This window comes from Miniopterus schreibersii (assembly GCF_964146895.1).
Source record: "Miniopterus schreibersii genome assembly, chromosome: 4".
Taxonomy (NCBI): domain Eukaryota; kingdom Metazoa; phylum Chordata; class Mammalia; order Chiroptera; family Miniopteridae; genus Miniopterus; species Miniopterus schreibersii.
The window spans coordinates 38,124,523-38,268,701 of NC_138105.1; the positions used below are offsets into that span (position 1 = coordinate 38,124,523).

Sequence of the window (144,179 nt, forward strand, 5' to 3'; positions counted from 1 at the left end):
GTGCTATGCTCACTATTAATTAGGTATTTCCTGGATTCATTCCTCCTGATGAGGGGACACTAATTTCTCCCACATGGAAAATGGCTTCCAATGGCAAAAGCCCATCTTAGGTGAAAGAATGGGAAACTAATATTCATTTATCATCTCTTAGGTGCCCTGGTGACAGTACAGCTTGACGGTTAATGGCTTCAGCTTTGGAGCCACACATGCCTAGGTTTAAATCCAGATTCCACCTCTTATCTAGCTGTGTAATCTTGGGCAAGTAATATAAATTCTTGGTGCCTGTGTTTTTAATCCAAACAACAGTGGTGATTGTACCTACCTCATAGGATGGCTGTGACAATTACATGAATTAATTAAACAATGTGTGTCACATAATAAATCCTCAATAAATATTAGTTACTATTACTTTCCTGAGTTATATACAGCTTGATCTTCACAGCAGCCCTCCCAGGGCTGTGTTTTCTCTTTCATCCCTGAATGAGAAATCATGACTGGGAACCCTGTCCCAGAGCCCACGGCTAGGACACAGCACCCTGCATTCCTGCCCAAGATTTTATGAGCCCAGAGCTCTGACCTGCCGCCTACAGCCTGACGCCTTCCCGGAGACTGCAACTGGTTCTCCTGAAGAATTCAAACAAGGAACACCACGTTAATTATGAGATGGTATTGCATACGTTTTAAAGCACAGTGATCTGAGTCTAGGTTAGACCAATGAGTTTCAGAGCCACTCTGTTCCAGATTAAATGATGGTCACATATATGGTGACTGAGCCCTGCAGACACCTGGCAACCAAAGAGAGCATTTCAAACCAGAAGCTACAGAGACGTTTCAGTCAGCAAAAATCGTAAAGGAACTCCTGTCTATTGAGTGCCAATATGTTGTGCTAAGCATTTTACATGTGTTATTTAATTCTCTGTGCAAAGTAGGAACTATTTCCCCTCTTTCTAGATGAGGGAATTAAAGCTCTGACAGGTTATGTGACTTCTCCAAAGTTTCAGAAGCAGCAGAAAAACAAAGGTAAACACCTGGCTCCAATGCCTTAGAAAGAGATCATCTCCATAATAACCTGGCAGCTCTCTACGACATCCTCTCAAAGCCCTTACTTAAATCGTGGCTGAGGCTTATCGAGTGTTTATTGTGCACTAGGCTCAGTTCTAGGCACTTACATGTAATATTTCATTTAATCCCCACCACAGTCTATGGAGGTTGGTACTACTGTTACTTCTGCTCACAAGAGGATATGGGCCTTGAGGAGTTCACAGCTTATTTCATGACACATATCCTGGAGGTGGAGCCAGATGATTTCAGAGCGTGTGATCTTAAACACCAGGCTAGGCTTCCTTCCGTGTAAAGAGATTATGAGCCTGGAAAGTAACCCCAGAATCCCTTCTCTAATAGCATGCTAACCTCGACAGAGCACTGGACTGGAGACAATCGATGTAGGTGCTAATCCTGACTCTCCCACTGTGCAATGTTGAGCCAAATCATCACTCTGGGACTCAGTTTCCTGACCTGTAAACCAGAGAGGTTCAACCTGGGTTTATTAAAGTGCTAGAATTCTATAATTTATAGCATCTCAGTATAAATAACTTAAGCAAATTGATAGAGAAACTTTCATTTGGCCACGGATACTCTTCCTCATCAAAGAGGCCGCTGAAGACTAAGGCAGTTTGCTAACATTTACCTGAGCTAGAAACTTGCTTTAAAACTATGTTTTGCCACTTTATATTAATTTAGAATTAACATGCCATCCATGTAAAAATGAAAGTTCAGCATATATAATGCAAATTTTTACTGTCTGGGATGGAAGGGAGAAAGGGAGGCAGGGAGAGCTGGATAGATGATAGATAGATGATGATAGATGATAGATGATAGATAGATAGATAGATAGATAGATAGATAGATAGATAGATAGATAGATAGATGATAGATAGATGATAGATAGATAGATAGATAGATAGATAGATAGATAGATAGATAGATAGATGATAGATAGACAGATATGGCATTAAAGCCAGATATCTACCTGTGTTATGCTCCCTCTGACACTTGCTGGCTGCCTGACCTTTGGGGAAGTCACATAACCTGTCTGATCTTTAATTCCCTCATTTAGAAAATGGGGAAAATGATGTCTACCTTCCCGAGAAACTTGGATAACAAAGGCAAAATGCTTCAATATACTGGCCCTCAGTCGACAGGAGTTCCTTTTCCCTTCTGCTTATTAAAACAGGCATACATACATATAATCTTTAAGTTTAAAAATTCAACAACTAATAGAAAAGGGGAAAAAAAGGCAAGGACTAGAAAGAAACAATTCAAGAGTGAACTGAAAGATGGATATGTTAGGGGCATCCACCCAAATTCAAATGCCCCGGGGGGGGGGGGGGGGCAGTGGGCAGCGGGCCGCAGGGCGCTGCAGAGCCACCCAGAGCTGCCTCCCGGCTTCTCCCCCAGGCCCCTCCTCCCAGGCTTCAGGGAACATATCAGCGAGCTCTAACCTCTCATTTTCTCCTCGTGGATTCTATGGGAATCCGTGTTGTAATTCACTAATGTCCCTGTTGTCAACTCTAACCCCTTACAATCAGGGAAATCTGCTTAGGAAATGCGTGGGCTACTTCCCACACAGGCTGACAAACAGCAGGCCCCTGTGACGTATTTAGGGGTCATCAAAAACACGTTCTGGGCACTCACAGTTCCCGGGGCACAGGAAGAGAGTAAGAACAACGCCTCCCTAATAAGTCAGGGAAAATGCCAAGAAGGGGAACCACAGAACAGAGCAGGCAGATTTTGTCTTTTTCTAAAATTGAACTTTCTATTTTGAGATAAGTGTAAATTTGCATGCAGTTGTAAGAAATATACAGAGAGATCTTGTTTGGCCTTTACTCAACTTCCCCCAGTGATAACATCTTGAAAAACTATACTACAAGTCACAACCAAGATATCTATCTACAATGACACAGTCAAGATACGGAGCAGCTCCATCACCACAAGGATCCTTCGTGGTGGCCTCATCTACCTCCCTCCTTCTTTAACCCCTGGCAGCCATGAATCTCTTCCCTTTTTCTCTAAATTTGTCAGTACAGAATAAATGAAATTATATAGTATATAATCTTTGGGGATTTCATTCTCTACAGACTCATCTAGTTGTATACGTGCCTATAGTTCTCTCCTTGTACTGCTAAGTAGCATTCCACTGTGTGGATGCATCACTGTTAATGTTAAACTATTTACCTGTTGGAGGGCATCTAGGTTGTTTCCAGGTTTTGGCTATTACTAATAAAGCTGCTATAAACATTCACATACAGATTTTTGTACACAAGTCTTCATTTCTCTGGAATAAATGCCCAGGAGTGCAATTGCTGATTTACACCTAAGTATTTTCTTTTTAAAAAATAACTATAAATGGTATTGTAATTGTAATTTCAGTGTCTATAAATTCATTGCTGGCATATAGAAATTCAATTGATTTTTGTATGTTTACCTTGTATCTGTGACCTTGCTGAACTCACTTAGTTCTAGCAGGTTTTGGGTTTGGTTTTCTTGTTTGTTTTCTGGAGATACCTTGAGATTTTCTATCAAGAAAACCATGTTACCTGCAAATAAGGGCAATACGAATATACTTAATGCCACTGAAATGCACACTTAAAAATGGCCAAAATAAAGTGAACTTTATGTTATGTATTTTACCAGAATTTTAAAATAATGAAATTGGAGATGATAGGTACAGATAGATAGATGATAGATGATAGATAGATAGATAGATAGATAGATAGATAGATAGATAGATGATAGATAGATAGATAGATAGATAGATAGATAGATAGATAGATAGATAGATCTACATAGACATATAGGTATATAGATATATATATATATACACACCTATATAAAAATGTTTACATCATTAGTTTATACTGAAAGGATTGGCTCTCAATTTATTCTCCTTAGAAGAAAAAAACACAAGTGAGTAAAGAAACCATGGCTAATATAAAACTTCTGTTTTCAATACTCTAAGAAACATGGGTTTCTTAAAAGATTAAATCTATCCTTGTTTGTTTTGGGAATTATAACAGAAAGTCATGTCATGAATAAATGGGGCAGGAAGTCAAGGGCACATTAGAGAAACATGAATAAATTATCCTCATTCTAAAGACTTTGCTTATGCTGCTGCAAATTTACTTCAGAGAAGAAAGTTATTTTATATTTAAGTTCATTTGTATATCAAACTTTGTTTGAGAAAACAAAATAATCAAGTCTGTTGGGATGACTGGGTTTTTAAGTTCTCTTTATGCTTCTTTTCTAGTCCAAAAGACTTAAAGGTCCTCTCCCTACTACTTGCTGATTTTTTTTCCTCATTTTTGTATTTTCATCTGGTATTTTGCTCATATTTCATTATTCACTGTCATTTTCATTACCATGGACTAATATTTCCCCCGTTCCTGTTGGAAATTGTATGACTTGGTGACACAGGTCCTGTGGCTGGATCACTGAGTCATCACCCACCCAATCAGTACTTTCCATTAGCCCAGGGACCCACAGTCAATGTCTGGGGGAAAAGCTAAGAAAAGACCTCACCACACCCTTTGGGCCCTAAGATCCAAGTTCTCCTGTGGCACCTTTGCTGTCTTCGCACATCCAAAGGGCTTTTTTGCAGTGCTAGGACCCAGCCAGAAAAGACTCCATGGGTAAGGAGAGGGGAATTTCTGCATGGAACCCCAGGTCTTCAGCAGGGTTGGCTTCCATTCTTACCACACCCCCTTCCAACCCCAAAATGTTTTATATTTTGTTTCTGTGTTTTATATTTAAGAACATAAATCAGATGATGTATGTTTTGTTGCTTACTCTCCAATGGATTTTCACTGTTCTTAGAATAAAATCCAAATTCTTTAAATGACAGCTGTGATCTGGCTCCTGGACACATTGGCTCCTTCTGTCCCTCAAAGTCATCAAAGATTTTCCCACCGCGGCTCATTCTCATCATTCAGTCTCAGTTCAAACATTGCTCACTCTCTGTCCTAGCTATTTCCCTCATAGCACTGACCACACTGTATAATTATCCCATTTATTATGCTGGCCTATTATCTGTGTCTCCTCCCTCAACTAAATGCACACTCCATAAGGGCACCCTTGTCTGCCACATTCACGGTTATATGCCCAGCACCTAGTATTGTGCCTGGTATATGGTGGGTGCTCAATATAAGTGTTTGTGGAATGAAAAAAATGAATGAGTGCTTAGAGATCCTTATACCCTCTTGCCCCAAATCAGAGTTAGGAGCCATGAAACTGAGCTACTCAACATACATCACCTTCTGAGTGTAGACAAAAAGGGGGCACATACTAAACCTGACAAGCTCAAGGCAGGCCTGTGTGGCAGCCTTGCAAACTCAGAGACCTAAAATAACCACAAAGGATGGTCTGAAATTAAAACTTTTTAACTAAAAGCAAGCAGTTTATGGTGGGTAGTCATGCTCTGAGGCAGTATTTTTCCTTCACAAAGGTTAATTTTTACCTTAACTAAGTCTGTCTGTTGTCTTTTGCATCTGAGATAACATACCCGATTAACACACGCCTTTGAAAAACAAAGGAATTTCCCCTTTTTTTCAGGGCCCTCAATGCACCAGGGCAGAGACCAGGAATCTTCTCATTGTTATTGATGATTGCTAACTGTTGACTTTTAACTATACCTACCTATGTAAAAGAAGAATGTGTCCATCATTTTACTTTCTATCCAATCCCAGAGGTTTCCCTGCTTTGCTTTCTCCCACCTTCCTAATCTGTCACCAATGGATTTCATGTAACCCATTTACAGCTTCCCCTTTGATTGTAATCTATAAAACAAGGTGCAAAACTGCCATTGTGTGGAGCAGTATCTCAGTCCATTGAGGTTTTGGCTTTCAGGCAACTGTTGACAGTTTGGCTTAAATAAACTCACAAAAATTCTTCACAGGTTTGATTGATTTCTTACGTTAACATGAGAAAACAAGTCTCCAAGAATTTACGGTCTAAACTTCGTTCTTAAAGGAAAGGGCAAATGCTCAGTGTGCTAAGAATTACAGTTAAGGTGTCTCTGTCTCAACCCCAAGAATTGATCAAATTTGGGTGAATTTACCATTTGAAAACAGAACACATGGTGGCTTCTACCCACATCTTCCAGGTGATGTAGAAAAGACCAGAAGTTTGCTAAATCTCCATCTAGGGCATATGAAGCGCAGAGATGTTAAGAAAAATAAATTTCTTTTGAGTTGTACCCAGAGGGCTATGGTTTGAATGGAGTCTAGAAAAATGAGCCCCAGAAGAAAGAATCTATATTATAGGGCAAAAGGATATTTGTTTCTAAACAGCCAGACCTTCTTTAAACATAATTATTCATCAGAAATGGAAAAGCAATCCTTTCATAGTCAGCAAGCCTAGGGGCAACTGAGGAGGCTGCCCCAGGCTGTTCCGCTCCCTCGGGCACCTCCTCTGCCTTCTGCAGTACTGGCCCAGGCCCCAAGACTCCTGAGGCCTGAGGCAGTCTCCTTCCAAAAAAACTGTTAGTAATAGTTACCTAGGGAGAAGGAGGGGCTGGAAGTGAGGCAATGTTTTATAAATGTACATTTACCATACAGCCCAGCCATTCCACTCCTAGGCAGTTATCCAAGGGAAATAAAACATGTGTCCACACACAGATGAGCCATGAATGTCTACAGCACTCTATTCTTCAAAGCCAAAGCTGGACACAATCCAAATGTCCAACAGCAGATGAGCACATAAACAAATTGTAGTATATATGGAAAACTACTGTTAAAAAAAGAAAGACACAGGCTAAAATGGAGTCACTTTTGCTAAGCCACATCCCCAAACCACAACTAACAACTAAACTAAGCTTCAACATTTCCCAGGAGTGGAATTTTAAACCAATCGGTCCAGAACTTCCCGGTCAGCACTAGCGAGGGGATCTGCCTATTAAGACCCCTTGCCTTCCCCTAAGAAAAGGTGTCCTTGCAGGAAATAACCCACTCTTTTAACTTCTTAGTCCCGCCCTCTTCCCGCTGATCAAAACCTTTCATTTTGTACGACTCCTCTAGCTCCTCCTTGTTGCTAGATGGGAGGCTGCCCAGATTCATGAGTTGCTTAATAAAGCCAGAGACAGAGAGCCTCGAGTTTATTCTGTTGAATGTTGTCCTTCAGCACTACCCAGCAGTAATACAGAGGGAACTAATAAGACCCACGCGGATGAACCTAAAAGCATTATGCTGAAGAGTACATGCTGCATATTCCATTTATAAAAGAACTCTAGAGAAAACAAATCTGCTTTATAATAATAGATGGTGTAATCGTGCAGAAACTCCATTTCTTTAACATAACCCTTTATCTTTTCTGTCTGTCTGAGGCAGTATAGTAAGAAGCTAGCACAATTCCTTGGCAAGTGGAATGGGGAAACTGAGACAGCTGAACAAACTGGCCAAGCAATCTGCAGCCCAATATAGAAGGTCACCAGGGTAGAAAGCCCCAGGTGCCTAGCAACAGGCAAAACTGGTGCCAGACCTTGTCCCCAGGGTGGCCTTTCCTCCCCTGGCATATTGCTGGTCATGCAGTTGAGAAGCCCCCTGACCTTTCCTCCCTAGAGATAACATCTAGGCCTCAGCTGTATTTCGGCTCCAGGCCCAGAAAAGCAGCAAAATCAGGGAGGTGATGCCAGAACAAGCTGCGATGACTAATGACCCCCTTCCCTGGAACCAAACAATCAGTGGAGATCACAAATCTGAAAAAGCACACCTGGAAAAGCTGATGAATATTTTACTGAGATCCTTCCCTAAGACCTCCCCAAAACTCCCAGCCTTTAAATTTTTTATTGATTGATTTGAGGGGGACATCAATTTGTTGTTCCACTTATTCATGCATTCAATGTTTGCTTCTTGTATGTGTCCTGACCAGAGATTAAACCTGCAACGTTGGTATATCGTGATAACACTCTAACCAACTGAGCTACTAGGCCAGGGCTAAACTCCCAGCCTTTAAAACCCTCAAACCCTCAAGACTAGGGCTCATCTTTCTTAAAGCTTTGAAGTTTTCAATACTATTATGAATGTTAAAATAATGAAAAATTTGCTTTATGTACTTATCTTGTAAAGAATAAGATATGGCCCAGCCGGCATAGCTCAGTGGTTGAGCATCGACCTAGGATCCAGGAGATTGTGGTTCAATTCCCAGACAGGGCTCATGCCCGGGCTCGATCCCCAGTAGGGGGCGTGCAGGAGGGAGCTGATCAATGACTCTCTCATCATTGATGTTTCTCTCTCTCGCCCTCTCCCTTCCTCTCTCTGAAATCAATAAAGATACATTTTTTTAAAAGAGAAAAATATATATATAGTTTTTAATTGAAGTTGACATACCATATTATATCAGTTTCAGGCATACAGCCCTGTGATTAGACATTTAAATAACTTACAAAGTGATCAGCCTGGTCAATCTAGTACCGCCTGGCACCATACGTAGTTACTACAATTATTGACTATGTTCCCTATACTGTACTTTACATCCCCATGACTATTCCGTAACTACCAATCTGAACTTCTAAACCCCTTCATCTTTCTCACCTGAAAGCCGTCTTCTAATTGTCCACTCCAAAGGATTCAGTCCCCACCTTGACCTCTTGGGAGCATCATCACTGTTACACCATTCTAGAAGCCCGTTCCGTTACTCCTAAGACACCAGTCTCCCCTACTTTTCCTTCTCTGATCCGGTCTCCAGTCTCTTTCCCTTGCGCCAAGCCTTAAAGGTACCTGGTTCACAGGAATTTCAGCCTTAACACTTTTCTTACCTTACTTGACAGACTTTCTGGGGGCGATCTCATTATCCACAGCTGTAACTACTGAACCTGCAAAAGTGGCCCTCACCCTGCCCTGAACTTCCAGGTCCATAGTTTCATTTGCCTACAAGTGACCCCACCTGGGTGCTCCAGGGGCACGTTGCAATCACATGTTCCAGTCTTAACTCAGTGTCTCTGCGAGAGGCAGCCCCAGTGGTTTTCCTTGTTTGGTAAACCAGTCACCAAGTCATCCCTAGACTTCATCTCCTCCCTCCCCTAGACTTCATCTGTTTCTCACCCCTGTGGTTTCTGTCTCCCTCACAGTTCTTAAGCCCGTCTCATTTCCACCTTCACTGCTCCCGATTCATTTGCCTGGGAGGCAGCGCTGAGGGACAAAGGGGACTGTGCTCCGAATCCCTGCGTGGGTTCCTTTTACATAAGCGCCCTGCCCGGCCTGTCCTGCAGAGGCTCGGGCCCGCGTGTGCTCTGCCTGCCTGCACTGCTCTCCTTCTATCCTGTCTCCAACCCATCTTCCACGCTGCTGACAGAATGATCTTTCAAAACCGCAATACTGAGAGTGCGACCGGTCAGCTTAGTGTTTCAAAGGTTCCTCAGAGCCCTCAGGATCAAGTCCAAACTCCTCTGAAAACCCTTCATGTGTCCTGTCCCTTCCTGCCCACAGCTTCCACCGCATCGGCCCTTGCCCTCCCCTCCCCGTTTCTGGGTGCCCTGCACACAGCCTTCTCAGGCGTGGTGGCAGTTACTGTTCCTAGGACACCCCTCCCTTCCTTGCCTTGCTGTTCTCTCTCGGAGGACACCTTGCCTCATACCTTTCTGCTGGGAAATCACCTTGTTCAAAAAGCCTCTCCTGCCCGGCCAGGTGTGGCTCAGCGGTTGAGCATCGGCCTAGGATCCAGGAGATCGAGGTTCGATTCCGGTGGGCACATGCCCGGGTTGAGGGCTCGATCCCCAATGACTTTCTCATCTTTCTGCCTGTCCCTCTCCTCTCTCCTTTCCTCTCTCTGAAATCAATAAAGATATATAAACATTAAAAATAAAAAAGCTTCTCCTGACTTTTCCAGGCAAGTAGGTGTTTCCTGGTCTGTGTTTCCACAGCATCTTGATTGTATCATGATTCTATATTTATTATCAGATATTGTAAGTATTTGTGTTCATACAATGCCTCACCCATTAAACTGTGACATAAAGCCTGAGACATAACATGTACTAAACAAATGCCTACTGAATAAATTTTTGAAGTGATTCAGTTTTAATTCATATCTTTTTGATTGCTTAAAGTAACAGTGTTTAACATAACAAAAACAATACTACTTTCAGGATAGCATGCTCTTTGAATCCCTTTTAATAATGACAGTTTATATTTGAATAGTACTTTAATTTTTCTTTTTTTTTAATATATCTTTATTGATTTCAGAGAGAAGAAGGGAGAGGGGGAGAGAAAGATAGAAACATCAATGATGAGAGAGTCATTGATCAGCTGCCTCCTTCACGCCCCCGACTGAGGATGGAGCCCGCAACCCAGGCATGTGCCCTGACCGGGAATCAAACCAGGATCTCCTGGATCCTAGGTCGATGCTCAACCGCTGAGCCACGCTGGCCGGGCAGTACTTTAATTTTTCAAAGTACTTTCCCCCAACACTTTATTATGAATATTTCCAAACATATGGACAAGAAAAAGAATTGTAAGTGAACATCTATTTATCACCTAGATTCCAACTTAACCTTTTGTTATTCAGGCATACCTCCGAGATACTGCAGTTTGTTTCAATTTGTAAAAAAGAAAAAAGCAACATTTGTGAAGCCCTATACAACAAAGCACAAAGAACCTAGGTATGCCAGTATTTGCAAAATGAGCTAATTTTATTATTACCTGTTACTTCTAATGACTAAGGTATCATTCTACCTGTTTTATAAGTATGAGACTAAGAGAGTTTAATGACCTGCCAAGGAACTTGCCTCTCAGGAGTTGTAATCTTGGGTCATCTGACTAATCCACTCCTTCTGGGCACTGGGTATGTTGATGTAAGAATGTCTGAACCTGTAGAGGAGTTTATGAGTCTGTCTGAACCAAATTGACGACATATGCTGGGGAGCAGGATTGCCAATGCTCTGGAGATGAACAGTTTTGCAGTTTCTTTTATGCATTTAAAATTACGGAGGTGGTGAAATGCTAAACCGGGATAGGACTACAGGATAGTTAACAAGATTATGTGCTCTCTCCGAGCCAGCCTGGCTCAGCGGTTGAACATCGACCTAGGATCCAGAAGATCAAGGTTCGATTCCAGGTCAGGGCACATGCCCAGGCTGCAGGCTTGATCTCCAGTGGGGGACGTGCAGGAGGCAGCCGATCAGTGACTCTCATCATTGATGTTTCTATCTCTCTTTCCCTCTCCCTTTCTCTCTCTGAAATCAATAAAGACATATTTAAAAAATAAATAAAAAATTATGTGCTGTCTTAAGGATGGTTGGATTTATTTCAAAGGTGTGTTAACCTAGATGCATAGAAACAATGACCAGAGTTTGTTTACGGCAAAGATAAACCTTTTATAAAAAGTTATGTGCCTGGGGTATGACTACCCACCATGACCTGCCCAGTTAGGAATTTATGATCAGATCACCCTGTGAGGTCACTTTCCATATAACCCAAGTCTGAAAAAAATAGGAGAATCAGCAAAATCATGGGACAACCAACAAGAAAATGTTTGTAGCTCATAAGTAATTCAGAGAGGTATCCAGTCTTGGGCTCCCTCCCCCTCACCCCGCTTCCATTCCTGGCTAGTCATTTCCTGCCTCATCTGAGATGTTTCCTCCACCCATTCTTTTTCAGTACCAGAAGCAGGTCTAGAATATCTTTCATCTCAGCTGGTCTACTCTTTCTTTTCATGTGCCAGAGTTACAAGTCCTCCAGTGAAAGCAGGGCCCTAATCACATCCTTGCCCAAGTCACAGAACATAGCAGCTCACCTTTTCCTACCAAATTAAGCCTATTTTAATCTCTGCCTTCCACAATGTAACCTACCCAAGCATCTGTCTTCTTACTTCTTAGCTTCCACCCTACATAACTAAAAAGGAGTTGTTTCACCCAAATAATACCCAGGGCTTTCCGCTTCTTTCCTTTCTTCTTGTGTAAATCACCCCACTCCCCACCCCAATTCCACACGTGTAAATTTTAGACCTCCGCGTTATGGCCCAGCTCAAACGCCCATCCTTCTCATGAACCTTCTAGGAACTCCGGGCCCGTTATAACCCCTATCGCCAAACTTGTGGCATCGCTCTTAATCTACCTTGTGGAGCCTAATGGTCTCATTTCTCTTAGCACCTTCTGCCCGCTTTGCCCGAGTGAAGCATCCCGGAGGAAAGGGCCACTGCCATAGTCACCGTCGCCCCCACACAGTTAGCGCTTTAGGGTGCTCAGTTTCGTTTAACGTAACATATTCCGCCGAAAGGGTCGGGAGCGGACGCCCTTTGCTGTATTCACACACACATTCACACGCACACACATGTGCTGTCTCCCGGGCACACACACGTGTCCCAGAGCCCTAGCGCTGGGACAGACTGGGAACTCCCACCCTGAGGGCGCCTCCATTCCAGCTGGCTGGAGGGGAGGCTCATTTCTTTAAAACCGCCCCGTCGGATACCTGTGACCTTAGACCCCCTACAGCCTTCCCTCCACAATGAGCTTGTGATCGTTTTCGTTTCAAAATAAAATGCCCCGGGTTTTTGGAACCCGAGCCTAGCCCCGCCGGGCTCTGCGCCCACGGATCCCCCCCGGGTCGCAATTGGTAGCGCCCGCCTTGTCCGCGCGCCGCTCACCGGGTACCGTCCGAGGCTCGCAGCCCGCAGCCGCCAGTCCCGCCGCTGCCTTCGCCGCGGCAGCTGCGCTCCAGCCTGTCCCGCGGGCTCGCCTGCCCGGTACGGTTCCCAGGGTCGGAGCTGGGCGAGGAGGAGCCCGGAGCCTCCGCCCGGACGAGCCGAGAGCCCGCTGCGCCCGCCCGCCGAGGCCGAGCCCCGCTCCCAGGGCGCGCGGAGCCGCGGAGGCGGCGGCATGTATCAGAGCCCGCGGCGGCTCTGCTCCGCCCTGCTGCAGAGGGACGCGCCCGGCCTGCGCCGCCCGCACGGCCCCGGCCGCGGCCCGCGCCGCCCGGCTTCCCCGCGGGCGGCCGCGCCCCCACCCGCGTCCCCCAGACTCCTGGCGGCGGCCTCGGGCGCGGCGGCGCCGCCTCCGCGGACAGGTGAGTGCGCGGCGGCTCGGGGCGGAGGGCGCGGGCCGCGCCGCGCGGAATGAATGGGCGCCGGGGGCGGGCTGCGGGGCGGGCTGCGGGGCGGGCTGCGGGGCGGGGGGCTCCTCGCTCGGCGCTGCCCGCTCGCCTTTCGGTGCCTGCGGCTTGCATCCGGAGCGTCGTGTTCGGGCTCATTGTGGTGGACCTTTGGATGCGGTGCCTTCAGTATTTCTCCGCCTGGATCTACCTTGAATTTCCCCCTTTCTGAGGCCAAAAATAATTTGTGTTGATTTTACTTATTTTGCGAATTATGCAAAAAAAGAAGTCACTGAAAGTTATACTTATTTGACCGTGTGGCTTGCATACCCTCGATGTTCAGGTTTTTGGGGTTTTTTTTAAATAATTATGTTAACAATGTACTGTAACACGCAGTCACTCGTTTTACATTTATCTGGATTTTTTTTTTTGGAGGCTCCGCCAATACTTACGTCATTCTGTGTCCTATATACCTCGGTGAAGATCTTGTAAAGGTGTGATGTCTTCCTTCTCCAAGAGCCAATTTTATACATCACATACCTGGGACTTTTTTTGCCACCTTGGTTTCTGCCTGAGGACACACTCCTGTGGCCACAAGTTACATACAAATTAATCATACTTTTAGAATGAGTAAGTTCCTCTTTCAAACTGGCAGTTACTTCATCACACTAAAAAGTGTATTTGGGTTGTGCTCAAGTTAGGCTGTTGCTGTTTGAGACATTTATGTGACCATCCTACATTATAAATATCTACACTTCACTCCCAAAAGTTTTGGAATCATGTAAGGTCAAACTGAAAGAATATGCTCAGTGTGGCTTTCTTGAATTAATGAAAGTGATAATCCAAAATGTGATTGAAGCCAAGACTTGAAACTCTATTCAGATTATTGGCATATGTTATGCTGAGGCACACATTCATTTATTTATTTTTGCCATTCTTTTTTTTTTTCCCCTCCATTGCTTTTTAGAGTGGAAGGGAGAGGGCGAGAAAGAGAAACATCGGTGTCAGAGAGAGACATGGATCGGTTGCCTCCGGCAGGAGCCTGACCAGGGCCAGGATCAAGTCTGTAACCAAGGTACGTGCCCTTGGCCAGAATCGAACCCGGGACCCTTCAGTCTGAGGGCCTACACTCTAACCACTGAGCCAGACTGGCTAGGGCTATTTTTGCCATTCTTGAGGACCCAAAATTACTAAAGACACAAATTTATTACAAAGCTAACTATGAGTTTACCTATATGTAGAACGTGAGCAGTATAATTATACATTTACAGGCTGAGGGATACTTTTAAAATTAAGACGTTAAATTGGTAACTGAGACTCTAAACTCTAGATTATTCTTTAAACAGGGTGAACTTGACCGCAGTTCAGATTTTCCCCCAGTTCTATAGGAATTTGACACACTGAAATAACTGTTAGAATGGGCACCACCATATAAGTGTTTTTTCTTGCTGGAAATTTTCAAGAGGAAAATTGTTAGGTTTGGGGTGGGAGAAGGAAAAGAAAACCAGTTGGTGTCTTCTGTACTGGCTCATATCTTCAATTCCCTCTAAGTCCCTCTGGGGAGAGTTAGTAGGTCCATCTTGGAAACACAGATAGCTTGTGTAATACAGATGTACATAGCTGTGTTGTTACCTGAGGGAAAAAATGGTCAGGTCAGCTAGAACATTCAGAATGTCAGGCTGTTGGCACAGAAAGGTGTTTAATGAACTTTTTGAAGTCCTCTGAAATACCCTAGTTTCACAGATAAGTTATTATGGTCTTTAAACTATTGTAGACAATTAACTACAAAATCTAGGCAATCTTCCTCTTTCGTACACTTTTAGGGTCATCTACTTGTTAGGACATTGATTGGTTTAAGGGTTTCACTGTCCAGTAAGACAAATGAGATTTGCAAAATAAGTAACTAATGAGATTAGACACCTTTTATTCTAAGATAAAGGTTTACAAATGGTGCTAGGGTGTGGGAGATGAGGAAGTCCCTTTCAGCAAAGACCATCTTTTCAGGCTCAAGTGTTTTCCATGATCATGAATGTGTTTTTCCTAGGGAGAGGCTCACCCATTGCAGCCCACATTTGGGCTTTAATTAGAAGAAAAGATAATCAGTTAATCCACAAGTATTGAACACAGTACACTTAAATGGCAAAATACTGCATTGTGTCTCATGACTATTTGCAGCAGCAATTGACAAAGAGAAATCAGTGTGGCTGGATTTGGGGGGAAAAACTTTGCTTTCAATAGGTGAAGGGAGGAAGAGGAGACCTCACTGTGCCTGAAGAACGTGACAGGTATGGGAGCAGTAATGTAAGCTCCACTCCTTATTTCCAAAGGTACTTATTCCTGGAAAGTTTGAGGAAACTGGGAGAGGATTCTGGGAAAAAGTTAACCTCTTCAAGAGATCCCAGAGGAAGAACAAAAGCAGACTTGAAGAAAGGGAAGGCATTGGTGTATTTATGGAAGTTCAGTGAGAAAAAACCTGAGATGGGAAACCAGACAGCAATGGGTCTGGGCTGTCTGTCACCACTTGAGCCAGTTAAGCAAAGACAGTTGAATCATATATAAGTGTTTATTCCAATATTGCGGGCAATATAGGAGAGCAGTAAGGTCATTCACAAAAATCTGCTCTAACCACCCCACCCCCAAAGCCAGTTGCTTATATTGGGTAGAAGGACAAAGAAATGCATTTTTCTAATTGGAACAGAACAATCACAGTTAACAGAACATGATTAATAATTTCTTATAACTATAGCTAACAGTAATGGTCAACAGAGCATGATCAGGATGTCTGCCCCCAACAGAGGGACATTGTAATGGAAATGTATCAGTGTGGCTGAACAACTTATGGAGTAACTAGGTAGATAAATTTATCATGGAGGTTTCTGTGATGTCTACTGAAAGAGAAGTGAGTGGGGCAGTTATATTCTGGTTTCTTGGAAGGAGGAGGAGGGAGGGAGGCCTTTGCTGTGAGGAGTCACTACTCTAATCAGAATATATAGGACCTTGACAGTATGGATGGACCTGGAGAATATTATGCTAAGTGAAATAAGCCAGGCAGCGAAAGACAAATATCACATGAACTCGCTTATACGTGGAATCTAAAGAACTTATAAACTGATGAACAGAATAGATTCAATGACATGGAAGCATAGATGAGACTGATGAATGTCAGAGGGATGGAGGAGGGCGGGTGGGTGGAGGAGGAGAGAGTAACCAAAGAATATATATGCATATATGCACAACCCAAGGACAGGGACAGTGGTGGGGAGAGGGACTGGGGAGGGGAAGGGACAGGGTGGAACGGGTCATTGGGGAGAAAAAAGGACATCTGTAATATTTTAAACAAAAATAAAATTAAAAAATATATATATAGGACCTTGATAACCACTTGAATGGTCATCATACTTTAGTAAATAGAAATTCCAAAGATGACGTCCTTGGGTGTTTGGCTACATAGGAGAGCCACCTGTGCTTTATCAAAAAGCAGCTAAAATATTTAGGATTTATTTTTATTTTTAGAAGAGGGGAAATCATACTTCCCATAGGAAGAAGTAAGACCTCAGTTGAAATCTTAGCTGGCTGTCCTGTTGTCTCTGCGTGGTCTCAAAGCGACACTTGAAAACATACCAGCCACCATGAATTTATTGACAGGGATGTGGGCAGGAGAGTGCCTAGGGGAAAGAGAGCTAAAGAAAATTATTGCCATCAGATTTGACTGATTCTGTCAAATCTTTTTTTCTCCTTCCGCTATCAAAAAATGGGTGGGCCCTACTCAGATCTTCTGAGTTTTCATATCTGAGAATGGCGCCTGCGCATCTGATGTATAGCCCTGTGGACAGCCAGGGAGGACACTTGTTTTACTAAATGCTTAGATGCCTGATAGAAGTTTCTCACTAAGTTTCTTATTTTTATGAGAAGTCAATGAAAGTGAGTGCCTGGAAGTTGCAGGCAGCCAAAATTATGGTAAAAAATTACTGCAGTGGGATGTCTGGGAAGTGCCTTAGACTTGTCACACCCTCCCCCACTGTCTTCTTTGCCTTTTCTTTCCTTTCTCCTAATTCTTTGTACTTCCAGTACTTGGGGCAGGGCCATCTGACAGGCTGCCCATCTGCAGATATGCAGATACGCTCATGACTCATATCATAATGCTTCGTCCAGGGCGGTGTGCAAAGCAGATTCTAATGATACCTTGGATATATGGTTTTGTATTTCCTTTCAATATTTTGCTTTCATGGATGCTAACTGTCATGGAGGGACTGCCAAAGGAAGATGTCATCTTTCAAATTATAGGTCAGATTTTATGGATTTGGCTGACATGTGCTCTACAATTAATTTCTACCATGATTTTTTTTTTTTTAATTTTATTTATTGACTTTAGAGGGGGCGGGAGAGAAACATTAATTTGTTGTTTCACTTACTTATGCCTCCATCCATTGGTTGATTCTTGTACGGGCCCTGACCAGGTATCAAAATCATAGCCTTGATGTATGTGTGAGGCGACGCTCTAACCAACTGAGCTACCTGGCCAGGGTCTAAATAAATTTTTTTTTTAAATTACAAAAGTAACACATGCCCATTAATAACAGCCTTTTCCCTCAGAAATTTAAATCTCTTTGTATGTATTATCTCTAGAAGCTCACAGGATTTTTCTTGTTCTTGTCCAAAATTCCATCAGAATCAGCATCTCAGCATCGGTGAGCCATCTAAAGACGTACCATTCTTTCGCACAAGAGAAATGTCTGTTATTTCTTGGATTATTTTGCCCACTCTATTGTCTTGTTCTTGTGTTCTTAAACTCTGTTAGATTGTTGGCCATATGGATCTATCCTCTGTCTCCTCTCTCATTTTTTCATGTCTATCTCCTATTATGTGAGATTTTCTGAACATTTCTATTTCACAGTCATTTTAAATTCCTAGACATTTTCTGGTTTTCTGATTGCTCCATTTTTCATAGAAGCCAATTCGTGTTTTGTGTCCATAATATTCTCCTGTATTAATTTTAGTAGGTAGAGATGTGTGTGCCTGTTTCTCCTGAAGGCGGGAGAGGCTGTGCAGGAGGGTGGACAGCCAGGCTTTCCATCCACCTGAGTGAGAGGGAGCGGGCTGGAGACCTCCACCTCGGCCGGGGCAAGGAGGGCTTCTTTCTGTGTTCTCCTATCTGTTTAACTCCTCACTCCCCTTTCAGAAATAACATCCCTGAGATCCAGAGTCAGCTCGCGGTCTGCTTCCCACTGAGGCCCTTCCACAGTAGGCAGCCACCCTGCCCCTTCTTTCTGTGGCAGAGGAGTGGTGCTACTCGCACAGCTGATCCACATGCCATTCTTGAATGAACTGTCCTAACACTTCCCCTCAGCGTCTCCTGCCTTTGTCTCTCTTGACTCAGCTTAGTTTATTGACTCTTCCTTTGGAAGAACCATATTTAATTTACCTCTGGGAGTTAGGAAGTAGTTCAGGCTTTGTAGGCCATGGCTTGCCTCTGCCATTGCAGCGTGGGAGCAGCCACAGATAACTAACCCATCAGCTTTATTAGACACTGAAATTTGAGTTTCATAGAATTTTCACATCATGAAACATTATTGTTCTTATGATTTTTTTTTTCTTTTCAGTATTTCAAGTGTGAAAGCTCAGAGGCAGCCAAATGCACAGACAAGCACTGGCCAGATGTGACTCGTGGGGTGTAGTTTGTGAACCCCTGATCTAGAGGGAAGAACTCTGTACTACTGTCTGCAAAGTATTCCTTTTAGCTTTCATATTTACATTCACACCTGTAAAAATGGACCATTTCCTTGAGTCTCCCAGGAATGTTAGTGGTGGGCATCATGTCCTAATGCAGGCCTGAGGTCCAAGTAGACAGCCATTGTCCCACCAGTGTCGTCTGGTTTCTGCCTCTTCACATTCCACTGCAGAGCCTTATTTTGCTAGAAAAGCCCAACATGTGCAAATGATTGGCTGGCCAGCTGACGACTGAGCACCAGCTAAAGGTTCTAACCAAGGCCTTTATTGTGGGGGCATTTCTTCCAGAGTAATATTTTCTAGGTGAATCTGGCAGGACCGAAGGTACAGCGCAGCCTTTCTGGAAAACACTTTGGCCTTCTTGCCTGTTCTGTGACTGCTGCCTAGCAAAGAAAGGTCGTTGGGATTGTCGCTGTGTCTAGGTGCTTGTATTTTTAGACACGTTAGGTTGAGAGTCATGACCTTTACTTGGTATCTCTAGCAGTGCCACGCGGGGCGTTACACTGCTCTGTACACTCTGTGCTGTGCCAGCCGGTGTGCCGTGATGGCAGTGACGTCAACAGGAGGAGGTGGAATTCGACCTCTGTTTATTCCTGTGCGTGTCCCTGGCCGGGCTCCACTGCCGTCGTCCTGACTGGGGCCGGCCGAGATGCTGCTGAGCGGTCCAAGGTGCAGGCAGCCTTCTCCGGCCCCAGGTGCCTGGTTATGTAACCCGGAGAAAACTGCAGTCTCTGAACCTGTCACCACACCTGTGAAATGGCGAACACAGGACCCGCTTTGCCGGATTGTTGGGAAGAGGAATGAAAGTACGTGGAAGGAGTATGGCACATGCTAGGCTGTCAGATGACAGCAGCCCTCTCCTGAACCCCAGAAAGTGAACTTCACTAGGTGGAACAGAATAGCTAACATTTAGCTGACCACTTGGAAGTGCTGGGTATAGTTAGTTTAACCGAATTTTCACAGCAGCCCAGTGAAGTAGGCTGCACACTGATCTCCAGATGAAGAAACTGAGTCACAGAGAGGTACATAAGTTGTTCCGGGAATGCTATTAGTGAAAGACGGAGCCAGAATTTGAAACGAGGCAGCCTAACTTGAGTCATGTGTTTGAATGTTTTGCCTCTAGAACTGTAGCCTGATCTTGCTGAGAAAAGTCAAAGCTTTGGCCATGAAGCTTTCACTTACTAAGGACCGCAGGAATGCCTGGCACAGTCTGTTACCAGTGCTCAGTAACAGACATTTGAAGACTGGTCCCTGACTAAAATATCTCACTTTTACTTACCAGAAAAGGGTGTCTTCCTAAGTTGGCACTTAGAATCCAGTCTCTAGGATCCAGGAATTAATGTACTGCAGCTTCACACTCAGCCCTGGGATGGGTAAGCAAGGTAAACAGTCCCTGCCCTCTTGGAGCTTACAGTCTAGGGAGTAAAGGACAGAAATTGTTCAAATATCAAGAGCAACATAAGAGAAGCAGACCAGGTGTCAAGGGAGACATGGGCATGTTTTGTTTGTTTTTTAACTATATCTTTATTGATTTCAGAGAGAGGAAAGGAGAGGGAGAGATAGAAACATCAATGATGAGAAAGTCATTGATTGGCTGCCTCCTGCACGCCCCTGGCTGGGATCGAGCCTGCACCCGGGCATGTGCCCTGACTGGGAATCTGGATCCTAGGTCGATGCTCAACCACTGAGCCACACCCAGCCATGGGCTTGATTCTTAAAGCTGTGCGGGCAGGGGGGTTAGGAATCTTGATTGATTTCTGCAGTGTTTTAAATAAAGATGCCACAAATCCAGTCTCCAGGCTGCTTTATGTCAGTGGTTATCTTGTGAGAGTCTCGAGGGTGGCCGCGTTTATTCAGGAGCCCGCTCTGAGGGGCCTGCAGCTGGGTGGGATTCGCCGGCCGCGCTGGCTGAGGCGGCTCAGCGCGCGGCCACCAGGTGGCAGCACAGGACCGCTCGGGGGCGCCTTCCTGTGACGTCTGTCGTTTACAGTTTTTGTGCACTTTTACCCGTCAAGGTTTCCGTGGGCCCGCGGCGGGTCAGCTCCGCCGCGTCCCAGGTGGGTACCCAGATGACCTTGGCTCTGGTTGAGTTTTTGGTTTTTAATTCGCGGTTTTGCCAAGCCCCGGTTTGAAGAGACTAAGCTCCAACTTCACGGTGAGAGAAATTATTCACGGACCGAATGCTTTGGGCAGACTCGGGAAGAAGCAATTGCTGGGTCACTGGAGGAGGGTATGTGGGCAGAGGCCCCTCCGCTGTGATTTGTGGGTGCTGTCAGGGCCGCGGGGAGTGGGGGTCCCCGTCGGTTTGGGTCTCAGCTGCTAGGGTTCTCACCGGCATTCTGATCATCAGCCCCTGATCGGTTCCAAACTCGTGCTCAGCCCTCTGGGAGCTTGCCTTGCGGTCTGCTTTTGCTCTGGACGTGGTGACTGGCAAAATGAAGGGTAACATGTATTCTGCATAATCTGAATTCTCTGGCACATCTGTAAGTACTATATCATAAGGGTAAGGAGAGTTTTTAATTCCTATAAAGTAAAAGAGCAGCGAGGAATTAGCAATAACGCACAGCGTGAAGGCATCCAGTTCTACACGTATAGGGAAACATGCTTCTGGAATTAGGCAGTGGCAAGGGGTAGGCGTGGTGTTGCTAAATGAACAGCCAGGCATAAGAAATAAAGCTATCTTGATCTGCCTGTTGCCTGTATAAATGATATAACACATATCACAGAGAATGATGGCTGATACTTTTTCTCCTGAAGTGGCCCAAGGGAAAAAGTATTGGTAAAAAACCGGATACAATATGGGGTTTAATAGAAAATACCCATATCCAAACACATATAAAATTGGAACCTAGAAGCCAGTATGAGTGCCAGATTTCAGCAGAGGTTTTATCAAGATTTTGTATTTTTCAATCTCTTATCATCAAACCCTGATTATTTATTTATGCGCTCTCACCTCAGGAAATCGGCTTTTGGTGTTGAGCTATTCTGAACCTTTGGCAATTTTTTAATGTCCTACTAAAGCATAACTTCAGTAGAATGGCTTGAAATATTGCAATCAGACGTGTTTATGGGTGAAAAGACTTTTTTTTTAATGGTTCAAACTTTAAAAAAAGTGAATGTTATTTTTAAGAACAGGTGAGAGACAGTGCGACTTGTTACTAAGTTATTTCCTCATCCTAAAAGCGGCATAATAGGAGTAGCTACCTCCCAGGATTGTGATCATTGAAAATACACTAAAAGCCAGCAGAATCTGTGAATGGTGCATGTATTAAGCATTCAGTAGTCATTAGCTGTATTGTCACCAGCGTCATTCTTAGGATGGGAGAGGGAGAGAAAGGTGCCCCATAATCTTTAGCCTTTTTGTTTTCGTAAATGGCCTTACTACATTGCAGTTCTTAAAGTGGGTCTAAGTCTTGGTATTGTGTTAAAAGTATAAAAATAGTATGTGGAGTCTTCATAGTGTTCTTGTTTAGTTATTAATTCCCAAGCCTGAGAATTAATTCATTTGTCAAAGTCTGTATCCCCTCTTGAGATCCCCTGCATCTCCTGGCTGACATTTGAAATGCGTTTGAGATCCACCCATGTTGCATGGATGAATCTTGCAAGTCAACAGCTTGTTTCTTTTTATTACTGCATACTATTGCATTGTATGGGTGTACCAGTCATTTATCCATTTGCACGATGAAAGGCTCCTTGGTTGCTTCCAATTTTGGCAATGATGAATGAAACGGCTTATAAACATTTGCATATGTAGTTTTGCATGAACCTAATTTTTTAGTTCACTCAGGTAAATACCTAGGGGCATGAATTCTAGGCCATATGTTAAATCCATGCTTGATTATAAAACTGCCAAATTGTCTTCTAGAGTGGCTGTGCATGGGAAGTACACTGGAGTTTGTGAATTATTGGTATTCTTTTTCTCTTTTTATTTTTCCCCCATTGCTTTTCAGAGAGAGAGGAAGGGGGGGAGAGGCATGGATTGGTTGCCTCCCGCCCCAAGTGGGGCAGGGATCAAGCCTGCTACCAAGGTATGTGCCCTTGGCCAGAATCGAACCTGGGACCCTTCTGTCCACAGGCCAACACTCTTAGCCACTGAGCCAAACTGGCTAGGGCGGTATTATTTCTTATTTAAATGTTTGATAGACTGACCAGTGAAGCCACCGCAACTTGGGCTTTTCTTTGTGGGAAGATTAACTTAATAACTCCATCTCTTTGCCGCCCTGGTTGAATTAGTGCCACAGATCGGAGGGGGAGGAAGGGCGGAATGTCTCAGAGTAGCGCTGTTCTGACCTGAAGCTCCTGGGCTCGAGGAATAAGCGTGTCCCAGTTGTTGCATGCCTGTGGTCCATACCCAGGCCACGGGAACAGCTGGTTTTGACATCTCTGTCCAGGTTTATGGTTGCCTTTTGGGGAGAGGATTTGTCAGTATCCTCATGCCGTCCTGCCCGAGTCCTGCTTCATTGGGTTCCCCTCCTGCGTTACCCCAGTTGGCCAACAATAAACATGGTATAATAGTTTCCCCACATGCTCTTGCCTCCATCTCTAGTCACTACCCCATTTCTCTCCTTTAGGGGCCAATTTTCCGCAAATACTTCTCTCTGTCCTATTTCCTCATCTCCCCACACCTCCACCAAACCCCAGAATTCACTGTTAAAATCACTGGCGTTTTCCACGTTGCCAAATCCAGGTGTGTTCTCAGTCTTCCTTTCCCTTGCACTGCCCTGTATGTAGCACATGATACAGAAGATGACCACCTCATGGCTGAGACACTGTTTCCAGGAAGATCAGGCTCACCTTGCTTTTCTCCTGCTTCCCTGGCCATGCCATCTTTGCAGACATTTAGCCCATCTTCCCCAGTCTGCCCCAGAACTCAATCCTGTGACCTATTTTCTCTCTAAAGTCACTTTGGTGTGCTGTCCACTAACATCTCCCAGACATTGGTTTCCAGTTTGTGCCTTTCTCATCTAATTGCCAAACTCTTCTATTTTCTGCAAACTCACCAAATCTTCCCAATGGGTATTGGCAGCTTCACCCTTCTAGGTGCCCGACTGGCAACCTTGGAGGCAGGCATTTTTTAAAAAATATCTATTGATTTCAGAGAGAGGAAGGGAGAGGGAGAGAGTTGAAACGTGGATGATGAGTTGTCATTGATTGGCTGCCTCCTGCACGCCCCCAACTGGGGAGCAAGCCCACAACCCCGGCATGTGCCCTGACCAGGAATTGGACTGCGATCTCCTGGGTCCTAGGTCGATGCTCAAGAGCGGAACCATGCCTGGCCGGGCGGGAGGCAGGCCTTTTGACATGACTCCTCATGTCCAAGTCATGAACAAAACTTGCTGGCTCCAGTTTCGATTTACTCAGAATCCCACCACTTTGTTACCACTAGTCCAAGCTACCAGTGTCTGTTGCCTAGATTATTATAACTGTCCTCTAATGGGTTTCCTATGCCTGCCCCTACTTCCCCACAGTATAGTGTATTTTTAATACATCAGCCAGTGAGATTTTTCTTTTAATGTAAATCAGATCCTCGCCCCTTCCTAGAATTGTCCACAGCTGCCCATCTGAGATAAAGGCTCAAGTCCTTAGAATGGCCAATGAGGCCCTGCTTGACCGGCTCCCCTGTCCTCACTGACCTCATCTTCTAGTTACTCTGTAAGTCACTCCAGTCCCCTTGCCAAGCATGTTCCTTCCTCAGGCTTTTGCATTTGCTATTCCTCTGCCCAGAGTGTTCTTACACTGGATCTACGTGAGACTTACTGATTTCCTTACCACCTCAGGTCTCAGCTCACATTTCACCTTTCAGTGAGGCCTCGTTGAGCCTATATAAATTAGCAACTCCGTTTGCCCTTTCTCCTTTGTTTTTCTCCATAGCACTTTTACCATATGACAAGCTATCATCTTGTCTGTCTCCCCCCACTACAACATAAGCTCCATGAGGGCAGAAAGTTTAATCTGTTTCCTGATATATCTCCAGTGGGTTATAGTAGTGTCTGGTGTCGCGTAACAACCTTTAAAACCATTCTTAGCTCAAGGACTGTGCAAAAATGCCTCTGGCTGTAGTTTGCCAACCCCTGCTCTAGTAGTTTCCTCAAGAAGGGCTCCTAAAGTCAACATTCCTATTTTTCGCTGGATATAAAATAAAATTGGGTCACATATAGATGAGCTACATATTATTTTCCTTATAAGTTACTTGCTGTTTTTGCCTAGATGCCCAAGGGACTTTTTTCTCTTTACAGTCCAGTTGGTGTTGGTCATTCTGGGTTGATATTCTCAGGTATGTGGTGTGCTATTTCAGTAAGTAGCTTTCAAGGATTGTTTTGCTTTACAATTTCTTTTTTAGAGTAACAAAGATAAGGCAAAGCTTTGTGCATTGATGTTTGATACAATTTTTAACTTGATTTTTTAAAAATTGTTTTTCCAGCTTTATTGAGGTATAATTAACAAATAAAAAATACATATTTAAGGTGTACATGTTTTGATGTGTATACGTTGTGAAATGAATACCTCAATCATGCTAATTAACATATCTGTCATCATAGTTATGTGTGTGTGGTGAAAACACAAGGTTTATTACTCTTCAAGATTTTGAATATATAATACAGTCTTATTAACTAGTCACCACGTTATATTTTAGAATTCCACAGCTTAATCCATCCTGCATGATTGAAACTTTGCACTCAAACTTTTGATTTATAGTTTTTAGGGTTTCATTTCTATGCATTGGTTTTCCTGCTACAAGAACTGTTATTCATGTGTTGGATCTTCTTTGCTTAACATAAGAACATAATACTTGCCACTCTCTCTCAAATGCTGTATCTCCCCATTTCTCTGTTTTCCCATTATGATTTAGGCCATTCTACCATTTTCTTAATCACCTACCACTCATTTTGCAATAGGGTACAGTTTTGATTTGCTTTCTGGGCATGTCTTTCTGGCATGCTTTCGTTGTCTGAACAGATGTTATTCTGTTCCATATTCTCTTATCTGAAGGTTTTTCTAAGTTTCTAGAACTGTGTGGTTCGGGCAGTTTTTCTGGCTCACATAACTCAAACCTTGAACTCTCAGTGGACACTTACCCTCCTTTTCAGTCATTTTCACATGCTTGCTTTTTATCACAGTAACCACCCCAAAACTCAGCTTGCACAAATATGTCATCAAAGTGATGTAGAACAATCCTGTTGAAACTGAACTACATTGAGCTAGTAGTTCCTAGAGTCTGGCAGATGTCAAGTATTACTGTTTGCTTCAAATTTAAAACATTCCATTGGGCCCCTGTGACACTGGCCTATTGTTGTGATGCTGATCTGGAGACCACACTTGAGAAACCAGTAAGACTTTAACTGCTTTTAAATATATGTATATATAGTAGTACAGAAAGGTCTTCAAAGTTGTACTGCCAGCCAAGAATATTTCTTCCTTTCGACCCTTATATTCAGACAGGCGAGCAGATATATTTGAACTTAATATATTTAAATCGGTTTTGAAACAGGTGTGTGTGTGCATTTGTGCATGTGCTTGTGTGTGAAAAAGAACAGTCTTGCTTGCTGATGCATGTACACTTAAATGTTGGGAAAACTGGGGTGTGCTTCTTTGCCTTAATCTAGTTTTCTTACTGGGAAAAAACTACTTTGAGTTGATGAAAAGGAATGGGACCATGCTTGCATGTTTATTGACCTTGATGTTTAAAAGACGTTTAGTGGTAAATATTTGAATTTTCTCTTATGACCTGCCACAGTGAATTTGACTGACATCTAGTTTCAGATACAGCCCTTTGGGCTGCCAAATAATGTATTGTTAATGTATACATAAAATTTTGTGTCTTTCAAAAGAAGGCAAAGATATGGCTGTGGTAGGGAAATCCAGATCCTTCCACACAAAGGTTCATCATGCACAGAATTTTGGAGGTAGTTCCAAGTAAAACATGCCCTTAAACTATACCACGGTGAAGAGAAAGCAGCAATCTACTGCTTGCAAGTGAAGTGGCAGGCACAACTTCCCTCATGCTAATTAGTTGAAGGTTGTGCTCTGTTCTCCTTAATGATTTATAATTAAGATAAAAAGTGAAGCACTGGAAAATGCTCAAGACTGTATGCCTCCAGTACATCTCCTCGCCCGTTCTCCCTCCAGGATCCCAGGAAAAGTGGGCAACTGTCTCTTACCCCCTTGTCTCTTCCAATCCCTTCTGATTTTTAAAAAATCTGGCAATTGATAATAGATTGTCGACTTTGTTGCTCAATGGGGTTCACAGAAAGCCAGAGCCCTGCTTTATAGTTAACATCTATGAGAAATGGGGTCTGGGTTTAATCCAGCCATTTCTTTCCCTAACGGAGGGATCTGGATAGATGACATGCTAGAGCAGCAGCCTGCTATAACCTAATCTCTTCTCGAGGATTAACATGGGCTTTCTAACATCTGCCTCTTTACAAAACTGGTTTTCAAGTTCTTATTTAAATATGTAGAAAAGAATGGGAATTTTGTTTTAGCCATGCTTTCCCAAGACTGTGTTTATAAATTATAAAGACAAATATGTTAGAAGCCGTAAACATCAAGGTGTATTTTTCTCTTAAAAGAATTATCTTAGTTCTCAGAGACCAATTTAAATAGTATTTTCAATTACCTGTCCTAGTAGAAAGGTAGAACATGAAACGCCTTTGACACATCTCTGTGCTAATGGCAGAACTGCCCTTAATTAAGGTCTTTGCTTCTATGGACAGTAAAAGCTTTACCTTGCAGTTGAGCTGGATGAAAATGGAAGACAGGCAGGAAAAGGAGCTGAGTGTGTAATTGTGCTTTCCTTTTCTTTCCTATAGCACGTTCCATGGGAAACGGTACGAGCAGACTCTATAGTGCTCTCGCCAAGACACTGATCAGCAGCCGTGCCTCCCAGCATTCAGAGTATTTGGAGTCAACTGACCCAGAACATCTGGAGCCCATTGATCCTAAAGAGCTCCTTGAGGAATGCAGGGCAGTCCTGCACACTCGACCTCCCCGGTTCCAAAGGGATTTTGTGGATCTGAGGACAGATTGCCCCAGTAGCCACCAACCTATTAGAGTCATGCAGTGGAACATCCTCGCCCAAGGTATGCCTGATGCTTTTGTTCCTGAGCAGTTAAGTTTGTGGTGACCGCCTTTCTGCTTCTGCACATTCCCGGTGCACCAATGTCTTATGTGGAGGGAAAGGGGTGTGGGCAGATGCAAGTGTAGGATGGTGTGACAAGGACAGTGTGAGCTCCCAGAAAGGCAAGTTAGGAAAGCCAGTCATCAGGTTTTCACTAATAAATCCAGCAACTCAAAATTCATTCCTTACCTCCCATGTTTGTAAGGCCATCCAAGTAACAATGAAGGTCTGTTTCCCAGCACATCAAAATCGAAAGGACCCTGTCTTACCAGCCTCAGAACTTTCTGTTGTCTCCACTTTTTAGTCCACAGCACTAAGATAGCATTTGCAAGGGAGAAACTGAGTCTCCTGAATGGGTAGCATGGAACTTTTTGCAGGGAATGGGAACCGTGTGTGGGTGATGCTGAACCTGAGTTCTCTTATGGCCAGATTCTCATCCATATACATCTGTATAATTGAAGCCAGAGATGTTGCTTCATTTCTCTGCTCATTAAGATATTAGATTGTTATGGCAGAAAAGAATCCTTTCCTGAGTCTGTTGAATTAAAAAATAGATGTGTCAGTCAACTTCCCGTAGTATATCTCATGTAGCAGTAGAAATTTTAAGAAAAAGGAACAAGGGCCACTTTTTGCCCTAGAAAAGGGCATTCTTGCTGACCCCCCAATCTTTGGTTCGTTTATTTTTTTCCAGATGATCGTCCATAAGTAGGAAAAGCTGCCCATTTAAAGTGGGTCCCAGCCATTCTGAGTGGTGTCTATCAATTCATGTGGCTTATTAGTCAATGTAGAGTTAAATATATTTATCTCATCTGACATAGTTTAGATCCCTGGAACTGCAAAGAACACCATTTAAAGCTAAAACTTAAAATATTATGTCCATGAAATAGTTTCAATGTAAAAGAAAATCAGTTGATTGCTTCATCTAGATGGTAAGAGGTTTTTTAGTTTGTTGGATTACTGCAGTTTAGGCAGTCACCTGAAGCAGGAAGTGCTGAGAGGGTCTTAAGTCTTATCAAACCCAAGGAGACTCCCAGGTACTTAGAAGTCATGGTTCTGTAGTAGCTGACAAGTGACAAAATTTTTAATTTCAGCTCTTGGAGAAGGCAAAGACAACTTTGCACAATGCCCTATTGAAGCACTCAAGTGGGAAGAAAGGAAATGTCTCATCCTAGAAGAAATCCTAGCCTACCAGCCCGATATATTGTGCCTCCAAGAGGTGGACCACTACTTTGACACCTTCCAACCACTCCTCAGCAGACTGGGCTATCAAGGCACTTTTTTCCCCAAGCCCTGGTCCCCTTGTCTGGATGTAGAACATAACAATGGACCAGATGGCTGTGCCTTGTTTTTTCTCCAGAACCGATTCAAGCTGATCCACAGTTACAATATTAGGCTGACAGCCATGAGATTGAAAACCAACCAGGTGGCCATTGCACAGACCCTAGAGTGCAAGGAGTCAAGTCGACAGTTCTGCATCGCTGTCACCCACTTAAAAGCACGCACTGGCTGGGAGCAGCTTCGGTCAGCTCAAGGCTGTGACCTTCTCCGGAACCTGCACAACATCACCCAAGGAGCCAAGATTCCCCTTATCGTTTGTGGGGACTTCAATGCAGAGCCAACGGAGGAGGTCTACAAACACTTTGCTTCCTCTAGTCTCAACCTGAACAGCGCCTACAAGCTCCTGAGTGCTGATGGGCAGTCGGAACCTCCATATACTACCTGGAAGATCCGGACCTCAGGAGAGTACCGGCACACCCTGGACTATATCTGGTATTCTAAACATGCTCTAAGTGTGAGGTCAGCTCTTGATTTGCTCACTGAAGAACAGATTGGGGCCAACCGGCTACCATCCTTCAATTATCCTTCAGACCACCTGTCTCTAGTGTGCGACTTCAGCTTTAATGAGGAACCTGATGGACTTTCATAAACCCTTACGGTTTTTTTTAAATCACCAATCTTAACCAGGGATGTTTCAGGACACTGAAATAGAATGAGAAGTTGCCTAAGGAAGGAATCCCAGTTTCTCTCACTTTACTTTCCATGTGTCCAGCATGCCCTTGGGAAGGAATCCCACTAGTTCACAAACCTTTTCCATTAAAACCTGCAGTGAAAAAGGTGTTTTGCACTCCAGTTTTGGCTTGTATTGTTTTCTTTCCCCCTAGCATTACATTTAGATCAATTAAGGGCATTAAATTAGGCTTGTTTTGACGCTTTCAGTTTGATGATGCTATATAAAAATACTTTGAGTCTTCCATAATTAACAAGTATGCAGGAGCAATTTCTCTAGACAGTATTTCAAGTTATTTGTGGTTTTAAATGTCAAGATATGCATGGCAATATTTATTTTTTATATCTTCATGTAAAACTAATAAATTACAGCATAAACATTTTTAAACCATGCAAATCATAAGTTATAGAGTAATTTATAGTCATTTTCTTAAGGCTTTAAGATGTTTTTGAGGTCTAACAAAGTAGTAGTGTACAAAGGAACTGTTTAGCCTGGAGGCCCCGGGTTTATTGTTTTTTTTAAGTGGAAATAGCTGGTCTTGATAAGTTCTTCATAATAATTCTTGCTGTGCCTCCATGTTCCCCATTATTGTATTTCTTGAAGAGATTCCATGACCGGCCAGTCTTCAATCACATATGCATTTATAGTTTTCCATTGGAATGTCATTCAGTGTCATGATTTGCATTGGAATGTGCTTTTCACAATAGGTTATTTAGCTGTTAGGTGGCAGTGGCTAATAAAGTCAGTGGGACCTTCTTTTCAGAGATGGGAAACTAGAAAGCCTGTTTACGAGGCTGTCATTGCAATTTCCTCAGATAGCCAGGTGATTGGTTCAAAGCGTCTACAAAGAATGTAAAAGATAACCTGGAATTCTCTTTCACTGGGAAAGTAGTCAAGATAACAGGTGAAGCCCCTTCTAAACAAAATCCCAACAAATAACCTATTGGTAATAAATCAATGAGTATGTCTGTGAATTAAAGTTGTATATATTTAGATTAATAAATGGTCTCTTAAAATAGTACTTTTAGTATCTTGTCTTTTTAGTCCCAAAAGAATATGGTATAGATTTGATCTTTTACTACTGTGTGGCCCGCACTATTCATTTACAAACAGATCTTCATTTTTAAAGTGGACAACGGCAGATCTCTAACTGCACATTGAAGGCATCTTTGCTGTGCTTACACTTATGTTATCTCAGTGCCATGGTTCACCCAACTATTCTGCATTGGAACAACTTTTGAAACAAATGACATTTTTCAGTACTGTATACATAAAATGTTGGGGCTACCTGGAAGGAATGTCAAGCAGAAAGAACAACTGTACCGTTTGGTTCAAATCTTAGCATGACTAATAATCATGTTGGTGAGAAACACACTGATTGGAATACTTACAAGTACAAGCATTAACTATTGTTTACCTACCCCAAAGTACACCAACCTGAAGAGATTATCACAGCAGCCTTGAGTAAGCAAATCTGAATGAGAATGAAAGCCAAAGTAGTATGTGAATTTCAAATGTCCACCAATTCAGTCACCTGCTACCTTAATGATAGGGATATGTTCCAAGAAATGCATCGTTAGCGAGTTTTATCATCGTGAACATCGTAGAGTGTACTTACACAAACTGAGGTTGTTATAAGCCATTACAGAACTAGGCTGAATGGTATAGCCTATTGCTCTGTTCCTTCTTTCCTTTTAAGGTTCTTGGTTGAGACATCCTGTAATAAAAGATGAACAGGAGAAAAACAAAGCAAGTTTAATAACATGTATACCTTCAGTATACATGGGAGAGATCCAGGAAAACACTTGTAATTCACCAAAATGGCTGAGGCCACCACCATAAATAAGATCTTCAGCTGAAGACAAAATATATTACTAGCGGTAGGGGGAGTCAGTTATGGGAGGTTACCAGGAAAAGCACAAGTAAGAGCAAGGTTGTCATGGAGGCTAAGGAGTAATGGGTTACTGGCAACATCATTTATTGAGCTAAGAGGAACAGATTTTAGACGGAAGAGTTCAATTGGACATTCAGGAGGAAAAGCCAGTTAGCAATTAGATAATCCCATTTAAGGCTTCAAGTATAGGCTAGAACAATATATTTGTAGTACAAACCATACGCATGAATGAGATTAACATTTACGTTGAGGTGAAATCATTAATAGTAAACATTTAATAGAGTGCTTGCTATGTGCCAGGCACTGGTTCTAAATCCTTAACATATTAACTCAATTCTTACAACTATGAGGAAGAGCCCCATAGACATTAAATGGGAAAGCTGAAGGAGAAAGTGAAATGAACTAAGAAGAGTTGGTCAGGCAGGAGATAAACTGCAAGAGGGGTGTTATGGAAAACCAAGAGAATTTTAAGGAGGTTGAGGCACAAGATCATATGAAAAAAATATATAAAAATAAAGTATCTGTTTGACTTAACCAATAAAGTATCTGTTTGATTTAACCACTCAACAAGAACTGTTTCTAAGCCAGAATTCAGACTTCAAGTTACTCAAGAATGATGGAACAAGGAAACCAAGTAGGTGAGAAAGGGAAGGAGATGCTGAGTACAGGAAGAAGGCACACCTGCCTCCCTCCAGAGATAGGTAACAATACATGCTGGAATAAGTAGTTAGTCCTATAGCAAGGGTTCCTGAAAGTGGGGGAGTTTACAGCTCATGACCTCCCTGTTCTCTGTAAAGTGGTGTACTGGTCATTTGGTAAGCAGGGTGGTGAAGGCTAGAATTGTTGCTAGATTACCTGAGGAATAAATGGACAGACTGCTGATTAGTCACTGTTCAAAAGCCTGGTGAGGCTGGAAACTAGATTCATCAAGCTATCGTTAGGTAGTTCTCCAATATACTGGACACAAAAAGCAAGTATGATTTACAGTTCAAAAGGGTTGAGATTAAAAGCCATACAACTGGTAATGTCCATCACCAGACACACTCCAGTCAATATATACTGTTGTCAATGTTTCCAAATTTAGACCATAGGTGTACTTATTCTGAAAGAGGTACACAAAAGTGTTCAGGTAGAGTGGTGGAGGAAGCTAGGTAGCCCTGGTTTCACCTAATTAGAACCAATTAATACAGCATAGGGGAAAAGAACTAAAAATTTAAGTTTCTCTAGCTATCCTCCACAGAATGACATATTCTTAGCAAACGTTACCAAAATCAATAAATGTCCATGTCCAATATGCTCAGCACTTGGGGAGGGGTGTAGATAAGGTAGAATCTATAATCTTTGCCCTACAACAGTATTATGGAAGACATGACTCAACAAATGGAACTGCAGTGCAAAAAAGAATACAACTGGGGAAGTGGAAGAGGGGGACTTATATGCATATATGCATAACCCATGGGCACAGTGAACGCCTGGGGGGGCAGGAGTGGGGTGGAGAGGGTCCGTTTGGGGAAAAGGGGGAGAACATCTGCAGTACTTTCAACAATAAATTTTTTAGAAAAGAATGCAGTTAATTGCCAAAGCATAGAGTAGGAAATGTTTAAAGAGATAGAATTTGAGATTAACTCTCAAATGGGGTAAGAATCAGGTGAGTTTTTCTTTGAGCTTTTATTAAAGTACCATCGGGAATGTTTATGGAAAAGATAAAAGATTACAAAAGGGAGTGGTTATAAAAATCTTTGTCAACTTTAGTATCAGAAGGAATGTACAATTTAAAGGCCACAAAATATTGTTTCAATTTATTTAAATTTCTAAAAGATGTAAAAATAGACAACTTTTCTTTTGTAGTAGAAAGCATTAAGATGTGGAGTTACACGACCTAGTCTGGTGTGAAATTCAGAAACTCATGTAATCCCTCTGGTACCTCCACTTCCTCATTTGTAAAAGGGCCAGAGTATTACTTGTTCTTCTTAACCCTCAAAAAGTATGATTGAGAAACAAATGGTCTTGATTTAAAATATAAATTCTTTAAGTGTGGCCAACATTAAAATAGCAAATTCATTATGATAAGTAGAACATTATAGTTCACGACAGTAATTAGAAAGTGGCTACTTGCAGGTATTTGCCAAATAGTAACATAAAAGAACAAAACAGAAGTAGGATTTCTTACGCAGTAGTTGGGAAGGAGAAACAGGACTTCTTAACTAAAATGATGTCTCTACTAGCTTTTGAATAGTTATAAATATCACCAGAGACCAAAATGCAAGATAAATTTCTATATTTCAGAAAACCTACTTGAATACACTTTGAAACAAGAGTACAACAAAATAGAATATACTTCAAATGTTGAATATACAAACTATTATAGTTCAAATCTGAACACTGGTACTTTCCCTCTTAAACTTCAACTAAAAAAAAAAAAAAGAAAAAAGAAAGAAAACTCCAGGTATTAAGAATTACCTGACAAAAATTCATGCTGAGCCTTAACTTCCAAGTGACAGGAGAACTGAAACTGATGTCTGCACAGATGACAGGGCTAAGTGAGTGACACAGGCATGTTACAGCAAAAGGCCAGAGCCAACTGTTAATTTGTCCACAATTAAGAAACTGACAGACTTAAACTACCATATAAAATGTTACATGTAAATTCTATAACAATACTGTGCTAGGTACAAGATTTTTAAAATTTTTCTTTTAATAAAAAAAGCTTTACACAAACAAGCCATTAGCTTATTTCAATAAAGAAAACCGAAAATTAGTCTAAGGCCTTTGTTTTAAATCAGCTTAAGCTATATGATATTAAAAAAAAAAAAAAAATCGCACTAGATCTTTTTTGCTATCCTCTTTCTGAAGCTTTTGGATCCATTCTTCAATTCACATTCTAAAATACCTATATTAGCAGAGTCTTCACATAGCACCAGTTAAGTGAGTTCTGTGTGAACACAGTAATAATTGCTGGTATGCATATAAAATGCATCAAAAATTGCTATATGTAACAATGAGATCACCCATCCCAACCCCTCCCCACTGAAAACTATAACCTCTTACAGAACATTAGTGTTCCAAGTCTTAGTGTAACTTGATATTGTAGTGAGTTGCTTGGTCCCTTTCAATCCTTTTTATTGATGGGTTCAGTTGTTTCCTACTGTAAGAGGCAGTTTTCTGTCAGCATCTCAATATGTAGTTCATTTCCCACTGAAACATGGGATAGGTAACTTATTTCCAGTAAGTTTGATTGTTTTCCTATATGCATTAAAAATGTTTTAAAGTCTCCTTTTGACTTTTCTTGATGGCATCCCTTGCAAATATTTATGTTAGTACTATCACTAACAGTCTAAAGTCAAGGGCAGAGCTGCTATTTTATTTCTCACATGTCACTAGTCCTTCCGTTTTCATCGTTACAGGAAGGGCAATAGCTGAAGGCGCACTGACAACCACTACGTGGGTCACTGTCTTATTTCCATCTGCAGGTTTTTCTTCTTGTACCAGCTGCAAAGTTTTCACATCATGTTCCTGCTTTATTGCCACTGCCTCTGATTTAACCTCTGGCCCTTTTATGACCGCACTGATAACTCGGGGAGGAGTCTGGCCAGATGCCTGTTGAGCAGGCACTGATAGTCTCATTACAGGTGCACCATGGGCTATGGAAACAGGAGTAAGTGCTCTCACAGCCAGTGGGGTTCCAACGATGTTAATGCTTCCTGACCCAGTCAGATTTGACTTTGTCTGCAGTTGACACTGTGCAAGCTGTGTAGCTGGGATGGTGATAATTTTGGCAGGCTGCATGGTGATTTTTTCTCCATTTTCAGTAGAGGCTGGCATCACAGTAGGGATTGTCTGAATAACTACCTTTGGAGAGGTTGCTGTTGTTGGACTAGTGCTGGTTATTAATGGTGCACCTGCATTAACTGACTGAACTGCCACAGTTGAAATTTTCTGACCCAGCGATGTCATTACAACAGGAACTTGCATTGCCACACGAACTGTCCTAGTAAATTTAAAAAAAAAGAGACTGTATTTAATGCTAAATTAGAAAATGGGTTTCTTGAGCAAAAGATGAATGCAAATACAAAATATACACACTAGTGCTTCCAAATTTTACATATGTACTGATAATCCCTGACATACGGAATATTAACTACCATGAAATAAATATACTTAGAAAACTAAAGCCCACATTAAGTTCCATCTATAAAACCATAAAAACCAATCAGGTTAAATGAGACATCACCTATTTTAACAACAACAACAAAGTACATTTAAAATATCAGGTATATTTTCAATATCCTGACCAACAGTGGGTTGTTAGAATGCTAACATTAAAAAAAGAACATATTTTGCCAAGGAATGTTCTAAAAAGTAAATACAACTGACAGTTTCCCTCACATACCTTGGAGCTGCTGTTGCTGATACAGATGTGGTGGTAGTAGGAGACCTGGATGAAGCATCATGACCAGGGGAAGTGATATTCACAACTCTAGCTACACCCTTCTCTGCTCTGGAGCAGTTTAGAGGAGATGAGTTTTTCCCACCACGAACAGAGGTTGCTTTCAGGAGACTTTCTGCGGACAGTGACACTCGTTCTAACGATTTTTCATCAGTAGCTGCTGCTAAATCTTCATTACACGTTTCACTTTTGTCATCATCTATGACCACTATGTTTTTAGGCATATCCTTGAACTGATATACAAGCCTCTGTCCTTCAACCTTTGCAAGAATACCCCTTTGGTAGTAATATCTGTAAGGGAAAAAGTACTAAATGAATCAAGTGTATTACATTCCCCCCCCCCAAAAACCAAACAAAACCACCACCATGCAGAATGGATACTAACAGAAACATTCACTTATTTCTGTAAGATAAGGAGCTGTTCCTGCCTGGATTGTTCAAATGGCTGAGAACCTGAAGTAGGAATGAAGTTGAAACCTGGTGCCATAAACCCTACAAACTTGAGATATATGAAATAGCTACAAGTTCATCCTAAAGGAAGTAATTTAACCTAAATATAGACTATTTTACTGTATTTTATGAACACTGGTAAAAATTCAACTCTGATTTACATAGGTTACAGAAACAATCTGATGTAATGTGGAAAAATTAACTAAGCTGTGCTTAGGAGAGATGAATCTGTGGGATATGTGAATACTGTCACATAAATTATGTAACAAGGACCCTTTATTAGAAGAAGCTATGTACATTACAAGTGTTGGGGTTTCTCAAACTGACAAAACTTAAGAGAAATGTTCATGCCAAGATAAATCCATTATAACAAATTTGCAAGAACTGAAGTAAATTAACAATTTGGAAACTGTTTCATTTGCGTTTTTCTTAAAGGTCTTCAACTTAACTTTATATTAAGGAATAACCCTAAATGCAAAAGCACATTTTCTGCAAAAATGAATTTTCTAATCAAGTTGAAATTTTAGACATTCAGACCAAACACCTCTTTCCCCATCTATATCCAAATCTAAGAAGCTCCTCTGGAATATCCCCCCAACTTAAAAGTTATAATAAATAAGGAATTTTTACAGCTTCTCTTCAAACAGCTGACAATAGAAAGAGATATATAAATTTTGTTTGAAAACTTGTTCCTTTGTGCTCTTACCTCAAAGCTCGTCCCATGGTTTCATAGTTCATGTCTGGCTTGTTCTTATGCTTTCCCCAAAGCTTAGAGACAGCCTTTGAATCCACGAGCTTGAATATGCCCTTTTCTCTCTGAGTCCACTTAATATACCGGGGACAAGTATTTTTATCTTGAAGTAGATCTAAAAGAAACTCCCACAAATAGGTTGTGTTTCCTTTGAAAACAACGATAGACAATGATTAAATTCATTAATATAATTAAACACATAATTAAAAGCAAGTATTTAATTGTGCTGGATAAAAATCAATTAATTTACTATTTGTGAAACACAAATGTACTATGTACTAAGAGTCTGTCATTAAGTACTTGACTATATTTGCAAGTTTTGTAGTGTCAAATAGTGTTGTCTAGTAAGTAATATAAAGTATCTTTCATTATAACAAAATTCATAAATGTACTTGTTTGCTATATTTTTAAAATAATATCCTACGTATGTCTCCAGTTATGATACTAATATAATTGAGATCCTGTGCTATCGTATATCACCCTATCCTAGATTTTGAGTTCAATAAAGGCAAAGGCATAAAGCATAGCACAAAGTGAACCTAAAACAGAATCATATTAATTTACAGATTTAAACTGAATAAATTTATTTGAACTTGTATATTTTTTATATAAGCTCAAATTCTATGATCAGAATTCATCAAAAGGCACTTATTAATTTATTGAAAAGGGATGTTTCTCCCCACCACACCCCACTCCTCTAAAATCAATTAAAAAAAGAAAAAAGTGCCTTTGAACTACATCACTTTCTACTACTATACATCAAGATATATAGCTGGGCCCGGCCGAGCGTGGCTCAGCAGTTGAGCATCGACCTAGGATCCAGGCGATCGGGATTCGATTCCCGGTCAGGGCACATGCCCGGGTTGCGGGCTCGATCCCCAGTCGGGTGTGCAGGAGGCAGCCAATCAATGACTCTCTCATCATTGATGTTTCTATCTCTCTCTCCCTCTCCTTTCCTCTCTCTAAAACCAATAAAGATACATTAAAAAAATAATAATAATAAAAAGATATATAGCTGGGACAATGTTATTTTGATTATGAACAGGAGATTAGCAGGTACTATGAGCAGACATAGTACAAGTCAGCAGAGAACTTATTCTGGAAGAACTTTTTATACAACAAAGACAATGCCTTGTACGTAGTAGGGATTTGAATGCTTCCAGATCTGTTGAATCAGACTCATCTACACTCCTCAGGCTATCCTGAAACTGTTCTGGCATAGTCATCATCCCCTCCCCAAGTAAAATTAACAAATTCTATTTCTGATTTTAAGGAAAACAGAATTCAGAAAGGGGAGCCTTCTCTAACAGACCAGGTAGTTCATTAAGCCTATGCAGAATTATAGTAATTCAGGTGTGTTCTGGCAATCTGGTAACTAAAAATTTATCACTTCCACAAATAAAGGTTTTCAGACCAATATTCAATACTTGGATCACTCTGGATTAATGTACTCAAATTTATTCCATCCTCAACAGGTGGTGATAATTCTATAGAAAAGAAAACACTGGCTGGATTTTTAATTCAGGTGTGATTTCAATAATTTTAACCTTCACATTGCATTATACTGCCTCAATTTTAATAAAGACCAAAATTTTAAAGAAAGGTAATTTTATTGGTAAAAACAGACCATCACAGAGTTTTGCTTCATTGTTAAGCATAAGGTCTTCGAATACCAGAGATACCACTGATAATGGGAATTATTTAAAAAACAGTAATAACTATTTACTACTATTACGTAAGTTTTAAAGTTTTCCATATAAAATGAAAGATAAAACTTAAAATATCAGAAATGAAAATGACCAAAGACAGACAAGGAAATAAAAGTATCCTAGTACAGCTAGCATGGCTCAGTGGTTGAGCGTCAACCTATGAACCAGGAGGTCATAATTCGATTCCATGGTCAGAGCACAGGCCTAGGGTTTTGGGCTCCATCCCCAAAGGGGGGCAGCCAATCGGTGACTCTCTCCGATCAATGATGTTTCAATCTCTCTTTACCTCTCCCTTCCTCTCTCTGAAATCAAGAAAAACACATATTTTTAGAAAAGTATCCTAAATCTGTCCCAAGCTGAATTATTAGTTACTAAATACATTAAAAGTTCACTGTAACTGGATTTTTTTGGTCTAAATTTCTTGGTAAGCTTAGAGACTTAATGATCCAACTATTGAATACTGGTCTGAAAACATTTATTCATGGGAGTGATCAACTTCTAGTTATCAAATTACCAGAGCACACCTGAAACCATTATTAAAATATTACTTGACATCCACTTACCCAACAAATTAGGAGACAACAGAATGTAGGAGGCTTGTTGTTCTTTTTGTTTGTAATGAGAATATACAAATTCTAACGCAAAAAAATGGTAAATTTTTGTTCTGATTCCTGACTGACATGATTCAAATTTGTTGACTGGGAAATTAAATTCAGCTTGCCTTAAATTATTTCTTGCACTGCTTCTATCAGTTAAGAAATTACACATAAAAAATAAGTCTTAGTTGTAAACTTTCAATCCTAAGTGGCTCTACATGAGGACGAGTGCTGTTATATGTACATGTCCTCTAGAACAATGGCTCTTACAAAGGGTGTACATCAGACTGCACTTAGGGCCTTTTCCAAATAAACATAAACACCCACCCCTTTGCACTTCCCCTGTGTATCTATGGGTACGAAAACTCAGGCAGGTAGGGACTGGGCATAGAGTTTGAAAAGCTCCCAGGTAATGCTGATACATCCCTGTTAAGTACTACTAAAGGCAGTACTGCCATATAGGCATGTACTAGAAATAATTTTCTTACAAATGCAAAAATGTCACCTGACTGAAAAATCACCTCGCCTCCAAATTAGCTCTCCCCAAATTACCTTTTCCTTCTCTGGGTTTCTTCTTTATACCCAACTCAGGAGACCCATTGGAAATTGGTGATTGCTGGGTCTTTGGTTTACGGCCAACTGAAAAAATAAGATATTGAAACCATACGTTAAAAATAATAATAAGCATGATTAGCAGTTTCTTTGATAACACATTATTCATGAAACTGGAGACTAATTTGTAGATTAATATATTCAGTATATATAAGAAGTCTCATTTAAGAAGAGCATTAAAAACACTTCCATAATTTTAGATTAGAGCAGTTAGTTGGTAGTGATCTCAATGTATATGGCAAGTCAGGTACTACTAACCTATTATTTATATGGTCAGAGCCTCAGTTTGCTAACCTTTTCCAATAATGTGGCAATGGAAACATTCTACTACAATTTTTTTGTTTGTTTTCTGTTCTACAGTATTGTTAGAAAAAGCTTTACCTAGCTACTGCAGAGGATCTGATAATCTGCGAAGCCCTTTGAGCTCAAATGAGAAAAGGTAAAAAAATATAATTTTAAACACTCTCTCCTGCTCTGAGCCAATCAATTCACCAGAATTTAAGCATAAGTGTTTAAATTTCCCTCAAACATGCAGGTACATTATAACGGTAAGGAAATCTTCCAAGTAATTATGTCACATGTCTAATACATGTTTATATCCTCACTTTTGTTTCTCCTTGCTTCTGTCAGAAGGCTCTCTCAGACTAACATCCACAGTGAACAGAAAAGTAAGAGCTATACTTCTCTACCCTAAAGAAGGCGTAAGCCTGAAGTGCATTGCATTCGATCCTCAGCACTGATGAATGAATACTGGCAGGTAAACAGAAGCCTCAACAAAGAAGTTGGGAGTATTCACATATATTATCCAGTAGTCCTCCCTTATCTGTGGGGGATACATCCCAGGTGGATGCCTGAAACTGTGGAAAGTGCTGAACCCTCTATACACTGTGTTTTCTCCTATAAGTACATACAGACCTTTTCACTTAAAGGAAGCACTTTACGGCTTCTCTTTGGCATATCTGAATTGCCAGCATCGCTACTCTAGTGCTTTCAGGCCATTATGAAGTAAAATAAGGGTGACTTGAACACAAGCACTGCGATACCAACAGTCAATCTGGTAACCGAGACAGCTACTAAGTGATTGACGGGCAGTGAGCATAAGCAGCATGGAGACACTGAACCAAGGGAGAATTCATGTCCAGGGCTGCACAAAGTGGGAAGGCTCAAAATTTCATCACACTGATCAGAACTGTGCAATTCAAAACTTATGAATCATTCATTTCTTGAATTTTCCACTTAATGTGTTCAGACCTAGGTTGACTGTGGGTAACTAAAACCGTGGAAAGCAAAACCATGAATGAGGAGAATACTGTATTTTCAGATAAAATACATACACAACTTGTTTTATTGTACTCAGCTTTATAGCACTTTACAGACACTGCATTTTTTTTTTTTTACAGACAGAAGGTTCAGAGTCAAGCAAGTCTAGTGACACCATTTTTCCAACAGTAACTGGCTCACTTAGTATCTCTGTCACATTTTGGAAATCCTCACAGTATTTCAAACTTTTTCATTATTATTATGTTTGTTATGGTGATCTGTGATCAGTGATTCTTTGATGTTACTATTGTTAATTGTTTTGGGGTGCCAAAATCACCCCCACATAAGCCAGTGTACTTAATAGACAAATGTTGTGTGTGTTCTGACTGCTTTGACTAACTGTTCCCCATCTCTCTCCCTCTCCTCGGGCCTCCCTATTCCCTGAGAAACAAAATATTGAAATTAGGCCAAATAACCCTACAATGGCTTCTAACTGTTCAAGTGAAATAATCAATGCAGCAAATTTTATTTTTGTCTTATTTTAAGGAATTGCCACAGTCACCCTAACCTTCAGTGAACACCACCCCAATCAGTCAGCAGCCATTAACATCGTGGCAAGCCCTCCACCACCAAGAAGATTACAACTTGCAGAAGGCTCAAATGATGGATAGCATTTTTTAGCAACAAAGTGTTTTTTAATTAAGGTATATACATTTTTTTAAAAGATATAATGCCATTTATTGTGCCCTTAATAGTATAAACACAACTTTTATATGCACTAGAAACTAAAGTATTTGTGTCACTCACTTTATTGCAATACCTGCTTCATTGCAATGGTCTGGAACCAAACCCTCAGTATCTCCAAGGTATGCCTGTATATTATTACAGATTTGGTGATTGTCCATACACCTGGGATTTATGATGTCTCTACTCTTCATTAGCAAGCACTATTTATAGCCAAATAAAGAACTAAATTAAAGTAACTTAATTTATATTTTAAAATACATATATAATGCCCAGCCGGCGTGGCTCTGCGGTTGGGCATTGAACTTGGATCCAGGAGATTGAGGTTCAATTCCTGGTCAGGGCACATACCCGGGTTGCAGGTGTGATCCCCAGTGGGGCATGTAGGAGGCAGCCAATCAATGACTCTCTCAACATTGATGTTTCTCTCTCTCTCTCTCTCCCCCTCTCACTTCCTCTGTATGAAATCAATAAAGTTATGTTTAAAAACATGTAAATAAATAAATAAAAATACATAGATACTATGATCTAGGATTCCACTATGATAATTCTAATCAATAAGAAGTATGCTTTGCCAAAATTAAAAGGAAAAGTTCACTGGCCTCTTTGTTAAAAGAGAGCTTAATTTCTCAATGTAAATTAAATTATATTTATATGTACAAACCAATCAGTAATAATACAAACACCTTTACTGTCTCCTAAAGCACAAACTCCACACTTCTTTAACAGACAGGTTAGCCCATAAAGGCTTACTTTATTTCCTTGTAAAGCAGCATTTCCCAAATCATATTACTTGAGAAACAGGCTATTTTCATCAGTAGGAAAAAGGGTTCTACAGTCAAATAAAACTTTTAGAACACTGCATGCTATGTTCCCTTAGAGATTTACAACACACATTAAAAGCTCTGGAAATACAAAAGACCGTGATATTAAAAAATAACCTACCTAACGGTATGTCCCAAATGTACTTAAACACAAACAAATAATGATGTTATATGTAATTCTTAAATTAATAAAACCATCCATTTTTAAATACATAAAGTCAGTACTAAATTGGCAAATTATTTCCTGGTTTATATCAAACCAGGCAGGTTAATTCCACATATCAACCTGTTTATCTAGTGGTCTTGGTCCCCTAAATGATCCAAGCTTTTCATGGCCTTTTCCATCTTCTTTTAAACCTAAAAATTTCTTAAGTATTTTGTCATAGCTCCCATTGGATACAAACAGCCAAAGGCTACAGTGGGCAGTGGGTAAACAGGGCTATTAATATGTATGACTTTTGCTTTTAAACATTTATAGCAGGTAGTGGTTCTTCCTTCTAAATTCTCCCATTCATCTCTCTCTCAAGATACATAAAATCTATATGTACTATATGTGGGAAGGCACTCTGTCTTATTCTTCATTTTATCCCTCAGCAATAAGCACAGACCCATGAATATCACAGGAATTTGAAATACTTCTATGTAATAAATAAAAACATTATTTTTAATATGGTTTCCTATATTTTTGCCTTTGATTTTCCCCCTATTCTAAAATGTGAAGAAAGAGGAATCAGATGAGTACCCATTTACATAGGATTTCATTTCAAATTTTACCTTTGATTCAAACAGGAAAAGGACTCACTTGCTGCCCATCTCCTCAGGATGTTGGAGATATGCTGGAGTCTTGTGCCCCACCTACCGGGATCAGGTGAGTGAGTGGAAGTCTCAGCAGGAGACAACTAAGTGGAAATACTCTTTACCCACTGATGAGTTTATTTCACTTATAAGTTCCTACTGGCTATCTTGGTATTTAAAGGCGTGGAGAAGAAAATTGGGCTTTTAGTTTCATGCCCACAAAAGAGTAGGAAGACAAGATTATGAAAAATAAAGAAATATTAAATTTCTTTTAAAAAAGTAACCAAGTACCCAAAAGGACCAAAAATTAAGACAAATGTACCATGAATCTCTGATCTTCCTTCCTTCCATTAAAATACCATTTTCAGGCAACTACTTTTAGGGCTTAAATACCAACCCCTTTAAAACAGTATGAACATGTTAAAATACAAAATTAAAATCTCAATTTGTTGATTCTATGAGAATATCTAGTTAAGAAAACATCAACCACATATCTATAGTATATATTTCCTACATCCCTTCCCTTGATGCGGAAAATGATACCAGAAAAAATTTCACCTACTTTTCCAGAAATTTATAAATATACTTTACCTTTTTTCTTTTTCATTGGTTCATGGCTATCTGGTGATGTAGGAATAGGAGAGGTATCCATTGGTTCAGATTCTTCAGTTGACACCTCCACTACAGTTTCTGTAATGACATCTGGCCTCATAGCAGCATGGATAAATTCTGGAGTTGATACACAAGGAGGGACAAACACTTCCACTATAAAAAAAAAAAGTTGAAAAATTAAAATTTCCCACCCCCATTAATGCTTCTTAATGTGGACAATTCAATATTTCGTAGAGGTGAGGTTTACTAATAATTCATTGAAACAGGATAAGAACTTGAAGTTAACTTGATGAATATGCAATATGATCTAAAGTATGTAAGAGCCTGGCTGGCATGGCTCAGCGGTTGAGCACTGACCTAGGATCCAGGAGATTGCGGTTCAATTCCCAATCAGGGCACATGCCCCGGTTGTGGGTTCAATCCCCAGTGGGGGCGTGCAGGAGGCAGCCGATCAATGACTCTCTCATCATTGATGTTTCTCTCTCTCTCTCTCTTCTTTCCACTCTCTGTAATCAATAAATATATATATATATATTTTTAAAAGTACGTTAAGTAAATAAAATGCAAGAAAAATCAACTTGAAGGAAATGTTAATCCTCTGGGTAAGAGGGGGATGAGTAGTCATCTTCCGTTCTTCACACTTTTATATACAGATTGGGGCAAAAGTCGGTTTACAGTTGGTTGTAAGGAAAATAATACAATAATTAATAAATAATATAAGAATAAACTCTGTGTTTTCAGTACTCACAACTGTAAACCTACTTTTTCCCCACCCTATATTTTCAAGCTCGTTGTTGAAGACTGCATTATTTTGACAACTGGGAAAATATTTGAAAATAAAATGAGTTATTTAATAATTACTTTCCTTCCATGTACCGGTAATTATTCTCTAACTAGTTAATTCATGCACATAGTATAAAATTTAAAACACTTAATAAATGTGATTTCAGTGATAAGCAAGCACTCACAATTCATTTTAAAATATGAAGAAAAAGAAAATCTGCTCATTACAGCCCAATGAATATCATCTTTAAATACATAAAACTTTATTTAATGGAGCAACCCTGAATCTTGGGTCACTAAAACGGTACACATAGGTTGTTATTTAGCCCTCTATTACACACAATAATGTCATTCTGGCTTTCTTTCAATGGGCATAAATCATCAGGATGACATTTCTATTTCAATTAAGAGACAGTTAATACCTACTCTCATGGATTAACACTGACCAATATGTCCTGATTTTCTTCTCATATTTGTGAATACATAGGATTCCTATTCTACTTTAAAAGTCTGGTTGCTCTTAGTATTTATTGTAAAACCCTATAAGAAAATCCAAACTTATGGTATCAAGCCAAATTAACATCTGATTAAAATGAGGGCAAATGAAAATTAGGACAACAGAACTTTCAAAGACAAACTTGAAGAAAAAAGGGGCCCAAAAGAAAATGAAAACTCGTTGCCTGAAGGGAGTGTGAGGAAATGCTGGAAGTTTCCTCCTCTTTCCACAATGGACAGTTCCCTGGAGCCACTGCCTATTTATCAATAAATTGAAAGTGGTCATAGGAGGCAACTGTCCCCATCTGCCATTCGCTTAAGGACTGATGTACAAAGGTTTATACATTCACCCAGAGTTAAGGAAACAAGACATGACAGTATAAATTGCAACTTAATAAACTTCTGTCTATCTATAGTGGGCATTCACCTAATACAAAAATTAAGTATTTAAGAATTGGGAACTTTGACAACTAAATATCAATTACTGCTGTCACAGGTATTCATGTATAAGAAATCTTGAGAACACCAACAATCCCCTTGTATTTTTTTTTTTTAAAAAGTCATTCTAGATACACGAAGTAGTGACAGGTTTAATATAAAAAAGGGCAGCAGTTCACATACCAGGACTTCTTGAATCCCTCAAGCAGGTAGGAGATTCCATATGAAGCAGGGCTTCAGCAGCTTCAATTGTCTTATCTGTACAGTGTGCATTACTGCTATGAACTGATGCTTCCACTGGGGGGAAAATAAGTTCTATTCAATTAAAAATGCACTTGCACTGAACACATTACTAAATTAAAACACTGCTGTAGAAGACATAAATACAAATTAACTCTCATGTGCATAACTCTGTCACTGATACACATTAGTTTATATAAATTATTTATAGAGATATTTTAAACACCAAAACAATCTAATATCCTCACTTTGTAAAATAAATGTTGATTATAAAGCAACTATTAAGAGTGACTAAAAATTACTGAGAAGTTCTTAAATCTTATCCAAAGGAAAACAAAGAAAAACTCTTGAAATTTTAAACCGGTATCAATTTTAGGCCAAAACTAACCTAGGGAGAAAAAGGATAGTTGTGGATTAACAATCCTATAAAGTCAATTATATATTTTAATATACTGTTACTACAATCAGGGGTAATGGTATCAGAATCAGTCAGAAACACATATTTCTAAGTTACTTTAATGAATTAGTTCAATTCCTACAGACCGTCCTCGGTGAGTGCATTAGCTGCAGCAAAGCACATGGGAATTTTCTTCACAATAACCTTGCTCTCTCTCCTTCAGGACCTCACTGGACTTTGCTGGGTGTTGCCCAAGAAACTTTTTTAAAGTTTTTATGGTGTTTTTTTTTTTTCTTTTCATGAAGCTTTCTCTAATTTTACTACCTTTTTAACTCTCTCCTTGCACTTATTTTATGTTTTGCTGATTGAATTATTTGTGAAGCAGTAAAGTGTACAGCAGTGGTCTGGCCTTCCAGGTATAAGAGCTTGGGTTCTAGTCTCTGCCACTTATAATTTCTGTTACCCTAGGCCAGCAATTTAATTTCTTGTAAGGCTAAGTTTCCTCTTTCACAAAGCAGTAGTATTCCTTACCTCATTACAGTTGTAAGAACAAAGTGAGGTGACTCCCATAAAAAACATACACATAGATAAGAATTCAATAAATGGTGAAAATTTATCACTCCTGTAAGAATATAAACTCTTTGAGATCAGAGGGGCTATATTAATTCATCGTTATATCTATTTTAGTTCCTAACAGAGACTTTTTATACAGTAGGCATGAAAGTATGTCTTTTATGTATTGAAATTAAGAACAACCCAATGACCTTACAAGAAAATGGGCAATTCAAGCACAAACTTAGTATCTTAACAAAATATTAATTTCACATCCCAACTTAAAATGTTGAATGTTTTACTTGGTAAAAGATTCTGAAACATGATTATGTAACAGGTTGTAATCCTCTAAAAGAACTAAAAGGAAATATTTATATAAATTCCATAAAACCATATTACAAATTCACAAGTTCTACACACTAAAGATATAAATCTTTTAAAACTGTTTCCAGGAAACTTTTAATTGAAAAAAAATCTACTTAGTCTCAAAATTCCCCAAATGCTCAGCCTTTAACACCAGGCATTTGGAGAGCGTTTATTAAAAAAACCCAGTGACTGTTTTACCACCTGTTGCACATCACCCACACTCTCAACCAAGGTACTGGGTCTCTCCAGTTGCTCTTTCCATTTATGGAAATCTGTTCAAAGCTGACTGGTTCCAGAGAGGCAGCCAAACCTCTAAGTAAATCTATCTTTAGGTGACCCTGCTTACTCTTATCTGCAGCTTCACCGAGGCAAAGGATTCAGTCAGTCCTTCCAGCTCAACTTTAAGAAACTTAGTATTAGTAAGTATAAAATATATTACAATTCTCAAGTATTTTTTTCAAAGTACCTCCCTATAATACTCACATACACTAAAGAACCCTGGTAACCAAATTCTCAGGTTTTTAAAATTTATACTAGGAACTTCATTCTCTTCAAGGTCTGCTTGTGTTGCAATTTAGCTGTTGTCTTAGGGGCTATTAATAAACCATCCTGGGTAAACTAATTCCTTATGTAATTGCATTAAGACATACCCTAAAAACTACCATATTAAAATTAGAGTTTCAAGCATTTGATAATACAGCAAAAGAATTTTATCAGATTTTCAAGTTATAAACAAAATAAACGTTGCCTAGAAGTCATATATTATGCTGCCGAGTTCTTACAGTTTGGGGTACATTTTCAAAACCAGAATTTCGTATTAATTATGTCAGTGGAAATTACTTTCTTGCTTATTATTATATTTCTGACCTCAACATATTATTTATTATATTTTCAAGAAACTTTGTATTTAAGATTAAAACAAAATACATACAAACTTAAGATTTATTCATACTTTAAATTTAGGATGAGAATGTAGAAAATGCATAAATTTTCTATGCAGTATCAATCAGAAGATCTAATACTCTTATGTACAGTCAACAAATGGTTGTTGAGCATTTATCGCAACCCTATGCTGTAAAACTGAGAGACAAGTGTGACTAGATTACTGGCTTCGTGAAGCTTAAACTAATAGGTCAGAGAATGACAAAATGTAAATAGAAGTAAAATATTTCAAAACTAAATGAAAGTGCAAAATTAATTTAAAGTTACTCTGTAAGCTAAGTCTGTCAAAAAGAGCACTGATTTCTTTTTTTGATGCTTACTGATTTTGTCATTTTTATATACTAATATAACCCTCAGTACAATTTTAAAAAATGAATACCCAAGAACTCACACTTAGATCAATTTACAATAATGTGCCCATGATAGTTTCCAAGAATATTTCACCCATTTTGTGAAAGTGAGCACTCTCTTTTTTCTTTCATTGACATAAGTCAACAAGCCGTTTTTTATAACAGAAATTTAAGAAATATTTCTCTTCAAGTTTCTTCAAGTAATTAAAAAAAATTTTTAAATACTACTTATTCTCAATAATTCAAACACAATTTAAACGAAAAATTTTGCATAACTCTTAAGGATAAACATGAATATAACAGTGTTGTGCAATCAAAGTAAGCAAACTCTAAGCAAGGGCTGAAAATTCCTTTTTTCTTACTTAAATCCTGACTTACTGGTGTCTTTCTAGAAAAATATGAAAGGAAATAATAAACAACTCATTTTAAAAATAGAAACAATGACGCCAAAAGTAATCTAAGAGATATTTTCTAGTTAACACTAGTAGTTGGTGTTGCTGGTTAATACTCCTTAAAAAATAAATGTTATCAAATAAATTTCAAAACTATATTAATTTTAATCATAGTACCATTAAATTTGCTTATGCCTTCTTTTACTATTGGTAAGAGTCTTCTTGTTCCATTCCTAGCTTTCTAATCAACTGGTGTTTGTATAGTAGACTATTCCAGACTCACTCAACAGCTGTTACTAAATACCAAACTTGGTAATTAAGTCTGACAAGAGACATACCTCTCAGCTTTGCAAGAGAATGCTGGCAATGGATCTAGTTCATAACAATGTTCTTAAAGTCAAAAATAAAAATTAATAGCAATTTAATTTGAGAGCAATGGAAAAAAATTAGGAAACACTTCATTAGGTGATAGTGGTATTTCCCTACAAGCAAGGTCATTACTCAACTACCAGACCCACCTCTTACCACACCTCGTCCTCTAATGCCCCAAAGCTGTAACATAACAGGTGAGTGAAGAATACAAACAAATGCCATGAAAAGAGGGAAACTGTAAGAGTCTGGGACACACCATCTTCACCTGTTCCCCTTTGATTTTCTAATCAATAGTTGTGCTATAAGGTTTAAAAGGGAAAGAGAATAAAATTATTTTCTAAAGTAGAGCTGTCTGATAAAAATATAACCTGAGCTACATATGATTTTTAAATTTCCAATAACCACAGTAAAAAAACAGGTGAAATTAATACCCTTCATTAACCCAGTATATCCAAGATATTGTCACTTCAACATGTAATCAACAAAGTTTTCCACTGCTTCAGTTTTTACATTTAAATTTTTTTAAATTAAAAATTCAGTTTCTCACCCACATTTCATATACTCAGTAGCCTCATGTGGCTAGTGGCCACAGTACTAAAAAATGTTGACTAAATAAAACTACTTCAGCTATTATCAAACTTTTTTGGTAAAAAAACCCTTTTACATCCAAAATATTGAGGACTGCAGAGATTTTGTTTGTATAAATAGTCCTACGTGTCTTTAGCCTATTTGAAATTAAGTCTAAGAAAACTTCAAAATACTTATTTTGAAGTTTAATAAACTTCAAATAATAAACTCAATACGTAACTAATATTTTTAGGCAAAATAACGTTTCTAAACCTTTCTAAAACAAATAAAAATTTAGTGAGTAGCTTTCTTTTACACTTTTACAAATCTTTTAAATACATGGTAGAAAACAGCTGGACTACTGAATTTGCTTCTTCATTCAATCTGTTGTAATATCAAGTCACATAGCCTCCAGAAAACTCCTTTGAGCACTTATGAAAGTGAATAGATAAATAATATCTTAGCATTATTATGAAAACAATTTTGACTTCATAGTTTCCCAGGATCCCTAGGTCAGAAATCTTAGTTTTTTGGAACTGAGCTGTAATTTTTTATCAGATGTAATTAATAAATACCCGAATTCTATCCTGTTTCTATAGGTTTTTAGCTTCTAAACAAACATCAATGTATTGATGAAAAATTATGATTCCATTTCCATAAGCACAAAAGTATTTTATCCACTTATACATAAAATATTTCTTTTAAAGTTTTTCATAAATATTTTTTTGCACCTTTTTGAACATTTAATCTACAGGCAATACAAGGAGTTTAAATAATTATCAAGAACATTCTTGTGTGCCTGCTCCTCTCCACCAACCAAATTTGTTTCTGAGGGAAATTTGTTTTATGTTGAATTATCCTGATTGACTACACTGACATGACTCTTTAAATCAGTTTTTAGATGATTTTTGGTACTAATGCTGCATTGTATTCTAAAGAGTAATTTCTTAAACACATTTTCAAGTAAATTTTTTAAAAAATTAATGCCATCCTTTGTTTTATTTCAACATATGCTTCACTTTTCATATCCTGCTGAACTTTTTCCAAATTGATGATCTTTTCAAAACTGATTCCAGATATTCCAATATATAGTAAATTAGAAATACAATTTTCAAGTTCAAATTTCATGATGAACTTTGAAAACCAGACACATTTATTTTGTGAGTGAAAATACTTGGGCTAAATTTCCAGAAAAAATTTCCTCGTTCCATTTAATAACTGTCTTAAAGTAGAACAAAGCTTCTGGTGACCCTACTTCCCAATTCTCAAAAAGAAAGAAAAAAGTCAAGGAAAGTATATTTGAGAAGGAGGAGGCAAAAATTTTAAATTGAAAATCTTCCACAAAACCCAGGCCATACGTACACAATACTTTCCCATAAATATTAAGAAAGTGACATTTGCTTTTTTCCTATAGACATCCATTTTTCCCATAATAAGCTATATGTATGTACATACTAGAAATGAGCCTAAATTATTAAATAAACTATATCATAGTCATATTCAAGTTCCAATTTAGCACAAAGACATGCTAAAAGTAAGTAATCTCCCAATTACATAACCTGAGACATATTCATTCACATGGTGTAATGTAAAGAAATCCAAGAATAAGAGAAGCCTCCACTTCCCATTAAATATTTCTGAGCCAATTATAATTTTATAACTTTAAAAGTTATTAGAGATCACCTAATCAATCCCAATGAAGCCTTAAAGAGGTTAAGTCACTAGCACAGAGATAGTTTAGTGACAGTTAGATGTAGGTCCTCATCTGACTTCAGAGTTAAGGCTCTTTCTCATATATCATGTTCCCAGTGAAAGTTTTATAAAGTATGTCAAGTCTTCACCACAAAAATATTTTGTATGTCAAAGTGATTTTTAATAACTAAGTTTATTTATTTCATTCTTTACTCAAACTTCCTGTGACAGCATAAATGTTTATAACTAAAGCTAAAGTTGATAAAGTTGATAGTTAAGCTTCTAAAGGAGGAAAATAAAAGCAAAATATATCCTCTAGTACCTTAACATATTATAATAGTGGTAACATTAAGTGTTTTATACTTGCTTAGAAAAAAGTTATGCTAACAATATTCAACTTAAAAGCTTATCTCCTCCATAACTTTTCCTTAGTATCAGTTACTCTATACTAATCACCAACCCATTATAGCAATCACTGTATGTATTTATATATTACTTAGATTTTCATCTGTCTCGTCAATTAGACTGTAAAATCTCTGAGGAAGAATTATGTGTAACACTGGATGACTTCCCTCAAAGGAATTAAAAAGGTATCATTCCTGTCCATTTTACAGTTACAAACATAAACTAGTCTCCCACTATAATTTGAAACTAGCAGCAATAAAAATTTAGATCCCTGGTTCTTCATTTTCTGGGCCATCTTTCCTCCCCAACTTTAACTCACTGAACAAACCTTGGGTAAATCAGCAAACCTATCTCAAGTTTCCTTCTAAAATAGGACTTGTAAAGGAGCTTCAGATTACATGAACATGATTGAGGAAATGATTTGAAAACAATTATATGTAAAACATATTCTTTACAGGACATTAAAATCATAAAGCAAACTTCAATTGTAAGGTTTGTATATACTAAAGAAATGCAGTAGGGCTGGAGGTCGCAATTAACTTAAAAAACACAAAAAAACCTTAAAGGGATATAAAATTTTTGTATTTTCAAACTGTAGGCTGTCTATATGTATCCACTCCAAGCAAACTATCTACAGGTCACATTCAGTTTCACTAATAATCCCAAAAGCCTATGAAAAAAATACCTTCCATCAGCAAAATTAAGCCCTTTACAATTTTCCCCCCAAATTCTAACTGCTGGGGTTATTATAAGGTTCTCTCACTGTGTTCAAAACCACTGGAAACATTTCTTGAAATGTACATGTTTATCATTCACAGAAATATCACTGACCCAATCCATCATGTAAAGCCAAAAATTCCAACCTTTAATTCATATTATGCTATTAGTGGACTAAGCATACACAAAGGAACCAAGTTCTCCTTGTATTCACTGTCCCTTATTCACTAATACTTAAAATTCTTGCTCTGATCATAAAATAACTGTCAAATGTGTTTTAATCACTAAAAATCAGTAAACTGATTTTTTCTTTGGGACCTTTGAAACGTTTAGTATTACATTTTATAGAATAAAGGCTGGTCACTCATTATTTGCCATACAATACATACAGTTACAGTATTCCAGAGTTCCTTTAAAGTTCTTCTGTTAAATTCAGAGATACGAATGTGTTCATGATTCCCCCCAAACGAACAGAATGTTTCACCAACCAAACTAATTTCATGTTCCCTACCTAAAAACAATGGATGGGAAACGGGGCAACATCTTTTACAGCATTACTCTTTGGCATTTCCCATCTTCCAATTCCCATTGATGGCGGTATGAAATAGAACCGGGAGGGAGGAACATGTATGTTTATTATTCCAGTAAGTAAATAGGATGCAAGCACTGCTGAATCGATTATGGGCCCTCGCTAAGCTGTCTATTAAGTAAAGCTGCTGCTTCTATGTAACTTAAGTCCGTGCCCTTCCGCTGCAGCAGTGGCGCTGCACATCCCCCACCCCCGCGGCCACTTCCGTGTTTACACTCTCCTTCCCTCCAATTCCATGCGTACATTGTCAGCTTCACTCCCGCCCAATCTTCATTGGCCCAGCGCAAGCCCGGAGTCCCGCCCCCAGAAATCAACGTTCTCATTTGGAACATCTCGGCGAGCAGATTGGAACCAGAGGCCTGTCAATCCCGGCCGTTCTGTCCTCTCCGAGGCGCTTCCGCTATGGTGGGAGGTTTGGGGGGGAGGGGGAAAGGGGGCAATTCCGTGCTGAGACTTCCCTAGGGCCAAGACTCCCTCCCGCCGCCCCACTCCTTCACATTCACCCACTGTTTACAAAAATAAACCTTCTCTGACGCCCCAACGCTCCAGGTCACGAGTACACAAGATATTCCGTGTCATTCCCATTCTCCCCCCTAAAAAAAAACAACCCACGAGGGAAGGGGCATAAACCTACTTCTTCACAGCCACCCATTAAATAAGGAAAGGGGGGAGGGCCGCCGAGAGAAACAGCATCCCGGGCTACTCCACATTAAGTGACCCTTCCAGAACCGTTACTCCTGAGACTGCACAAGGTGGGGAGGGTCAGAGCATTTTTTTGGCGGGTAGCGGTCTACCGGACATGGCCCGGGGCTGCCTCGTCCATGCGGAAGTCGTGGATCCGTGGACCGAGTCTGAGAAGAACGGGGCGGGGGTGGCGAGCGTTCACCCGGGGAGCCCGCCGCCCCCGACCGCGGGCGGTAGCGGCCTCTCCAGCCAGACAGCGTGGCAGGCGCAGCCGACAGACAACAGCCTCACTCACTTCCTGGTTCCTCGGCAACTGGGGTGAAGCGCACAACTAGTCCGCCCCCGAGTCCCCAACTTAACTGCGGCTCGGCTCCCCAGCACCCGCTGCCAGCGCTCCGCCCGGCAGCTGCCGCCGCTGCCCGCCGAACCCACCCTGAAGCGACAGCGCCAGATTCGAGGCAGGTTACTCTCCAAGGTGATCACTTCCTGATTCGTCGCCTCCATTACTTCATTCACTACCCCCCTTTCCCCCGGCCGCCCCAATGACTGAGGTGGACACTGTACCCCCGGCACTGACCGCCACAGGGGAGTCACCCCGCCTTCTGTGCACCCCTCTCCTGCTGCACCGATGCACAGGAGAAAAGTTCCCCTGTCCTTACCAGCCCGGATGAGCAGATCCAGCTGGTTCGTGGGTCCCTCATGCAGAGACGTCGCCATGTTTATCCCGGGGCTGGAGCTGCTGCTTCACATTGACTTACACCGTGAGCAGCGGCGGCAGGAGAGGAGGCGGAACCCACGGCCAGAGACACGCCGTGCGACCGACACACACTCACGCACTCGCACACACTCAGACGCCCAGATCCTTGCGCGTCCTCCGACAGGAAGCCGAGGCCGGCCCGCCTCCCGCCGCCGGGCTGAGAAACCCCACCACCTAACGGCAGGGGCGGCGGCGGCCGTCTCGGCTGGCAACGCGATCCTTCCGCCCCGCGCCCAGACAGGAAGTCCCGACGCCCGCCCGAGGGCGGCCCGGCCCGGCCCGGCCCGCGGCGAGAGGGACACCTGAGGCTGGAAATCGCCGCGGCCGCCGCGGCCAGGGCTGGGCCCCTGGGCAGGAAGAGGCGCATTTCACGCTCTGCGGAAGAAAAGTCTGCAATTGTCCCCACTCTGGAAAAGAGCTATTCGTCAAATTTTCTTCCTGGAAAAGATCTAATACCTAGCCCAGCAGCTGTAAATAAAGGTGGCTATTTAACTTGTTTTGGCCGTTTTAAAGCTTATGCAACACGTAACCCGTTCACTTGAAAAGGCTGCACTTTAAACCAGGAATACCAACCCCAAAAAGTCATACCCACAAAATATTCTAAAAGCCGTACTCAGAAAGTTAAGGCGCTTCTAACTACTTTCACGGACCGACTGCGTCCTTTTCCTGTTCAAGGCAAACTAAACAGGCACTTATTAGTAAACAACAGCGCATGCCAGCCTCTGGGAGATTCGACTATCCTTCCCCAATCTGCTGTCATGAAATTCAAGTACCCTTTCACTTCTATTTGATTCATTTGGGAACGAATAAACGTATTCATTTATAACATAATCTTTCAAAAATCTTTTTGATAGAAACCTTATTACAAATAAAGTCCATATTAAAACAGAATAGAAGAGGGACATAAATTGCCATTTAGTGACTATAAATTTATTAACACAGGAAATCAAACCAGTAAAATGGTTCAGATGAGCTTCGTTAAAACAAAAACAAAAGAAAAATGCTTCCCTGGTTTCGGAATTTCACAATATATAAAAAAAAAAAAAAAAATTGAAACAAAATTTGCCCTAAAGTTGTTCCTACACAAAATTTGAGTAGAACAGTGCCTCCTACACAGTAAGTGCTCAATAAGTATTTGCTGAATAAACACAAACAAGATCTGGCAGTTACAAATGAAAAGGTATAATCTTTGTAATCTGAATTGAATGAACTGTGATGATAATCTAGAGAAAAATATTTTTCCCAGTGGTAAGATTAATGCAGTATCATTTTTCAAATATTTGCCCAACATGTCAGTGAAACCAGAATTTACATAGCCATGACTTTTTTTTCATTTCTTCGAAATACTCATTTACTCTTTGGGCCCTTTCCCCTGACCCTACCACCATGATCCCCACCCTCCCAAAACAAGAACCTATAGACCATTTCCAAAGCACAACTTCCCTGAAACCAAATAAGGATCTCTTGCATTAGGTAAACTTGCCAACCATTGGACGAAAGGAACTATATGACTGGAAGCTTTTATTTTTTATTTCCAGTCAGTTTAAAATAAGGATCATCCATTGATAGGCAGCATCTTAGACAGTTTCCAGGTCTGAGATGATAAGGAACACAAAGGGAATTGCTGGCTTTAGGTAGATCATTGAAATTATAACAAATCTAAATTTCCACTCCTATCAGTTTTTCATGTATTTAGAAGGGAAGAGAGTTATGTAAGCCAAAGGTGGGTTTTTGTGTGTGTGTGGTTTTTCTCTCTGGATGTGACAGGTAAGCTTGGCTCAAGAAGGCGCCCTCTCCTCAATGTGGGAGTCAGTTTGAAGCCTGATACCTAACTTTTACTTTGCTATTTGCTTCTTGATCTGTATCTTAAGAATAGTGTGTGTATTTACTTGCTATACATCCTAATTTTATGTATCCATGTTAGCCTTATATTTTATAAGGAAATAGAAGCTGTTATCTATTCCTGCATAATACTTCACAGGTATTATACACACACATATACTATATATGCGTATGTGTGTGGATGATAAAAATTAATGCAGAAAACACTGATTCCTTTATATGTAATGCTCCTGTAAAAACACAATTTCCTGGACTGTAAATGGAATTCTGCCATGCTATTTTAAGTAGGCTTTCAAAAGACATAAATACTTTTTATAAACCAGTAATACTATACTGGGAATAACAGTAAGGACAGGATGCTGCTGGAAATATAAATTGATACAAACTTTAAGGAAAGCAATGTGACATTGTATGTCACAAGTATGAAAGAGGTTCATATATTATGACCCAGGAATTTCATTTCTAGGGTCTAGCTTAAGGAAACAAGACATTCGCCCGGCCGGGCGTGGCTCAGCGGTTAAGCATCGGCCTAGGATCCAGGCGATCAGGGTTCGATTCCCGGTCAGGGCACATGCCCGGTTGCGGACTTGATCAATGACTCTCTCCTCATTGATGTTTCTGTGTCTCTCTCTCCCTCTCCTTTCCTCTCTCTGAAATCAATAAAGATATATTTAAAAAAAAAAAAAAGGAAACAAGACATTCAATGGATTGTTCTTTTAAAAACATGATTGGACCATGTGGTTCAGTAGGTTAGAGCGTCATCCCCTGTACTGAAAGGCTGTGGGTTCAATTCCCAGTCGGGGCACATGCCTCGATTGTGGGTTCGATCCCTGTCGGGATATGTTCAGGAGGCAACCAATCAATAATTCTCTTTCACATCAATGTTTTTCTTTCTTTCTCTCTCTCTCTTCCTCTCTCTCTAAAATCAATAAATATATCCTCGAGTGAGTATAAAAAAAAACAACACATGTTTGAGGAATTTAACATGTCAAAACATTACAATTAGCCTGGCCGGGCATGGCTCAGTGGTTGAGCGTAGACCTAGGATCCAGGTGACTGGGGTTTGATTCCCTGTCAGAGCACACGCCCAGGTTGCAAGCTCGATCCCCAGTCGAGGGTATGCAGGAGCCAGACATCAATAACTCTCTCATCATTGATGTTTCTCTCTCTCTCTCCCTCTCCTTTACTCTCTCTGAAATCAATAAAGATATATTTTAAAAAAACATTAAAATTATAAATGTATATGATTTAAATATACATGTATTTTTCCATACAATATGACTCAAACCATGTAGCATATGTGAATATATGTATATGTAACATGTATATGTGTGTATATGCACACATCACACACACAATCTGTATTTCTCAAGTCTTCAAAGATTAAGAAGGTATTGATAAGCAGAATAAAAAACTGAGTAAGAATACATAGGTTAACATGGTAGACACTAGAGAGCAAAGTCATATTCTGTTAACATTACAGAGGACATCCCCTATATCAAAGTTATTGCTGTGTCCTGGGAGGAAAAAATAACGTAAAAAATAGCTAACTCTTATTGAAATAAAAGCCACTATGCTAAGTGCTTTATCTTCACTTTTCTCAGTTATTCCTCTCTATCTTCCTATGAAATAGGTATTACTATTGTGCTCATTTTATAGATGAGGAATCTAAGGTTCCCTGACCAAGGTGAGAGTTATGGGAAGCAGGGCCAGGATTTGAACCTAAACACTTCTGACTCCACCAGAGCCCTTACCCTCAAACACTTCCCAACCACCAAAGTAACAAGGCCTGTTTATGTTATAATGCATGTAGTATCTATGGATTTTCTTGCCTGAAAAGTTCTCTTTCAGTGCTCCCTTCAGTAGGTGGAGCCTAATTCCCCCTCTCCCTTTGAGTGTAGGCTGGTCTTACTGGCTCACTTCTAACAAACATAAGAAAGCTGAAGTGATGGGGTGTGCCTTCAGAAACTCTGCTTGATCTCTTCCTTCCGAGTCACTCTCTCAAAGGAAGCCCACTGCCATGTCATGAGTACACTCAAGTAACTCCGTGGAGAAGCCCATTAGGTGAGGAACAATGGCAGCCTGCCAACAGTCATGTGACAGAGCTATCTAGGAACCAGAACCTCCAGCCCTAATCAAGCCTTCAGATGGCTGCAGCTTTTTTTTAATTACTATTAAATATATTTTTATTGATTTTTAGAAAAAGAGAAGGGAGAAGGATAGAGAGATAGAAACATCGATGAGAAAGAAACATTGATCAATTGGCTGCCTCTTGTATGCCCCCTACTGGGGATGGAGCCTGCAGCCCGGCCATGTGCTCTGACAGGGAATGGAACCGGTCATCTCTTGGTTCATGGGTAGACGCTCAACCACTGAGCCATACTGGCTGGGCAGGCTGCAGCTTCTTGAAAGACCCTGAGCTAGAACCACGCAGATAAGCCACTCCCTAAACCTTAATCTCAAAACTGAACAATATAATAAATGTTTGGTGTTTTAAGTTGCAAAATTTGAGGTAATTTGTTAATCAGCAAAAGAGAATTAATACAGAAGGAAGAGCAGTTTAAACTCCCAACTTGTGACATTTCAAAGCTTAGATAAAGAAAGAACAGGGTAAAGTTTGTAAATGACCTCCGACTTTCAACTAGAGTGCTGAGCAGTTCTTTCCATTTCTTAATTTTTTAAAAAATATATATTTTTATTGATTTCAGAGAGAGGAAGAGAGAGGAAGAGATAGAAACATCAATAAGAGAGAGTCATTGATCTGATGCCTCCTGCACGCCCCCTACTGGGGATTAAGCAGGAAACCCAGGCATGTGCCCTGACCAGGAATCAAACCTTGATCTCCTGGATCATAGCTCAATGCTCAGCCACTGAGCCACACCAACCGGGCCATTTCTTAATTCTTTATAGTCTGGGCATCAACTCTTTCATCCTCCAACCTCTCCATTTTGAAAACAAATCTTCACAATATAATCATTATCATTAAAGTTTAATAAGACCAAAAATAATTAGATACCCTTGGCTATTTCAATGATGTTATGGTCCTGTAGTAACCATGGTGGAAAAAATTCTTGGGAGATATATAAATATTACAGTTGTAACTAATACTATATAGGTTTTCAATGTTTTTTTATTTTTAGCTTGCCCTGGTGATTTCATTTGTGTTTTTCCCTTTATCTAGTACACAGAATCAAAAAATGTTATGGTTGGAAAGGAGCCTAGAGACAACATCACCTAGAGGTTTTCAAAAAATAAGGAAACTGAACATCATGATCTCTTTTCCTGACTACCATAAATGAGATAATATATTACACTTTAAAAAGCAAACAGAATTGTGTGCCCTATCAGATACTAGTACAAGCAAGGGACAAAAGAAATTTTAAAGTTTAAAAAAATTATAGGTAGGAATCAAAGTGAGGAGATATTTTATCCATTAATGGTATCTTTTTATAGCTTGGGAGAAGAATGCCAATTTCCTATTTTAGTAGTAACAGCTCTTTAACTACCAATGGTTGAGTCATTTGAGAATCACCAATTTAGTCCAATGCCCTCACTTTACACATCAGGAAACTGAGGCCCCAAGAAGTTAAGTAATTCGACCAAAGTGGCACAGTATCTATGATCTCAAGGACAAAAATTCTACAAAACAATATTCATCTAAAAGACTTAGAAGTTATAAAATGGATGAAAAATTTAATCCATTTTACTGTAACATTTATGAATTGTTAATTGCAAAATGGTTGTTTCACTTTTTTAAAAAAAATATATATATATATCTTTATTGATTGCAGAGAGAGGAAAGGAGAGGGAGAGAGAGAGATAGAAACATCACTCATGAGAGAGTCATTGATCGGCTGCAACCCACAACCCGGGCATGTGCCCTCACCAGGAATCGAACCCTGATCACCTGGATCCTAGGTCAACACTTAACCGCTGAGCCACGCCCAGCCGGGCTGTTTTGCTTTTTAATATCAAAAGCTACAGCAATGGTTAAGAGTCTTTCTGAGAAATTTTTTTAAATGGAAAAAAATTTTGAGCAGTGAATGGTAGAAGAACAATATGAGGCAGCCAAACAATCTATGCTTTTATTTTCTTTTTTAATCCTCACCAAAGGATATTTTTTCCATTGCTTTTTCCGAGTGTGAGTAGAAGGGAGAGAGAGAGAAAGAGAGAAACATCAATGTGAGAGAGACAGCTCAACTGGTTGCCTCCCACACAAGCCCTGACCAGGGATCAAACCTACAACTGAGGTATATGCCCTTGACCGGAATCGAACCCAGGACCCTTCAGTCCACAGGCTGACGCTCTAACCACTGAGCTAAACCGGCGGGGGTAGTCTAAGTTTTTTCTGATAAAACCAAACTAACGATGACATTCAAAGTTGGGGCGTGGTGTGATGGACATATTTGGGTGGTGTCAAGAAAACTGAGCAAGAAAAATGTCTGTCAAGAACAAGAAGCTGAATCAAGTGATTTAGGACCATTAAGTAAAGGCTGGCTCACCAACACTAGAAGATAGACAACAGATACAGGAATGCACTCTACAGATTCACAAAGAGAAAAATGAATTATTTCATGTTTTATACTACTGTTCAATTCTCTAGTTGCAGTTTTTATACTACTGTTTTAATGGTCAGGGATTATAAAATATTATTAAAATAAAGATGTTTGGACCTATAGTCACATATTCATTCATTTATCCAAAACACAATTTTCCAGTACTTACTTTAGGTAAGTTTCTGTTGGGGCACCTATTACTACTACACCTGGTAGCATTAAATAACATGACAAAAGAAAAAAAATTAAGCCTTCTCAATTCACATAGAACACTCACTAAGGGTGAAATTGTTGGAGACAGTATGAGATACAAAATAGTTTAGTGGATTTATACTACATTTTGGACCCAGGAAAGTTAAATTATTTATATGTATAAAAAGCCTTTAGAAGGCATGGATTTTTTAATAGGGGGTAGAAAAAGGTAAAATTTTTTTAGCAAAATGTACATTTTCCTGAGAAGGACCATGGCTATTTTAAGATTCTACAAAGTTACTTTATCCTAAGTTATTTTTCCATATGCATTTATGGACTATGAAAACCTTATCATGAATAAGGATCCAGTATGTACCAATTTTGAGACTGATGATCTGGCTTAGGTTCATGTTTTCTGTATTTTACTTAAGTTTTAAGTATATACCACAGGATATACATACTCAGTACACTAAGAAAAATTCCCATTAATCAAATTAAATTTGATGCTTATAGGGAGGGAGATAGGATTATTGTATAGAGAAAGAGAATAAAAATCATCACATTATCAACTGGTAGGACAATTAAGTTGCCTCCATTTTTCACTTTTATAAACAATGTTGCAAAAAATCTTATCTAGGTTTCCTTAAACATTAGAGTCCACAGTATATACCTATGAATAGAAATTTAGTTTACAGAGTGCATTTTTAATTTTATGTCACTCTCTCCTAAGTAGATGTGCGAGTCTAAAAATCCCACCAGTGATATGTGATAGTTCCCATTTTTTTCACCTTCTTATCAATAAAAAATATGATCAGACTTTTAAAATTTTTGCCATCTGTTGGGTGATGAGAAATTTTTCACTGTTGTATTAATTTGCATAGACTTAAAAAGTACTGAGGATAGACTTTTTTCATACTTATTGGCCATTAGTATTTCCCCTATAAATTGCTTATTCATATCATTTGTCATTTTTCTGTGACATCTTTTGTATTACTGATCTGTAGAATGTTAACATATTCTAGATAATAAATCAGATATGTGTTGCAAATATCTTCTGCCAGCCTGCTGTCTGGCTTTTAATTTGGTTGGTCTATGGTATTCTGTCCTACAAAAATTTTAAATTTTGATACAATCTAATTAATATATGTTTTCCCTTACACTGTATGTTAAGTAGTCCTTGGAATAAAAAGGAAATCAGCCTGGCCAGTGTTGCTCAGTGATTACAGCACTGGCTCAAGCACTGAAGGTTTGCTCCCCACCCCAGGTTGGGGTGTGTGCAGGAGGCAACCAGTTGATGTGTCTCTCTTATATTGATTTTTTTTTCTCTCTCTCTCTCCCTTCTGCCCTCCCTTCCTCTATCTCTGAAAAGCAATGGGAAAAATATCCTCAGATGAGGATTAACCAAAAAGAAAGAAAGAAGAAAGAGAGAGAGAGGGAGAGAGGGAGGGAGAGAGACAGGACAGGACAGGACAGGGAAAGAAAGGGAAGGAAAGGGAAGGAAAGGGAAGGAAAGGGGAAAAGGAAAAGGAAAAGAGGAAAGAAAGAAAAGGAAATCAGCCTTGGATGGGTGGCTGGGTTGGCTGGAGCATCGTCCCATGCACTGAAAGGCTGCAGGTTCAATTCCCAGTCAGGGCACATACCCAGGTTTTGGGTTTCATCTCTGGTGGGGGCATGACCAGGAGCAGCCAATCAATGTTTCTCTCTTTCTTTCTCTCTCTCTCTCACTCATCAATGTTTCTCTCTCGCTCGCTGTATCTCTAAAATCAATAAAAACATATCCACTGGTGAAGATTAAATAAAATAATAATAATAAAGAAAATCATAAAGTAATTAAGAAATATTTAGAAATTAACTACAGTGAGAACACAATATGCCAAACTATGTGTGGCATAGCTAATATAGTACTAGAGTTCGGGAAATAAAAAGTTTAAAAAATAAAGAAGCACAAAATACATTCAACTCATAAACATGGAAAAATTAACAGAACAAACAAAAAGAAACAAGAAGAAAGGAAATAATGAAGAGCAGGAAAAAAAAAGAGAAATATAATTTTTTAAAAAAGATTCACAAAACCAAAAGATGATTTTTGAAAAGATTAATAAAACAGATGGACCCCAGCAAGAGATATCAAGAAAAGAAGGTGTAGACCAGCTGCTATGGTTCAGTGGTTGAACACTGACCATAAACCAAGAGGTCACCGGTTTGATTCTCAGTCAGGGCACATGCCCATGTTGTGGGCTCAATACCCAGTAGGCGGCATGCAGGAGGCAGCTGATGGGTGATGTTTCCCTCTCATCGATGTTTTTCTCTCTCTATCCCTCTCTCCCTTTCTCTCTCAAAAAAATAAATAAAAACATTAAAATATATATACATAAGAAGAAAGGTATAAATGTAATATAGAAAAGGAAGTAATAATTGCAGTTAAGATATAAAACCATTAAATCTAAATGAATTGTATAAAGAAACTGTATAAATTGTATAAAAAAAAAAAGAATATAATAGTAAGTAGGAAAGAAATTAAAATGTAGTCCAAAATCTCTCCACAAAATAAAATCTCTTAAATGTCCCTTAAGGGAAATTCTTACAAGCTGTAAAATTCAAGAGAATAATATATGAAGGCAACCTGCGTTATTTAGGAGCCTAGTGTGATCTTGACTCCAAAATCAAATAAAGACAACACAACAGAAAATTACAGTTCTTTATCCCTTATGAAAGGCCCTTAACTTAAAGCAAACCACAGCAAAATGATGAGCAACACGTATTCTCAAAGGCAAGGAGAGTCTGATGTCTGACAATGTGTCAATTAAATGACATTAATGAAGGAGAAAAATCATGACTTATCAAATTCCAAAAAAGCATCTGATTGGACTCCACACTTATAACTAACACAAAACCAAAACCAAAAGAATCGAACCTACAGCCTTTTAGTGTACAGCAGGACGCTTCAACCAACTGGGCACACTGGCCAGGGCTTGATTTTTTTAATTTATACTTCCAGATTATTTTCTCCTGTTGCCCCTTGTTAGGGCGGTCAAGCTTACGGTATTCCCTCACCTACCCCCAACTTAGTATTTGGAAGCTATACCTTCTATTTCTATTATTTTAGTGTGCTCTAGTTGCTTAAAATAAATGTCCTTCTTTTCACTTCTCATCTTCTCCAGATCACGTTTCACACAGTTCCTGTTTTATTCAAGGGCCACCACAACCTGGTTGCACTCTGTTTTTCTAGCCTATTGTGTCTCAACCATGTATCTTTACAACGTCTAATTTCAAGTTAAATTACATTATTTGTCAGTCTCCAAATAAAATACAAAATTCCTGGCATTCTCTTCTGGTTCATGATGTCTTCTCATTTACTCCCTCATTCAACAAACACTTGACCGAATACTTGGTATCTGACTCTAAGCAAAACCAGTAAACACAATGGATATAGTCTCTGGCTGTATGAAACACTGTGTGGAAACATTAAACAAATAAGTGCAAATTTAAATATAATAGGGTAAAACGTCATGAATACAAGAATCCAAATAAGTCACCTCTAACTGCCTCCCATCTTTCATTCTATCCTTGAACAACAGTCACTGGAGTACACAAATACCACCAGGTGGCACCAAATCACAGCAGGACCTTAGACTCATTTGGATACCTCAGTGTGAACCCTAGAACCCAATCCACACACACTTCATCCTTCACACAAGGCAGACTAGGGCTACATTCTTTCCTCCCTTGATATATGCAATGAAAACATTATAGAAATGTAAAAATAAAAATAAAAATTAGTCTACCTCATCTCCTAATCCCACTCCCAAAGTGTAACTAACTACTGCAAACAGGTTGAGTTCTTAGCACTGTCCCAATTTTCTTTTAAATATGTTTTTTTAATTGATTTTAGAGGGAGAGAGGAAAGGAGAAGGAGAGAGAGAGAAACATTGATGTGAGAGATAAACATTGACCAGCTGCCTCCTGCACAGCCCTCCACTGGGGATCGTGCCAGCAACCTAGGCATGTGCCCTGACCAGGAATCGAACTGGTGACCTCTCAGTGGGTGCATGGGACAACACTCAGCTAACTGAGCCACACAGGCCAGGGCTGGTCCCTGATTTTCTGTGAATAGGAAAAAGAAGTCACTCATGTGTTTTGATGGTACTGTTTCCACACATTAAAAAATAAAAATGGTGAGATTTAGAAATGTTTAATTCTATTTGACTTGCTCCTTTGCCCCTAAACCCACAGGCAGTAACTGTCAATTATGCCCTTATGATGAGATTTAAATATTACCCACCACATTAGCAATAATGCAGTCTGGAACCTTGAGATTAGCTACCATATTTGGCAATTCTTTGTCTTTCCTCACCTTTCCCCAACTATGTCTACTCCATACAAGTATTTCCTTGAATGCTTGCTTTTTTCAACTTAGTTGGCTGGTAAACTCCTTTGAGGCCAGGCACCATGTCTCATTCAAGTTGGGGACCTAGGACAGTACTTTGTGTATAAAAGGTAGTTTTTACATTATAAATATTAAGTTTACCAGTATCTCAACTATACTTAATAACTGTCACATGGAGAAGAATTTATCTGCTGCTACAAATGCTTGAAAAGAAATGATTCTTGAGTTTATTATTTTAGCTTAATTGAAAATATTAATTCAAAGAACAATTTCAGGAGTTAATTTATGTATTCTGATTTGTGACAAAGCAATTCTGCAGTATAGCGACCTTACATGTTTCTTCACTAGATTCTAGGCACCATGAATGCAGAAATATCACCTGTTTTGTCTACAGCTCTAGTAGCCCCATGCCTTAAATTGTGCCTGGAATATAGTAGATACTCAATGAATGTTTACTAATGAATTAATAGTAGTAACGCATTATATCATCTCATATACACCTGAAAGAATTTTAATATCTTTTCACCCCCAATAACAATCTTTTGTCATGGGTATGTTTACAATATCAGTTGGGTTTTCACAATGGCAGCAGCTCTCTTTTGGTGCCATCATTCCCAACAGTCTAGGTAATGTTTCTCAAAGTTTGAACCCTAGGTACACAGCATCAGCATCAGCTGGGAACTTGTTGAAAATGCCAGTTCTTTTTTTCTTTTCTTTTCTTAAATATCTTTATTGATTTCAGAGAGAGGAAGGGAGAGGGAGAGAGAGAGAGAGAGAAATGAATTATGAGAAAGTCGTCACTGATCAGCTGCCTCCTGCACACACCCAACTGGAGATCAAGCCCTCAACCCAGGCATGTGCCCTGACCGGGAATCAAACCACCATCTCCTGGATCCTAAGTCGATGCTCACCCACTGAGCCACGTCCGGCTAGGCGAAAATGCCAATTCTTGAGTTCCACTGCAGACCCACCAAATCAGAAATTCAGGAGGTGGGGCCTCCAGATGATTCAAATCTATGCTCAAGTTTGAGAACTATCAGCCACAGAAATTTCTGTCACAGGTATAGAGGGGTTCTCAGACCAACAAGAGATCGTAAAATATTAAATAAGCCTTTAAAGAAATATATTATATGTTCAAACATAAGAATGTTGTATAATGAATTAAATTAAGGCAATCAATTAAGGGGCATGAAAAATTACCACTACCTAGTTGGGAGACTTTTGGTTCCTTAGCAGGGAATCTAAGGCTATATTCAATAAGTGACACATTTAAAATGGCTTTCAGATCACTATGATGGATTCATATTAGGGAAAAGAGAAAAGAGTAGGACAGGGTCTGGAGGAGGAAAGGATGAAAAGGTGGATGAAAGTTAAAACAATAGGATGAGACCTGGGAAAAATGTTTTTTAGATTCTAACTGAAATTTAGAATGTTAATTTTTACAAAAGGTACAAACCACATTAGTTTTGGCAGTATCTATGACTTCATGACCAATGGAAATCAAATATTTTCCTATCATAATACAGTTGTGACAGATATCTCAAAATAAAATTTATGGTCATCACTACTTTCAAATTACAGCAGTAACTTAGATCTGCCACTAGGTCTTACTGATGCATTCATTATTCAAGAAGCATATGATAGTTTTTCTCAGTGGTTAGAGCGTAGGGCCGCAGACTGATCCCGGGTTTGATTCTGGCCAAGGGCATTTACCTAGGTTGCAGGCTCGGTCCCTGGCCCCAGTCAGGTCGAGTGTGGGAGGCAGCCAACCAAGGTGTCTCTCTCTCATCAGTGTTTCTCCCTACCACCCTTTCCCCATTCCACTTTCTCTGAAAAGCAATTGGGGGGGGGGGAGGCATATGCATTAAAATAGCACAATTAAAACAGTCTGAAAGCTGTATTTCAATACATTTGGTTCTTGGTAACCCTAGGTATTTTATATATTTTAAAACACTGTTCTGGGAGGAGGTCCACAGGCCTCACCATATGGCCAAAAAGGACAGTGACACAAAGATTAATAACTGGTATCGAATTAACAGTTAATGCCTGTGTTAAAAGTGTTCATGACCTCCTCTAAGCGATGAATCTAAGAAAACTTACAGACCGTTTTCCCAGTTTACAAAAGGCCATGTAGGATGCATAAGAGACAATGATTCCTCCTCCTCCTGAAAGAGCATTGTACCAAAGCACCTAGCTTTTAATCCCAAAAAGAAAAGCTAGCTGGGCAACTACCTCATCTCTACATCTTTAGCTCAGTACAAGCAATGAGCACACGTACAGCCCAAATCTGTAGAGGCAGATAACAGAGAGGAAGATGAATAAGAAAAGTGAATGGAAACAGCCCAAGTGCTCATCAGTAGATGAGTGGATAAAAAAGCTGTGGGACATTTACACCATGGAATATTATGCAGCTGTAAAAAAGAAGGATCTCGTACCCTTTGGGACAGCATGGAGGGACCTGGAGAGTATTATGCTAAGCGAAATAAGCCAGTCAGAGAAAGACAAGTATCACATGATCTCACTCATATGTGGAATCTAAAGAACAATATAAACTGATGAACAAAACAGATCCAGAGACATAGAAGCGTGGAACAGACTGAGGGATCTCAGAGGGAAGGAAGGGAGGGAGGAGTGGGTGGGGAGAGATTAATCAAAGAACTTATATACTTATAAGCATAACCCATGGACACAGACAATAGTGTGGGGAAGGCCTGGGGGTGGGGTGGATGTGGGGTGGAGGGGAACAATGAGGGGAAAGAGGGGACATCTGTAACACTTTCAACAATAAAGATAAATTAATAAAAAAAAATCCAAAAAGAAAAGTGAACGAGGAGCTAAGGCGTTCAGACTCTGTTCAAGTGAGCAAGGAAGTAAAGCGTTCAGACTTTATTCTAGGTGACGCTGTGCCTTATTTTACTCTCTGTTTACAGTACTATTTTGGAAACAACTAAATTTGTATAAAAAACATACTTTAAAACTCTTAAAAGGCAACACTCAATCACATGGAGGCTAAATAAAAAAAAAGAAAAAAACCTCTTAAAAGGCTTCCCACTGTCCTTAAGGCCCAACAAACAAAGTTTACCAAACCCTCAGCAGTAAGATTTTTTTTTTACCTCTTCAGCCTCACTTTAATTCCCTTTCCTTCTCATAATCCACATTCTAGCCACACTTAATTCCTTTCTGCATATGCAACAGGCCGTGATCTCTTTGAGACTTTCAACCATGCTACTCTCAGCTTGGCTAATTACTTCAAACCCATCAAATCTGTTTAAATGTCACCCCCTCAGGGAAGCATTCCTCTGCTATATATTCTTCTAAACTTTCATTAATCCTATCGTCAACACTCATCACATTTTTTGTCATAATGTGTTTCATTGCTCACCTTCTCCACAAAGCTGAAAGCCTTGCAAAGACAGGGTCTTGTTTACCACAAGATGTTCAGCTCTGAGCCTGACATGCTGGAGGTCCTAAGCAAGAGCTGGCAAAGGATGAATGTATGAATCTATCTGGAGAGTTTTTGAAGCATCCCTATTTGTATATCTAAGGACGCTGAGCTATCCCTTCTAGGCAATACCTGTAACCCTGAGCTATCCCCTCTATACCTATAACCTTGTGTGTCACCCATTTAAAATTATAATTTGTGCCCTGGCCAGTGCTTCTCAGTGGTTAAGAGTATCAGCCTGTGCTCTGAAGGGTCAAGGGCATATACCTAGGTTGCAGGTTCATACCCAGCCCCAGTCAGGGTGGTGTGGGAGGCAACCAATCAATGTGTCTCTCACATTAATGTTTCTCTCTCTCTTTCTTCCTCTCTCTCTCTCTCTCACCACCCCCTCTAAAAATCAATGAAAAAAATATCCTCGTGTGAGGATTAACCAAAAAATAATAATAATAAATAAAATAAAATTATAATTTGTATTTAGCCTTCTCCTGAATTAATAAAATTGTATTACTTAGATGCATGGTTAGATATGTAAACTTGTTACCTAGTGTTTTTTTTAAAGTCTGAGTGTAAAGAAATAGATTCTACTAGTTTCCAAAACCAAACAAAAATCCTTTAATAATCTATTTCCTAGATATATTTATCACTCCCCTTATATAAAATAAACTTTTCTTGAAAGGTACACAAATGCCATTTAAAATCAGTTCTTTTCATATCTGCTTAATTGACAGGTAGTTAGTTCTTTGATTTGGCCACTATTTTCTTCTTCACATAATTAATAATCTGTAAAACATACAGTATTCAAGTGTATAAAAATCAGTAGCTATTTTAATGAGCCTTTAAAAGATCCTGTTTTAAAACTATAGTTTAACTCCAGCTGGTTTGGCTCAGTAGTTAGAACATCAGCCTGTGGACTAAAGGGTCCCAGGTTTGATTCCAGCCAAGGGCAGGTACCTCAGTTGCAGGCTCAATCCCTCTAGGGCTCGTGCAGGAGGCTACCGATCAATGCGTCTCTCACATCGATGTTTCTCTCTCTCTTTCTCTCTCCCTTCTACTCTAAAAAGCAATGAAAAAATATCCTCCAGCAGGGGAAGAAAATTATAGTTTAGAAAGCAAAAGCTTCATTTTATTTTTAGATCACAAAACCCAATTAAAAAGTGACAATTACGATAAAACTATTTATTGATTTAAGTAAATGAGTTATATTAAAATACTTTTTCATCTTCTATACTCTCTATAATTTAATGCTATGATTATTTTGTATATTTTTACACAATACAGTTAAGTGATTTATTTTACTTAAACATCTTCTCTTAAAAGACAGTAAAGAATTTAGCGATCTTGGGAGGTCGGTGGGGGGGATGAAGAGCATAAAGGGGTCATATACACAGTGATGGAAGGAGACTAGACTTTGGGTGGGGAGCACACAATGCAATATACAGATGATATATCACAGAATTTCACAAGATTCTTAATTGCATGATAACATATTTCATTAATTCTTTTTTTTTTTTTTGATCCTCATCTGAGGATATTTTTTCCATGGCTTTTTCAGAGAGAGTGGAAGGGGGAGAGAGAGAGAAACATCGATGTGAGAGAGACACATCAACTGGTTGCCTCCCCACAAAAGCCCCAGCAGGTGCTGGGGATCAAGCCTGCAACCAAGGAACTTGGCCTTGGCCGGGATCGAACCTGGGACCCTTCAGTTTGTGGGCTGTCATTCTAACCACTGAGCCAAACCAGCTAGGGATCATTAATTCTAAGATGTTCATTTTTTCACATTTTGACAAATGTGAAATCAGGGTGTATCTTACAATTGATGGTCTCCTAAAATTTATAATTGGCAGCATTTTTTTTCTTTTAGTGGTCTAAAAATGCTGTTTCTTACAATCGATGGCATCTTAGACAAAATGAAATACAGTTATTAAAATATTAAAACTTTTCTCTAATAATGCTCTTTTTTTTTTTTTTAAATATATCTTTATTGATTTCAGAGAGAGGAAGGGAGAGATAGAAACATCAATGATGAGAGAGTCGTTGATCAGCTGCAGTCCGCAACCCGGGCATGTGCCCTGACCGGGAATCAAACCCCAATCTCCTGGATCCCAGGTCGATGCTCAACCACTGAGCCACGCCCGGCTGGGCTAATAATGCTTTCTAACTGATCTAAATCACAGTATAATTATAATTCAAAACACTCTAGAATCAAAACTAAATGAACTTAAGATTCACATTTTTATGTCTTTAGAAAACTAGTGACTAGGCTAAACTCAAGAAAATAGATAACTGGAAGAAAATGCTTCTTTAAAAAAAATTTAGGAAAATTCTAGATTAGAAGCAGAAATATCAGAAATGAGAATTTAAAAAGGCTTGAAGATGTTTAGTGGTAGCTTCCAAGGAAGTAAAGGTGAAAAGCCCTAGAACTTTATCTATAAAAAGAAACAAATGTTAGGAACATGGCAGAGGAGAATTCAGATAGCAAACTGTTTAGGAGGAAAAATACTATATAGTATTATTTCTCCCTCCATCAGTAAGAATGAATCATTGTCACCCTTCAAATAAAAATATGGTATAGGCAGCTGAAATAACTGTAATTAAATGTAAAATTGTACATGTTCTTAATAAATTAAAAACCAACCTACCAGCATTGTCTTCCTTCTGGCTCAATCTGTTTCCCCTTCAGGTAATCCTAGGATAGGGGCTCCTTTTCAGATCCCCAGTTTTTCATGTTGATCTTCTACCTCCCTGTGGCAACAATATTTTCTAATTAAAAGAGTCCTTTTGTGCCACAGGGAGGATTTCTGATGATATAACAAATAAAAAAATTATCACAGCTCATCATGAAGCCAACTTAGTCTTGAGATTCTTCAAGAAACTAGACTTCTTATCTTATTTTTCAAGAGAGAAATCTGGTTTTATTTTCTTAAATTGCATTTTTAAAAAGCTAAACTTTCATTTATTTTAAAAAAAAAAAAAGCATGGCTTTCCTGTTGAATTATATAAAAATTCTTATCATCCATCTGTCTTTTCAACTAATCTCTAATTTCTTTTTTAATTGATTGCAGAGCGAGGAAAGGAGAGGGAGAGAAAGAGACAGAAGCATCAATGATGAAAGAGTCATTGATGGGCTTCCTCCTGTACATCCCCCAGTGGGGCTCGAGCCCGCAACCCGGGCATGTGCCCTAACCGGGAATCAAACCGCAATCTCATGGATCCTAGGTCGATGCTTAACTGCTGAGCCACACCTGACCAGACTCAATTAATCTCAAAACACAATTTTGTTGATCACAAAAAAAGTTTTCTTGATAATTATTTACTAACTCCAGCTTTTCATGTTTTAATACCTAGTTAAAAACCAAAGTTCTGTTCCCAATGATCAGAAGACAGAAGGAGGAAGCTACCAGACCCCTTTCAGCCAATGTTTGTTAGTAAAGATTAGTAATTATACTTGTATTACATAACACAATGTTAATTATGCTTAAAATAAACATTTTTTTTAAAAAAGGCCAGCAGGAAGTATAGAAAAGCAGTAGGTTACTGTCCTCTCATTGCTAAGATTAAAGGTCATTTTCGCTGTTTGTTTACTCTTTGCAATACTTCTAAATTTTTCCAATGACTATATACTGCTTTCATTGTGAGAAAAAAAAAATTTAGGTGTAAGCAAGAATGATTAAAATCTAATGTGATTTTAATGTATTAATCTAAGTATGACATTATGCTTTGATATATTTTAGATGACCATATTTATGTTTTTTGGGTGACTACCTTTTTATATTTTAAATAACCCTAAGGTATTCAATATTTAGCATATAAACAAAAATATTTAAGATTTTACATAGATAGTTCTTGATTATACTGCAATGTAAGTCAAAACTCAATTTGCTTCAATCTGTACTTCCTAAAAGCTATGTATAGTATAATACACTACATCATATACTATACTAGACAAAATTAAAAAATATGAGCTCTCTTCAAGGGACTTATACACTCACTTTGAAAACAAAAGGAGTATGCACACAAGAACAGTGTAAGAAAGTGAGTGGTCAGATGCGTAAATCCAGGTAGCTTGACAGAAGATCAGGAAAGGGAGTGTTTAACGTAGGCCACAATCACCGTGGAAAATTTCATGTAGTTGGGCCTTAAAGAATGGATAATACCTGAACACATTCTTGACAGAAAACTATTTGAGCAAAAGTTCAGAAGCATAAATAGCACTGTCCATGCTGGGAGCAGTAAGAAAAACAGCAAGAATACAGAGTTTCAGTAGATAGGAAGGCCAGATTAAGAAGGAGCTATTTCTGGATGATTCTGTGGGTCACTGAATTTGGCAGAGGAGTGGCCTTTGAAATCTGATAAACAAAGAGCTTCAGAAGAATGATAAATGTAGTTGCCAAAGCACAGTAAGTTAAGGAAGAGTGACGAGAAAAAGTACAGACTGAAGGTACAAAACATTTGTTTTTTTTAACAAGTGGAAGTGAAAGGAAAGAGATAAACATAACAGAGAAGTAAACACATGTTCTGTTTTAATGTATAAAAGACCTTTCCATATTTGAAGGCACATGGAAAGGTGTTGATGAAGTTAAGAGAACACTTATGGAGCACTTAGTATATCATAAGCACTATGCTTTTCAGGAGTGGGGAACATCCAGCCTGAAATCATTTGGTCTGGCCCGCCAAGGCCTCACCAAAGAGAAGCAGTTCCAACCATCACATTAGAGGTGAGTTAATTAACTGTTTCACCAAATATAGCAGGCTAATTTTTAAGTTGATAATTTGTATGGTCTGAGAATGATGTTATAAATATCGAAATGGTCCTTGGCAGAAAAAAGGTTCCCCTTCCCTGCTTATATAATTATTTTATGTAATCCTCACAACCCTGATGTCCTATTTTATGTCAGTGAAACAGACTCTGAAAACATTAAGTACTGCCAAGTAAGTGATAAAGTGGAAATCTTAAACCAGGACTAACCAAGCCAACCAATATTCTTCCCTTTCCTACTAACAGGAGCTACTTAAAAGGCTAAAAAGAAAAAGAAAAAAAAAAGCTCAGGAATAGTCACCCAGAATTTTCTGACTACTCTTCAGCTTCTTCATGTTCCTTGAAATGTAAACATTCCCTAAGGTTAATTCCTTAATTCTGTGTCCTTTGTTCTTGGATCATAGAGAGACAAATATCGAATTTAAATATCTTCTCCCCTGGGGAAATCTCTCCAATACCTTTCCCCATGGAGATTTCATTTATTTCCATGGCTTCAATGAGAATGATTTGACCTTTCTTTACTAAGCTTCAGTTGTACCAGATGACTTCCATTTGTCCCTCCAGATCTACTCTCCACCTTTCTTCACTCTGCTGTTGGTCCCAGGAGGCTGACTTAATCAACAGAGTTTAATCAACAGGTTCAGACTGGGTTTGGTCAAACAGAACTCCTTGAAAGGGGAATGATAAAATTAACATTCCTTAAATTATCCTAATTTGAGTATGCCATCTCTTTTGTGATGAGACGCTGACTATCCATTTGTCAGGGTCCTATCTTTAAATACCTGAATATGTCCCCTTAGATACTCTGCTTCAATTCAAAATCAACACACCTATTACCAAACTTACCTGCCTCCTGAAACAGTCTTGCCCTTCCTCAAATCCATATATGATACTATCACCATCACTTACTGTCAAAAAACTGAGTAATATTTTAACTATGCCTCTCCCCTTAATCTGCCATGTCTTATTAGATCTCACATAGCCTATATGAGCCCCTTCTGTTCCTATTGCTTCTAACCTTGTTTTAATATTTCTCAAGTCATCCCTTGAATCATACAATAACTAGCCTTCCGGCCTTGTCTTTTCCCATACCACTCAAAACTTTTCAAATATTTCCGCATTTTATATACCTAATGACTAACTCTTGGGTTCAAATCACAATCTAGTCACAACTCTTAATGGAACCGCCTGTCAATGTTTTATTTATTCAGTATCATCTAAATAAACCCTGAACTTCAATATTCCACCCATTTATTAATGACATTTCCCTTAGTCCAAAGTGCCTTTTGCCAACTTCTTACCTGTCCATCCAAATCCTACCAATTGTCCTCCTCCGCTTTCTCTAAAACATTCCCTAATCCTGCAAATTGAACTTTCTTCTGAAACATGTTGAAAACAGTGCACTTGTACATAAAAAATGCGATGTACTCATTAATATGTTCTCATAAATTTAAGTGAAAAGTTAAGAGAATGTAGTAAGTTAACATACAAGATGAAGAGGCAGAGCCTAAACAGCTCAATCTTCTTAGACAAGTCTTAAAAGGTTTCTACAAAAAGTTATATAAGATTTCTATTATTGCTCTGGCTAGGTAGCTCAGTTGGTTGGTGCTTCATCCTGATGTGCCAAGACTGAGGGTTCAATCCCTAGTCAGGGCACATAACCAACGAATGAATAAATAAGTAGAACAACATATCGGTGTCTCTCTCAAATGAATAAATACAAATTAAAAATTAAAAAAATTATCTACGATTAATTTCACTGGCATAAACTTGTTACTCTTTAAATAGTAATCTGGCCCAGCCACGCATGGCTCAGCGGTTGAGCATCGACCTAGGATCCAGGAGGTCCTGGATCGGGGTTCGATTCCCGGTCAGGGCACATGCCCCCATTGCGGGCTGCAGCCGATCAATGACACTCTCATCACTGATGTTTCTATCTCTTTCTCTCCCTCTCCCTTCCTCTCTCTGAAATCAATAAAGGTATATTTAAAAATAAGATAAAATAAATAGTAATTTGTAACCAACATTTAAAATTTACAGTCATATATATATATATTTTTTTTTTTTTTTTTTTTTAACTGCATTTTCCAATCTTAGGGGAATTCAAGAGATTCCTCTCCACCTCCAACTCACACCATCAGTCTAAGGAGCAGCCTCCAGAACTGGTGGAGTCTGCAGCCCCTGAAAGAGGTATTTCCTGCCTGCCAGTCAAGACCACCCTTTATCCAGACTGCATTGCTATTCCTCAAAGGCTATTTATGACTACTAATCCTAAACTATCATCAAAAAGTAGTTTGCCTGGCCAAGCATGGCTCAGCAGTTGAGCATCAACCTAGCATTCAGGGGATCATGGTTCCATTCCTGGTCAGGGCACATGCCCAGGTTGTGGGCTCGATCCCCAGTTAGGGGTGGGTGGGTGCAGGAGGTGGCCGACCAATGACAACTCTCTCATCATTGTTTCTCTCTCTCTCTCCCTCCTTCTCCCTTCCTCTCTGAAATCAATAAAGATATATTAAAAAAAAAAAAAGCAGTTTATAGGTTTGGATGAATATACCTATTTTCAAAGTTTCAAAACATATTTGGTTTTTCCTATAAATTTTGAGAAGACTACTATTACACATAAGCTCTGTAAGAGAAAAGTAGACTTTTAGTCTTTAAAAGGTGAAGCAAAATAGCCTATAATTACATGTAACAAAATTAAAAAATCATTTTATTCACAAAATAATAAAGGTGGCTAAATATACATCATTATATGATTTTAGTACTCCTGCCTGGATGATATCATGAAACTGTTTCTGGTGTGGGTATGTACATATGGATATATAGGAATAATAAAAAAAAAACTTATATAAACATGCACAGAACTGACATACAGATCAATAAGTATAATTATGAACATTTTTATAACCTAAGTTGTAATGTAGGAGCATTCCAGGAAGTGTTTCCTAGATGTACAAAAGGAAATCTTATTCTATATGAATCTTGTTTCCTCCACCAATTCCCCAAATAAAAACTGATATAACCAGGTTATAAATATTCCTTTGCTTTTCTTCCCACTCAGCTTCTCCAAAATTTACACATGTCTGGAATTTAAGTGAAAACTTTATACTACGAGAAATGAGCCTGATCCTACTCTACTACCTAAAACAGGGGCGGGGAACATCCAGCCCAAGGGCTGCATAGGGCCCGAAAAATCATTTGGTCTGGCCCTGCCAAGGCAACCATAGGCAGTATTCAAAATTCAATAAAACTAGGAGCTTTATTTCACAGCTAATTTTTAAATTGATAATTTTGTATGGCCCACGAATGATGTTATAAATATCCAAATGGCTCTTGGAAGAAAAAAGGTTCCCCACCCCTGACCTAAAAGGAAACATGTTAGGACAAGTCATAACAACTTCCATTCATTTGCATACGTTCTAGATGTTAGATGTCAAAAGAATGAAAATTTATTCAGATTTTACTCATTTAAAAATGTATTTGATTTTTTTTAAATATATCTTTATTGATTTCAGGGAGAGGGAGAGGGAGAGAGAAAGTTGAAACATCAAAGATGAGAGAGTCATTGATCAGCTGCCTCCTGCACGCCCCCGGCTGGGGATCGAGCCCGCAACTGGGCATGTGCCCTGACTGGGAATCTCACCACGATCTCCTGAATCCTAGGTCAATGCTCAACTACCAAGCCACACCTGGCTGGGCATTTGATTCTTTAAAAACAAAATTAAGCTCAGATTAACTATTCTAAACTAATCTCTATATATTAATGATCCTTATAAAGTTATTAAAAATCCATGAGCTATAGGATTGTCAAATAAGTCAGTATACTATAGACTCTATGGTTTACACGCCTTATGATAAATAAATACAAGTGTTTTAAATTGTTGCGACTACATGTACGTGCCAGCAGTTTTCAGTATGAATTTGGCATTGCCTTTTTTAAAAGAATTATATCTGAATTTTAAGTTTTATGGTGCTGTTCTATAAAGAGAGACAAGAATAGCTATACTATATTCTTTATTCTTAGAAGTAATAAAGCAAGCATAGATTTCATTAAAAATCCATGAGCCAGTATGTAATTAAAAATTAAGATGAACTTCTCAGCACATTTAGACTATTTTAGAATAATGAGTTATTTACTAATATTTCCTTTTCAGTATTTTTTTAAAAATCTAAAAAATGTTATTAAGTGTTCAAAAACCACTTTTAAAATATCACAAAAGTAGCTGTTACTTTACCCAGACTTTGTATATCCTCTTTGTCAGTATCACAATCACTCATATCTCTGCCCTGCAAATGATATCATCACCCTCAGAGTTCAAGAAGACTAAGAAAATAAAATTATTAAGTGGATTATATTTGCTTCCTATTTGGAATTGCTTTTTACCTAAGTAACTTAAATTGATGAAGCACTGGCCACCAACTGTACAACCAGTAAGATTTGGATGTCCTGCTCTGGTATTTTAATGTGATAAATATTTTGTGATAAAACAATTTTCTACTGATGCAAACTTGGCACTGTAATTTTCATTTTTTTACAATTCCTAATTTGCTACTAAAATCAGTCTTCCTTATGTTTTTGAATATTTTCCTCAACTTTGCTATCATACTTTTTGTTCTTACGCTATTAGTTTTCTGTTTAGTTATGCTCTTATAATAAAATCAGTTACAACAGCTACTTCATCATGCAGAATACTTTCAGCTGTTCTTCCATATTGTTTTCCTCAAGAAGAAAATTCATCTCTGCCATTAAACTTCTAGCTTCTGACTGGAAAACTCTCCAAACTCTCTGAAAAACACATGTATCTTCCTGCCACTTGCATGATCTATCGTTAAACCAAGTACCAGCACAGGCTACAGTCACCAAGCCCATCTGAAGCGTTTGGCAACTTGTTTTGAAAATGAACTGTTCACATGGGTTTGCTGGCATTGTCACCATTGCTTTGAAGAGCAAGGGAGCTTCCAATCCCTCAGCTCAACAACAAATAAGGCTGGAGGGAGAGCAGCTTTAAGCTAGAAGAAGCTAGCAGTCCTAGGGAGTGCTACTGGGCCTCCGCAAGCAGAAAGACTTCAAGTGCTCACAATATTTAATCATGAGACTTTGCTACATTTATAGGAATTTATCAAAATACTTAAGAATTTTTATTAGGTTTGTACACCAAGCATATGGGTTCTTTTTCACCATTAATAGCTAAAGATAAATTTTAATGTTTATTATTATAAAAGAGTCACTACAATCCTGTGGTAAAATACTCTTATTTTCTTTATGGTCAATGGCAAAAATTAAAAGGTTTCTCCAAGAATTACACACTAATCCCTAATTAAACATACAGTTATCTCACCGCAGACACACTGAAACACCACAATTTCTAAGACAAAATGGGAAGAGGAATCTGATAGACTACTGCAAAGATGTTTCTGACCTAAGAAAAAAGCAATCATACTGCTCCACCGATACTGATTCAAAGAAACTCAATCTGTTATAGAATGAGAATACCATACTTATTTTTAAATTTAAAAAAAAGTTACCCTCATATACTAGCCTACTGACCTCTATAAGTAAATAATAACTAGTTAATTTTTGCACTCCCAGAAAAAAAATAAGTTTATTACTGTGGGCCTGTAATTTTATCCTTAGGGCCCATGAGATAAGATTCTGTTACACCTCAAAAAATAATATAGAACTTCTTATATCCATATAAATTCCCTTAAAAAAGAGAAGTCCCACTGGTTTCCAAGCTATACTAAATAGCATTAAAAGGAGGTTTGTCTGGTATATTATTCATCTGGCAATAGTAATGATGACTTACAAAATGAGAAAGTTATAGAAATAATAAACATATGATGAGATGTCTACCTGTTTCCACATTCTCGGTCTCAACTTCTTGTTCTTCTGCCACATCTTGCATCATATAAGTCTCATCATCATAAACCAGAACCTGGGCTGCATAGCCCTGCTCTAATCTGGCACTTGGTACAGGCTCCACAATCACTGCTGGATATTCAGAAACCTTTTCACTTTCCTACAAGAGCAAATTTAAAAAACAATCAACCTTTTTATTCACAAATGCCGGGTTTACTTATAAACTCTTGAGTTCATAGCGTCTCAAGGAGTCCACACAATGAGTTTCATGTATTATAAATATGAATGTAAAAACCAAAACAAGAGATGGAGAGGGCTAACTTTAATGATCTGTTCAAGTCTTAAGAGGGGAGACACAGACTAAACATTTTAAATAATCAGGGCTTTAGGATTAAGATGGCAAATTAAAAACATGCATATAATTTTATTCTCATGAAAGCAGTAAAAGAAGCAGTAAGGAGAAGAGATAAAAGCTACAAAGGAGAAGAGATAAGGGTAGCAAAACCTTGGAAGACTGAAAGTGGATGGGTGAATGTTAGTAAGTGGTCTAGCGGACCCAGGAAAGCCAAATCAGAGCGTGGCAGCAGAGCCAGCTGAGAAAGAGCACAGGACACTGGAGGATCCACAGAAGGCAATCCCAGTGACTTCTGGAAATGGAGCAGCAGCAGGTGGGAGAGAGAGGAGGAGGTTCAGACAAGGAAGATCCCATTAAACCTGTTTGAAAAGCACTTTGATTCCTAGACTCGCTCCCTCCTCCATGATGCTAGGCAACCAGCCTTCCCCACCTCAGCAGAGGATTGCAGAGGGAGAAACAAGAGCATCTCTGAGGTCTATTAGGCACATTTGCTAGTATCAGTACTGTACCAAAAACAGTTTCCAATCTGCTTTTTAGTCCTCACCTTTAAATCATGAGCAGACTGCCAAGTATTACTAGTTATCTAAGACAGAATATATACATACATGCACACATATATATTCATATTCCTCACAGAGATAAGATATTATATCCATAAAACAAGAACAGAAAACAAAAATGACAATAAAAAAGAGTTCTTAAAAATTAAAAACACGATAGCTAAAATGAAAAGACAGAGGATCAGATGATAACATTGAGGCAGTCTTCCAAGAACCAGAGAAAAAAGATAAAGCAATGGAAAGTTAGGAGAGAGAAGAGAACAGCATTAGGGGACAGTCCAGGAGGTCTAATACCTGAATAACAGGAATTACAGAAAAAAGAAAATGGAGAGGGAGGGGGAGGTTGGAAAGGAATCAAAGAATTCTAGAAATTTTTCTATAGCTGAAGGACCTAAGCTGTCCATTTGAAAGGACCTACCAAGGGCTTAGTATAAAAAATTAAGGGAGACCTACGCTGAGGCACACCATTGTGAAATATTGTAATCCTGGGGGCAAAAAGAAGATTCTACAAGCTTCTAGAAAATATACACGTCACACACAAAGACTCAGGACTCAGTTCAATCTTCTCAACCATAATACTGGAAGGAAGATGACAACAGAGCTGCTTCTTCAAAATTTTAAAGGAAAATTATTTCCAACCTAGAATTCTTCACCCAGTCTAACCATCTTATGAAAGCCGAATAAAGGTTTTCTCAGACATGAATGAGCTCGCATTTACCTTCCCTGCATCCTTTCTCAAGAAGCAACTGGGAAGTGTTTTCTATCAAAAAAAGAGTAAATTTGAGAAAGTGGGAGGGGGAGAGAGAGAGAAACATCTATGTGAGAGAGACACATCAATTGGTTGCCTCCCGCACACGCCCTGACAGGGCTGGGGATCGAGCCTGCAACCAAGGTACGTGCCCTTGGCCAGAATCGAACCCGGAATCCTTCAGTCCACAGGCTGATGCTCTAACCACTGAGCAAAACTGGCTAGGACTAAATTTGTAATTTAAAAAAAAAAGATGACTTAGGATACAGAACATAGGGGATCCAATCCGGGAGAGAGATGGTAGTGATCTTCAGGGAGGCCTGTGAAGGGAGGTTTCAGGATGCAGCTGTGCACAGGATTTAAAGGGCAACCAGTTCAGACTGTAGTAGTGTGACACCTAAGACAGGATGATAAACTGCCATCTCCAAGATAAACACTGACACTGTTCCTAAGTACAGAACACCCAGATAAGCCTATTCCAGATTTTCGTTCCTATTGAGCTGGCCTTGATGTACCCACTGACCCCACCTTGCCTTGCCACCTGGATCAGCTGAGAATACTCTTTTCACTTCCCAGTGTGTTCTGCTTTGATACAGTCCTAAGTGCTGAAACAAGACCATAAAGAGGGTAGAGATCAAAACTAAAGAACAGCACTCTTTCCATGCGACCATATACCTGCTGCACGAACATGCAATATAAGGTCCCTACTGAAGCCCTGCCTGATTCCTGACCAAGATGGCCCTATGTTTCCAATAACTAAGTCGTGACAACGCTTACTGATCGCCTGAGTAGAAGCTCTTGAAAATCAGTGAACCCAATGCCAAACTAGTCAGCCCTTTTCCTGGAAGCCTTCATATAGCTGTGGAAATGCTGTCCTCTCCTAGCATAGTTAGCTTGGTACACTATTCATTTTTTCAAAGTAAACAGTACGTCATTTAGGAATATATACACAGGCAATGATACTATAAAGAAAAGAAATAACATATAAGACAGGATAATGGCACCTCTGGGAACAGACAGGGTAGAATATGGGAGAGGGACATGCTCAGTAAAATACTAGTGATTTCTATTTTTTAACCTGAGTGATAGGTAACATGTATTCTTTCTGTTATTCTTAGGCTGAAACATATATTTTATACACTCTTCATTTTGTATCAAACATTTCATAAAAAATTTTAAATAAATTACAAAACAAAGATACAGCAAATTAAAAAAGAAAGTACATGCTGAATATTAACACTGAATTTCCTACTCTGTATAAGGTAAAATATGAGTCCAACTTTTTACCATTAAAAAATATTCTTTCCCACAAACTGAATATAGTAACAGTCAAATCACCATGCCTCTTGCTCAGCTTTATAACCACAGCCTACAGGCAGCACCACCCAGCTAGAACATAGCTGTTAATGAGAAGCATGGGACAGGTAAAGATAGATGAGGTCTCCATTCATTAGAAACTCAGAAAGCAGCATCATAAGTAGCAGCTGAACTAGTATTAACCCAAGCAGTGAGTATTTTATTTACGTATAACCCACGGGACTTATAACTTCTTTCATCCCTCTGAAATCGGATAGTATATTTAACAGTAACATTAACATGAGATTATTTTATATTGTGAACCACCCATCCCCACCCTACCAGTACAAAATCAATCAAATTTTCTAAACCATGAAATACTTGAGGATTAGAATTCTGTAGAAGGCCAAAACTCCTTTCCCCACCAATTAGGTTTCTGGACCACTCTTCTCTCTGTTTTGATATTTTAATGGTTCCTTCCATTTAACCATAAAAAGCAAAAATTTTTTTATTAAAAAAATTCAGCCTGGCCAGGTGGCTCTGTTGGTTGGAGGATCATGCCATACACCAAAAGGCTGTGGGTTCAATTCTGGGTCAGGGCACATACCCCAGTTGCAGGTTCAATTCCTGGTCAGGGCATATATGGGAGGCAACGAATCGCTGTTTCTCTCTCCCTCCCTCATCTCTCTCTAAAATCAAACATATCCTTGGGTGAGGATTAAAAAAAAAAATTCTCTCCTTCCTTTTACCTGAACTCCAGATCTCTGCTCCTGATCCCTGTGTACACCTCATAAAGACAGTCTAACACCCTGATTCATTTTCTCTATGTGCCTGTAATCTGGATTCCACCATCTCATTGACACTCTTCACTCAAAATGTCACCAGGGACCAAACTCTACTTCAGTCTTGATCCTCCCTGCCACTCTGCAGACTACACACTGACCACCACCTCATTTAAAAAAATCATCCCTTCTATCTTTTGTCTTCTCTTTCAAGAAACCACTCTACTTTTAAGCGTCTCCTCTGACTCTTCTTCCATCCCCAGGGACTCAAATGTAGCCAATTTGCTACGGTTCTGTCCTCAGCATCTCCTTTCTTCTTACTCTATACTACCATCCCAGGCGAGCCTACCTATTTTCATGGTTTCGAATAACACCTCTATACTGGTGATTATTAAATATCTGCTTTCCACTCTGACCCATCTCCTGAACTCCAGACCCAAATTTTAAACTACCAACTTAACATCATTACAGGAATATTCAGCCAATACTTCAAGCGTAACAGGTCTAATTGGGAACAAATGATCAACATCTCTTCCTATTCCCCCACCCTGTGTTTTTCTCTAAACCTCAGTTTCTTATTTAAAAAGGAGATTATAGCCCTAGCTGGTCTGACTCAGTGGTTAGAGCGTCGGCCCACAGACTGAAGGGTCCCGGGTTCAATTCTGGCCAAGGGCACATACCTTGGTTGCAGGCTCGATCCCCGACCCCAGTAGGAGCTCGAACGGGAGGGGAGCAAACAATCAACGTATCTCTCTCACATGGATGTTCCTCACTCACTCTCCCTCTCCGCACCCCCCGCCCAAAAAGCAATGGAAAAAATATCCTCGGGTGAGGGCAAAAAAATAATAAAAAATTAAAGAGATTATAATATTCATACTTAAAGTCCCTTGAAAATTAAATATGCACAAATTAGTGACAGCTATTTTACATGGTAACAATAGTATTCAAACATACTATACTTGCCCTCAACTTTGGAGGGCATCTTTTCATATTACAATCAGAATTCTTTGTGCAAAAGCTTTCATGATTCCCCATTGTCTAAAAAGAAAGTTTAACATACTAAACAATGGTTTTTAACATTCTTTGAAATATAACCCTCAATCCACCTATTAAAGGTTGAACTGTGTCCCCCCAAAAAGATGGTGAAGCCCTAACCACCAGTACCTGTAAATCTGAGCTTATTTGAAAATAGGGTCTTTACAAGGTGATCCAGTTAAGATGAGATTAGGATAAGCCCTAATCCAATAGGAGCAGGTCCTTCTTAAAAGGGCAAATTTGGACACAAAGAAACACACACAGAGGCAAGATGATGTAAAGACACAGGGAAAACACCATCTACAAGCCAAGGAGCTCTGGAAGCTACCAGAAGTCAGGAGAGAGACACAGAAGAGATTCTCCCTTACAGCCACCAGAAGGAACGTACTCTGCCAACACCTTGATTTTGAACTTCTAGCCTCCAGAGCTGAGAGACAATAAATATCTTCTGTTTAAAAGCCACCAGGTTGATGGTACTTTGTGATGGCAGCCCCAAAGAACAAATAAATCAACTTTACAGCCGTATTTCCTGCATTATGCTACATAACTTTTCTATTACTTGCTTTGCCCCCAATTCTCAAACATGAGAGCTTCCATGACTGTTTTTCATGTTATTTTATGGCCTAATTACCTTCCATATCTGTCGAAACCCTTTCCACCCACTAAGGGCCAAGTTCCAGGGAGTTGTCTTATAATCCCCCAATCAGTTTTTCCATCCAAGTACTTCCAGAACAAGTCGTCTGCCCAATAGTACCACTGTTCATTATCCTGTATTATAATTATCAGTTTATATATCCAACTCCTTGACAAGACAGTAAGATGTCTGACAGCAAGACTGCTTAGCTCTCAGTCAACTTTTATATCATCTTCAACAATATGTACTTCATGTAAACTGAAGTGGCACTTATGTATTCGTAGCTCAATGCATTTAATATTAACAGGTATTCAGAGACTCAACATTTGCTAATCTACAATGCCAAGTAACTTCATAAGCTTTTCCTCTGCCAAATGACGGTCCAGAGGCCACTGCTACAGATATGCAGATAATTACTGCTTTGTACTGTGTACAGGAGTTAGTGATTTTTACTGGGAAGGAGCGTGGAAAAGGAATCAGGAATCTTCATTTTATAAAAATAGAGTGAAAACTCACACAACCACTAAGTTATTTTACTTAGGATCACTATAATCTTGCTCAACTCACCAAAATATGCAATCATTAGAATGCATCAACTCCAGATTCAGTGGGTCTAGGCACAACCTGCTTAGTTCCCCATAAGCTAAGGTTGTCAGACTTAGCAAATAAAAACACACAATACCCAGTTAAATTTGAAATTCAGATAAACAATGAATAATAAGTAAAAGCTGTTCCATGAAATATTTGGAACATACTTAAAAAGTTATTCGTTGTTTACCTGAAATTCAGATTTAACAGGATAGCCTGTTATATTATCTGGCTACTGTAAGCACTATCAATGATCTCAAAAAACTTCCATTCAAGGAGAGCCATTCTTAGTAAAAAGAGGCAGGACAAGCACAACAGTGCAGTGCTTATCTAAAAAGCATTTTCATAATGCACTCAAGTCAGTGCTCTCCAGGTAGCAGAAGTTTCCAAAGATAAATACCATAAATGGCTGAAGGCAATGGTATTGTAGTCCTTTTATCACTGTTAGAAATAAATTGAAAGACATGAAAGTTGGGAGTATATTAAAAATATATAAATCTGTTTCAAGTTTCTTCTTTTGTGGTAGAGTAAAGCCACCTTCAAAGCCTTATCAAAAATGAAATATACAGTGTGGCACACACAAGGGGACTAAATCTCTCCCCAACTGTTTACCCCCAGAAGCCACTCCAAATAACTATGTCACTAAAATAAATTCAGTGTGCTTGCTATGCAAACACAGTTTTAAGACAAGTCCCCTAACCAAGATGGTCATAATGGGGATCAATGGGGGGATATCTGTAATACTTTCAACAATAAAGATACATTTTTTTAAAAATACACACATCAGAAATGGATTGAATAACTACTGTATATTTACACAAGTTAAGGGAGATATGTATGTATTATCATGGAAAAATATCAGTGATACAAGTAAGTGGGGGGGAATGGGTAACAGGACAGTACTGTTGTATAATTCTATTTATATATTTATTTTACACATGCATTAAAAAGTCTGGAAAAATATATCTCAAATTAATAACCTGATGAGAGCATACTCAGATAAAAGAAGGATTTTCATTTTCTCAGTATGTCTGAGATTACTGGGTTTTACAATGATCCTATATAACTAATAAGAAAAATCAAAATACTTTTTTTTTCCATTGAAAAATAACAAATGGAACAAGAACCAAAAAAACCTCTAAAGCCTATAGGGGTAATTTGAAAACTTTAAAAAGAAATACTTTAAAAAGAATCTATCTCAACAGATAAATCATTTATTTTTAATCAATTTTACCTAGGTATTTTCATAAATGTAGACATCCCATCAATTACCATCACAATCAAGAAACAACATTTCCATCAACCAGAAGGCTCCTGTGCACCCCCTGTACCAGTCAAACCCTCACCACAACCACCTACCCAACCAACTATGCACAGGGGCCCAGGCAACCAATCTGCTCTCTATCCCTATAAATTTCTTTTTTTTTTTTTTAAATATATCTTTATTGATTCCAGAGAGAGGAAAGGAGAGGGAGAGAGAGAGACAGAAACATCAATGATGAGAGAGTCATTGATCAAGCTCGAAACCGGGCATGTGCCCTGACCGGGAATCAAACCCTGATCGCTTATATCCTAGGTTGATGCTCAACCGCTGAGCCACACCCGGCCGGGCTATAAATTTCATTTTTTAAAATCTCATATATGTGGAATCAACAGTTCATGCTGTTTTCGGTCTCAGTTCTTTAAATTAACATAACATTGAGATTTATACATGTTGTTGCTTGTATCAGGAGTTCATTTCTTTTTATTGCTGAGAATTCCACTGTGTGGATATAACCATTGTTTATCCATTCACCATGTTCATATGGCTGTAATGCTCCTATTAATGTCCTGCTCTTCCTCCCCTCTTCCATTCCTCTCCATTCCACATTTACCTATGAGCCAAATTACTAGACCAAATGGTGCTTGTACATTTAATTTTAAAAGGGTTGTCAAATTATTTTCCAAAGTGGCTATTTTACATTCCCACTAGAAACATACAAGAGTTCCAGTTGCTCTACAGCCTTTCCAACACGTGGCATTACTGCTGGTAATAGTCACCATTCTGTTTAAGTATGTAGTAGTATCTCCTCGTGGCAGACACAGGGGGACTAAATCTCTTGTGGTTTTAATTTGCATTTCCCTGATGGCTAATTGATATTGGGCATTTTTATATGTGCTTACTGGCCATTCGTATGATTTTCCTCTTCAAATCATTTTCCTATTTTAATGGGTTATTTTCCAAGTTATGACTTTATATATTCTGAATGCAAGCTCTTTGTCAATATATGTATTGCAAACATTTTTTCCCAAATTTCTGGTTTGCCTTTACATTTTCTTAATGGAATTTTAGGAGAAGTTTTTAATTTAAATGACATTCGACTCACAATATTTTTCTTTTAAAGTTCTTTTTTGGTATGTTCAATCTAAGAAATCATTGCCTATTTCAAGGTTGAGACAATTTTCTTGCGTTTTCTTTCAGACGGTTTTATAGTTTAAACATTTAATTCTACACTCAATTTTGCGTTAGTCACTGTATATGATGTGAAGACTGTAGTCCATTTATTTGCATGTGGATATGCACTTGTTTCACTATCATTTGTTTAAAAGACTATTCTTCCTCCACAAAATGACAGTAGCACCCTTACTGAAAATCAATCAGCCTATGGGGGTCTCCATTATGTTCCACTGATCCATATGTCTGTTGGTTTATGAATACCACACTGTCTCATTACTGGAGTTTCATAGTAAGTCTTTAAACCAGGAATATAAGCTCTCCAACTTTGTTCTTACCCGTAAGTCTTCCAATCCATAAACATGTATTTCTCTCCATTTATTCAGGTCTTTAATTTCTCTTGATATTTTGTAGTTCTCTGTGTACAGATATTTTATTTATTTCATTAAACTTATGGCTATGCTATTTTGACGCTGTTAAATAGTATTGCCTTTTGCTATAGCTGGTTTGGCTCAGTGGTTAGAGCGTAGGCCCTTGGACTTAAGGGTCTCGGGTTTGATTCCAGTCAAGGGCACGTTCCTGCAACGGAGGCAACCAATTGATGTGTCTCTCTCAAATCGATATTTCTCTCCCCCACCCTCACTCTCTCTGAAAAGCAATGGAAAAAATATCCTCAGCTGAGGATTAAAAAATAAATAGTATCGCCTTTTAAATTTCATTTTCCAGTTATATCTTGCTAGAATATATGAGCACAATTGATGTTTTACATATTCACCTGTTCTAAATTTATTTGTTAGTTCTAACAGTCGTATGGATATCTTAGGAATTTCTATGTACATGATCATATCGCTTAGAAATATAGTTCTATTTTTTCTTTTCCAGTCTGTAGGTCTTTTATTTTCCTTGCCCTGTACCAATGTTGCGGTGTTCAATAGAAGTGATTAGAGCAGACATCCTTGCTTTGCTATCAACCTTAAAAGGAAAATTCAGTATTTCATAATTAAGCATGACGGTGGTTGTAAGTTTATCACAGATGCACTTACCAGGTTGGGGAAGCTGCCCAATACTACTAAAGAATTTGTATAATAAACAAGTGTTCAGTTTTAACAAGTGGGTTTTCTGTGGCTATTGAGATGATCACGTGATTTTTCCTTTTTACTTAATATGGTGAATATACTAATTCATTAAATCTATCTTACTGGGATAAAACCCATTTGGGACATACGACCCCTTTTATATGCTGCTGGATTAGATTGCTAGTATTTTATCAAGAATGTTTATTTCTGCCCTAGCCGGTTTGGCTCAGTGGTTAGAGTGTCAGCCTGCAGACTGAAGGGTCCCAGGTTCAGTTCTGGCCAAGGGCACGTACCTTGGTTGCAGGCTCAATTCCCCGCCTAGTCGGGAGATGTGCGGGAGGAAACCAATCAATGTGTGTCTCTCACATCAATGTTCCTCTCTCCCCCCTTCCACTCTCTCTGAAAAGAAATGGAAAAAAATATCCTCAGGTGAGGATTAAAAAAGAATGTTTCTTTCTAAGTTCATGAAGGATATCAGTTTGTAGTTTGATTTTTCTATATCTTTATCTGTTACTGGCATCAGGGCAATGCTGTCCTCATAAAATGAGTTAGGAAATGCTCCCTTGTCCTCTACTTTTCCGAGTTGTGTAGGATTAGTATTATTTCTTCCTTAAATGCTTGGTAAAACATCAATAATGCCAGGTAGCCCTGGAGTGTTCTTTGCAGATATGATTCTGATTAGGAATTTATTTTAAAAATAGAGAGCTATTTATACTTTCTATTCCTTCTGTAGTGACTTCCAAGTAATTTGTCCATTTCATCTAAGTTTTCAAGCTTATTAGCATAAAGTTGTTCATATTTATTCTCTATAGCAGGGGTGAGGAACCTTCTTTCTGCCAAGGGCCATTTCGATATTTTTAACATCATTCACAGGCCATATAAAATTATCAACTTAAAAATTAGCCTGCTATATTTGGTCAAACATTTAATTAACTCACCCCTAATGTGATGACTGGAACTGCTTCTCTTTGGTGAGGCCTTGGCAGGGCCAGACCAAATTATTTCAGCCCGCAGGCCAGACATTCACCACCCGATCTATAGTAATGTCTGATTCCTGATATTAGTAATTTCTGGGGGGGGTTTCTTGTGCAGTGTATTTAGACATGTGTCAATTTTATTTATTTTCTTCAAAGGATCATATTCTAGTTTAATTTCTCTATTCTCTGTCCACTTTCTACTTCACTGATTTTTTAAAAATGTTTTTAGTGATTTCAGAAAGAGGAAGGGAGAGAGAAAAGAGTAACATCAGTGATGAGAGAGAATCATCGATCTGTTGCCTACTGCATGCCCCTGTGGGGGATGAAGCCCACAACCTGGGCATATGTCCTGACCAGGAATCAAACCATGACCTTCTGGTTCACAGATTGACGCTCAACCACTGAGCCAGACAGGCCAGACCACTGATTTATTTCTATTTTCATTATTTCCTCCCTTCTACTTACTTTGGGTTTAATGTGATCTTCATACTCTAGCTTACTGAGGTGAAAGCTTAAGCGATTGATTTTAGATTTTTCTCCTTTGCTAATATAAGTATTTGAAACTACAAATTCTCCTCTAAGTACATTAACTGCATCCCTCAAATTTTTATATATTGTTTTCATCTTCATTCAGTTTGAGTATTTACTAATTTCTCTTGTAACTTATTCTTTAATCCATAAGTTATATAAAAGTGAGCTGTTTAATATCCAAACATTTGCAGATTTTGCAAGTATCTTTTTATGCTCATTTCTAACATGATTCTGCTTTGGTAAGACAACTTTTTCTGTATGATTTCAATCCTTTAAAAATTATTGAGACATAGAGCCTGACATATGATGTATCTTGGTTCACTGTCCATGTACACTTGAAATGAATGTGTACTGTTAGGTAGTGTTCCATAAATGTCCATTAGGTGAAGTTGGATGATAATATTGTTCAAATCTTCTATTCTCATTGATTTTCTAATTGTTCTATCAATTAACCAAGAGACAAATGCTGCAATGTCTAACTAATACTATAGGTTTACCTATTTCCTCTTTCAGTTCTGTCAGTTTATGCTTTATATATTTTGAAGCTCTAATACTGAGTACACACACATTTAGGGTTGTTAAGTCTTCTTGACGAATGGTCCTTTCATCATTTATGAAATGTCTATTTTTATCCCTGGTAATAATCTTGTCCTGAAACCACTTCAGCCTTTTTATGATTAAATTTACATGGTATATATCTATTTCTATAGTTTTACTTTTAAGCCGTGCTGTCAATACTTAAAATGAATTTCTGGTATAAAACATAAAACAGACTTCTTTTTAAACCCCATCTGGCAATATTTACATTTTATTTGGACTGTTTAGAATATTTACAATTAACATTATCTACAAAACGGGAGTGAAATCTACCATCCTGATCTTTGTTATTTGTTTCATTTATTCCTTGTTCTATTTTTATTCTGTCTTCTTTTGAATTGAATTTTTTCGTATCCACTTTAATTCATATATTGGCTTGCCCGGCTGGCATGACCCAGCTGTTGAGCATGGACCTAGGATCCAGGAGATCGCGGTTCAATTCCCAGTCAGGGCACATGCTTGGGTTGTGGGCTCGATCCCCAGTAGGGAGCGTGTAGGGGGCAGCCGATCAATGACTCTCTCATCATTGATATTTCTACCTCTCTCTCCCTCTCCCTTCCTCTCTCTGAAATCAATAAAGACATATTTTTTAAAACACATAAATATTTAAATCCTTTTTTCCCTGCATTAATCCTCTATTTCTGCGAGACCTACCTGCTACACACTTCCTTTTCAAAAAGTGCTCTGGCCATTCCTGTATGTTCACTCTTCCATGCAATCATTAGGTTTATATAATCAATTTTCCCCAAAGTCGCCCTAACATTTGATAAAGATGGAATTAAATATATGGATTAGCTGAAGGAAATTGACTTCCTCCACAACGCTGACCCTTCCCACCTCTCTAAGTATTAAATATATCCCATTGTCTATTAAAGTCTTCTTTCGTGTACTTCAACATCAATAATTTTCTTCAAATAAGTCCCATATATCTTTTATATTTATTCCTCAATACTTTATATTTTTGGTTAATTTTCTGAAAGGGATCTTATTCTCCATGATCTTTTCTAACTAATTACAGTCCTTACAAAAAAAAAAAGCTAAATATTTTTTGTGTTAATTTTTATCTGCCAAACTTTCATTAGTTTCAATGGGTTTTCATGGATTCCCTCTGGTTTTCCCGGGTAGAGATTCATATTATCTACAAATAATAATTTGATCTCCTTTATAATATTTATATTTTCTCATTATCTTGCCTGATTGCAGAAAATATTAATAGTAATGGTAGTACCTACACTTATCTTCTTTCCAATTTTAAAGAAAATACTCCAGTACATTATAATTAAATAGGATTAAGGCTACTGATTTGTAACAGTTATTTTTTATCATGTTAAGACACCTATATTTATATTATTAAGAGTTTTTATCTGGAGTGGATACAGAATTTCATAAAACCTATTTCATTAAGTATTTTATTCCCACTAACATATCTTATGTCATATGTCATATTAGTGGGGAGATATAGTAATGATTTTAATATTGAATTAGCCTTATATATCTAAATCCTATTTGGTAACTCGATTTTTCAACATATAATTGCATTTTGTATATTTATTACTATTTTTTATGATTTTTAAATCTATACTCATAGGTATGACTAGTTTATTTTTTGGGTATCTTTGTGAGAACAGAATTATCCTAATTTTATAAAATGTGTTACTTTTATAAAAAGAAATAAAGTTATAAAAATAAAGCCTGAAAATTATATTAATAACTCTCCAAACGCCCACCACTTTTTTTTCGCCAACTACTATTTTTTTAAATTTACTTTTCAATTATAGTTGGCATATAATATTATATTAGTTTCAGGTGTACAACATAGTACCCACCACTTTTTACACATTTATTTTTTCTTCAGATTCTGAAGTTATGATTATAAAATCTTGACAGGTCATTTTTTTCTCTCCAACCTACATTTTAGAGTATAGATATTACAGATATATATTATAGATATATTCCTGAAAAGTTGCTTATAAGAAAAAATCTATCTTTCAAATATCACTATCTCCAAAACTACCTTTGTAAAATTAGAAGATTTTTCAGATCCCAGAGGCTTTTCTTTCTTCCTGGAATTCTCTTTCCCCACGTTTCTATTGCCCAATCCCTTACTTTATTTAAATCTAAACTAAAGTATCATCTCTTCAGAGAAGCCTTCCCTGGCCACCCTACGTAAAATACCCCCTACCACCCCTCCCTCCATTTCTAGCCCTAATTTACTTTTCACAGCCATTTTAACCCTAGTGCCTAGAAAAGTACTTTACGCAAGGTAAGTGGTCAGTTAATATTTGCTGAAGAAAAAGTTCCCCAAGAATAGTTTACCGCACTCTCATTCCATGCTACCTAAAATGCTTGTGACCACCCTATAAAGCTACCACATTAATCATTAGTCAATAATGCCTTGATAAAATGACTTCATTTATCAGATTCTTCCATAATAATCAGTTCTCCAGGCCAAGAACACTCAGGGTTCCATGAAAAGTAAAAAAATAAGTCTTCCAGAAATAAACTGTAGTACTCTTTTCCCATATTGACGGTACCCAATCAACACAAGGTAAATTAAATATATTCTGCCTATTGTTCTTGGCGGCTCCCTTCATAGGGTTAGATACCAACAGAGAAAAACTATAATACAAAGAGAAAGCTCTTGAAGAAGCAGCAATAACTGATTTGGGTGATATGGATGGAAGTCCCCCAAGTCCCAGTCTCTTTAGTTTATCACACCTGGAAGTGACCGTACAGGAAGTAAATCTTCAAGGAGGAAGTAGACATTGATTACGAGAATAAAGTATGTTCTGTAGCTGTGGCTTCTCTTAATGGACTTTGAACCAGTTTTAGATTCCAATACGACCGGAACATCTGAGTTATTACAAGTCCATTGAGAACAAAGGAAAAGTTGTAGCCTTCGCTTTATCTCCCTCCCACTGAAGTTGCCCATAGCTATCTTAGAGGACTGACAGACACCAAGAAAGCAAGAAAAAGAATCCAGATTCCAGAACACACAGCCTGACGCTCTAACTTGTTTCTCAGTCATGTCACTATACCACTATGCTGGTAATGAGTACCAGTAACAGCAGTGTCTTTCACAGAATACAGGGAAAATAGATTTTCTAAATATAGTAAACTCTTTATTTTCCCACCTCATGTCTGACCAAATATTTGTCCATTAGTGTGACAGCATTATTATATTTTAATTTAGCTCCTTCCCAGTATTCAGTATTTACTGAATGGTGGCAACAGAAGCCAGACCCTGGAAATTCATATATTTCTGGTACTGTTATTTTTCTACTCCCATTTCTTATTCTTTAATATTATCGATAAAAAGAAAACACAAAATTCTAATAATGTAAAAAATTCTGTATGTATAAAATTTCAAAACTCGAGTTTCTTTTCTGATTTACAAATTATCTAAAGTCTTAAATATATATACATTAGATTAAAATATGGATCCCCACACTGAATTAGATAAAACAAAATAATCAAAAAACAAAGATGGCAACTAAAGGAGATACAAAATTCTAATTTAAGATTAATTTAATTTAGGTATGCTATATACCTATAACACTCTATAATCCAAAACAATAAATTTTATCAGGAATTTAACTCTCTCTCTCAACTAATATTACAGTATTCTTTCTTTCAATATTTTCCTCTCAGTTCATTCCAATATATGCATGTTCCAAAAACTCAGGTGAGCCTGGCAGTACATTCCCTCAACCTTCTATTACCTAAATTATATAAGGACATGTGACATGTACATGTACAATTTCATGCAATGTACATTTCTATTCTCAAATACCTGTTTCCCATCAATTTCAAAACTAGTTCATGCATTGAATTCTATGAACAAAACAATAACATAATACATTGGATGCCTAACCTCTTGATTTTCTACTCCACTGCTGGAAAGCTCCAAAACAGAACCTCCACTGTCAACCACTGCTGATGTCATTGTTTATTCCCTGAGGAAGCGTGAAACGCTATTAATCAGTACAATTAAAGGTTCATGGATGATTGCCAGTGTTATAGGTTTGCATTATCATGTCTTAAAAGTCAATAGAGGAGTGGAGTAGATATCCAGAAATCCATTCTTCTAAAGATGATTAACCAGAGAGCCTAAAAAGAGGAAGAATTTGAAAAGTTATTAAAAATATATAGGAAAGATATAAAGCACAACCTACTCTGCAATCTAATTTTTAACATTTGTATAAACTAAAAAAACAGGGGAATACCCTTATACACCCATGTCAAAAGAGGGCAGTAATGAGCATTCTACTTCTTAGCATTGTCAAGTTCGGGAACATAGTGAAATTAAGTTCTTACCAAGCTACTGCACATTCGTGGCATTATGATATTTACATTCTAAGAGGTAAAATGTTATAACTTTCAATCTTTATGAAGATGTACTTTTATTCCTGAAATATTTTCATAGAAATTTAAAAAATATTTTATGCATTAAAAACATGAAATGTGCTGGAGCAAGCCATCTTCTAAAATTATTTGCCCATATAGCAAATTAAAAGATTTATCAGTCTGTAAATATTTCACTCTTTTTCTTTGGCTCGTTTGATTTATTTGAATAATTAGAATTGTCTACGGCAGCGATCTCATTTTGTGTTCATACTTTGAATATTTTATAAGAACTATAAAACAGATTATTTGAGTAGCTTATACTTTCAAATATAGTAGTTTGAAAATAGTGAAATCACTTGGAATGCCTTTAATATTATTTATCATTCTTTTCTCAGTAATTTTTTTACTATTGGTTCAATATGCAATATAGCAAATGGTTTGAAGTAAACATAATTCAATTTTCCCCAGTAGAGATGAATTTCAATATATCATCTAGAGTTACGCATTAGAATATTCCCAAAAAGTTACACTTTATTTGATTTGGTATGTGTTAAATTTTTCATAGAGAAATTAGATATTTCTAACAGGATTTTTTCATACAAAAATTTAAAAAAGCAGAAAATTAAGTATAAAGAGAAAATACATTTCTTTCTTTTTTTAAATAAATAATTTTACAACTAAACAGCATTTGACACCTGCAAGATGGTGATATCTTGCAGCTTTGACCAGGTTTATTCACTCTCAATTTTTCAATAGTGCAACTTGGAGATAATAATAAAGTATTTCCATAAACTCCTACAATAAAAAGAAATGCCTAGGGAAAAAAAAAATTTTTCACTTCACTACCTAAGACCAATTCAATACTATTAGTATCCTTTTTGATCCTTTTAGTATCTTTTGATCTTATCAAAACAAAATAGAGGAAGTATTTGTGAGCTTCCATCTGTAATTGGCTGCAGGCAATTAATTGAGATAACTCACTACTTTCGGACCAGCTGAGGAAGTATTTGTATCCTGATAAAAATTAAGAAAAACAGCCCCACACACAAGCTCACCATTATCATATAAGGTAATGACTATTTTCAGTTTCTGTTTTCTAAACATATAGATATTAACAGAAAAAATAAATTTTACTTACAATTTGAATGTTAAGTAGTCTATGCATCCTTCACTATTTTCACAACTTGGCAAGAGCTAAAATATAAACCAGCAGTTCTCTGGAACTAGTAGAGGGGGAAAAGACAGTATTAATATAATTCTATTAAAAATATTCTTGTCCAAAGTACGTGTAATTCAGACAATATGTACTTATTACAAACCACCTCCAAAGCCTGGTGACATACATTATATAATACACATAATAAAAAATTATTTCTAGGTTATTGAGGAATCAGAAATTTTTATCAAACTTAAAATTCCAAGTCACCACTAAATAACAATTACTGAGTAAGGACAGATTCAACATACACAGCGGATGCCCCATATTGGGGCTTATATTTCAAGTGGCTGCAGGGTATAATCCTTGATCCCCAGAAATATAAAATCAGTATTTTAAAAAACTAACCCAAAAAACTACTATAAAGCAATGTTGATGATATATAATTCCCTATTAAGTCACTTTCCTTCTTCCTCACCCTCCAAACATTCTATACACATCTAAACATCCCACGCCTCCTCAAAAGCCCTCCTTCTTTCAAAAGCTAATCCGCTGACCTATGCACTGGAGCTTAGGCCTTGCTCCATCAATTATTTCCTCTTTTTCCTTAACCTTATCATTTTAAACGATGGGTTCCTTTCCCTCATCATCTAAACATTTACAAGACTCATCTTAAGCATGGAAAAGTCCTCCTCAGTGACCCTGCATGCTCCTCCAACTACTGGTCTAGTTCCTTTCTTGATAATGTACTAGAAGAAAAGTCTTCTATGCTCTGTCTCCACTTCCTAATTAGGTACCCCTCCTTCTATAGAAGTTTGTCACCCATCACCACCAACTGAAAGTTTTACTAAATTCTGGTTGTCCTATCCAATGGGTACATTTCCGGCTTCATAGGACTTAATGGCTCTGAAGCACTTACAGTGGCTCACGCCCTCCTTGAAACTCTATCCTGAATTTATTTCTCCCGCCCTAGCTCCTCCTTTTCAACTTCCTCTTAGAGACTCAGCCCTAATTTTCAAGGAGCCTGGAGTAAGACTATAAATGGGAGCCTATATACCGTATGTATAAATATTTTAAAGTTATAAATCAAGCTAACAAGCTATTAAATTATCATTCTATCTTCCTATTTTGGCATACACACTTTTATAACAATCTAAAAGGCTAAGTTCTGAGTTGGACTTCTCAGACTCCCTCAAATTCTGTGGGGGCAGGGCAAAACCATACTCCCCACACACACCTGGCCTGCAGCCTGTCTCCTTTTTCTCTTCCCAAATTTGGCTCCACTCCATACTACGGGGAGCCTCATATACATACATGTGGCATCCCAAGCTCTGGCCACATGCCTGCAAACTGCTACCCTTTGGCCATCCCTCAAACCTAGAGAAGCCCATACATGTAGTATGGTCAAGAGAAGAGAGAATCAGAAAAGAGACCTGTGAAAGGCCACATGGGCAGGGGTTCAAATACTCAGAACTTGATCTAGAAATAGGTACCAGATGGACTAGTTCCCTTGGCACCCCCATGTCTTACTCTTATCAAGAGGGGGGTAGTTGGAGGAACGCCAAATGAGGAACTCTAAAACACAGACAGGGCCCAGAGCAGGGTTCCTACTTGGCTGAGTCTAAGGACAATGCTACTTACTCTGTGGTCAACCCTTACATGGAGGTATTTTGGGGACTCCATCCCTAGTCCTCTCTGACTCTACGCTCTCTAAGATGTCTCGTATATTGCCATGGCTTCACACCAATCTCTTTTCCAGTCTAAACCATTTCATGGGCTCCAGTTTGTCTACTAGACACTTTCTTGCCTCTACTTCTTTATGAAATTTAATAGGGTATAATAATTCATATACATCTATTCCAGGATATCCCAGGCATGTCATTAATTAATTCAGTAAATCAACAAATATTAACTAAGCACCTATTATATGCTAGCACAGTTTTGGGTGCTAGAAGTACAGCAATGAATAAAGCAAAAGTCCTTGTCCTTATGGATCTTAAATTCCACTGGGGAGAGATAAACAAAATATATACAACACACATGTAGATGGTGATACAGGCTAAGGAGACAAATGAACCAAAGGGAGAGAATATTCAGCAGCAAAGAAGGTTGCAATTTCAAACTGAATGGTCAGAGAAAGATTGACATATGGCTAAATACCCAAAAGTAGGACTATGCCAATAACTGGGGGGAAAGCCTTTTTCAAAGGAAAGAGAAACTTCAAGATCTGCAACAGGGAGCACACCTGACTACTTCAAGGACCAGCAAGGAGGCCAATGTGACTGGAGTAGAGTAAGCAAAAGGAAGAAAGATGATGACAGAGAGGCAAAGGGCCACAGAGGCCTTCAGCAAGGACTCTTTCAGGAGGAGGGTTTTATGTGGAGGAAGGTGACCTGATTAATATATAAGGATCATTCAGAGGCTGGGTTAGGAACAGACAGGGGGCAAGGGCATGAGCAGGGAGGTTAGAAAGCGAGTATAATAATTTAGTGAGAAATGACAGTGGCTAGGATGAGTGGTAGGGTCTGGCGAAAATAAAAACTGTTCAACTTTTAGATATATTTTGAAGGTAAAGTGGAAAGATTTGTTAGCAAATTGGATGTGGGGTGTGAGAGAAAAAGAGTCAAGAATGAATCCAAAGATATGTCACAGCACCATCAAATGGAATGGGGGAAAGCGTGGGAGGAGACTATGTCCCCAACTAAACTCCTTTTTTCCTTAGCTACCTTCCTGAGAGTATTACCTCTCCCACTGTGCTTAGCTCACTCAGTAGGTTACCCCAACACCACACAAGTTGCCTAAAAAACATTAACACCATCATACTCTCACTCTTGACCTCTTCTCTATAATCTCATACCTTCTGCCCTCGTTGAGGTCCTGATTATCATTTCTCTATATGGTTGTAGGGCCTCAGAATTTGTCTCTTAGCCTTTCATCTCCCCCCCCTTCCAGCCCACCTCCTGCAGTATCAAGGTGGTCTGAAATAGAGGAACGTCGTGCCCCTCTCAAGTCTTCAGGGGTTCCTCATCACCAGCAAGATGAAATCCCAACCTCTTTGCAAGCATCCTGATTTAGCAGGAACAAGCAAGAGGTCTAGGTCTATTTCAGAAGTTAAGAAACATTATTCTGATATGTTCTGGTATGGAAATCATGTCTCTAATCCACACTCACTTGGCCAGCCTCACCTTCCTTTACTCCCTCCATCTAACTTTATACCATAGTTGTCTGTAGTTTCCTATATTCTTTTCTCCTTCCCCTGCTTAACCACTGGGTCAATTCCTAGCTGTCTTACAGGTCTCAGCTCTAATGCAACCGCATCCCCTCAGAGCTCGATTATCATTTTCTATAATTCTCATCCCTCAATCACATTAGATACCTCCCTCACTCAAAACCCATGGGAAATAAGAGCCTCCACCAGATCATTCACTTGGCACCTCCTATCAACCACACCAAGCCCAACACCTATGCCTTTCCTTCAGTACTCTCTAAAACCTTGCTCGCTCCTCTTTACCTCCTTAATCTACTCCTTACTACTTCCAAAAGCACCAAGTTTTAAAAGTCAGTGTAGCCGTTTTGTTGAGATCTGTGGTTTCACCACCTAAACCAGTGCCTTTCATGTAGCAGGCACACAGAAAGCTGTGACGAATACAATAATAAGCAAACACGCTCCAATCAGAGGAGCACCTCCACTGTTCACTGCAGGCACCGCGCTCACTCACATCCCCATGTCTTTGCTGGTGCTCTCCTATCACTAGGGATGTCTTCTTCATTTCTTCAAATTCCACTTGTCCTCCAAGGACAATTTTTGCCCTACACTGACATCACCTCTTTCCTATCTCTTACTACACCAGTTCTTCCAATAATATTTGTTGAGCACTTACTATACACCAAGCAGCACTATGCCAGAAACACAAAAATGAAGACTCAGCCTTCAAACAGCTTAGAGTCTAGTAAGGAGAAACATACAGAAGAATTACAATGTCAATGCCATAAAGGAAACTACAAAGTACAGTGGGGACATAAAAAAGGAACACCCAAGTTGGCTTTGTGAGTTTCTAGAGAGACTTCAGAAACGAGCCACCATTAGGTCTGGAACTTAGAAGGAAGGGATGAAAACTGGCATGGCACTAGTAAGGCAAATAACTGAATAATGAATACTAAGTGAATTATCAGGACTGAAAAGCTCTGTTGAAAAGATAGCAAATCTAAGTAGCACCCAGAAGTCAATTCTGCTCATACTACAATTAAGTTATAGTACAGAGTACTATAACTAAAGTACAGACCACATTCTCGTCAAAAAGTTTATGTGTATGGTCTTATTTACATAAAGTACAAAAACAAGGAAAACTCAATGTATGATATTAGAAATAGGATACTATATCGCAAAGGGCTAATATTACTAGTATATTAAGAACGCTTAAAATAAATAAAGAACCAAAAAACCTCAAGAAAAACATACAATTCACAAAAAGATATAAAGAGGGCCCTTAAACATATGAAAAGAAGTTCAAATTCACTCACATAAATTTTTTTTTTTTTTTTTTTTTTTTGCATAGCATGAATTTTAAACGTTAGTGTACTTTTCAAATGACCATTAAATAATGCCGGCCTCTGGAATGCAGGAGCTGTAAGGTAAGGGTGAGATTATGCATTAATTGCACATTTATGAGCCTAAGTAAACTAGGGACTGAAAACTTAGTTGCAATTATTGGGAAAACACGTTCAGGACTGAACTGCAGTCCTTGGCTCCTTGCCTACAGCCTTTACTAATCAAGAGAAATGGCAGCAACAGGATAGGCTAATAAGTCTTTGGCTCAGGCTGATCTGGAGGGTGGTTCCCAGGGCTGACAGGAGGCTGGAAACCTGGTTGATGGCTGCAGCTCAGGTCCAGGATCTAGGGCAGAACAGTGGGTAGACTTTCCCTCTCCTTAAACCCTTTTTCCAAAGGCCAGCTTGATGCTTTCCTCAAACAGGGCACTCATAGAATTTTTTTAAAATGATATATCATTTCTCTCATCCATCAGATTGGTGAAAATTAAATGAATGACACCATATTCTGTTGGTAAAATTGTGCAAACTTATTTATACATTGCTGTTTGGAAGACAAGTTGATACAAAACTGTGAGGGGAATTTGGCAATATCTAACAAAACTGCATATGCATTTATCATTTTTTTTAAAATATTTTTTTATTGATTTCAGAGAGAGGAAGGGAGGAAGAGAGAGAGAGATAAGAAATATCAATGATGAGAAAGCTGTCACTGATCAGCTGCCTCCTGCACACCCCTGACCCAGGACCAAGCCCGCAACCTGGGCATGTGCTGACTGGGAATCAAACCATGATCTCCTGGATCCTAGGTTGATGCTCAATCACTGAGCCATGCCCAGCCAGGCTGTTTATCATTTTTTAAACAGCTTTATTGAGATATAATTAGCATAAGTTCACCCACTTAAAATGTATAATTCATTGGGGTTTTTTACTTTTTATTTTATTTTTTTATTGATTTTAAAGAGAGGGAGAGAAACATCGATATGAGAGAGAAACATTGATTGGTAGCCTTCCACACAAGCCCCCAACCAGGTATCAAACCCAAAATCTGGGTATGTATTCTGATGGGAATCAAACCCACCACCTTTTGGTGTTTGACACAACACTCCAATGGGCCAGGACTCGATGGTTTTTAGTATATTCACAAAGTTATATATCACTACAATCTAATTTTAGAACATTTTCAGAACCCTCCGCCAATCCCATGTCCATTAGCTGTCACTCCCCATCCTTCCCCAATTCCTATTCCCTGGCAATCACTAATCTACTTTCTGTATCTATAGATTTGCTTGTCTGGCTATTTCATATAAATAAAATAATATAATATGTGGTCTCCTGTGACTGGCTTCTTTCACTTCATGTTTTCAATATTCATCTATGTGTAGCATGCATTAGTATTTTACTTTTTTTTATTGTTTTTTAGAAAGAAATGTTGGCCTGCAATTCTGTATTAGCAAGAAATTATTCTTAGATACAGGCCTTATATCCTAATTCAAATTTACCCATATTTCAAGTAAAAGAACTACCTAGAACCAAAACATAAACTTTTTCACAGTGCTAAATAAAAAAGACCCCTATAAAAGCAGCTAGGAGAAAAAGTACACCTAGACTCCCATTAAACTATTTACAAGATTATCTCCCTTTACCTAATTAAGCCAAAGGTTTACAGCTTCCTCCATTGGGCCTGAAACATAGGTATGAATGGGCCTGTAGGACATATAATAAATGGATGAATGAACAAATGCATGCTTATTTTTATTTGAAGGACTAAATAGCATCTTCTCTATTGTACCTGGGACTCTAATCACCAGGCAAGGGAACTAAAGTTCAACCACAGAGGTTGAAATACAAATCTACAGCCTCACCAGGGCAGAATCTTTTAGTCTTGAAGAAGTGTGTCATGAGTCTCACAGAATTCAGCATATCATTGTACTCATGGCTAGAGTAAGGATATACAGCAGGTTACAAGAAAACAGACATAGGTGGAATCTGAAGGAATCAATCTGCAAGCTTCCTATGTTCTCTTCTTCCCATGAAAGGTCAGGCAGAGCTTACTCCTCTCCCAGCAACAAAAATGCACCAAAGTGTGTGCAGTGTTTCTGCCCAGGCATGCCCTTTGGAGACTCAGCACCCAAGGTTTCACTGCAGGCAGGCCACAGGGATACCTTCTGCCTTATGTATACCAAAACTCCAGACTCCCAAAAGGAAAGCAGGTGTTCAACATAAACCATACTGTTTGCACAAACAGTCTAGGCACAGTGAAATCACCCTTATCAGTTACTGGGAACACCCTGAGAGCCAAGTTCCCAGATGCCAGCCAAGGGCCAACCTTGCAAGCAGGCCTTTCTAAGGATAGCGGTTTTAGACCTGCTATGTTAACAATTTTCTGAAGAGCAAGTTATTAACCTCAGAAACATGATGATCTGGAATGTAGAGGACATGGACACCGTCTTTCCCACATATAATAAATGGGAGGTATAAAATGCTTTATCATTATAGAGTGATATCATGATTGAGTTTAAATGCTTAGATATGACATAGTAAGAACAACATCTCCAAGTCCAAATATTATGTAAAGATTTATGAAGGCAGACTTTCTGGAACATTCTCAACTCGTTGAAATTATAAAACGTAAAAAATGAACTTGCACTGAAAGTTTATTTAAGCACACTATTAGAGAAAAAAACACAAGATGAAAACATTTACTAATCCGTTCTAAAATGAATCTACTTTCTAGTTCTTACTAATTATAATCTAAAATTAAGTGTAGATAACCATGAAATTTAGAGTTTTGAGTATGACATGTTTAACACAGAATTGAGTTTTATAAGAAAAACCTATTTTAATTTCATGTATCCATATTGTAAGGTTATAAATAAAATTACTCAAAATTTGGTCAGGTTACTCATGAAAACACTGGAACACTAGCCTTCGAGCATAGATAGGAACCCAAAAGATTCTGAGTTTTAATATTAATTCTGCAATCACTATACTATTTGCTTGTTATACCCCAATACATGAATGTGACCTTTTTCTTAAACCAATTTTAAAGCTTAGCTTTATAATCAACCTCCCACAATGCTCCTCTAAGTTTCCTCATTTTCATTGATTATAGCTGAATAGGAGCCTACAGACAATATAAATTATGAAGTTTTTGGGGGTTTTTTCTTTGGCCACATTTATAATCCAATAAAGCAAATTAACATATGCTAGCTTGGAAACCAAGACAGGTTAGCTTTCGATTAGGGATTTTTTTTTTTTTAATGATTTTTTTTTTTTTTTTTTTTTGAGAAAGGGAGGAAGGAAGGGAGGGAGGGAAGGACGAGGGGGGGAGAAATACTGATTTGTTGTTCCACTTATTTATGCATTCATTGGTTGATTCTTGTATGTGCCCTGACTGGGGATCAAACCTGCAACCTTGGTATATATCAGGGTAAGACTCTAACCAGCTGAGCTATCCAGCCAGGGCAGCTTTATCCTATTTTAAATGAGTCATATCAAGGACATTAAAGATTGCAGGCAAAAAACAGAATATTTTTTAATTGTCTAGATTTTATCAGCTTTTTGTAATTCCTCTGTAATAAAGTATAAAGTGAGATTTTTTATTTACAGTAGTTCCCCCCTTATCCATGGAGGACACATTCTGAGACCCCCAGCAAATGCCTGAAACTATTGATAGTATTGAAAAATATACACTATTTTTTCCCTATACATACATAGCTCTGATGAAGTTTAACTTATAAATTAGGCACAGTAAGAGGTTAACAACAATAACTAATAATAAAATAGAACAATTATAATAATGTACTGTAATCAAAGTTAGGTATGTGTGACATTATGAAGTAAAACAAGGGTTATCTGAACACAAGCACTGTGATAACAGTAGATCTGATAACCAAGAGGGCTACTCAGTGACTAAGGGACAGGGATCTAGTACTGTGTGGATATGCTGAACAGAGGAATGATTTACATCCCGGGCTGGACAGAGCAGGGAGGCTCAAGATTTCATCACAGCATTCAAAACAGCACACTTAATTTAAATTTGTAAGCTGTTTCTTTGTGTAATTTTCTATTTAATATTTTTGAACCACAGTGAACCACAGGTAGCTGAAGCCATGGAAAGCAAAACCACAGATAAGGGGGAGACTACCGTACAAGCACATTGCAAATCTTTCTACCCATCCCACCAACACAAACTAGAATATAAGCTCCATTAGAGCTGGCTCATAGCTATTTTATTTTAATTTATTTTTTAAAATATATCTTTATTGATTTCAGAGAGAGAAAAGGAGAGGGGGAGAGAGAGAAACATCAACGATGAGAGAGTCACTGACTGGGTGCCTCCTGCACGCCCCCGACTAGGGATCAAGCCCACAACCCAAGCATGTGCCCTGACCAGGAAAACTGAACCACAATCTCCTGGATCATAGGTCAATGCTCAACTTCTGAACCACGCCAGCTGAGCGGCCCAAAGCTATTTTAATCACCACTGCATATACACCTCTCAAACCAGTATCTGGCACATAACAGACAAGTTTAACCCCTGGCTCAACTTATTCTTGTTCCTGGTTTCCTTCTTCTGTTTTATTATCTCTAATATATACAGGCATACTGCGGAGATATTGTGGGTTTGGTTCCAGACCACTGCAATAAATCAAGTAACACAATAAAGCCAGTCCTAATCTTTTTGCTGGTGGTGGGTCTTGCCATCAATTTGTAAAAAACATAATACCCGTGGAATGCAATAAAATGAAGTATGCCTGGCCCCACCTGTGTGGCTCAGTGGACTGAGCGTCCTCCCATGAACCAAGAGGTCACTGGTTCGATTCCCAGTCAGAGCACATGCCCGGGTTGAGGGCTCCATCCCCAGGAAGGAGAGGGTAGGAGGCAGCCGATTGATGTTTCTATCTCCTTCTCCCTTTCCCACCCTCTCTCTCTCTTTGAAAAAACAAATAAACAAAAAACAAAATATGCCTGTGTGTGACTAAAGGGACAAGAAATATATTCAGCTACACATTATAAATCAACATTAACACAGAATTAGCTGGAGGGAGTGAGCACAGAGCCCTGGCTACGCCATGCTACAGTCCAGTACCACAGAGAGGAGCAAGGCAGCCCCACTCGCTGATAATAGCCTCTTCTTTAAGAATGAAGCTGGTCACTACATTTCCCCCTTTCATGATATTCCTCTGAAGGCAGGCTTTATAGAGGGAAATGGCTTTCCTACAAAGAGAGCACGAAATGATGAATACGAGAATTTGTTTTGAAGGACCTCTGCGGACAAATGCTAAAATGGAGATTGTAAGGGAGGAGCCACTGAATCCTATTAAACAAGACATCAGTATGGCAAGCTATACCATGTGGCGAATATCTTTCCTCACAAGGGTTATATATGGAATTATGATGTCATCCCTCAGACTTGGGAAGATCCCCATTAAAAAGATAAGAGCACAGCCCTAGCCGGTTTTGCTCAGTGGTTAGAGTGTTGGCCCTCGGTCTGAAGGGTCCCAGGTTTGATTCCCCCACATACCTCGATGGCAGGCTCAATTCCTGGCCCTAGTTAGGGCAAATGCAGGAGGCAACCAATCGATGTGTTTCTCTCACATCGATGTCTATCTCTCGCTCTGAAAAGCAATGAAAAAAAATATCCTCGGGTTAGGATTAAAAAGTAAATAAATAAAATAAAAACCATAGGTTTTAGTTTTTAATAACCAATAATGATACTTTGAAAGGGTAGTTTATCTTAACAAATTTTATTCACATAAAGCTTTGAAAGGCTATTCCACACTGTCTAAACTGAGGTAATTTTGAAGTTATAATTTTATAACTTCAAGTATTTTAATATTTTCAGGTTAGCCAAATAAAAATAACTGTGAGTTTGTACTAGTGAAATAGTGAAAGAAAAAATGTTTACATACCAAATTACTTAGAAAGTCAGTCATCACACAACTACATGAAGTTTTCTGTATCTTTTGGGCCATAATTATAGTTGAAAATATAATTTTATAATACTAATATAAATTGGTTGAAGTTGTTATCACAAGAACCTTTGCCATTGCTGTACATGTACTACAAATTTAAAGTTTTGTACATATTGGTATTTTATTTTATTCTTAGAGGGTTAAATTTCAAGGAAGTTATTTTCCCTGATATTCTTTATAAAGCTAAAATCATTTATTTAAAAAACCCTACATATATTTACTCACACTCAGGAACTGTTAAAGGAAAAAACTGAATACTGAGCTGTAAATAAACTTGTAGTCAAGAATCAAGGTCACTGCAATATTTTTCCAGTGGGTTCCCACCCCTCTTTAACATGGTCTACATAAAGACCAACCCAGAGCTAGCCCACCCAGCTTCTCTGACCTCACTCACCCCTCATCTCTCCTTCACTGGCTGGCTGAGGACCAGCCACACTGACCGTATTCCTACAACAGACCCAAGCTTATTCTGAACCTCCTGTTCTCTAGGATACAAGGCTCTTCCAGATCACCGACAGACAGAATCCTCCCCACCCATCATGCAGATCTCACCTCAAATACCACCCCTGCAGAGAGACATTTCCCCCTTGGCTCTCCTCCCCAAAATTATATTCCACTTTCATGTAGCTGCCCCATCATTCTCTATTTGATATCACATTACCCTGTTTTCTTTGTTCATTATATTTATCACACTAAAAGTATCTTATTTGTTTATATGTTGTTTTTGTTTGTTTTAAATTTTTACTGAATATACTGCAGTGAATATGGCTAATAAAATTATATATGTTTCAGGTGTACGATTCTATAACACATCCCCTGTATATTGCATTGTATGTTGACCATCCAAAGATATGTTGCTTTTAAAAATAATTTTTATTAATTTTTAGAGACAGAGGAAGGGGGAGAGAGAGAAACACTGATGTGAGAGTGAACATTGATGGGCTGCCTTCCACACACCCCCAACTGGGGATTCAGCCCACAACCGCAGCATGCGCCCTCACCAGGAACTGGTTTAATGTCTGTCTCCTTAAGCTTCATGAGAACAGGTACTACATTATCCTGTTGACTGCAGTCTTTCAAGAACCTAAAAGAACGAATACTATACTATTAAATGTGCACAGTGATATGAAGATTTTGATATGCTGTAACCATTCTAACACATTATATTGCTCTCTTAGGCTTCTTCTGTTGCTTTTCCCCCTACCTATTTAGCACCTACCATGACAGAATTAGTTAACAGCAGGAAAGTGAACAAGTAGATGTTATACTGTATAATCAGTTCAGAGACTGACCTAAGGTTTCAGAAGTGTATTTGAGATGACAAAAAGGAGTTGGAGAACTTGAAGATATATCAATAGGAATGACCAATTCTGAAGAACATAAAAGAATAATTATAAAAATACAAACACAGCCTCAGGGATGTATGTGACACCATCAAACATACCAACATACATATAATGAGAGTCCCAGAAAAAAAGAAGAGGGGGAAAAAAGGACAGAAAAAAACATTTAAAGAAACTACCCTTACGGTCAAAACTTACCAAATTGTTAAAAAATATTAATCTATAGATTTCAGCTTAATTATTCCAAAATAGAATAAACATAAAGAGATCCACACCTACACACATCATAGTAAAACTGTTGAAAACCAAAGAGAAAATCTTAAAAGCACAGAAAAACAAATCATCAGAAACAACGAGACTAGTAAGCAGGACATGACATATTCAAAATGTTGAAAGAAAAAAATCTGTGACAAAGAATTATATAGCCAGCAAAACTACTACTGAAAAATAAAGGGAAGATAAAAAATAATCGCCCCCAAAAAAAGACTAAGATAATTCATTGATAAGATTTGCCTACAAGAAATCCTTAAAGGAAGGCCATTAGCTAAAGGAAATAACCAGACCATAACTCAAATACACACACACAAAAAATAGTACATTAAAAGATAAATATATTTGCAAATATAAAAGAGTTTAAATACTTTTTCTTTTCTTAACTGTTTTAAAAGACTTACACCTGCAAAAAATTATAAAACTATTGCAGGGCTTCTAATACATACAAGTTTAATATACATAACAATACTAACAGACAGGAGAGGGGAGAAAATAAAGCAAAGTTTCTATATTTTACCATTAATTGAATTAGTCAATCTGAATAGGCTGTGATAAATTAAGATCTATATTGTACCCTGGCTGGGTGTCTCAGTTGGTTGGAGCATCCTCCCATACACCAAAAGGTTGTGGGTTCAATTCCTGGTCAGGGCACATACCTACATTTCGGGTTCTATACTCAGTTGGGGCATACATGGGAGGCAACCAATCGTTTCTGTCTCACAATGGTGTTTCTCTCTCTCTCTTTCCCCCTTCCCCTCTCTATTAAAAAAAATCAATAAAAAACATATTTTCGGGTGAAGATTAAAAAATTTAAAAAGATACATACTGTAATTCCTAGAACAACCTAAGATAATAACTAAAAAAATCTAATGAATGTAAAACCCTGGAAAATATCTATTAACTGTAGAAGTGGCAGCAGAGGATGAACAAAAACTAGCAAAACTGAAGACAAATTTGACTATCAGTGATTACATTAAATGTGAACAGAATAGCCCGGCCGGCGTGGCTCATTGGTTGAGCATCAACCTAGGATCCAGGTGATATAGGTTTGATTCCTGGTCAGGGCACATGCCCGGACTGCAGTCTCGATCCCCAGTTGGGGACGTACAGGAGGCAGCCAATCAATGACTACTCTCATCACTGATGTTTCTCTTTCTCTCTCTCTCTCTCTCTCCCCCCTCTCTCTCTCTCTCCCCATTCTTCTCTCTGAAATCAATAAAGATATATTTAAAAAATAAAAGTGAACAGATTAAACCCTCCAATCAAAAGGCAGATATGGTCAGACTTTTTTTTAGAAAGCATTTCAACTACATGTGGTCCACAAGACACATTTTAAATTAAAAAAAAAACACACACAAACAGGTTGAAAGTAAAAGGATAGAAAAAGATATGCAATGCAAACAGTAAGCATAAGAGCTACAGTGGCTATACTTACGCCAGGCAAAATATTACTATACAAATAGGGATCTTTCATAATGATGAAAAGGTCCATTTATCAGTAAGATAAAACAATTATAACTGTATACCATACCTATTACCAGTACCCCAAAAACATGAAGCAAAAAGTGAGAAAACTAAAAGGAAAAATAGATACCTCAATTATATATATATATATATATATATATATATATATATATATATATACACATATATATATTTTAATCCTCACTCGAGGATATTTTTTCCATTGCTTTTTATAGAGAGTGGAAGGGGGGAAGAGGGGGAGAGAGAGAGTGTGAAACATCAATATAAGAGAGACACATGGATTGGCTGCCTCCCGCACGTGCCCAACCAGCGTCAGGGATTGAGCCTTCAACTGAGGTAGAACTGAACCCAGGACCCTTCAGTCCAGGGGCCGACAATCTACCCACTGAGCCAAACTGGCTACGGCAATATTTTAACATCTCACTCTCAATAATTGATAGAACAGCTAGACAGAAAATCAGCAAAGACATAGAAGGCCTAAAAACTATCAACCAACTTGACCTAACACCTACAAACCATTCAGACCAACATCAGAATATATATTCTTTTCTAGCACAGATGAAACATTCCTCAAAATAGATTGCATACTAAGCCATAAAAATGTCTCAATAAATTAAAAATGAGAAAAATCATACAAAGCATGTCTTCCTACTAACATGGAGAATTAAGTTAAAAATCAACAACAATAAATCTGGAGAATCCACAAATAACTGGAAATTAAACAATACATTTCTAAGTAACCCAACGATCAAAGAAATAATCACAAAGGAAATCAGAAAATATTAGAACTGAATGAAAATGTTAAAAAGCAGAACATATAAAAATGTATGGGGTGCAGCTAACACAGTGTTTGGAGGAAATTTTATAGCTTTAAATGCCTAGGTAGGCCCGGCCAGGCATGGCTCAGCAGTTGAGCATCTACCTAGGATCCAGGAGATCGCAGTTGAATTCCCCGGCACCGCACATGCCAGGATTGTGGGCTCCATTCCCAGTCGGGGGGGCGTGCAGGAGGCAGCCTACCCAGGACGACTCTCTCATCATTGATGTTTATCTCTCTCTCCCCCTCTCCCTGCCTCTCTCTGAAATCAGTATTTATTTTTAAAAAAATAAAAAATAAAAAAAATAAATGCCTAGGTTAAGAAAAGATAATCTCAAATCAATAACCTAAGCCTCTACCTTAAGAGACTAAAAAAGGGCAAACTAAACCCAAAGCAAGCAGAAGAAAGGATATTATAAAGATTAAAATGGAAATCACTGAAATAGACACCAGGAAAACTGGAAAAAAATCAATTAAACCAAAACTTGTTTCTTTGAAAAGAGCAACAAAATTGACAAACCTTTAGCTAGAATGATCAAGTAAAAACTAGAATAGATACATGCTACCAATTTTACATATTAAAGGAAGACATCACTACCTTCACTGGCAAAATTAAAAACATATATAGGGATATTATTAACTATATGTCAAAAATATTAAATAGCTTAGATGAAATGCACAAATTCACAGAAGCACAATTACTAAAACTCAAAAATTAACAGAAAATATGACTAGGCCTATAACAAGTAAAGAAATTAATAGTTAAAATTTTCACAAAGAGAAAAAAAACAGGCCCAGATATTCAAGGACATAATACCAATCCTTCAGAAACTCTTATGAAGAAAGTTGAAGGAACACTTCTCAAATCACTCGGTGAGATATTACTGATACAAAATCCAAAGATATCACAAGAAAACTACAGGCCAGTAGCTCTCATAAATATAGCCACAAAAATATTCAACTAAACATCAGCAAACTAAATCAAGCAACATATAAGATTACATACCACAATCAAGTGAGATTTATCTCAGGAATATAAGGCTGGCTTATTATCTCAAAATCAATTAATATAATACACCATATTAATGTAATAAAAGACAGAAACCACAAACATCTCAGACACTAGTATGACCAACTATACTGGTTTGTCCAGAACTGAGGGTTTTCCCAAATGCAGGACTTTCAGTGCTAAAAACAGGAGAGTCTTGGGCAAACTGCGACAGTCACACTAACAGATGCAGATACAGCACTAGACAAAGTCCAACGCCCATGCATGATAAAAACTCTGAATGAACTAGGATTAAAAAGGAGCCCTCTGCCAAACATAGAGATCTGCTATAAAACAACGTGCCTATATTTAACAATACTGTATGTGCACTTAAAAAGAGGGCAGATCTCATGTTAAGTGTTCTTATCACAATAAAATTATTTTTATTTATTATTTTTTAATATATCTTTATTGATTTCAGAGAGAAGAAGAGAGAGGGAGAGAGACAGAAACATCAGTGATGAGAGAGTCGTCAATGACAGGCTGCCTCCTGCACGCTCGCAACTGGGGATCGAGCCCGCAACCCAGGTATGTGCCCTGACCCAGAATCGAACCTAGAACCCCTGGATGCTAGGTCAGTGCTCAACCGCTGAGCCACACCTGGCCGGGCAATAAAATAATTTTTAAGTATAAGGTTTGTACACTGAAAACTATAAAACATCACTGAGAAAAATTAAAGATCAATAAATGGAAAGAAATTTCCATGTTCGTGTATTAGAAAACTCAATGTTGTAAGGTGGCGATTCTCCCCACACTGATCTACAGATTCAATGTATTCCCTATCGAAATTCCAAGATTTTTTTGCAGACACTGACAAGCCAATCCTTTTTATGTAGGACCCAGAATACCCACAAGTTTTAAAAACAAGAACAAAATTGGTCCTAGCAGGTTTGGCTCAATGGTTAGAGCGTAGGCCCTCAGACTAAAGGGCCCCGGGGTTCGGTTCCAACCAAGGGCATGTACCTCCGTTGCAGGCTCAATCACTGGCCCTGGTCAGTGGGCAAGCAAGAGGCAACCAATCGATGTGTCTCTCTCACACTGATGTCACTCTCTCTGAAAAGCAATGAAAAAATATCCTTGGGTGAGGATTAAAAAAAGAAAAAGAACAAAATTGGAGGGCTAGCACTACTTGGTCTCATAAGTTACCATAAAGCACATTAACCAAGACAGAGATGGTACTGGCATAAGAACAGGCATACAGATAATGGAAAATAACTGAGAGTGCAGAATAAATCTTTACAATGGAGAAATGACAGTCTTTTCAACAAATGGTGCTAAAACCACCCATATGCAACTGAATTTAGACCCTTATTTCACATCATACATAAAAATGAACTTAAAATAGATCATAAATCTAAATATAAGAGCAAAAACTATAAAACATATAGAAGAAAATAAAGGAAAATAGAAAATCCTCGCCCAGCCGGGCATGGCTCAGCGGTTGAGCATCGGCCTAGGATCCAGGCGATCAGAGTTCAATTCCCTGTCAGGGCACATGCCCCGGTTGGGGCTGCAGCAGATCAATGACTCTCTCATCATTGATGTTTCTGTCTCTCTCTCTCCCTCTCCCTTCCTCAATCTGAAATCAATAATGATATATTAAAATAAAGAGAAAATCCTCAAGATCTTGACTTAGGCAGAGGGTTCCTATAACAAAAGATTAATCTAGCCCGGCCAGGCGTGGCTCAGCGGTTGAGCGTCAACCTAGGATCCAGGCGATCAGGGTTAGATTCCGGGTCGGGGCACATGCCGGGGTTGTAGGCTGCAGCCGATCAATGACTCTCTCATCATTGATGTTTCTATCTCTCTCTCTTCCTCTCCTTTCCTCTCTCTGAAATCAATAAAAAAATATATTTAAAAAAAAAAGATTAATCTATACAATAAAAACTTGGAAAATTAAACTCCATCAAAATTTAAACTTCTGCCAAAAGAAATTAAAACTTTTGTGCTTCAAGAGTCCAATAAAAAATGAAAAGACAAGCCACTGACTTGAGATAAAATATTTGCAAATCATCTATGTAATATAGGACTTGCATCCAGAACATATCAAGAACAAATATACAACTCAATAATAAAGACAAAAATGCACAAAGATTTTAATATCTATTTCACCAAAAAGGATATATAAATGGCTAATAATTATATTAAAAAATGCTCAACACCTTGAGTCTTTAGGAAAACACAAGTTAAAACCACCACAATGAGTTAACCACTTCATACACACTAGAATAGCTATAATAAAAAAGATAGACAATAGCAAATGTTGGCAAGAATGTGAAGAAGCTGGAACTCACTCATACATTGATGTTAGGAATGTAAAATGTATGGCCACTTTAGAAAACAGGTTGGCAGTTTCTTAAAAAGTTAAGCAGATGACACAGCATTTCTATTCCTAGGTACGTACCCAAGAGAATGAAACCATATGTCCACATAAAGACACGCACTCAAATGCTCAAGCAGCATTATTTGCAACAGTCAAAAATTGGAAATGGTCCTGGTGGGTGTGGCTCAGTTGGTTGGGCCTTGTACCATGCACCAAGGGGTTGCCGGTTTAATTCGCTATAGAGGCACAAGCCCAGGTTTCAGGCTCAATCTCCCATAGGGGGCATGCTGTGTCTCTCTCTCCCTCTTCCTCTCCCTTCCTCTCTCTCTAAAAATCAATTAAAAATCTTTAAAAAGAAAAAAACAAAATCTGGAAACAATTCAAATGCCCATCAACTGGTCAACAGATAAACAAAATGTTGTATATCCATACAATAGAATACTTATTCAGCAATAAAAAAGAACAAAACACAGATACATGCTACAACAGGATAAACTCCAAAAATATTATAAGTGAAAGAAGCCAGATGCACAAAACTACATCTGGTATGATTCGATTTATATAAAATATTCAGAAAAGGCAAGTCTATAGAGACAAAGCACAAATCAGTGGTTGCCTAGGGCTGGGGGTGAAAACAAGGGTTAACTACAAAAAGGCTAGAGGGAAATTTTAGAGGTAATAAAAATGTTCTAAAACTGGTTTGTGGTGATAGTTTAACACTTCTACATATTTACGAAAAATTATTGAATTGTTGCACTCAAAATGGATTAATTTGGGGTATTACTTTTTTTAAAAGTGGAGATACTCAAAAGAAATGAAAACACGCCCACATAAAAATCTGTACACAAATGTTCACAGCAGCATTATTCATAATAGCTAAAAAGTGAAAACTCAAATATCCATCAACTAAGTGATAAATAATGTGGTATATCCATACAATGGAATATTACTCAGCAATAAAAAGAAATGAAATAACGCAACATGCTACAACATGGATGCTTTGAAAACGTTATGCTAATTGAAAGAAACCAGTCACAAAAGATCACATATTGTATGATTCCATTTATATAAAATGCCCAGAATAGGCAAATCTATAGACAGAAAGTAGATCAATGGTGCCTAGGCCTGGGAATGTTGGGGGGAAATGGAGAGTGACTGTTAATGGGTATGTGGTTCCTTCCTGGGGTGCTGAAAATATTCTAAAATTGATTATGATGATAGTTGGCACAACTCTGTGAATATATTAAAACCACTGAACTGCTCTGGTGGGGTGACTCAGTTGGGTGGAGCATTGTCCTGTACATCAAAAGGTTGCAGGTTCAAGTCCCTGTCAGGGCACATACCTAGGTTTTGGGTTCTATCCCTGGCCTGGGCCCAAATGAGAGGCAAAGGATGGACATTTCTCCCTCTCTCTCTCTCTTCCCCCTCCCCCCACCCCTTCCCTTCTCTCTGAAATCAATAAATCATATCCTTGGTTAAGAGTTTAAGAGGAAAAAACACACCAAACTGTATATTTTAATTGGAGAACGGAATGGTATGTGAATTATGTCTCAATAAATCTGTTAAAAAACAAACAAAACAACTTTGATGTAAAATCTGTGAGCTAGTAAAGGCCATCAAGACTGGTAGGCCCTACCACAGCCACAGTTACCAATCTATTAACTTTGGATAGAAAAATCTCAGTTAAAAAAATTCTTTCTAACGAAACTCTGATTTTTTGAGTATATATGTCGGAAATGAGAAGCAATGATTGCTCAATTAGGTAAGTCACTAAGCTTAAAAACAAGCTGAATTAAAAACAGGTTGACATTCAAATTTCAGATGCCCAAATATATTTAAATTTTCTATTCCATTTGTTTACTAGGAGGATACTTCAATAATATTCATATGAACACACTGTGTAAACTGTGTTGCACTATACATAAACTTTAATTATTCCTAAATTCCTTTAAATGTAATTTAACAGCTTCCAGTTTTATATGAACTCATTCTACCTTCTGAGGAAAGAAACTCTGAAACAAAAACATCCAATCATATCTTAGTAAAGGGTACATACATTCTCCTGTGATTCGGGCACTCTTCTGTGATTATGGCACTAGAGAAAGTGCTTAATTTACCTTTCCAAAGAGACTCACAGACAAAAAGGAAAGTAAATCTGATTACCGAACACACGACTACTGTACTCTCATCACTGGATTAAAATTTAAACCACACATCTGAAGTAAATGCTCATTACCACAAGAAAGGAGGAAAATTCTACAGTTTTACAATGAAGTGTCCCTTCATTCATTTAATGAGGTACTAAAACTTGAAGGCTATTCTGCAGCGAATCTAAAAAAAGAGAGCCCAGGATACTGGCCCATGAGAAACATCAGAAACTGTGCAGTCTGGATTACTCTTGGCGTTTTAGAATATTTTTTCCGTCCTTTACTGACATGCAATAAAAATGCCCAACTGGAGCAAGAGAAGGGCTCGGCTGCCCTGCTCGCAAAGCTGCTGGGGCAGCCCCAGCAGAACCCTCCCTGCGCTCCGCCCGCGCCCCCCAAAACAGCCGCTAGCACGGTCCCCAAGGGCCAGCTTCGCGAAGAGAGGATCCAGAAGGCGGTCACTGGGCGCGCGTGTTACAGAGCCCGTTTTTGTTTTGTTTAAAACTGATTCCTAACAGAGACAAGCCTCCCTACCCCCGGGGAGTAGGGGAAGTGGCAGCAGAGGGCCGGCGGGGAGCGCGAGAATAAAAGAACGACCGAGTACAACCTGCCGTGCGAGCTAGCAGCCTGGGAAGGGAAGGTGGGAGGCGGCGGTCAAGCCAGCGGGAAGGGAACTGCTCTCCAGCCCTTCAAGCCACCCCGAGCAGCCCGAGCCTCCCAGGTCCCGCCCCGAGCTGGCCGCCCTGCCCCGGCGTCGGCCGCAGCCTCCCGCCCTACCGGACCCTCCCAGGACGCGCTTCCTCCGGAGCCGGACCCCCGCCCTGGCCTCCCCGCGGGAGAAGGCGGGTCAGTTCAGTCCGCTTCTCGGCAGAGGTGACTCGCGCCGAGATGTAAACACAGCGAGCCCAGCTGCGCGCGGCCCATCCCCCCCGCCGGGGTCCGTAACCTCTTCCTCAGCCCTGCCCCGCGCCCCGCACTCCCCGCGGGCAGCCGCGGAGCGCGCCTTCCCCTTTCTCCGAGTCCCGCTCCCCGACCGTTGCCCGAGGGCACCCACCCCCTTCCCCCTCGGCTCCCGGCCGGTGTCACGGCCACAGCCTCCGGAAAACCCCTCCGCAAACCCCGGAGCAAACAACACAGGCGCGGGGCGGGGGACGCGGAGGGAGGCGGCGGCACTCGGGACAGCGAGGTCTCATCGCCGCGCCCTCCGCGCTTCCTCCCACAGCCTCTGCTGTCCGCGCTCTTACCTGCTCTCCGCGTCGCCCAGAAAGACCGCGGCGTCGCTTTCCCTCCCGGCAGGGCCGCGGACTCGCCGCCGCCGCCGTTGGCCGGGCGTCCGGAGGGAGCCGGGCCTCCCCGGCAGCCCGAGACGCTCCACTGGGAGAGGAGGAGACAAAACACCGCGCGCCGCTCCGCGCAGCGCCCCCCGCCCGCACCGCCCCACCGACCCCCAACCGCCGAGGCGACGGCGGCGACACAGAGCCCGGCGCAGTGAGCAATGGTGGCCCCCGCCCTCGACCCGCTCCTCTCCCTCCACCCCCCGCTCGGCTCCTCCCCCTCGGCCTCCTGCCGCCGCCACCAGGACACTCGAGTCCGCCTCCCCCACCCCGCCCGCTCCGAGCGCTCCTCCCCTCCCCACGCGGCGAGGGGGGGCAGCACCGCCAGTCACCGCAGCGCCTGTCAAAGCCGGGCCGGCTATTTATACCCGGCGAGGCCCGCCGCCCTCGGCCCCCACCAGCCCGCCCAAACCTGCCGCCGTGGCTCTCTCAGATCTCGCCCGCCCCTTACCCCCCAACTTCCTAACCCGCCTTCTCAGGTGCTGACTCTCCCCACTCGTCCCGCGCCCTGCTCGGAGTTCCCCCATGCCGCTTCCCCGACTGGCGCAGGGGCGGCGGGGCCGCGCGTGCACCTGCAGCGCCCGCCCGCCTCTCCCAGCCGGCCGGGTCCGCACGCACACACACACCCTCTCCACTCTCGGAGCGGCCCCGCGGGCCCCGCTCGCACCCCATCCCCGGCTCTGGACTCCCGCCCTTCTCCTCCCGGACTGCCGGGCACTCGGGCAATCTGACAGTTACTGGGGGCCGGGGTTGGAAGACTCCTATCCCGCGTCCCTCCCGTCTCCACTTCTCAGCCGGGCTAAGAGAAAGGTGGGGACGCGGGCGGGTAGCAGCGCGCCGCCAGCCCGGCTCCCGCCCCGCCCCGGCCGCTGACGCTCGTGGCGCCCCGCCCCGCCCGCCCCGCGCCCCTCGGCGCCGCCCGCTCCTCCTCCCTGCCCAGCCTCTTACACCCGGGGACCCCGCCCCGTTCCCAGAAATTACCACCCGCCCAACGGCCGGGCGGCGCGGCGGTTGGTGCCCGCGTTTGCTGACTGTCTGGCGGCGGGGCTCAGCGCGCAGCTGCGGAGCGAGGCGGACGGCCCCTTGGCGCGGCTCCCGGAGCTGCGGGCGCCCGCACCGAGCCATTGTCGCTCTTCGCTCGGTCAGCGACGGAGAAGTAACTCAACTACGAGTATTGTTGGTGCGGGAGTGTATTGGTGCGGGAGTATTTTGGTCCAAGAGCCTACAATTCGAAAATGAAAAGCCAGCAGTAGCTGCACGCTTTTGGTTTCCCCACTTTCACACAAAGAGGAACCTCTGAGCAAGGCACTCTCACTCGCCTTCAAGTGCACAAAGCCAATGACATGGTGCCCTGGGTTGTCCTGCGTTTGAAGCGCCTCATTAATGACCTTTCTTACGCGCAGTTATGCATACAAATGCCCCGGTCTATTCCCACCACCGCACTTCCCAGCCGCCGCATTTTCTGGTACACTATTTGTTTCATTAACAAAGAGCTGCGTGTGACTGCCCGGTGCGCGCGGGGGGCGATTCCGTTCCCCTCCGGCTCCTGCAGCCGCACTTGGATGGACCTGGCGCGGTATTCACCACGTTCATTTCTGGACACCAGCTTTACTCCTTTTGCTGCTCCACAACCAGTCCTGAGCAAAGAAGAAACCCTGGGGAGTATAAGTGGTAGTTGTTCTTGAAAGTAACGTGGGGACCACGGAAATAACCCTAGAGTGGGGCTCAAATGTCAGAGAACTACAGGAGTCCCCGCCCATTTAAGTCCCTGAAGAACCGGAGAATTTAATGATCTTCTCTTTCTTTTTTAAAGCTATTAATGCCTCTATTTATTGGAGACAGGAGTGTGATTCTTCCTTTCCTATCTTAAAAATCAACTCTGTGGACTTTTTTTTTTAATTAAGAGACTTTTACTTTTAAACAAAGGGAAACCCGGATAACTGAGAGGGTTAGTCAAAAAGATCCTCTTAATTCTAATGAAGTTTTATGGGTTCCTGAGTTGTAAAACATGACAAGTCTTAGCACCATTTTGAACTAAAGAATTTATAAAGGCTTATAACATTCAAACCATTAATACACAGTCAACAGAATACTACAAGCACAGCACCCTTTCTAGGGCAGTATTTCTAATCCCCTATTTCCTGTGAAATAACCTATCACTTGTGGGAACCATTGTCCACTTTGATATTTGAAGGAATTAGTAATCAATACTACTTCATCTCCATGACAAAAACATGGCATATTAAGGAGCATGCAAGGACAAAGCCTGATTTCTAGAGTTAGGAGCAGATCTCACCTGCAGGGTCAAATCATTCCTGTTGTCAGCTACTATTAGAAGAAATATATCTCCCTACTGCCCATTGGAAGTAAGCTGAAAGGTCCCAGGTGGATAACCTTGCTAGATAACATTATTCTTCCCAATTCTTCACTACTCCAGGCACGTGTGCCCTTTGAAATGTGGCTTTATAGTTCCTCTCTTTAGAGGTAGAATGTTTCTCCACTCCATCGAAGTGCGCTTAGGTCATTCCACTTGCTTTTGGCCAAAGGAATATGCAGAGAAGTGACAGTGTGACAATTCTGAGCCTGACCTTAATAGGTATTGCATGTTTCTGCTTGCCTCTCTCCACACCTGCCTTTCACAATGTGAAGAACATTCCTGGGTCATCTTCTGGTCCAAGAAAAATGAGAGACATGGAGCAGGTTTGGAACCATCCCGGAACTTGGATCCAGTGACTTACAGAAAAAAAAGATTGTTGTTTCAAGCAGCATGTTTTGGGGTGGTTTTCTACCCACAATTAGTGTTGCAGTTGTTGACTGATACAATTGGAGACAGAGGAATCTGCTCCTTGATATTGGCCTTGAAGGTGCCAAATGATAGCTCCAAGGCAACTCTTTGACAGCGGGTCTTGGAAAGATGCATCTCTTGTGGAAGCTGACCAAGAAAGAAACCCAGAAAGTTTGCAGCATAGCATTCTAAAGAGTCAGGTTCAACAAGAAAGTGCTGATGTGGCCAAGGAGTCCTAGAAACATGCTCATAGAATTGGAGGTGTCTATGTTGTAACTAGATTGCTTTCACTTCTGTATTTTTTATATTGTACAATTTATTTATAATTATACAGTGGTTCATTAATATACTCTGATCATCAATTTTCAAATAATACAAAATAGATATTTTTAAAAACCAAGTCTCCTTTCCTTCTCTGCTTTTCTTTCTAATCCTCGTCCTCCATACACACCCAGCCATACCATACCTCTACTCTTCCACAGGTAACCATAAATGATAGATGAGCACTTAAGCTTCCAGACTTGTTTCTGTGCATTTGTATACATACACATGCATTTATAGGGATTAAATATAAATGAGATTATATAATGTGTATTAGGCAGAATGCTTTTTTTATGTTTTTATTGATTTTAGAGAGAGAGGAAGGGAGACGGAGAGGGAGAAACATCACTGAGAGAAACATTGATTGGCTGCCTCCTGCACACCCCCTACTGGGGATAGAGCCCACAACCCAGGCATGTGCCCTGACCTAGAATCCAACCAGGGACCTCTTGGTACACAGGACGATGTTGAAACAACTGAGCCACACTGGCTGGGCCAGGCAGAATGCTTTTGTACTCCTTGTCTCTGTTTATTTCCCCTTTGTTTTCTCTAGTTATCTAAGATAAACTTTTTAAAATGTCAGCCTGTCTTCAATAAGATAGGTTAACCCAGGGAAGAGGTTTTCCTGCTTTTATATCATATTTGTATATGTTAAAATGGGAAGAGGACTCTTTAGGGCCCCTGTTTGGGGATGGGAGTGATACTCAATGTTAGGAACACAGAAGACTAAATTCTTTGGGTAGCCAGGGAATTATTTACCCTTCCCAAACTGGAAATGCTCTTTCTTAGGCTAATCCTTTGTAGTTCTCAAAGTGAATAATTCAGGAGAACAAGGGGAAGCTGTGCTACCTTTTCTGACGTAGGCTCTGGAGTCACAGCCATCACTATGCCCTATTCTATTGGTCATACAAATCAGTCCCAACTCAGTGAGAGGTTACACTGCACAAGGACATAAATACCAGGAGACGAAGACCACTGGGAACCATGTTGGGAGCTGGCCACCACAAGGGCATGCGAAGTAGTGAATTTTGAGTGACTGACACAATCTTTAAATTTCTTGGATTCCCTCATTACAGGTGCGAAAATCCCCAGGTTACCAAGAACTGTGTAGACTTTGCAATAACAACCAGAAAAATCTCTTCTTTTGCCTCTCCTCAAAGAATTTGTGGTTCCAGGAAATTGTCCAGTTATATTCTGGTGTTAGCTGACCTTATTTGTGAGCCACTTTATCCCTCCCACAGCCCCTTTCTGGGCTTCTATAAAGATGATTATTCATAACTCCCATATTCTGGGTCTGCAAAGGAACCTAGTCCCCAAATTCACTTTTGGTTTTAGGTATCACACTGTCTTTTATGAATCAGAATCTCTTAAACATTATATATTAAGCAAGCTATGACAAACCTGCCTTAAAGAATGATAAAAACCAAAATAATTTGGGGACATGTTAAGTTTCCAGATTCCAATGAAACAAGTCTTAAGAATGACATTTGTGTCCAGCTAGTGTGGTTCAGTGGTTGAGTGTTCACCTATGCACCAGAAGATCCTGGTTCAATTCCCAGTCAGGGCACATGCCCAAGTTTCTGGCTCCATCCCCAGCAGGTGGCATGTAGGAGGCAGCCGATCAATGACTCTCTAGTCATTGATGTTTCTATCTCTCTCTCCCTCTCCCTTCCTCTCTAAAATCAATAAAAACATTTTTTTTAAATGGCATTTGTGCCATCAAATGCAATCATATAAAATAAGCAGAAAATATCAAGTTTTGAATATAGAAGGGAAATTGAATCCTCATGAGTTGCATGTGTAATTTTACCATGTATTATTTCTAGTAAAATAAATACTTAAATTCATTTTATAATTTTAGTTCTTGATATATTTTAAAAGCAAACTTCTTCTTAAAATAGTACTTTAGGTGGAAGCATTTTATTAATTCTATCCACAAATAAAGAACATTTTATAGCTTTATTAAAATATTTAAAGTATTTAAGATGGATTACACTTTATTCTAATTAGAATTTGACATTTTTTCAATATTAAAACCAATTTTTGTAAGCAGAATTTGCCTCCTTTATTATAAAATTAAAAGTCCAAATGAAATGTATGTGAAGACATTTTACTAGTGATTTAAGATCATATTAATCTTTAAAGTTTCTGAATAAAATTGATTTCTTAATAAAATTGAGGATAAATGCTATAGTAGTTAATTAAAACACAAAAATAAATGTCTTTCCTGGGGAAAGATCTGAAATAAATGTCCATATATGTGAGCTGACTAGTATTCAAGGGCATTTAGCTCTGTTTCTTCCATGCTACTAAGTTAAAATGAGTTAATAGAAATTTTTTTTCTATTTTGTTTGTCAGTTTATTTAGTTTGGTTGTGTGTTTTCTTAATTTATCTTTATTGTTGAAAGTATTACAGATGTCCCCTTTCCCCCCATTGATGCCCTCCACCCCACAACACCCCTCTCCCCCACCCCACAACACCACCCCCCCCTCAGGCCTTCACCAGAGTTAATAGAATTTTAAACATTTATTTCCTGGATCACCTTAAAGATTAGAAAAACAAACCAAAGCCTTGTTTTCCCCATTATTTATTGCTTTCTTCTCTGGAGGTTTTTTCCTATTGGCAAGCTAATCAGAGTGGTGGGCATTATTTCAGTTATAGTAAATAATAACAGCCATAAAAACAATACTATTGCCCACTATCAGTATACTACTAGATACTTCCTGTTCATTAATCTTATGAGTTAATTATCTTCATCTTCACACTGAAGTTCACCTTGAAGGTCAGAGACCAGCCACTTGTTCAAAGTTACAGAGCAGACAGTGGAGCTCAAGACTGAACCCTTCTTCAGAGCCTGTGCTCTTAAACACTAGTACTTGTAAAATGCAGCCTTGCTTTAACTGTTCTTGTCCAAACATCAGGGATGAAAAGTATTGCTTTCTGCGTCAGCCTTGGCACCGGCCTCGGGTCCTACGCCCCCAAATCCGCGGGACACTGCTGCCACCTCGCAGCCCTCCTCACCTCTTTTGGCACCCCTGCTCTGCCTAGCACGGCAGGCACCGTGGCAGATGGCTGGGTGTTTCTGGCCACGCTCCCTCTCTTCCTCTCTCCAGACCCTCCCTTCTCCACCGGCTATCAACCTATTCCCTCTACTCCAGCCGCCGTCCCGCATCCTGTTCTTCCCGTTGGCCTCACCACGTCTGAGTAGACTTTCCATATCTGCTGGTGACAGACTGCTAAGCAGAGAGAGAGACATTTAAGGTCAGGATAAGAAGTCAGTCAGTATGGAGCGTAAAAGGTCACAGGAAGACCGTAATTAAAATGTGAGCACCAGGCAGAAAAGGTGGAATTACTGGGAAGAGGAGTTGAGAGTTTTAAAATACTGGGAATCTACATGAAAGACTGTTAACTTCCCTGATGTAAAGGATAGAGAGAAATAAAAATAGTTCCATGGTTAAAATTAATATTCCAGAGTCCATGCATAGGTGTAGTAATTGATAATATCAGTACTTACATTACATGTGGTCAGGGGCCTAAGTACCAACAGCATGCCTTTGAAATTTAGTATCATCTTAAACAGTGTTGACTGAGTCTGTACTTTCTATTTATCTTCTCTTTTAATCCTCGTAGCAACCTGTGGACGAAAAGGGTCCCCATGCTAGCCTGACTAGCTCAGGGAAGGCCTTTGTGGCAGCCTTGTAGAGACCTAAAGTAACCACAAAGGATGGTCTGAAACGAAAACTTTTTAACTAAAAGCAGTTTATGATGGGTAGTTATGTCCTAGGCCTCCTAGGCTGGTGTCAGTTTTTACCTTAATTGAGCCTGCCAGTTGTCTTGTTGGAATGTCAAAGTAATTTTCCCTTTTTCGGACCCGTCAAATCACAGGCACCTGCTCTGGGAAGACCACAAATCTCCTCATTGTCATTGAGTTAATTGTTGCCTGTTAACTATCCTGTGCCCACCTTTGTAAAAGAAGTATGTGTCTATCGTTTTACTTTTTATCCAATCCCAGAGGTTAAAATTAATATTTTAACCCACCCCTGCTTTTGTTTCCCTCCCTCCACCCCTGCTTGTTTTCTCCCACCTCCCTAATCTATCACCATTGGATTTCATGTAACTCCTCTTTTGGTCATAATGTATACAATAAGGTACAAGACTGCCATTCTCCAGAGAACTCTCTCAATCCGTTGAGATTTTGTTTCCCTGCAATGTTGACTGTTTTGGCTCAACACACAAAAATTCTTCAGAGGCTTGAATGTTTCTTACGTTGACAAACCCAATCAGGAAGGTGTCATTGCTGGTTCCAGACTGTGTTCTTCACAGGGGCTCAGCTTCCTCCTGCTCCTCCTCATTGTTGCCCTCAGGGGTGAAAACAAGCTCAGGCCAGCTTCTCCCTGTCCTGTGCTCTCCTTATGAATAAGTCAATACCTTTGACATGTGATTTGAGGTAGGGGAAGGAGCCCAGTCACAGCTCAACAAGCCTGAAAGTGGCATATATATTTTAATGTATGCTTTTCAAAAGGCACTCTTTTTTTAAAAAATATATCTTTATTGATTTCAGAGAGAGGAAAGGAGAAGGAGAGAGAGAGACAGAAACATCAATGATGAGAGAGTCACTGATCGAGCCCACAACCCGGGCATGTGCCCTGACCGGGAATCAAATCCCAGTTCCCTGGATCCTAGGTCGAAGCTCAACTACTGAGCCATGTCAGGCTGGGCAGTGGCTTATATTCTGCTAGTAGAGAATTTCAGAGCCCACTTACAAAGTCTGCATTTTCATTTGGTTACATGGGTGGAAAAATAAATATGTTAATAAGGATTAATTCTGCTACCACCCAGTGTGACTGAGTCCAGAGTAGGTCCTTTTGCGATCAGTACAAACTAGAGAAGTAAGCTTCCACAGATGGACGAGGCAAGGTTGGAGTCCCCAAGCTCCAGCTTTTAGTCTCTTAGAGCTGTCGGGAATATTATATATTTACTCTAACCTAATCATCCTACAGTTGAGGACTCTGAGGCCTAAAAAATTAAGTGACTTGCTTTTGTTAATACAACTAAGCAGAGTTGGAATTTGAATCCAAAAATTTTCTTATTTTTTATAAGCTCCCTTTTCAGAGTCACTGAGATAAGAGCTGGAGAAGATGCTTTGGAAATGTTGATGCCCTTGAGCCTAGTGGAAGGAGTTCAGCAATAACAAACTCCCTTTAAATGACTAGATAGGGCCAAGGAAAGAGAGGGAGAGACTGAGTGCGCTGGTGGAGGGCAGAAAGCCAGGCATAGAATGACAGAAACGGGCTTGGGTCTAGTGAGCAGGGACAGAGTAGGGAAGTCAGGGAGCTTAGGCAAATCATAGAAAGAGCTAAAATTGGTTAGGCAAACTGTGGACTCAAACGGAGACGACAATTTTGTCTATAGCTAACGATACCCATATGTTCAAGATTATTTTGGTTTTCACTTTTTCCTTTGAATGTCCTATATATTTTTATAAGGTGATTTACATTTACTATAAGCCAATTTTGGTATTTTTCCAGCACTTATGTGATGAAAACCTAGTTATTTTTATGTTATTCTATTGATATTTTCAGTCTTTAATATTTTTAATTTGTCATTAGCCCAAAGAGCCCTTCAATCATTAAGGTAATATTTGTGCAGTTAGTCAGGAACTAGATACCAGAGCAAAGGCACTAAATCCTGACTCTCAAGCACTAAAATACTAACCTTCCAAATGACAGCATGCTGAGAAGAGCAAGGGACAGATTTGTATTGAAGATGCAGTTCTGGTTATCAGACCAACTGGGTAGCACTGAGTCTTTTTGAGTGCAAAGTTTCAAATGGCAACAGTAAGTTTTACTGTAAATGGTCTAGATATCTTGAAAGGAGATTAATGATTAATTCACAAGAGTGTAGTGTATGTGATTGACTTTGTGGAACTCTCTCCCCACAAAAATATCTTAGCCAGGACCCTGTTTTCCAGTAGCAGGTTTTTGGGGTGGCATAAGTGAATAGGATGAAGGAATGAAAAAGTAAGATAAGAAAGCAAGAGTCTTTTGTGTACACCAGGTATCTGTTCTTGTGGGGAAAATATTTCAAAGATCTGATTTAAGAAAAAAAAGAGAAGACAATTTCAGTAAATATACATATTTTACCAGAGCCTAAGGCCATTTAGTATGCTAGGTAACAAACACTTATTTTTTTTAATTTTAGAACTTACAGAGTTAACATCAGTCTGAAATGATAGTATTAAGAAGGTAGCATATGCCTGGCCAGACCTGTCTTAGCGGTTGAGCATCGACCTAGGATCCAGGAGATCGCAGTTCAATTTTCCCGGTCAGGGCACATGCCTGGGTTGCTGGCTTGATGCCCAGTTGAGGGCGTTCAGGAAGCAGCCAATCAATGACTCTCTCATCATTGATGTTTCTATCTCTCTCTCCCTCTCCCTTCCTCTCTCTGAAATCAATAAAGACATATTTAAAAAAAGAAAAAAAAGGTAGCATATGAAAAATCTTGATGAGCTATAAAGAGGTAAAATGTTTCTTTAAAAATATCCTTACAGTATATATGCGCAGTTCTTTCTTTCTTTCTTTCTTTTTTTTTTTAATAAGTTTTTATTTATTTCAGAGCGAGGAAGAGAGAGGGAGAAAAAGAGAAATATCAATGATGAAAGAGTCATTGATCAGCTGCCTCCTGCACACCCCCTACTGGGGATTGAGCCAGAAACCCAGGCATGTGCCCTGACTGGGGATCAAACTGTGACCTCCTGGTACATAGGTCGATGCTCAACCACTGAGCCATGCCAGCCGGGCTATTATTTCTTATGTGCTATACAAATACTTGAAGGTTAATTAGCAGTATAACTAAATAGTAATGCTGCCAGGCTCCTTCAGACAAATAATAAAAATAAATAAATAAATAAATAAATATCCTCACAAATAACAAATGAGCTTTGAAATATTATAAGGGAATATGGCCTCCTTTAATCAAATTTATCAAAGCCTCCAAGGATTAGCCCAACAAAGAGAATTTCCTGATTAGGAAGGGCAACTGATTTACCTGCTACAGCTCTGAGAATTCAGTCTTCCCCTGTGACCCTCACTTTGGTTATCACTGCCATCCCCACACTGAACCATAAAGGGTGCTCCTCCCACTTAATATTCTTGTTTTCCTCCCCACTCTAATTTCATCAGTTGTGAAACTCTTTAGCTTTTCCTTCTATTCTTGTATATTTTCATTTCTACTCAGCACCCCTCTAGTTCAACCTCGATGTGAGCCAACCCTATTCTCTGACAACCAGGCACTGACTGGTCCTGCCCCCAGCAGCCATGCTGATGCCATGTGACTTTGTTCTCTTTGGCTATCACTGACTGATTGAACCAACAAGGTGCAACTCATCTAAACTGGGCCTATCATAATCGTTCTCTCAAGAATTTGGAATTGGGACAAATGGGTCATCTACAGCCTCTTAATGTATCTGGAGCCTATATACGTGTGTTGGTAGTTGTGGGGGAGCCATCGTCTGCCATATGCAAACTGAGAGCAGGAAAAGCCCTTCAGCTGTGGCACAGCCCCAGGGAGGAGCAAAACATTAGAGAGCAAGAGAGAAGTATGTGGGTTCTTGGTAGCCTCCTGGATCCCATTCATTCCAAACTTTCATAGGACCTGATGCTTATACAATGTGAGGGCCCGCATTTAAAAAAAAGAAAAAGAATTGTTTATACAAAATTAGGTATGAATATGCATATTTGCTTAGAATGGGAAATAAATCACAAAAATTATAGATTTTTAATTCATTACCTCAAATATTATAAAACCCAGAAAAATAAAATATACTGTACTTTTTTGTTAATCAACTGTCTGGCATACCTCTAAAATAATATTCCTACATTCATTGCCTACATACTATCACATTATTTCTTAATGTGATGAATTTTGAAGTATTATTTTCTGTGGAGAGAACAGAAAGATAATTAAACTTTCCTTCTAGCTTAGAAAATTTTCTTACTATTGATAATTTAGAATAGTTTCTATCAGCCTTACACCCTGTTATTGGTAATGTCATATAAGATTTTAGGATTGTTTTCAATTTAAGGGAACTTCTACCATGTTTGTCTCATGTAGAAGCAGCATGTCAGCACATTCCAGTGGTTTTATGCAGTGACCAATCTTAAATATTCTTTGAATCGAAAACACTCACTAATTGTTTTGCTATTAGATGGTCAGTGAGTAGTCATTATGAGTCTTATGGTATCTCTGTGATGTCACTATTTAATGTCAAATCACCCACATCTTTACATCTTGTGCTAATGTGTTTCTATAACTCACCCTTCTTTGTCAATTGTGGTATGAAATAATCTAGAGATTACTCATTTTCAAATTTATCTTACTGCTTTCGGCATGATCTGAAATTATGATCTTGAATTACAATTTTTTTGTATGACTATCATTTTTTATCACTTTTGTTTCTTTAATTATTGTCTAAATATACATATTCAAAAATAAATAAATTCAGTAGATACAGTTTTATATGATAGAAGAAGGTACCCTCTATATCCATTCAAATCAGTCTAGTCTTATTTTCTTGAAATGTTCCAAAATATCTGTTCAAATTACAGCTGAAATACACACTCAGGCTTTATCGCCTTTTTGAATGAATATTTTAGGTCTTGTTTGTATATGAGTTTCTCTTCTAAATCTTCAAAAAGTGTGTTTTAGAATCCCCAACTTGTCACTGTGCCCACAGTGCAAGGCTTGAGCAGTGTTATTACATGTAGATCCTAAAGCAAAGTCCAAGTTGGCATGTGTTTAAATGCTCCATCTAAAGATTAGAAATGGTTCATCTAAGACATGAACCTAAAAAGAAAATACATAACTGTTGCAAAAGACTGAAGTAGTGCGTGATTTCAGGTACTGTGGAGTCAGCTTTCCCCAACTGTCCCAAGAGAAAAAATAGCCAGTAGTGGCTGATACAGACTCCGTCAGCGAGTAAGCAGAGGGACAGTGATCCCCATTCAATAAAACTGTAGTTAAAATGACTTACTGTTACAAATTTTATGAAAACACTTGACAATGTGAGTATATATTGCTAGGGCCAACCCAAGTTCTCTATAGCAGTCAGGTTAAGTTAGAAGCCCTGAACTTATACCATATTAACCTGGGGCCCAATTGCCCACCTGAATCACCTCAGTTCCCTTATAATATACTCTACCTTTCATCTTCCGCTACATCAAGTTGGTTCCCATTTTTTGCAAACCAAAGGGTCTCCTACAAGACTCCATTATATTTTCCCCAGATTACTGCATTAGATCTGTAACTGGTATGCTTAATGCTGATCCCAGTTCCAACTGCTTTTACACCTCCCTGTCAGATTAATCTTCCTAAAGCAGAGCTCGGATGATGCCATGACTCAGAACTCTGAGTACAAGCTCCTCAGCTTGGCTTAGAAGGTAATGGTATTCAGGACACACTGCCCCAGTGCCTGGCACCTTGGCACGGTGAGTATTTTGTACCGAAGGAGTTTGATAAAACAGCAGAAGCAGGAAGCTCACTCTGGCCTCCTCCCCCAACACACCCCATCTTCCCTGACACAGGCCATAGAACCCTCACAGGAGAGGTGCTCCCTCTGTACCTGGAGGAAAGGAACAGCTTATCTCTGAAGACAAAGGGACAACAAGAAGGACCCTTACAAACCTCCTCCTACTCTGTAGTCTATCACATTCCTCCATGACCGTCCACCCTCCACCAAATCTAGCATAAAATACTCAGGTCTGTTTCTTTGGGTTGTCTTTGCCTTATGAGGGCTCTCATGTCGTGTACATTAAATAAATTTGTATGCTTTTCTCCCGTTAATCTTTGTCAGTTTACCTTTCAGACAGAGCCAGGGACCCCAAGAGGGCCAAGGAAAACATTTTCCTCCCTGACCAAGGCTGTGTGAAGTGGCCCACTGCCTATCTTTCCCGGCTCACTTCCCACCACTTTTCTCAGCGGAGTCCTGGCGCCAGCCACAACTGGCTCCTCGCACATCACTCCCTGAGCTTTCCCATCCATGTGTCCCTCCCTGCTCAGGAACCTCCTCCTACACATAACGCCCTCTCTCTGGCTGTCAGGGCTACCTGTCCTTCAGAGTATATCTCAAATAGCCTCTCCTTCCTGAAGTTTCTCCTGATTTCCCAAAGAACCTCCCACCTGCACACTACAATGATTTTTTGCCCTTCTTTGACTCATCATAGCTTTTGGTCCTTACTTTACAAAAGACGCTATATTTTGCCCTAGGCTTTAATTATTGTATACAGCAGCCTTACATCTTACACAGGGGTTAGAAGTCAGTGAGCAAGTTAAAAGGTTAACTCCAAAAAATTCCTGGAAATTACTTAATAAGGCACCAAATTAGAGAGCAACTTACTGCTCCCTCTAGGACAACTGCACTGTCCTCCAGCACTAAAAGACATCGCTGTTGCACCCCAGATGAAGTGAATTGGCCGACATAAGTACTACAAAATCTTCAAAACTGCAGTCACCCTCAGTTTGATGAAACGTCCACACTCTGAGAGTCACAGAAACCGAGCAGGACAGTTCATCCCCCATAACACATTCCCTCCAAAGCCTGTGCCGACTGAGTAGAATGAGCAGAGGACCTGCCTTCCCCATTGAAGCTATTCTCTTGGCCCCTCAGTGCATATGGTTGAATTCATGTAAGTTAAATGCACATGGAATGGGATTTTATAGTAGAGAAAGTACATTTAAGAGTGGTTAAGATACAGACTCTGGCATTATACTAGGTGTGTTTGATTCCTGGCTCCATCACTTACTAGATGTGCAACCTTGGCCAAGTTATTTAATCACTTATTTTCTCTGCACCTCAGATTACGTCTGCAAAAAGGAATGCTAACAAGGTCTAATTAATAAGCTTGTTGTAAGGATTAATATAGTTAATATGTAAAATAACATTACATTGCTTCTAGGCTTTCAGTGAAAATTAAATGATCTAATATATATAAAGCACTTAGACTAGTTTTGGCATATATTAGTACTCAATAAATATTAGCTATAGTCTCTCTGTCTCACTTTCTTCATATGCTTGTGAAGGATTAAAGAGAGGCACTTAGAACGGTGCCTATAAAATAGAGTAAGTACTCTATAAGGGTTGGCTATTATTCCACTATTTTGTCCACCTTATTGCAAGTTTCTTGGGGACAGGGATAGGGACATACAACTTTGTGTCATTGCAGCGGCTCGCAGAGTGCTGGTACATATGAGTTACTCAAAAAATAATCATAAAATCAGATGTTTCTCCCAAAAATATTGAATTGCATTGATTTTAATTTTTACAAATTTATAAAGTTCAATAAAAGAAGTGTAAATTCATGAATACCTTTCCTACCCTCTTAAGCTGTCTTTACCACCTTCTGTAAAATTCTTCATTGCAAGAACTCCCCCAGGTGGCCTGAATAACTTCCTGAATAAAGAGTTATTCAAGTTACCAGAGTTGGGCTGTAAATTATTTGGTGATTAATGTTGACTTTGGTTGGCTTCCCTGAGTTTTACTAGGGACATTTTCATTACAGAAACTGGTCTTTACAACTAGTAAGTCATGATCTGTGGTTTGAAGGCACCTTGGAAATGATGCCAGGACATCAAGAAATATGTAATCCTAGATTTGTAAGTGACTACAAACCTTAGTCATTTATCTTTTTAACAAATAACACAAACTGAACTCAAAAATTTGATAACAAATAATTGACATAAATTTTAGGATGTTAGTATGACTACAGTCTGTTAAAATATTCCATTGTCAGAGATGACATTTTTTCCCCATGCATATACTTATTTAGAAAGTTTTCCTGTTTCATAGCTCACATTTTCTGAGTGGACAACATGGAGAGATAGAAAAATGAAAACTCTCAGCACCATCCAATAGCCTTTCTGATCAGCAGGATGACAGAGGTGTCAGCCAGACAGAGCTCCATTAACCCAGGTAGGTGTTAAATACTCTTCTGTCTTAGTTTAACAAACCAAGAAATGTTATTCTCATAGCAACTGGTGTGATCATTTCTCTTAGGAATGAGACCCACCTCTGTTGGGAAAATTCCATGATGAACCTGCTTGGAAGCTGGGACGTAAGTATGAAGAACTGCCCAGCCCAGAGCAAGGAGAGGAATGTGTTGATTGCACTGGAGAAGCAGAGGGTGGAGGGGCAGCCTCTGGGATGATAGAAAGCTGGCTGTGCCCCGTGAGATGCATCCATCCAGCAACCCCACGAATCCTTGGTGAAGATATTAACCTCACGTTGTGATTAGTGGGCATGGAACTCCAGTGGAAAGCAGTGAAGGGATCTTGTGTACCTAACGTCTGTCTTAGCCCAAGGCAGACACACAGGGTATCCCGAGCAAACTAACCTTGAGGGATTCTCAGGAATCTCAAAGTTGAATCTGAACTCTCACAGTCCATGAAATAAATAGGTGATTGCACCTGGTTTTCCTAAATCTCTGAAGGGTGAGGGGTCCCAGTCCTGTCTGGTTTGCATTAGTAGTAGTATTAGGATGAAGGTAGCTTGTTGTCAAAATTATGAATACTTAAATAAATGAGGAAAAATAAGAATAAACATTTTTAAACGGTAAGTATTTTGCCTTCAAAACCAGGCAGACCACTTGCACTGTCAAAGCAGAAACAAATTATAAGAAGGAAACTTCCTCTCTTTGTTAACGGTTTTGAACAAAATGTGGGAAAGTATTTTAAAACAGAGATTGCTTTACTATATCGTAGCTCCCACCCACATGCTACTTAAGGGCCCTCAAACAGAAATCCTTTCTTATCTGAAGATTTAAATTTTTTAGAATAAGGTTGGCCTTTTTTCTTACTTAAAAAGTAGCACATGGCCATTTGGTGAAGTTTTAAAATATGAGAGAGTAAATCCACGCCTTTTTAAATTATAAAGAAAATTTGTCTCTGGCTTCCCTGAAATGCAAAAATCATTCTCAGTAGTATCCTTGGTGTGAATAGCCTATGCTGAGAGCAAATTAATGGTGAGGGTTATAGAATTGTCATTGTCCCTTTAGGAAAAAAAGAGTAAAAAAAGAAAGAACTTTCACCCTGGCTAGTGTGGCTCAGTGGTTAGAGTATCACCACCCCGCCCCACCCCACCCCCAACCCGCACTGAAGGGTCCTGGGTTCAATTCCCTGTCAAGAGCACATACCCGGGTTGCAGGTTTGATCCCCGGCCCAGTCAGGGCACAGCAAGTGCAGGAGGCAACCAAAGGACCCATCTCTCTCACATGGATGTCTCTCTCTCCCCACCCCGCCCCTCCCTTCCTCCACTCTCTCTTAAAAAATCAATGGAAAAAATATCCTCAGGTGAGAATTAACAACAACAAAAAAAGAAAAACTGTGGACTTCGTCCATTGAGTTATCAGGACTTTCGATGGCACATGACAAAAGCTGACTTGAGCCAGTTTAGTCAAACATGGTGATGAATTATTGGTTCATATATCCAGACAGTAGGGACAGGCAAGGACAATTGTGACAAAGCCACTCATTTTCAGGATGCTCCCTCTCTATCTTTCTTCTCTGCTTCTCTTGGCAGTTTGGGTTTACTCTCTTAGGCCAGCTTGCTGCATGAGACATGGATTGTGACCTTCAGGCTGTCGGGGAGAGAATACCCTTCTTGAGTTGTTACTAACAAAATTGGCACAAGACAGAGTAACAGGAGAAAATCCCAAGTTTTGTTATGTGTGCACAAGAGAATTTAAAGAATAATTGTGAGAGAAGTGGAACATATCCGTTACATAAAGAAACATTAAATGTGTGGGGATTTGAATAGACAAAGTAGTCTAGGCTTGGGGGGGTGTAGGCAGTAAGGAGTTGACCTGGAGCGGAGACGTAAGGCAGTAAATGAGTAAAATTAATAGGGGTTGGTTTATAGAGGCTCTAAGCGCTGGATCCTCTGTCTCTAGCAGTAAGGCTGTCTCCTTCCGTGGACTGCTTGTCAGCCCTTTCATAGGTTTGACTGTACTAAGAACCAACTCGCAGAATGGTCCACCTCAACTAAATTTGGACTTTGCTTCTTTCATTCATCTCTCCTTTGCTTGGAATAGCAGTGTGATTAATCCATCATTGGTTTGGAGCATTTATTTCTTTATTGGCTTATTAAGAGACATTATCCTCTATGCTTTTGGCTTGTGAAATATTATTTGTTATAAATTATAATTCCGACAGTGAAATTATGTTAAATAAATTATTAGCAAAGGCAATCTCAGCCTCTGGGCATAATTTGCCCAGAAAGTAACTCTCTCTCCTCCCCCTCTCTCTCTTTCTCTCTCTCTCTCTCCCCCCTCCCCTCCCTCTCCGTCCCTCTCCCTCTCTCCCTCTCTCCTTTGGTGAGAGTGGGGTTTGACGCTCTGACTTAGTGCCCTCTTCTGTTTAAAACTCTCAGTGCGCATCCAGGGAATTTTCCTGGTTCTCAAGCCGCCTGAAAGAGCTTGACACTGTTGGCAGCAAACCTAGTACGTTTGTACACAGGACCAAAATTGTGTAAATGCAAGTTTCTGAGAAATGTGGGGAAAACAAAGGGATTCAAAAGGACATGTTTTCACTATCTTGATAACTGGACATTTGAAAATTAGATTTGTCTCACTTTTCTTTTCCAAAACTATGCCTAAAACCCTTGAAATTTCCAACATTTCTGGGAGCATTTGAGACCTTGCTTGCCAGCATGTGTTGTCAGTTTGGCCCAAATGAACTCATAAAAATTTTCAAATAAGTAAATAAATTCTCAACATTTCTGATTTAGTGAACATCAGCACTTTTATAGGTCAACAAAACCAAGTTTGCTTCCTTTCTCTTTATGTAACACTCATTACACATGAGTGTTATACTTTTTTAAAGTTGTTATGACAGAAGAGAATGTTTTTTAAACTTATACCATGTCCCAGATGACAGTCTCATTGCATTCTCTTTTACCTGCTGCAGAGATGGGGTGGGGACAGAGGACAGCATTTTGCATTCTAATCTGATTATAACTGTGGGGGGGGGGGAACGCCAGTTCAAAAGTATTTGAGACAGAGACACTCAGAGAATAGAAAATGGGAGTGCCATAAAGGTCACCCTGTGAATGGACACTCAGGGTTTCTTCCCCAGAATGACCTTCAACTTCACTTCTGTGCCCTATATGACCCAGACTCAAATGGACAAAGCCCAGTTCCAGACTTCCAGAACTAACATTCTGCACCATGAGAGGTAAGGGTAAATTTATCCATAACTTTACAAAGGTTTGAGTTCATGAAGTGCCCTTTGATGGTGGGAAGAACTGCAGAAAATGATAAATATACCTCCCAGAAAATTTGCTTTGTAAAGGGCCTCCAATAAACAGAAAGGAAACATCTCTCATATGAAATTCCCAAATGTAATATGCCTCTCATTTAGGAGCATTTGAAGAATCTGGGATGCTTCCCACCAACAAACATATATCCTTTTATCATCCTGGCCACTAGAGGGAAGAGTGGAATGTCAAAAAACAGACATCTCCCTCCACAGGTTCTCAATGGCTGATAATTGCTGTGAGTTTTTCCCCTGACATTAGCAGTATTTAAAACTCCTTTGTAGTTCTTATATGTGAGGGATTATTTTCAAATACATTCATTAATCATCCATAAACATTTTTCTGCACTTTCTAAAAAATAAATTTTATGCTGAATGAAAGTAGACACAGTGATCACACAGTGTATGATACTATTTACATGAAATGTCCAGAAAAAGCAAAGCTCTAATGATAGGAAGTAGATAGTATATGCCCTGGGTAAGGGCTCAGGGGATGGGACTTGACAGTAAATGTGCATAAGGGACCTTACTGAATGATGGAAATGTTCTAAAACTCACGTATGGTGGTAGTTGCGCATGTTAAATAAAAGGTACTAAAAATCATTGAATTGTACATTTGAAATGACTGAATTATGTGAAACATAAAAAATGCCTCAACAAAGTTGCTGAAAAAATAAAATGTAACATTTTATAAATCAAACCAAAAAAAAACCTATGGATTCAAAAATATTGAAAATATAAGTTCATGTATGCAAAAAATGTCTAGGAGGATAGCCACTATTACCAGTGATTAACTCTCAGAAATGCTATTGTAGGGGAAAACTAGGAACTTTTTTATACTCTGTCTTTCTGTATGATTTTTTGGGGGGGCATTATAATTAAAAATTTAATTGAAACGTTTTTGGGAGATTAGAAGTTAAAATGTATAAAATGCAATGAAATTATAGGTATCATTACCTCTGGATAGTGGGATATGGTTTATATTTTTGTCTTTCTGTTTATTGTCTCATTTTTTAAATGACCATATATTACTTTTTACAATAAAAACTAGAAAAAGCTTAATTTAAAATTAAAATCCAGAAAATATTCAGGTAGCTTTTTAAAAACTCACCTTTAGCACAATGTTTACTGTATTTCATACATAACAGGATATTTTTTTAGCTCAACAGAGGCCTAGGGCTCAGACACTTAGATAAAAAGAGGTAACCATTCATTGGCATTTAGCTTGGATGCTGTCTAGTGAAGCTGATAGGTATTATATTCTCACTTTTAATTGCATCTACAAATTTATATAGGGATGGGAGGAAAAAGCCTTTGGGGTATTAGAAATTGGGATATGAATCCCTTTTTTTAATGTTCATATTTATTTGCTCATGCCTGATAGCAAAGATGGCTGTGGCGAGCTAGGTAGGAATCAGATGGTTAAAATGACAATGGGAGAGAAAAATCCTTGAAAGGAAATTTACTATAGGGGAGGGACAACCTGCACGGATGTCCACCCAGACCTTTCTACAGGACCTGAATTTTTGGAGGCAGATGTTGACTTGGGGTACAGTGTGTAACTGAGGCAGGAATTTCTCCCTACCTTGACAATATGGCATGCCTTGAAAAAAAAAATCTGTGTGTAATGAACTGGGAGAGCTGTGCTGAGAAGGCCACTTCTAAGAGTGACACAGGAGCCAAGTACTTGGAAGAAGCACTGAGCCCCACCCCTACCAGCAGAGACCTGTATCAGAAGCCATGGAAATGGAGAGCAGGGCACCAGGGCTACAGAATGTACCTTAGAACATAAGTCCCTTCCTGGTGTTCAAGATGGTGAAGCAAGCACGTGGTGGGATCTCCAGTGAGAAATTTCAGTTCCCTGAGTCTTCCAGCAGAATCACGATCAACTGTGCTGATGACACAGGAGCCAAAAATCTGTGTATCTTCTCTGTGAGGGGATCAAGGTGTGATTAATCAGGTTTCCTGCTGCTGGTGTGGGAGACATGGTGATGGCCAGCGGAAAAAGGCAAACCAGAGCTGAGAAAGAAGGTACATGCAGTGGTGGTAATTCGGCAACCAAAGTGTGCCAGAGAAAAGATGCGTGTTTCTTTATTTTGAAGATAATGGGGGGAGAGGGGGGCTCATGGCAAACAATAAAGGCGAGGTGTAAGGTTCTGGATCACGGGACCAGTTGCAAAGGAGTGTGCCAACTTGCGGCCCAGGGTTGCATCCAGCACTGGCAGCATCACATGATTCTCTGGTGCATTTGTAAAAACAAACAAAAACATTAAAAATTATTTCCTAAAAAAAAAAAAAAGAATATAAGGCTCTTGAAGACTAGGGTTTTTGTCTGTCTTGGTGTCTGCTTAGAGCAGTGCCTGGCATGCAGTAGGCACTCCATAACTACTCGTGGAATGAAGGAATGAAGGTGTGAGTGGGACCCCAGCCAGGCCTTGGCCTCTGGTGCTGTCTGGGTTTCAGCAGCAAAACCCCTGTCCTGGGCGGGAGGCGAGGGCCCTGGAGTCTCCAGGGAAGGGCAAGTGAGGTCTGGGAGCTAGCGATCAAGGAATCAAGCTCGAATTACATATAAAAGGAAAACATTTCACTAGTTCACTCTAGAAAGTCCAAAGTAAGGGCTCTGTCATCCTCTTGGTGACCAGGAGTGATATAGGTGAACCTCCCTGGTCATGTGTGCCCTCCTGGAGCTGTGACTGGCATCATAACCTTTCAGCATACAGCACAGAGGGGGTTCTAAACAGAGATATGTCATATTTCAGAACAGAAATGATTACTTTTTGTGGTCCAGAAATGCAGCTGTAACCTTGTGTAGAGTTTTACGGTTTTTTTGGCAGGGTGAGGAGGTAGGAAGGATGTGTCAGGAAATATCCTTCAAAATAATGATAGCCCTAACTGGTTTTGCTCAGTGGTTAAAGCGTCGGCCTGTGGACTGAAGGGTCCAGGGTTTGATTCTGAAGCCATGGGCATGTACCTCGGTTGCAGGCTCCATCCCTGGCCCAGTTGGGGTGTGTGCAGGGGCAACCAGTCCATGTGTCTTTCTCACATTGATGTTTCTCTCTCTCTCTCCGTTCCACTCTCTCTGAAAAAGCAATAGAAAAAATATCCTTGGGTGAGAATTTAAAAAATAAAATAAAGATATACTTTTAAAATTTCATATTTAGGATTTAATGGTTAGGTTGTAGATAGATGTATTATTCTTCCTGAAAAATGAAGGCTTAAATTCAAAAAGTCTAGTAAAATGCCTTATTATGTATTTCTGTCTTCTGAACCAAGAAAATGCCAAACAATGCCATAATTGTTATAATGTTTTATTGCCTTAAAAAAAGGGAACCTTTTCATAATTGAAAAGTAGTACAGTGCAATCCAGATGGGTGAGCCCAGACCAAGGGTAGTCAATAAAATACTTGACTAATGGCAGAACAAATTGCCTGTAGGTATCAGTGTTCTGATTATATAACATCCACATTTTAAAAAAAAAAATTAGTTCATGTGAAAGCTTGGAAATGCTTTAGGCATGCAGACAGCAGGAACTGTGTGAAAGGACCGGAAAGGCAATGGTCCTGTCCAAACATGTGCCTACTCTGTGGTTATTAGGGTTCTATTCCGAAATGTTACAGCTCCAGGCAGCACTGGGACTCATGGGCATACATGGTGCACACACCCTAGTTAAACAGCGGCAGTGTCTACAGGAGTCACCGGCAAACCGCAACCATCTTAGACTCTGAATGGCCACCCTGACTCCTCCCTTTACCTGGAATGCCTGCTGACCCAAGTCCCCACTTTAACATCTGGCTAACCCTACTCATCCTTCAAAACTCAGATGAGAAATTGTCTTCACCAGGAAGCCCTCTGTGACCAGGACCCACTCCCCTCTCCTCCTAGAGGCTTCCATAGCTGCTTTCACATTTCTCTGTCCCAACATATTTTATAGCATTTTGTTTATTTTCTTTCTCTCCAACTAAAATGTAAGTTTCTCAGTCTATCCACACTAGTACAATGGCACTACCACAGGAGGCAGTTCAATAAATGTCTATTAATAAATGTTATTCAGAGTTGTGAAAAGTAGTGAACTGATTTGACCAAATAAAGGAAGTTGCTTAGAGAACTCTATTTTAAACAACACTTGATGCTGCAAGGTTTTTTAGGGGTCATTAAAAAAAAAAAAATTGAGAAGCATGGTTCAGTTTTCTTTCAGTTTCTTCTCTCGAAGAGGACATTAAGAAATCACTTTGGCTCTCTTTTCACGCTCAGAAAAATCTAAGAATGAGGCTAATCACCTTTCTTTCCATTTTCAGCAAGGGCTTTTGCTGCATGGCTGGGGAAATGACTGGCAGGAAATAATAACCAGAGTCTATTCTGGAGAACCTGAGTCCTGCCCTTCTCTTCCAAGTTCAGTATTCCCAATCCCCCCTTGACCACAAAACGATGAGAATCTAGTCTCAAATCTGCAACACCTTTGGCTAAGGAGAAAACTTGTTCTTAAATTGCCATTTGACAGAAAAACACAGATGCAGCCCCACGTAACTACCGGGCTTTGATCACGCAGCCAATCCACAGGGCCTGCAACAGGCACGAGAAAGGAGTCATCTGGCAGCCCCAGCAACCTCCAAATGGAGCTAGAAGCTCTTTCCATACTGACTGTAAGGCAAGCAAGTGACAGGTTTTTATGTTTTCAGTACTGTCTTTTTTAACCAATTATAAAGGATCGCAAGCCTGTACCGCTCTTGGGATACTTTTGACTCGTCCTTATACAGGATTATTTGTGCTGAAGCCTGGTAGATCTTTCTTTATCCCCATCTCACATTTAACATTTTTGAAACTAAAGCAGGAAATTACTTCAAGAAAATGCCTGGAAGAAAATAAAATATCTTCAAACCATTCAGAGAAAAGGAATTTTTTAAAATTAAAACTTGCTTCCAGCTGGCCATGGCTCAGCAGCTGAGCATCGACCTAGGATCTAGGCAATCGGGGTTCGATTCCCGGTCAGGGCACATGCCCGGGTTGCGGGCTCCATCCCCTGTCGGGGGCGTGCAGGAGGCAGCCGATCAATGACTCATCACTGATGATTCTATCTCTCTCTCCCTCTCCCTTCCTCTCTCTGAAATCAATAAAGATATATTTTTTTAAAAATTAAAATTTGCCAAAGAGGGACAAAGCAAGTAATGTTTCAATTCTTAAAATTCCAAAGAGAAAAACAACTATTATCCCTCTGCCTACGCTAACATAATTAGACACCCTCTCACTGAGTTATTTATCATTAGTATCTGGGAATACACCAGGACGCTCTCTGCCCTCCTATGTCCCAGCAGGCCAAAGGAGGGGGAGAAACAGCTCTTTGTGTTTTCTGGCCGTGGAGGACACTTTGGCTGTCACTTGTAGCTCTGCCTCTAAGTCTGTAGTGACTGGGGAAGTGCCTAGCTGTTTTTATCTTTTCTTTGTGTGGAGGCTGCTGTAGGGAACCAGAAATGCCTCCCCCCAAATGCTATTTATTTGTGTTTTCTGGGTCCCTTACAGAGTTCTCTGGGACTCACACAAAGAGGCAGAAAAAGAATTCTCTGTATGACTTTCATTAAGTCTTAAAATTTCTAGATGTAGTAAGTAGGGCTCATTCTCATTGTAATTGAATGAATCTTCATAACTGTATTTCTTTTCCATGGTAAGGAAATATAATATTCATGCTCCTTTAAAACTAAAATTACAGCTGAAGTCAGTGTAGTGAGTGGTTAACTTTGAGTGGAAGGTTTAAGATGCTAGAAGAGCTTATATTTAATAAATTATTCATGAATCTACAATTATTGCCTCTTCTTTCTGCCCGTTTTTACATTTCCTGATATTAATTTTCACAGAGTATGAATGTGACTTACTGCAAGTTACTGTAAATACCTTTAGAAGTTCAGAAAGGTAAATACTGTAAGTAAATAACAAATGTAAAATTATTCCTTAATCATCACTAACTTGAAGTGTATATGTGTCCTAGCACTGTCTGTATGCTGTAGGGCCAAGCTAGTGAGCATTTTGTGTCCTTATGCAGATGGAGGTGTCCTGCCCTTTCCTGAAGTCAAAGAAATGTTTTCTTCTAAAAATTTTAGAATTTTTCTCCACACTTTGAAATTGTTGACCCATTTGGAATTTTATGTGTGTACATTGTGAGGTAAGGGACTAATTTTGTTTATTTTTCTATGTGGATACCCGATAGTCCCTATACCATTTACTAAGTTCATCATTTCCTCACTGACTTCTTTTTTTTTTTTTAATTTAAAAAAAATGATTTTAGAGAGAGACGGAGGGAGAGGGAGAGATAGAAACATCAATGTGGCTGCATCCTCATGCCTCCTACTGGGAATCTAGCCCAAAACCCCGGGCATGAGGCCCAACTGGGAATCGAACCAGTGACCTTTTGGTGACTCCCAACCAACTGAACCACACCAACCAGGCCCTCACTGATTTCTAATCAGCCATAATGCTCCTTTCCACATACTTACGGGCTTTCTCAGCCCTCTATTCTTTTCCATGGGCTATTTGTTTATCCATCTGCCTATACCAACTATCTTAATCTCTATAGCTTTATAAGGATTTATATGTAGTAGGGTAAGTCCCCCACCGCACCCGCACACACAACTTCCTTCTTTTTTAAGCATATATTTTTAACCAGGTATTTACGTCAGACTGCGAACCGTGGGGCCTTGACTAGACAAAACTCACCGACACAGATATTCCTCACAGTCCAGATGATGGCCAACTGCGTATGCTGACAAGAGTGTGCGAATTCTGCTTTCAGTTCATACTGAGTTATGAGGAAACAGGAAATTGACTTTTAAGGAGAAGCAGAAAATATTACTAAAATCAAAATAGCCAATAGGTCCAACAGAGTTAAGACAGAACCCTGCTTCAATACCATTGCTTTCATGGGTAAATCTTTCGGAGTTATCATCAGACAAGAAATGTCTTTGCAAGAACTTGTATA

The 144,179-nt window shown here is 39.3% G+C and overlaps 2 protein-coding genes across 27 annotated transcripts; one reads left to right on the plus strand and one right to left on the minus strand.

Annotated features, from left to right (window-relative positions):
• The first annotated feature begins 12,783 nt into the window (after positions 1–12,783).
• On the plus strand, positions 12,784–32,307 carry NOCT (nocturnin). Of its 23 annotated transcripts, XM_081136206.1 has the most exons (7): positions 20,152–20,179; positions 20,813–20,952; positions 21,148–21,280; positions 24,339–24,449; positions 25,034–25,071; positions 27,608–27,877; positions 29,007–32,307. In XM_081136206.1, exons 6-7 carry the CDS (start codon positions 27,616–27,618, stop codon positions 29,840–29,842), a joined length of 1,098 nt encoding a protein of 365 aa, XP_080992332.1. In that variant the 5' UTR covers positions 20,152–20,179; positions 20,813–20,952; positions 21,148–21,280; positions 24,339–24,449; positions 25,034–25,071; positions 27,608–27,615; the 3' UTR covers positions 29,843–32,307. The 23 variants fall into 23 exon arrangements, with proteins under 23 accessions (XP_080992323.1, XP_080992334.1, XP_080992340.1 ...); XM_081136202.1 differs by lacking the exon at positions 24,339–24,449; XM_081136219.1 differs by lacking the exon at positions 20,152–20,179 and having other exon boundaries at positions 20,793–21,027; positions 25,005–25,071.
• Positions 32,308–33,601: 1,294 nt separating this feature from the next.
• ELF2 (E74 like ETS transcription factor 2) lies at positions 33,602–119,017 on the minus strand. Of its 4 annotated transcripts, none has more exons than XM_081136194.1 (10): positions 118,716–119,017; positions 97,489–97,573; positions 95,878–96,113; positions 80,385–80,550; positions 46,517–46,630; positions 44,597–44,734; positions 40,323–40,409; positions 37,421–37,613; positions 36,208–36,555; positions 33,613–35,805 (listed from the first exon to the last, which is right to left on the minus strand). In XM_081136194.1, the coding sequence occupies exons 3-10, from the start codon at positions 95,947–95,949 to the stop codon at positions 35,178–35,180; spliced, it is 1,746 nt and encodes a 581-aa protein (XP_080992320.1). In that variant the 5' UTR covers positions 95,950–96,113; positions 97,489–97,573; positions 118,716–119,017; the 3' UTR covers positions 33,613–35,177. The 4 variants fall into 4 exon arrangements, with proteins under 4 accessions (XP_080992321.1, XP_080992320.1, XP_080992319.1 ...); XM_081136193.1 differs by having other exon boundaries at positions 44,597–44,770; XM_081136195.1 differs by lacking the exons at positions 80,385–80,550; positions 95,878–96,113; positions 97,489–97,573; positions 118,716–119,017 and adding an exon at positions 55,258–55,712 and having other exon boundaries at positions 33,602–35,805; positions 44,597–44,770.
• Positions 119,018–144,179: the final 25,162 nt, after the last annotated feature.

Excerpts from the sequence above, each read along its gene's own strand:
- ELF2 (XM_081136193.1), bottom strand. The coding sequence starts at position 95,949 with ATGACATCAGCAGTGGTTGACAGTGGAGGTTCTGTTTTGGAGCTTTCC. Across the intron at positions 44,771-46,516 it reads GAGGGATTCAAGAAGTCCTG|TGGAAGTGTTTGTCCCTCCT; the intron begins GTATGTGAACTG and ends TTTTTTTTATAG. Across the intron at positions 36,556-37,420 it reads ACCATGGGACGAGCTTTGAG|ATATTACTACCAAAGGGGTA; the intron begins GTAAGAGCACAA and ends TTTCCCTTACAG.
- NOCT (XM_081136197.1), top strand. The coding sequence starts at position 12,860 with ATGTATCAGAGCCCGCGGCGGCTCTGCTCCGCCCTGCTGCAGAGGGAC. Across the intron at positions 14,146-27,607 it reads GGATCAAGTCTGTAACCAAG|CACGTTCCATGGGAAACGGT; the intron begins GTACGTGCCCTT and ends TCTTTCCTATAG. Across the intron at positions 27,878-29,006 it reads GTGGAACATCCTCGCCCAAG|CTCTTGGAGAAGGCAAAGAC; the intron begins GTATGCCTGATG and ends TTTTAATTTCAG.